At 41.0% G+C, this 144,179-nt stretch overlaps 1 protein-coding gene across 3 annotated transcripts; it reads left to right on the forward strand.

Annotated features, from left to right (window-relative positions):
• Nucleotides 1-52,199: 52,199 nt before the first annotated feature.
• On the forward strand, nt 52,200-100,502 carry LOC126282223 (muscle LIM protein Mlp84B-like). Of its 3 annotated transcripts, none has more exons than XM_049981783.1 (12): nt 52,200-52,534; nt 66,110-66,252; nt 68,902-69,070; nt 74,013-74,130; nt 79,206-79,302; nt 81,475-81,559; nt 83,037-83,160; nt 85,054-85,229; nt 88,287-88,419; nt 94,120-94,304; nt 96,326-96,431; nt 98,848-100,502. In XM_049981783.1, exons 2-12 carry the CDS (start codon nt 66,138-66,140, stop codon nt 99,016-99,018), a joined length of 1,479 nt encoding a protein of 492 aa, XP_049837740.1. In that variant the 5' UTR covers nt 52,200-52,534; nt 66,110-66,137; the 3' UTR covers nt 99,019-100,502. The 3 variants fall into 3 exon arrangements, with proteins under 3 accessions (XP_049837740.1, XP_049837741.1, XP_049837739.1); XM_049981784.1 differs by lacking the exon at nt 79,206-79,302 and adding an exon at nt 77,983-78,079 and having other exon boundaries at nt 52,266-52,534; XM_049981782.1 differs by lacking the exons at nt 79,206-79,302; nt 81,475-81,559 and adding exons at nt 77,983-78,079; nt 81,795-81,882 and having other exon boundaries at nt 52,419-52,534.
• Nucleotides 100,503-144,179: the final 43,677 nt, after the last annotated feature.

Genomic DNA, 144,179 nt, shown 5'->3' on the forward strand with positions numbered 1-144,179 from the left:
ACTCAGCGTTTCAGGAAAGTGATGAACACCACAGCAGCTGTCCGACTCAGAAAGTTTTCTCTCTCTGGCAGTGCCTTCAAAGGGCAAGCAGCTAAAACTCGAAAAGTGGTGAGCTTCCTATTTATAGTTACAGAGATATTTATTACGACTTCCAAATCTCTTCGTTTTGGCGTGTAAAATCGAATATTGCAGCTGATATCAGTTTCGAGTATAGTAAACTAATCCTCGATTGACGAATCTTTTCTCAATGACATAGTTTAAGTTTAGAAAGTAAATATTCATGAAATTTCAGAGTTTTTTGGAGATCGCAGCTCCAACTACGACTCTCACAGTGCTTTGTGTGCAAGTGTGTTTTGAGTAATAGTTTTGTGATATATTCAGTTTGTGAAGCGGATTGTTTAATTTATATTTCCTGCGGCACATCTTCTGAAACAGCAGCATCTGCAGGTTTTGTGACAATTTACTGCACATTGTTGAAACCCCAGATTTAGCAACTCCTGAAGCAGTTTGAGTTCAATGACAAGGGGTACCCATGTGCAATTGTTTAACATCGTCTAAATTGTCTAACCACCAGCGTCAATTTCGAGATGTATTGCGGTTTCAGAAACAAATAAACAACAGTCTTAAACAAATTGTTTGAACAATGCCTTATGCACGCTATATTAGCCTACCGTCATGAAGTCCTCCTAGTCCAGCTGCTCGACACAGACTGAACTAATTTCCCGCCATTTTTCCATGGGTCGCCATCTTGGATTACTTCACAGGAAGGGAGAGTTTGGGAGGATGGGAGGGGGGTGTGAGTTATCTCAGGGGGACCCACCTGCTGGCTGGGAAAAACTCATGATGTCATCATGGGGTTGGGGTAATTAATTGATCAATTAATTAATCTGCATAATTTATCTGATATCAACTTGACATCAAAAGTCTGAGCTTACATACAGTAGTTTCGTCACCTGGAGATAGTGAGTGGAGTTGTAGATGCTAGAAAATGGACTCCACGTGGAGAAATAAGAACATTTCCGACATATTTTTCTGTTTCTGTTTAATACTGGGGTGATAGCAATATAAGCAGCCAGAAACATGTGCCCTGTGTAAAGCAATAATGTCAATGGACAGAACGTGACAAGAAAATGGTTTCCTCTTTGTAAGGAGGATCATTTTAACATTCGTTACTCTCCGTGTTCAGAAAGACCTTCGAGGATTGGTGAAGATGTTTAAACACATTAATCCGCAGTAACTCAAAGTACTCGACAACTGATAAATGTGATGAACTGCGATCATTCCACCATCGTGTGACATTTTCATGCACTGGGGAAGGTTAAAAAATCGGGTGTGTGGGTACTCTGCTCTAAGCCAAAATTGCAAAAATCTGTGGGTGGCAGTGGGTGGCTATATGTACATCTCTGCTCGCTCGTCATCAATGGGCTCGTGAACAACACTTACCATTCCTATCCCGTATTGTTACTAAAGACGAAAAATGCTGTCTTTATGCTAATATAAGGTAAAGAAAGGCGTGGCTGAGCCTGAACCAACCAGCAACACCCCGTAAGAAGACGTGGGCGTATCCACAAAAGGTTGTGTTATGCATACGGTGGAAAGTGATGGTGTGGTGTACTACGAATTGCTTCTCCGGTATGTTACCATCACTGCTGACTTTTATCGTCAACAACTCCGACGTCATACAGACGCAATCCCAGAACAAAGACCAGCTCCACGTTAACGCCAAAACACTATACACGAGTTGGGTTGGGAAGTGATTCCGCACCCTTACTACATACCTCATCAAGCGGCCTCAGATTATCACCTTTCCCGCTTTTTATCGAACAACCTTCAAGGAAATTTCTTTCCAGATGAAAATGCGCTTCGAACACGGCTCAGAGTTGGCTCAAATGGCTCTGAGCACTATGGGACTTAACTGCTGAGGTCATCAGTCCCCTAGAACTTAGAACTACTTAAACCTAACCAACCTAAGGACATCACACACATCTATGCCCGAGGCAGGACTCGAACCTGCGACCGTAGCGCTCGCGCGGTTTCAGACTGTAGCGCCTAGAACCGCTCGGCCACTCCGGCCAGCTGGCTCGGAGTTTTTCGCTCAAAAACCATGTGTATTTCTACACTCACCAATTCCAAAAGATACCCCAGCGTTGGCAGACTGTTGTAAATAGTGAAGAAGACTATATTATTGGTGACTAAAGTCTTTGTTATGTGTATTTGGAAACATTTGGAAAAACGCTGCGAATTTATGCACCAACCTGACACATAATAATAATTTCGTGTGGCTCAATGGCCTGGTGCAAGTCTTTCTGCTGGACAACACTTCAGCGACTTACGTGTCCGCTAGACCACCGAACCCGCCTATTTATATATAGTTCATCTACCGGTTCTGATGAGTGAGTTTGTGAGTATCGAAATATCTTAAATATGTGGCCATATGCACTGACTGCATTGATTTACAAGCTTAAATCCTTTAAACTGCAAAGGGAGTTATACCTTAGCATTTGACATAACTTGATACCTCCACCCGTTCCTGGGAGAAAAGGATCTTAACAGACACAGACAAACGTGTATAAGTGCCAAAAAAAAGTACTACCTGAATACCCAGCGTAACCCTTGTATGTATTTATTTAGATTCTATTAGTCCACCTTCTCTACTCACCTCTCTCTGTCCATCTTCGTCTCTTTCCTTTCTACGTCCATCTGCTTTTATCCCCTCCCCGTCCATCTCCTCCTTCCCTTATATCTCCTTAAGTGTGTGTCGTACAATGATATAATTTTGTACAAACATCGAGCAGCATATGTGGATATCGTCTGCTAAATGTGCTACGAACAGAATTAATAGCAAAGAAGCAATAAATGTACAAGTCATGACGTCGTGCCTGATTCGACAGTATTACTGCATGAACAGCGAAAATCAAGCAATCTATAAACTTTTATCCTTCCATCATTTTGTGAAGATAGCCAGTGAGGTTTCGTAAAGGTTTGTTGCAAGTTACTAAGTTCTCTCGTTCTCAAATACAGGGTAGTGGACTCAGCAGCTATACATTACGCAACAAATAGTGTGGAAGTATCGAATAAACACAATGAAGACTGCGTAAGTATTGTATTCATTACTTTGAATCCTATCACGTAGCACCAATCAACCACGAAAAGCACTTTTACAAATATGATAAAGCTCAGAAGTCGAAGACAATAACCCTGGGAACGATGTGGGGTGGCGGTGGGGTGAGCGGACTGCTGTAGCCTGTTGTGGGGTTGTGAACCCCTGAGGGCTACGGCGTGGACGAAGCCTCTCAGTCGTTTCTAGTTCTCCAGTTCCATACAATACAATACAGTAACATATTCTTCAGATCACATACACTTTATAAAGTATCCTACGTTCTTCCCCTCCTTACCAAATTTCACAGAATCGGTTTAGTGTGTTAGTAACAACGAATTTAAAAGTCATGTTTGATGCGGCAGTTTTCACGCATCCCACTGTTTATGAATTCATATATCCTGAACTATGTGTCGTACACAGACATAATTTCACAGGTACATTCAGTGATGAACACTATCAGCACAATGTGACGCTCGTGATAAACGTGAAATCCGGTTTCGAGTCCCGGACGACAAACATTTTCGCTTGTCGTCATTGAAATTATTTCAACGCTTAACTGGAGCCGAGTCAGAAATGATTTTATTTCGTTCCACTTCATCATTTTTATAATATATATGAATATATTTTTACGTGATCCTATTTTGATGAAATGTAGCCTAGTTACTCTGCAGTTACCAGTTAAAAACCCATAAAAATCAGTCTAGTAGTTTTGGCGACGACGGTTTAACAGATACATTATTATTACAGGTTATGTTGTGAACAACATGGTAGTAGCTACTGCTTCAGAAAGAAATTACACAGATTCGTATTTGGTGGCTTCCCTTACGGACATCTTACTGAAGCTCGGAGCGCTGTTTAAGGATGCCAGTTTTTTGCAGGAATTGTGAGTGTAGGCTGCGATGAAAATTTCATTTAATCATACGATGCCTATGTAATACGTTTCTGATTATTCTCTTGTGCTGTTGAAATTGTTGCCTGTCAGTACATTCCTGTTAATGGGGCATCTGTAGGGAACGGATAAAAGAAGGGGGGATTGTAGACGGTGTCCGTTGGCTGGCTGCGCCCACAGTGGAGGTGAGTCAGCGGCGCGCCGCCCAAAGTAGCCGTGACGTCGGCGCGCGCAGCGTAAGCAGCCCTGTTGGTCAGGCATAGTAAACACCCTGGCAGCGGCGTGGCTAATGCAAAAGGCAAGTCGAGCAGCTGGTGCTCCCGTCAGGGCGGAACGCTGCCAATCTCCGACATCACGCAATGCACGGGCAGGCACGGCATCTCGAGCGCTCCCAACTGAAATGTCTTAGGTCAATTCTCCGCACAGACAGGAGTGACTTTTTGAAGAATTACTCTATATTAAAAAGGACAAGTATTCCAAATACTGCAATACTCCTGCCGATAAACCAGATGAGGATCGCGGCAATGGCAAACGAATACATCTACATGACTACTCTGCAATTCACATTTAAGTGCTTGGCAGAGGGTTCATAGAACCACAATCATACTATCTCTCTACTATTCCACTCCCGAACAGCGAGCGGGAAAAACGAACACCTAAACCTTTCTGTTCGAGCTCTGATTTCTCTTATTTTATTTTGATGATCATTCCTACCTATGTAGGTTGGGCTCAACAAAATATTTTCGCATTCGGAAGAGAAAGTTGGTGACTGAAATTTCGTAAAAAGGTCTCGCCGCGACGAAAAACGTCTATGCTGTAATGACTTCCATCCCAACTCGTGTATCATATCTGCCACTCTCTCTCCCCTATAACGCGATAATATAAAACGAGCTGCCCTTTTTTGCACCCTTTCGATGTCCTCCGTCAATCCCACCTGGTAAGGATCCCACACCGCGCAGCAATATTCTAACAGAGGACGAACGAGTGTAGTGTAAGCTGTCTCTTTAGTGGACTTGTTGCATCTTCTAAGTGTCCTGCCAATGAAACGCAACCTTTGGCTCGCCTTCCCGACAATATTATCTATGTGGTCCTTCCAACTGAAGTTGTTCGTAATCTTAACACCCAGGTACTTAGTTGAATTGACAGCCTTGAGAATTGTACTATTTATCGAGTAATCGAATTCCAACGGATTTCTTTTGGAACTCATGTGGATCATCTCACACTTTTCGTTATTTAGCGTCAACTGCCACCTGACACACCATACAGCAATCTTTTCTAAATCGCTTTGCAGCTGATACTGGTCTTCGGATGACCTTACTAGACGGTAAATTACAGCATCATCTGCGAACAGTCTAAGAGAACTGCTCAGATTGTCACCCAGGTCATTTATATAGATCAGGAACAGTAGAGGTCCCAGGACGCTTCCCTGGGGAACACCTGATATCACTTCAGTTTTACTCGATGATTTGCCGTCTATTGCTACGAACTGCGACCTTCCTGACAGGAAATTGTTGCTCAGTGTTCCGTAGACAAGATAATGAGTAATGATTAACAAGCTCTGATTGGACAAGATCGAAGAAGACAATCGGCAAGCCTGTTAAAAGGAATCGTTCGGTTAATTCCACCTCCATCTATTTACGGAATCCACAGGAAACCAAAATCTTCTTGGCTCAACGAGGGTTTGAATACCGCTACTACCGAGTACATGCTATTAGCTTGTACATGTAGACACTGGAAGCAAGACCGTGTAAACCTTTGAATAGCTCCCAATCGACACATCGAAATGATGCCAAAGATATGCAAACAAGTGGAATCATCTGAAATGGTACGACGGCAATAGCGTACAACAAACGGCTTGCGGTAAATATATGCCCCAACAATGAAACATTTACACGTGCAACTTGAATAACGTCCGCAAGTATACGATGGGCGGACGCCTCCAACTGGATTCACGAGCCACGCTTGAGGCCGTGACGGGAATATGGCAAATTATGTTACAGTAGTCGCTGAAGCGAGACACGTTCAGGAAATGGAACTATACGTTCGTTAACGTTAACGCAATAAGACCTACAACAAACTCACTGCAAAACCTAATAGAATCGCAAAACATAAATGTAATAGAAGTAGCAGAAAAGAAGACTTCCAACCTACCGACACTACTCAAACACTTTATAAGTGATAGACAACAATACCGCCGATACTGAAGGGAACAGAGGAGAAGGCGTGGCGGTATTCCATAGCAGAAACTTTCCTGCCGTTACAGCCGATATCCCTTGGGAATTCCAGCTACTGCAACTCTTACAATTAAAACATATAGCAACAACGAACAATCCACCCAATGCCTGAATCCCAACAGATTTTTTACAGTACCTTGACAAACTAGGTCCCTACATCATCATGAGTGACTTTCTCAAGCCCGGTCAACCGGTATTGGATGTACTACAACGAACACAAATGGAAATACATTAGAAAATTCTTACAGAAAATTAGATCCTAAGACTCGACATTACAGCTCCAACTTTCGTTAATCACGGAGGATCGTCAATACCTGATCTGCAACTGTCGAAAAATATATCAAGGGTCATTGCGTCGGAAACAGCATAACCAGCGACCATCTTCCAAAACACGTAACCTACACAGAACAACAAAATCCGTCTAAAATCTAAAAAAAAAAAACATCATGGATATCAAAAAATACCAGCAAACTATCATCACAACCTTCCAACACCAGAAAATATATAATCAGTCGAACGACCTAATCAATATAATGTATATATAGTAGCAGTAATAAAAAAACGCAGAATTAGAAAATGCTCCGAACGATGAACCAACCCGGGTTTAACACGAATTCCAACATAGTCGTATATAAAATCATCCGTTACACAAAAACGAAGAGCTTACCGCGTACTGAACTGAAAGGAACAGATTCGGTGCATTATTCAAAAGACAGGTAGCCGAATTTCGCTCACAGAGATGGTTACGAACATGTGAAACATTGCTCCACAGACAGTCAATCCGATCGTGAAACTCGTTCAATAAATAACCGGCTCTAATGTAAAATGGGAGAAATTGTCACAGACAGCCAAACTACAGCACATATTTTCCGAGAAGTTATAAAAGCGACACATCAAAATATCTTCGACAAGACACACAAAAACAAAATAGCAAGCAACATAAGCAAAATTCTGACAGTACCAGAAGTTTTCATTAACAACAAATTATCCTCCTGAACATAGCGATAGATGAACGGAAAAAAACTCCGCTCCTAATATTGACGGCATCTGCAGAAATCAACTACATGCAGCACCAAGAATAGAAACAACTATGCATTACAAACTTGGGAGTGGTTTCGGAAATGTTTACAAATACTAACGCAAATCACCGTCCATGTCCGAAGGAACATAGCATCGTAATTCGGAATTACACAGGCACAGCAATATCGCAATAGAGAATCTGCGGGATCATCTCAATTTGGCTGTTCGTGCCATGGAAACGTAGCGCACTGGGGTTGTCACGGCTCCACACCCTTGTCGTTGCCGTCCAGAACCCTCCTGCACATCTCGCAGTGGTAGGCGCTGCAAAAGGTGTTTGTCGGGTGGTCTCATTAACGTGGCTGGACAGTGTATTAGCGACATTCCCCATGTTCTCTCTGAAGTTCGCCAGCACTACAGCTCCCGACTCTTGCGGTTTATGAAAGCAGCAGACTACCAGTTTCGACCGACCTCGGATGCTTAATTTCACCCAGAATAGTTAACATTAAGAATCCGTAATTTCCCTGTTAAACACCCAATCCTTGCGATAAACATTCAAGCGTGAACTTAGGACTTCGTTGCTGTTCACTTCCGATTTCAACCTACTTTCTGTTTCATAATACTATCTGTGAATTACAACCCTTAATAAGCGACACTGATTCTGGAATCTTTCCTTGGATACTCCAGCAGTTTATTAATATACTATTAACCTTTTCTATATTCAGTCTGTGAGGACGATCAATCTCCGATAACTTTGTTTCTGATGTAAAATCGAATTCAGCAGGCATTTGATCCCAAGGTGGGGTTCCTCTAACCTAAAAAACAAAAGGCTCGTGCAGGCCACAACTACTCCTTTACCCTAGTAGCCTCTGGCTCCGTGTAGTGCACACCTGACCTATTAAAGGAAAACCTACGATTCTACCCCCTATAGAGGAGAGAGAGAAATTCGCATTCGATACCGTCGCAGAGTCGTCTGAGTCTGTGGTTTAGACCTTCGACTTCGCTGCGAACCAGACAACGATCGAACCTGGCTATGATGTTACAAATGGCCCGTATAGCCTGCACGCTCGTGCGATGCTAGTTGCCTTCACAAAATCAATCTGCCGAATGGAACCGTGGATGTTGTCAGAACCCATAAGAGCGCCGGTGCCGCTACAGTACATCCCAGAGCCCTTCTTTTAAATAGGATGTTTCTATTTAGAACAAAATTATTCCAGTGTAGCGCTCACGAGACCACCAATGGCCACAACTCGACGCGTATATCACGACATGCTGCAACGCCGCCCCTCAATGTGGTCGAACTAAAATATCCTGACGTACCGTGGCGTGTGGTGTGGTAGACTGTACACGATGCCATGCTTGATTCTGATGTTGTTTCCCAATGGTACGTAGTCGTTAATGGGAAGCTGGTGACGGAAAAACGTCTCTACAATATCCACATGGCAGAATCTCCCAATTGTGTAGGTTGTAATACAGTAGATTCTGACGAGCACCGCCTCAGCTGTGAAGAGGTGGAATCGATTTGGCACCTAGTGCGGCAGATGCTGCCTTACCTCTTGCGAGTTACGCCGGAGCATATATCTGCACGCACGTTACTGTTTCCGGATGAGACATTTTACCCCAAGACTCGGACCAACTCCGTCACCTAGATACGTGGACATGTGGTCCATTACCTCTATCCTGACGAACACAAGAATTTACTTGACTTTTGGTTCTATTTGCAAGAAAGACATCATACTACTTCCGGGCATACCAGATATCGACAATGCTTCGCAAAGTACCTATGGAGTGCCTTTCACAACCAGCGGTGTAGCTGGAATGTTCCAGGCGGTGCTAGATGAGATCAGAACGAACTAAAGACGATCATACATTGAACTATCTTATCAGAGGGCGCAGTCGCTGGGAAGCCTAACTACGAAGTGGTAGCTTTATTTTCATGTTATTTATGTTTGCTTCATTCTGTTTTAGTTTTCCAGGCTTAATTAACTATGAATGTTCGCACATTGATATTTATGTAAATACACTCCTGGAAATTGAAATAAGAACACCGTGAATTCATTGTCCCAGGAAGGGGAAACTTTATTGACACATTCCTGGGGTCAGATACATCACATGATCACACTGACAGAACCACAGGCACATAGACACAGGCAACAGAGCATGCACAATGTCGGCACTAGTACAGTGTATATCCACCTTTCGCAGCAATGCAGGCTGCTATTCTCCCATGGAGACGATCGTAGAGATGCTGGATGTAGTCCTGTGGAACGGCTTGCCATGCCATTTCCACCTGGCGCCTCAGTTGGACCAGCGTTCGTGCTGGACGTGCAGACCGCGTGAGACGACGCTTCATCCAGTCCCAAACATGCTCAATGGGGGACAGATCCGGAGATCTTGCTGGCCAGGGTAGTTGACTTACACCTTCTAGAGCCGTTGGGTGGCACGGGATACATGCGGACGTGCATTGTCCTGTTGGAACAGCAAGTTCCCTTGCCGGTCTACGAATGGTAGAACGATGGGTTCGATGACGGTTTGGATGTACCGTGCACTATTCAGTGTCCCCTCGACGATCACCAGAGGTGTACGGCCAGTGTAGGAGATCGCTCCCCACACCATGATGCCGGGTGATGGCCCTGTGTGCCTCGGTCGTATGCAGTCCTGATTGTGGCGCTCACCTGCACGGCGCCAAACACGCATACGACCATCATTGGCACCAAGGCAGAAGCGACTCTCATCGCTGAAGACGACACGTCTCCATTCGTCCCTCCATTCACGCCTGTCGCGACACCACTGGAGGTGGGCTGCACGATGTTGGGGCGTGAGCGGAAGACGGCCTAACGGTGTGCGGGACCGTAGCCCAGCTTCATGGAGACGGTTGCGAATGGTCCTCGCCGATACCCCAGGAACAACAGTCTCCTTAATTTGCTGGGAAGTGGCGGTGCGGTCCCCTACGGCACTGCGTAGGATCTTACGGTCTTGGCGTGCATCCGTGCGTCGCTGCGGTCCGGTCCCAGGTCGCCGGGCATGTGCACCTTCCGCCGACCACTGGCGACAACATCGATGTACTGTGGAGACCTCACGCCCCACGTGTTGAGCTATTCGGCGGTACGTCCACCCGGCCTCCAGCATGTCCACTATACGCCCTCGCTCAAAGTCCGTCAACTGCACATACGGTTCACGTCCACGCTGTCGCGGCATGCTACCAGTGTTAAAGACTGCGATGGAGCTCCGTATGCCACCGCAAACTGGCTGACACTGACTGCGGCGGTGCACAAATGCTGCGCAGCTAGCGCCATTCGACGGCCAACACCGCGGTTCCTGGTGTGTCCGCTGTGCTGTGCGTGTGATCATTGCTTGTACAGCCCTCTCGCAGTGCCCGGAACAAGTATGGTGGGTCTGACACACCGGTGTCAATGTGTTCTTTTTTCCATTTCCAGGAGTGTAAAAGCAATAAAAAAAGCAGCGGGCATCATTGGTGCCAACATTTGCCGCTATATGCAGCTGACTGTGTCCGCTGCGCTCGATAGCCGGTGGCACAGCCTGTTCCATATTACGGACGAGAGCTCCTGGGAAACATACCTAGCCCACATTGACTTCTTTCCCATCCAGCATGCTATTTCCTTGAAGAGTTCCATTACCTGCATAAAGTTTGAACTCCTAAAGACTAGCATACTGCCCTCTGGACTTGTCCGAACTGGGGCGGAAACTCGGGCACTGGCCAAACAGGAGAAGCATCTTGCGGTGATTCAGGTTTATTGCCAACACTGGGTAGCACATTGTAGCTGCTACTAAGCCATAAAGAACCAGCCATGTGGTCCATTCCTTCTTTCGCTTTCCACCCAGTGACACATGAACTGGTCATATCTTGCAGCAACAGCCAGAGGGTCCCAGTGGCACAAGGGTCTTGCAAGTCTGGTCACCAACGCCATGATGCCAACGCTGATTTGAGCCGTAGCCAGAAATCTGTTGACTTTAGTCAGCACAGCGTCAAGCTGTTTACGGATTGTAGCCAATTCTCCTTGGTCCGCTCACAACAAGCACAGTCCCAATCCATACTGTTCAGAGGATACTGACTGTTGCGACTGCGGGCTGAGGCAGCATCGGCATCGCTATCTGCTACTGCTTCAGACAACAATGGCAGTGGCTGTGAGCGGGGGAGCGCACAGGTACCAGATTAGTTCTGCTCTGAGTTCGCCCCTCCAGTAAAGTGCAGAGAGATTTTATATATTTTATATTTTTTTACTTCTTTCAATAACTGCTTCCGCGGACAACGAGGGCACGTTTCGGAGTCTCGTTGGTTCTCATCACACAACAAATGGGGGCCAGATATACACGGCCCAGTTCAGCCCCATGATGCGCTGTGTGTTTCCCTCGTTATCCAACCACATAAAGCAGAAAAATTTCACACTTCCTTCTGTAGTGACATATAAATATACATATACAATAATAGACGATGCATATGCAATTCAGTCAACAGAATCAACACAAATACACACAAATTCACCATACCTTCAGTAAGCTACAGCAGTAAGCTAGACCCTGTATAAATTTTGGCCCTCTGCAATGGTGACAGTCTGCTCTTAACCTCTGCCCGCATATCATTGTTTGTCATGCAGCTATTCGTCAAAGCCAGTCGACCAGTCCTACAATCTTCTCGAGGTGTCTTCTGCTGGAAGAACCTGTGCCCATTCTTCTTGCCATACTGTTGCCTTGAATCCATCTCGACGTCGCTCATTCTGCAGTCATTGAAGCACAGCAAAATGTTTGTACCATCGGTCTGTATAATGCAGACGGATCACTCTTTCCAATGATTTAACTTTTCTCAAAGTGCAAAACACGGCCACAAGCTATACGTGCAAGCCATTAGTGCATGCTTTGTTGCAATCTCGACCTGAGACGTTCCAGTACCGTTAGCCAACCCCAGGACCACAATGTACTCACTATTTTTTTCATATGTAGGACTGATTGTTCCTGTAATGAAAAAACTCGAAAGAACTTCGCGTAAGATGAAACTTTAATCAACATATGCTGTAGGCATAGAAATTCTGGAGCGTCTGTTTGGTAGCGTTTGACCAAGATGTTCATATAGCTCTTTCCATTCCCGTCTACATATGGACACACAATGCTGACTCACGCTTCCAAGGATTTCACATGACTAACTTTCAGAACCCACATTGCCGTGAAGCGAAACGACAGTACCCAAGAAAACACCAGCCGTACGGCGGCCCAAATACGGATACGGCACAGTGCTGGTGTCCGCGGTACACTTACAATATTTTGGCAAAAAGCGCCACATTTTATTATACAAGGCTGAACCACAATTCGGACATCACCGCGCGATTCCTTTGCACGCTGACAACAAAAGACTGTACCCACATTTCGTCCCGTACAGGTTCTCGGTAGAAAATGAACTTGAAACAAGGGCAATGTGGCGGCACTGTAATCACACCTGCGACAAGTATTTTCATTCAGTATTCATAAGCTGTGCTGTACAGTTAGTGCAGTAAGTAAATTTTTGCGTTAGTACACTCAAGTTCTAGTCTGTATCTAAATACAATTTTTTTCTATATTTCCTAATTTAGATTCCGTGATATGTTATCTGTCGAGTTAATCGTTATACAGCAATTACAGCAGGTCTTATACGAAATAGGTGCAATTATTTAATACTAACACGTATATTTTAAACGTTTACTCTGTTCTCTTCCACAGGCAGCACGAGTCAATGTTTCCCGGTGCACTGATATACTGTCACTGATAGTGTATTTAAAATATACAAAGGACGCCTCTTTCTGAATGTAGTGTCTATGTCTAACAGCTCTGTTTGCATAAACTTTGTAGTTATTTCTGCCCTGCGATCGGTAATTTATTTTTAACTAATCATCATTCTTAATGAATGTTGCTTATGTGTCTGATCAGTGACTGTAGTTGTAGGATAGGTATCGCTTAAGAAAAGTGTATTCTATAGTATTATTTGTCAGATAAAAATTCTTTTTCTTCGTCGTCACTTCGAGGAGTAGGCTTATGTCCTGTTCCGTCTTCACAAAAGTAACCCTTCCCTTGGTCTTTCTGTGTCTCTCTTTCCTTTAGATCTGACCATTCTTTCTGTCCCAAATATTTCAATATGCTTCTTCTATTTTGCTGTCCCGTACACCACTTTTTCATTCATGCAAAATATATTTAACTCTTTACTTATTTCAGAATTCTTTGCTTGATCTCTCAGAGTAAATCCTTTTACTTCTCTTAAGATTTTCATTTCAGCTGACGGTATCCTTCTTCGGTCTTACTTAACTACTACCGAAGCCTTACTTCTGTAGATGACCACAATGTTCCCATTACTTTGTAGAATTTTGTCTTTTTGTGTTTCCTGGTTTTCCTGTTAATGTTCTATATATCATTTGATACTTGTTTGACTTACTGGTAATTCATCATAATATTCATAACTTACATCGCATCCTGACAGCTAAAAGTGCAATAACTATTTACCCGATTTTCTATTTAGCATTACTTTAGATCGTACAGGTAATTTTCCTTTATAAGCCGTAACTTTGGATTTTTTCTGATATTTTCAAGACATAGAGATTACCTATCAAGTCCAAGCGATGTAAAGCAAATTATAAATCATCCTCAGTCTTTTGTAAAACTATATGGTCCACAGCAAGGAGGAATTAATTTTTCCTTTGTTAAATTCTTGTTTCGATTGTCTAACAATGTCGTCACAATACACATCAAATAAAGTGGGCTAGAGACTGCACCCTTTGCATACTCCTCTGTTAATTACTACTGGTCCTGTTCTCTCTTTGCCTGTATTAATTAATATTTCGTTATTTAAATACAATCGTTTTATCACTTGTATTAAATGTTCAGGATAACCTCGTCTTTCTATTATATCCTATAGCTCACACCTGTTCATCCTGTCTCTCTTCTTCATAATCTACAAATTCAATATGAGTTTCCAGATTATATTTTTGTCACTTTTCAATTATCTGTCGCACTATTGTAATACTGTCACTGCATGATCGTCGTTTTCTAAAACTATTTTGTTCCTCCAGTAAGAGGGCCTTAGCTATTTTTTTTCAGTCTATTATTAATTATTCGTGCTTATAATGAACAGCCAGTGTTCAACAGACTTAATGCTCTATAATTTCCACAATCATTTCTAGCTCCTTTTTCATAGACTAATTTTACTTCAGCCTCTCCAAGGGCTGGGTTTCGCCTCCCATTTCCAACATTTTCCTGAGTTCTAAGCTATCCTCCAAATTTGATAAGCTCTGAACTAATATTATTTCAGCCTACGGGTTTCTATTGTTCAACTGCTTTCATGCATCTTTCATATCCTCCAATATAATACAGTCTCCTTGGTACATTTCATCACCTAGTCCTTTATGCATTTCTATTTTAGCTTGTTCAATTTTATTATTGTTTTCCACCCATAATCTCTGACGAGGTTGTGTCCGAGTCTCTTTGTCTATTACGTGTAATCGTACAGAAAATTTTCCCTGTTTACCGTTTCAGGAGTTTACAGGGTGTTTCAAAAATGACCGGTATATTTGAAACGGCAATAAAAACTAAACGAGCAGCGATAGAAATACACCGTTTGTTGCAATATGCTTGGGACAACAGTACATTTTCAGGCGGACAAACTTTCGCAATTACAGTAGTTACAATTTTCAACAACAGATGGCGCTGCAAGTGATGTGAAAGATACAGAAGACAACGCAGTCTGTGGGTGCGCCATTCTGTACGTCGTCTTTCTGCTGTAAGCGTGTGCTGTTCACAACGTGCAAGTGTGCTGTGGACAACATGGTTTATTCCTTAGGACAGAGGATTTTTCTGGTGTTAGAATTCCACCGCCTAGAACACAGTGTTGTTGCAACAAGACGAAGTTTTCAACGGAGGTTTAATGTAACCAAAGGACCGAAAAGCGATACAATAAAGGATCTGTTTGAAAAATTTCAAAGGACTGGGAACGTGACGGATGAACGTGCTGGAAAGGTAGGGCGACCGCGTACAGCAACCACAGAGGGAAACGCGCAGCTAGTGCAGCAGCGGCCTCGGGTTTCCGTTCGCCATGTTGCAGCAGCGGTCCAAATGACGCCAACGTCCACGTATCGTCTCATGCGCCAGAGTTTACACCTCTATCCATACAAAATTCAAACGCGGCAACCGCTCAGCGCCGCTACCATTGCTGCACGAAAGACATTCGCTAACGATATAGTGCACAGGATTGATGACGGCGATACGCATGTGGGCAGCATTTGGTTTACTGACGAAGCTTATTTTTACCTGGACGCCTTCGTCAATAAACAGAACTGGCGCATATGGGGAACAGAAAAGCCCCATGTTGCAGACCCATCGTCCCTGCATCCTCAAAATGTACTGGTCTGGGCCGCCATTTCTTCCAAAGGAATCATTGGCCCATTTTTCAGATCCGAAACGATTACTGCATCACGCTATCTGGACATTCTTCGTGAATTTGTGGCGGTACAAACTGCCTTAGACGACACTGCGAACACCTCGTGGTTTATGCAAGATGGTGCACGGCCACATCGCACGGCCGACGTCTTTAATTTCCTGAATGAATATTTCGATGATCGTGTGATTGCTTTGGGCTATCCGAAACATACAGGGGGCGGCGTGGATTGGCCTCCCTATTCGCCAGACACGAACCCCTGTGACTTCTTTCTGTGGGGACACTTGAAAGACCAGGTGTACCGCCAGAATCCAGACACAATTGAACAGCTGAAACAGTACATCTCATCTGCATGTGAAGCCATTCCGCCAGACACGTTGTCAAAGGTTTCGGATAATTTCATTCAGAGACTACGCCATATTATTGCTACGCATGGTGGATATGTGGAAAATATCGTACTATAGAGTTTCCCAGACGGCAGCGCCATCTGTTGGTGACAATTGTAACTACTGTAATTTCGAAAGTTTGTCTGCCTGAAAATGTACTGTTGTCCCAAGCATATTGCAACAAACGGTGTATTTCTATCGCTGTTCGTTTAGTTTGTATTGCCGTTTCAAATATACCGGTCATTTTTGAAACACCCTGTATAAGCCACCTCTTGTCTACTACGTAGATCATTTTCAGTGTTTGGTATCATTCTATCACAGGATACTTGATGGGCTTCTCTCACTATTTTCTTTGCACAGTTGCCTTTTCTACCGCACTAACGGTTCTTCTGTACTGTGTAGAAAATTTATAGTGTATGCTTTTTGTTTTTCTCCAATTGCATTTGATATATATTCATCACATATTTTGACATCCTTCCACCACCTGAATTTCTTTTTCATCCCTATTGCCTCCGTCGTCCTTACGTCACACATGGCCTTATGTTTTCCCATTCTGTAGTTATATTCTTCTTGTAAATTTATTTCGTAAATAATCCTCGATTCGTTATTGAAACAGACTTCTTACACGAGCATGTTGCAAAAGGTAGACTTCTGAAATTTTATCTTCGAGTTTACTCCTCAGAATTGTTTGCTTCTTCCGTCCAGTAATCAGGTTTACCTTGGGAATCAGCAGGAAATTGTCTGGAACCATCTCGATACCTCAGTGTACTCTTACTTCTTGTAATAGTCCTCCGAGTTTTCTGTTCACTATCAAATGGTCAATAATCGATGTATAGCCCCATATATTCCATGTGAATTTATGAATATCCTTCTTTCTAAAGAAACTACTGGTGGTTTTCATTTCATTATACGTTAGAAAGTGACGTAAACGTGTTCATTGTTATTTATTACTTGCTCTCCAACTGTTCCTATTGGTCTAGATATCTGCAAATTCCATATGTGTACATTACAGTTTCCATTGATAGTCGGATTAAACTTTCATAGAAAATTTCAGTTTCTTCTCCCCTCTCTTCTTCAGTAACTTATTCACCTACTGTTGTGAGATAGTCTCTCCATTTTTAGACTAACTGACACTACTCATTCGTTTCTAAAGGTATAGCTGTGAACCTTTTTCCATTTATTGTCAATTAATATTGCTACTCCACATTTTATCTAGTTGTTGAGCTCACTCCGTTGTAAACCACTAAATAATCATCGAAATCCTTTGTCTCTCTTAGCTCCTTTTTCGTTTCAGATCAAAATTAGGAAAAAATTATCCTAGACTCGTAATTCAACGCTCGAACTTATGTATTATAATCCAAAAATTTATCCAGTGTACTACCTGCGCAACACTGTAACAGAGGACTGAGTGAAGATACTTGTTGTTGATGTCATTACTATGTCACCAAAACGTCTATTTTCTACCGAAAATATGAATGGGACGAAATTTTGGTACAGACAGTTTTGCACTGTCAGTATTTTCGGAATCACATTGTGGTGTCCGAGGTCAGGAATTCTATACAACATATATTTTTGTTGTATTGCGTGTTACATAATACGTAACTCCGCAATCGTAATTAAGAAGACAATAATTGTTACCTATAACGTTCTTGTGAGTGAGTAAGTTCCCTCTGTATTTCATAGCTTCCTAAAAAAATGATACAGTAAATCTAAAATTTCTCTTAGAATCAAACTTCCAGTGCTCTGGTCGAGAGCGGAAGCTCTAAAGCGTAAAATGTGAGAGCGGGATGAACTTTGGAGGCGTCACGTCCGGGGTGATGGACGAGATGATCAACCGGGGTTAATAACGTTTCCCTAAAAATATAACAGGGTACTAAGAGTTTCGTAGAAAATCTACAGCGTGCTTGAAATATGCTGCGTGTCCTGCGTACGGCATCTTTTGTGTGCCATCCAAGACCAGGTTGTATTAACGTCGCCCCGAAATAAGACTGCTGCCAAGAAGAAGGATAACTAGCCGTGCATTTTCACTCGCTCTAATTATACGCACACTCAGAGAAAAGGCATGGAAACCAGATTACTAAATCATTTGCGCCTAGATGGCTGAAGTGATGGCGTCGCTGAAAAAGAAAGTCAGTGTGGTGTTAAAACTCAGCTGCCAACAAACTACAGCTCACTGCCGATTAACAAAATGAGACTCCAGTAATTTTGATCTTCTCTGTCAGTGTGTGGCACGGTAAGGGCGTGATGTGGAAACAAGAGTCTAGTGGCAATCTGGGATTATATCGTCGGCTTTAATGTAACGTCATCTGAAATGATAATTTATTCTCATTTATCTCGCTGCAATTATGTTCACTAATGTTGATCTGAAAGTCATGACACATTGCCGGACAGAACCTCGAACTGAGATTTATACCATATAGTACCAATCCTGTACCAACTGAGCTCTCCGATCAAGTCTGTTGACGTGGCGCACTGATTTATTATGTCAACACTTTTCGCCTGTTTTATTGTTTGGATGGTTTGATTAACTTTTTGTCTCACAGTTACACAGTGACAGGATTCTCATGAACACGTTATAAAACACGAATATATAAAACACGAATATATAAAACATATATTCAAAAAAAAAGTGATATGCTCATCTCTCTTCAACAGATCTTAAGTGAATTGATCCTCATGGTTATGGACAAAATCAAAAAAACCTTTAACTTATTATCATTTACGAAGTAATAACAAATATGTCACAAAACAAGCAAATTTACAATACAATGAAGTGCGTATGACAGTCCTTAGGCAATATCAACCAAGCATCACCAAACAGAAAATCAGTTTGCAACACTTATTTACATTCATCACATCACTGCAGTGAAGATGAGAAGTAGTTAGATTTTACGTGGCGCTCATGTTATTTGATAATATTAATAATATATACATCAATCGGTTCTCCAAAGAAATTCTTCATTGGAATAAGAATTAGGCACCAGTAAATCCTTTGCCTCCTCTTAAACTGAATCTTATTAGAAGTTAAACATTTTGTAACTGCCGGCAAATTATTTAAAATGTTGTCCCTGAATAATGTACACTTTTGTGGTCAAACTAAGTGATGTTAAGGCTTTATTAAGGTTACTTTTCTTCCTAGTGTGAGTACTGATTCCATGAAACGAGCTGTTTGTTTGAAAAAGAGATATACACTCCTGGAAATGGAAAAAAGAACACATTGACACCGGTGTGTCAGACCCACCATACTTGCTCCGGACACTGCGAGAGGGCTGTACAAGCAATGATCACACGCACGGCACAGCGGACACACCAGGAACCGCGGTGTTGGCCGTCGAATGGCGCTAGCTGCGCAGCATTTGTGCACCGCCGCCGTCAGTGTCAGCCAGTTTGCCGTGGCATACGGAGCTCCATCTCAGTCTTTAACACTGGTAGCATGCCGCGACAGCGTGGACGTGAACCGTATGTGCAGTTGACGGACTTTGAGCGAGGGCGTATAGTGGGCATGCGGGAGGCCAGGTGGACGTACCGCCGAATTGCTCAACACGTGGGGCGTGAGGTCTCCACAGTACATCGATGTTGTCGCCAGTGGTCGGCGGAAGGTGTACGTGCCCGTCGACCTGGGACCGAACCGCAGCGACGCACGGATGCACGCCAAGACCGTAGGATCCTACGCAGTGCCGTAGGGGACCGCACCGCCACTTCCCAGCAAATTAGGGACACTGTTGCTCCTGGGGTATCGGCAAGGACCATTCGCAACCGTCTCCATGAATCTGGGCTACGGTCCCGCACACCGTTAGGCCGTCTTCCGCTCACGCCCCAACATCGTGCAGTCCGCCTCCAGTGGTGTCGCGACAGGCGTGAATGGAGGGACGAATGGAGACGTGTCGTCTTCAGCGATGAGAGTCGCTTCTGCCTTGGTGCCAATGATGGTCGTATGCGTGTTTGGCGCCGTACAGGTGAGCGCCACAATCAGGACTGCATACGACCGAGGCACACATTGCCAACACCCGGCATCATGGTGTGGGGAGCGATCTCCTACACTGGCCGTACACCTCTGGTGATCGTCAAGGGGACACTGAATAGTGCACGGTACACCCAAACCGTCATCGAACCCATCGTTCTACCATTCCTAGACCGGCAAGGGAACTTGCTGTTCCAACAGGACAATGCACGTCCGCATGTATCCCGTGCCACCCAACGTGCTCTAGAAGGTGTAAGTCAACTACCCTGGCCAGCAAGGTCTCCGGATCTGTCCCCCATTGAGCATGTTTGGGACTGGATGAAGCGTCGTCTCTCGCGGTCTGCACGTCCAGCACGAACGCTGGTCCAACTGAGGCGCCAGGTGGAAATGGCATGGCAAGCCGTTCCACAGGACTACATCCAGCATCTCTACGATCGTCTCCATGGGAGAATAGCAGCCTGCATTGCTGCGAAAGGTGGATATACACTGTACTAGTGCCGACATTGTGCATGCTCTGTTGCCTGTGTCTATGTGCCTGTGGTTCTGTCAGTGTGATCATGTGATGTATCTGACCCCAGGAATGTGTCAATAAAGTTTCCCCTTCCTGGGACAATGAATTCACGGTGTTCTTATTTCAATTTCCAGGACTGTATCATTTATGAGAAATTTCCCTGAGGAATAGATGTATTTGAAAGCAATATTTGCTATCCCTGGTTCCATGAAAAGGTCTCTGCAAGACGTTCTTGAGTTCATACGAAAAGTAACTCGTATTACGCGCCTTCGGACTAGGGAACCTTTAACTTAATTTGGTAAGTTACCTCAAAAGTTGATCCCGCATAACATTACGGAATGAAATTAACCGATATAAATTGGAAGATACGGTTAACAGCAGAATATGCATTATCATCGTGGTGCTGTGTGTTCCGCGGTAAAAAATTTTTTTTGCCAAAAACGATAAACTGTGATCAACATAGTTTCATCACAGCTACCTGAGTATTGGTTGGTTTAAACACTGGCAGCAAATTAAAAATGGTCCCTACTGAAGGTGCCTGCCACTGAAATATCCGAACACGGGTAACACTCTAGTCGTGCAGCACTAAAGCAGTGGGGTGGAGGTAACGGCAGCTACAACCATTGAACTGATCGAAGTGCAAGTCCTGGACTGGCGCACTATGTTAACGTGTACAATATGTAATTTTTTGAGTTTCACTGTTTTCATAGCCGCAACTTGAAAATCCAGTATTACTTGGCTGACATGCTCCAACATGATCGTCGTCTTTAGTACTGCTGGGCTCTTGTTCACACGAAGTTAAAGGTGAAGCTTTTTAAGTTACATAAGTCGCAGAAATGCGTGTTACTTATGTTACAAACGGGTTTGGTAATTTTTCCGTTATGCTCACAGTAAGGTCTGTATAACTTTTTTTTTTACATATTTTGTGATGAAATGTGTAGCACACGACTGAATTTCAAGTTATGTACTATACACTGCCTGACAAAATAAGCGAAGCTCCCAAAACATATGGTCGAATGACAATGTAACTTCAAAAAAGCACGCATTATCGGCGGGCGGGTAAAATGATTAGATGCGCAGTTCTCTGTGACAGGTAGAACAGTCGCCAGGATGCATTAGTGTTGTTACCAGATCTGGTAGGATACATAAGCTCAATGCTTTTCAGAGCTCGCCTCTTTCACAAAATATTACACAGAGTTACAATGTTTTACATTTTTAAGTGAATACGTAATCTTATGCACTAAGAAATATTTTGTTCAAAATTAAGAACATGTTAATAAATGCATACGAACACAACAGTGTAAATGAAAAATAATATCTCCATAGGTGGCAGTTACAGGATGTATCCGGAAAGCTATTTCAGTTCGCCTCATAGCGGCCTACGGATGAACTAATAAGGTATTTACACTGCCTTTTGCCGGCCGCGGTGGTCGTGCGGTTCTAGGCGCTCCAATTCGGAGCCGCGCTGCTGCTACGGTCGCAGGTTCGAATCCTGCCTCGGGCATGGATGTGTGTGGTGTCCTTAGGTTAGTTAGGTTTACTTAGTTCTAAGTTCTAGGGGACTGATGACCACAGAAGTTGAGTCCAATAGTGCTCAGAGCCATTTGAACACTGCCTTTTGCTGATGTTACAAAATTTAATCATTGAGGTTTTCAGAAAAGTTATAACACGTTACAGGAACAATTTGTTGCGATTTTTCCTGTTACATCAGCTATTGTTAATGCTGGACTGTGCTTGCCTTGTACGCAGGATTATCATGCTGATACCGAAAGCTTCGATTACTAACTGCTGCCACACTAAGGGAAGAAAGCTATTGCCTAAAGTTTCTTAATCAACGCTTACGTTGATTTTGCCGACGAGCGAAACTAATTTATTTATTTTGGAAGTTTCAGATTTATATGTGGAGTAACCCTGAATCTGCGTTATGGTATCACGTGGCTATAAAATGTTGCTGTTTATCACGTCTGAATACCGCAAAGTCGTTAGCCAAACATTCTTGAAACAACACACATCAAATTTATGATCCTTGGAGAAATGGATACAGCCCTCCCTAGTCATAAACAGACTTATAGTGAAGCAAGACGAGCGAGTGTAATGCTCATTACCTTCACTGAATAACGACAAAATGTCGCTATACTTGACCACTATGCACAGTGAGAACAACAAGCTTAGGTATGTAACATGTTATATTTTTTATTAATGGGTCGCTTAACCTCGGAAAAGTTTTAGGACAATTTAAAGGATCTTATAATTTAAATCAAGTCCAAGTATAACAGATTTACTTTTGCCTCAAGTATTGGACACAATACACAAGTACTAAAAAGGTAGCAAAGCTTTCTAAAAAACTGGATTAAATTCACACAAAGTGATGTTAGAACTGTGTGGAGGTACCAAATTATATGGAAGACTGCATGAAGCAAACACAGCAAGTGATCCTTGTCCGGGCAGCTGAAGAATTGAACATTAATAGTGCAGATTGCAAAACTCGCAGCACCAGACGGCGGCCGGGAGATAAACCGCACGGCATCTGGACCACCAACTTCACCAAACTTACTTCTCCCTCCTTAACTTTCTACTCTCAAAAAAAAAAAAAAAAAAAAAAAAACTCTACGTGGAGGGGACAACTCAATACAAATGCGGATGTGACGGATAAGAATATCGCTTATTTAATGAAAAAACACGGGAATACAGCAGAAACCTCCCACACTTCGCGTACAAACCGCACACTAACAAAGAGAATGTTGGTATTGGCCTATATCAGTGTCTCCTCCATTACTCGGACTCTTTGGTCTAAGTGCGGTGCTGGGGAGACTCAATTAGATTTGATGACCAAAATTTTGGATCGAAAGCAATCAGCTCTCTCAAGATGGCTGGACTGCTCCGCACCCCCTCGACTTCTGATGTTCGTGCATAAAAGCCAAAGAGTGTTACTCAATTATTCTCAGAGGACTACATCTGCGGCACAGTGTACCCTGCCCGCAGCTAGACCAGCTTCCGATTCTGCCCACAAAAGCAAGAAGCTGGCTGCAGCCTCACTTCCACAAAAATTGCACATATCCCTCGGGACGCTCACCTCTCCTAATGCATCTGCCGACAACATGATCCTGACACCACACCGGGGGTGCACGTTCTAAGTGTGAGAAACGCAAAGCCTTCCTCTCAAGACCAATAGCGGTGGAAAATGTAACAATATCGCTTACCGATATGTGATAGTAATGTCACAATTTATTTATTTGTGTCGGATATACACATTGTAGTTTACAGGATATAATAAACATTAACAAAAATACTCCTGACAAATTGGTAAAACAAGCGTTACCATTTCTACTAAAAGTCAGCGACTTTGGCTAACTATATGCTATACAAATACATATTAAATATTGTATGACTAGTATGCTGGTAATTTACATGCTTCCTCTGTGGCATTTACTGTCTCTTCTTAATCACCTTTACATAATACTTTCTCATGCTGATTATTTTTCCAACTCCAAAGCGGAGCCTGTTGAACGTCTTCCATACACACCAACTTTCCTCGAGGCCTGAATGGACGCTTTCAGACTGCATCACCCATCTTGCAAAGTGGTTAGATATGGAATGCCAGCGAAGCTTTCTATCATATGGAGGAAGCTATTTCTTCACTTGAACTTTGTGTTGCCGTTTGATACCTGTATAAAATATGGCCCCTCAAATTCAGTTTTCTCCACTCTGGATGTGCACTCATGGAGGCTGACTGGTGGAGAAATGTCTGCTAGGCAGTAAACGTTTTCAAGTGGTGCAGAAGTCAAACAACCTGAAATGAGTCTGCAAGTGTCATTTAAGGAGAAATCGACATGATCCGCGAAATTAGATTTGCTGCCGACTATTTAGGCATACTCTGCATCTCAATAACAGCGGGCTGTAGCTGAAGTTGTTAAGATGCGCAAGTGCGTCTCCCAACTTGTTCTAGATAATATTCAGAGAATATTGTTCCTTGCTGATATGTCTCCTTTTGATGTTCAAGCAGTGTGTTCCGTATGTGATTTCTCGGTCACGAGCTACTCCTAGATATTGGGGAGTGTAGCACTGTCAACATTGCTTTCCTTCCCAAATCACATGAAAATGTCTTGCTGCATGTCTGTTTTTGCTATGAAAGGCAGAGACTTGCGCTCTAGATTAACTCGGTTTCAGCGTGTTCTCCTGATAATAATAGCTTAGAATTTGTATAACACGTGAGACAATCTTCAAAAGTTGCCTCCTGAGTTGCGAGGACGACATCATTTGCGTAAATAAAGCTCTTTGTTCATTATACTTAGGGGTGATCATTAGTGTTCACATTAAAAAATGTAAGAGCTAGTACAATTCCTTGTAGAATGCCTTTTGTAGTTTCCTTCAAACAAAACTAATAGTTCGAGAACAAACAGGGAAAAACAATCGCACAGCAACACGCTACCTTTGTTAGATAACACGGTTGCAACAACTCACTGGAGTTATATCATTCATCAATAATCCGAAAGATCCACGCATGCTCAGCTTCTGGACAATAAAATATCTTTCGCCACTGCTCCACTGACGAACAATATGGTCTGCTCCATACTAAGCATCGTTGCGCATCCTTTCTTCAGTTATTGGCATGACTGCGAAATCACTGTTGTCGCTTCTCGAATGATCGTCGTGTTATAGAACTCTAAAGACAATACGCAGTTGTTTGAACGTGATCCTTCAACAAGCACACGCAGAATTTCTATACGTATCTGTGTTCCACGCTCAGGAATATGGGTGACATTACCTACGCACAGCCTCTATATTCACCATTTATAGTGGATTCAACACCTTCGAGAAGGCGATGTGGGCAGACGACTGGAATTCTGTCGTTGGCTATTTGCAAATTGCCGAGCAGTCCCATTAAAATTGTTTACGGATGAAGTCCCTTTGACTCGTGACGATGTCAATAACACGGTTGCAACAACTCACTGGAGTTACATCATTCACCAATAATCCGAAAGATCCACGCATGCTCAGCTTCTGGACAGTAAAATATCTTTCGCCACTGCTCCACTGACGAACAGTATGATCTGCACCATACTAAGCATCTTCGACGAAAACCCATATATCTTAGTGGAGACAAATTTTAAAGAATGTTTCTCGGCAAATAGACAATCAGTTGATTAGGGCTTCTGTGTTGCCGCATCGACTTACAGGTCCCGTTATCTAGACTTTCTTGGTGACGAGCTTTAAGCATTACTGGAAGAGTGTTCTTTGGCTACTAGCAAGGGTAAGTCCTTACCAACATCACGGAACCCATGCTCATTCTGTTGTATGACACATTATCTAAACTTAAGCTTCCTCGGAAGATGGACCGGCAAAAATGATCACTTTTCTTGGTCACCAACTCACCAAGGTTCCCAGACCTTAGGCTTACCTCTTTGTATTTTTGCCTGTGAGAATGCCTGTGTAGTGGAACGTTTTTGCTCAACAGCCAATAATGACATTGTAGGACGGCTGCTTGCGCCACTTGTGTACCGGTCTTGTTATTAACTGGTAACCAACATAAATTAGTGTCTTATGAGCCCCCAATGGACTAGCTAGAGTAAGGGCTCGATAAGGTTGCCCGCCATCCTCTTCGTACTGATCGATGAAATTTGGCATCGATACTAACAGTAAGTGTCTCGATCGTTGTCTGTTAAGATTGCTGCCATTCACAGCGACCCCAGAGTCGTGACACTGACTAATTTTGTGCTTTCTATGTGGTTAACAACAGTACCTGTACCACGTATATTTAAATGCCTTATGCAATATGAGACACGATCGCAAATGTTTACTAAATGTTTTGAATGTCATTTCTCTTGTTCGCATTGCACTGTATTGCAACAGCCTGCATTTAATTTGAAATTGCTTGCTACAAATATGAATCACATTTGAAGATTATAGTCTCAATAATGTGCAATCACGAATCCATGTCACTTACATGTCAAAATTTATACCATACCAGCTGCTTGATACGTTCGCACGTAATCAGTAGTAGAAGTGAAACAATAAAACACTCCTCTCACACTCTCCAACCCTACATCAGCTGTGTTACTTGTCCCCCTGCCATGAGGTAAGCGGCCCGTTTTAATCAGCCGTTTTAATCAGCCAAACGAACCAATGTCAATTAAAATTTAACGCGTCCTGAAATATTACTGTCCGCGTAGTTTTGTTTGTTACTAAGAATGAAAACTACATTCTTACGAAGTTCTTAACGTTAGTTGACGTTTTTGGGTTCGGCTGTTAGTTGAGGGAACCGGTTGAGAACGGCGGGCGGCACAAATACTTGATTTGGGCACTGCTCTTGAAAGAACGCCAAGACGACACAAGAGGAGCTACAAAAATGTGCATTTACGTTGGATGACGAATCTATGAAAATCTACATTGAACTTAATCATTTGCCATTGCTTAACACTTACTGTGAATACTTTTGAGTTACTTCTAACAGTTGTATCTCTGTAACGACACTGCTGGAAATTGAAATAACAACACCGTGAATTCATTGTCCCAGGAAGGGGAAAACTTATTGACACATTCCTGGGGTCAGATACATCACATGATCACACTGACAGAAAAACAGGCACATAGACACAGGCAACAGAGCATGCACAATGTCGGCACTAGTACAGTGTATATCCACCTTTCGCAGCAATGCAGGCTGCTATTCTCCCATGGAGACGATCGTAGAGATGCTGGATGTAGTCCTGTGGAACGGCTTGCCATGCCATTTCCACCTGGCGCCTCAGTTGGACCAGCGTTCGTGCTGGACGTGCAGACCGCGTGAGACGACGCTTCATCCAGTCCCAAACATGCTCAATGGGGGACAGATCCGGAGATCTTGCTGGCCAGGGTAGTTGACTTACACCTTCTAGAGCCGTTGGGTGGCACGGGATACATGCGGACGTGCATTGTCCTGTTGGAACAGCAAGTTCCCTTGCCGGTCTACGAATGGTAGAACGATGGGTTCGATAACGGTTTGGATGTACCGTGCACTATTCAGTGTCCCCTCGACGATCACCAGAGGTGTACGGCCAGTGTAGGAGATCGCTCCCCACACCATGATGCCGGGAGTTGGCCCTGTGTGCCTCGGTCGTATGCAGTCCTGATTGTGGCGCTCACCTGCACGGCGCCAAACACGCATACGACCATCATTGGCACCAAGGCAGAAGCGACTCTCATCGCTGAAGACGACACGTCTCCATTCGTCCCTCCATTCACGCCTGTCGCGACACCACTGGAGGCGGGCTGCACGATGTTGGGGCGTGAGCGGAAGACGGCCTAACGGTGTGCGGGACCGTAGCCCAGCTTCATGGAGACGGTTGCGAATGGTCCTCGCCGATACCCCAGGAGCAACAGTGTCCCTAATCTGCTGGGAAGTGGCGGTGCGGTCCCCTACGGCACTGCGTAGGATCCTACGGTCTTGGCGTGCATCCGTGCGTCGCTGCGGTCCGGTCCCAGGTCGAAGGGCACGTGCACCTTCCGCCGACCACTGGCGACAACATCGATGTACTGTGGAGACCTCACGCCCCACGTGTTGAGCAATTCGGCGGTACGTCCACCTGGCCTCCCGCATGCCCACTATACGCCCTCGCTCAAAGTCCGTCAACTGCACATACGGTTCACGTCCACGCTGTCGCGGCATGCTACCAGTGTTAAAGACTGCGATGGAGCTCCGTATGCCACGGCAAACTGGCTGACACTGACGGCGGCGGTGCACAAATGCTGCGCAGCTAGCGCCATTCGACGGCCAACACCGCGGTTCCTGGTGTGTCCGCTGTGCCGTGCGTGTGACCATTGCTTGTACAGCCCTCTCGCAGTGTCCGGAGCAAGTATGGTGGGTCTGACACACCGGTGTCAATGTGTTCTTTTTTCCATTTCCAGGAGTTCAATAAAAATTGGACATACGTCATACAGAATGTTTTATCCGAATGATACTGGCACTTCCGAACATAGCTAGCTGTCCTTCTGCAACATCCTTAATAATTTGGTTGCTGCTGTCATTTAACTTGAGTCAAAGCTCTCCTACAGAGCGTTTGGACATTCCCGGTACATTCGATCTCACTAACTTCTCTGTAAAGGTAGAAAACACGCATACGTTGTTAATGCACCACGTCAGACATCATACGCGGTCTTTCACTATTACATACTAGTCCACAGCCCGTGGGCTACCAGTTAGCCTCGCTGTCTCTAGATCGTGGGATCCCGGGTTCGATTCCCGGCAGTGTCAGAGATCTTCTTCGCTAGTTGACTGCGTGTTTATCCTGTCCTATTAATTTCATATCACGTTCACCACCACGCAATTAGCCGAACTGGCGTGAAGTAGAGAGATACGCGATAGGCAGATGAACAACCCGAGAAGGAATCTGCAGGACAATAATGCATTTCATTTCGTTATTACATGTTAAGCTTCTTGGGTCGAATAAATAGTGAAACGCATACACAGTGTACAGCACAACGTGGTTTTTGTGGAACCTAGGAATCCCGAAAGACGCTGGTTTGAAATATGTCTTTCAGCGACAAATTCGAAACCGCTCGCAATAAACCGAGCGTAGCGGTAAACAATCGCTCACACGACGCGTGACCACATAGCCTGCCGTCACGGAGGCTGTAGCCCCAACGCATGAGACAGTGCTTCGCACCCTGATACCGATTGGTGTTTTGTAACTCTGACCTGAAGGATCTTTTTGCACGGCATGTTGCAAAGCAGCATGCCGTGAGCAAGAAAAAGTACCGACAATATAGCTAAACGCAAAAAAAAACAAAAAAGGAAATTTTGGATGGAAACAGAACAGGTCGTTACCTTAAAATGCCCCGTGGAGATATCAAGCAATGGCTTGGAGCGAGATACAGGGTTAGCACTATAAACGAGAACACAACTTCAAAACACATTCGACGCGCCAGATGAATTTTGCTCAAGAAGCCTCGTGTCTCCCATGCACTCAAGTCCCACCTCACTGTAAGAGAAATAAGGAACGTAAACAGTACGCGGAGTCGCTGGACAGGAGCAGACAGCATTCCCGGAACGTCGGAAACGGTCGGCCTAGCAGCAGAGAGACGGCTTCCGGACAGTAGATGCTTGGCGTCGTTTATGTGAGTCCTAAAATAACCGCAAAGAGCAAAAACAAAATGTACAGAGAGACTCAGAAAGCTATGGCTATGGCCACAGCTTCAGACGGAAAATGTTATGACATTCTTATTACCCTTTCTACATCTCCCCTCCTCTCTCCCTCCCCCTCTCCTCCCTCTCTCCACGACAGTGTTTATGGTCTCGTTTTTTCATATTCTTGTGCGCCCACGCATACGAGTGTCATTTGAAAGAAACAGATACTCTAAATTAGACTTTACATCTGCTTCACCTACAAATTACTTGCTATTTGCGTGATTTTTCACGTCATTTTGATGAAACGGAGAATAATTTATTCGGTGCATTGGTAGAATTCATTTCATGACACTTCAAGAACGGGTCACTGCGCAGCTGACAGTCTTTCGTTTTGTGTTCGTGAACGACTGGGAACCACAGACTGCTAGACACGAGCCCGTGTAGTCAGAACAACAGAACTTTATTATGTCAATCAACAAACCTCACAATACTTTCTAAGTGCGTACCTTGGAGGAAGCTTAGTCAGTCACTGTGCAAGATACCTCGTGTGGGAGGGAGAAAGAGGTGTGAATTTTATTTATATTCTATAAATGAAATGCAAGGAGTGCTGTTCAACATATAAGTGGTTTATTCAGTAAAACTGCATTAAACTGTATATGCAATAATTATTGAAATGTTATCAAATTCATTAAACATTCACTCACAAATTATTCAAATAATGATAAACAAAACCAAAAAAAGATTGGGTCGTCCGATACTGTAAAAAGCATAAAAAAACAACAACAAATAGAACTGAATTGACAAGTGAATTACATAAGTTGCTGCCCTGGTATTTGCCTTGTAACATGAGCATTGTATGACTTTATTCTAATTTAACATATTAATAAATTACACGAGACGGGTTGACCTGGTGTAATAAATGACGGAGGAATTAAAAAAAACAGCTGAACATATGACTCTCTTAGCGGGCAAACGGTGGATACTGTCCCTTGCGTCTTTATGAGCATCTAACACATTGAAAGGAAATCGAAGAAAGCGAAAGAAGAATGCGCAGCTAGGAAAGTGGGCGGGCGTTCTCTGTATTATGATGTTCATAGCGTGGTCGGCGTGGCGGTGGAGTCGGCTGAATGCGTGCGGCTGCATCAAGACTCTGCCGGCGATGTAGTTGATAGTGTCTAACATGCCCTACGCTGAAAATAGTGACCGAAACCTGCTACTGGGAGTCATCATTACTGGATGACGGTATGCGTCCATCTGCAAGTGCAAACCTACGTGAAATTGCATTAAACAAAGCTCAAAACTGTTCTAACAGTACTACCGTCATCGGACATGTAGTAAATCAAAATGTGATCCTGAGTTAAGCTCTTGATAACGCGCACAGTGTGAGTGAAGGTCGCCTACTTGGATCTAACAAACTTTGCTCTCTATGCTCTTTGCGACGAATACAAAGTGCATTGTCTCATAACAAGCGATAAGAGAATCCTTGAGACTTATCGGAAGCAGTCAAGAGTGAACTCCTGCCTCCTCAGAAGCAATATTCGGAATGCCCAATACTAGTGAGCTCCTCGCACCTGGAGAGAGAAAGCCGCTCCCCTCTAGCGTCTTGTCTCCGCCCTTCCGCAAATTACGTAGCTCGTACTATTTTTCAAAACGAACATTAGATTCTTGCCAATGAGGAGGTTCCTTTCAAAATTTCCTCCCTCCTTGGCGTCGCATTCCGCGAGGAAAAGAGAGCGATAGACTGTGTGAGACAGAGTATACAAATAAACCAAGACTTCTCCCTTTGGGTATTGCCGTTACGTTCCCAGGTGTTCTGCTCGCGGAAAACGACCAAAATTCCCCGTGTCCTTTGAGATTCTTGGACACCAGAGTTGTACTGTTGCTATTCAACTCGCCGCTCTGTCCGTGTTATCTAGAATCGTGACAAAGCTGTTTTTCGTTCTAAGTTTGTAGTTTCCGCTGCCTCGGACACACGTGCGGATGTCCACGGCTTCCCTTGGCAGCGTGTTGATGTATGCAGCGTCTTCGCCTGTCGCTAATCCTCTGGGGGCCTGCCCTCTGTGTAGCGTGCCGCCATGGGCGTGCGACCGCCGCTCGCCCGTGGGCACGCTACCTGTGTCCACCTGGTCGCCGGGCTTCCCAGCTAGGAACGCATCAGAAGATTTCCTTTCATGCACAAAGTGTACAAGTTTGCAAAGAGAGGAATCATAGCCCTTTACCGATGCTTAATGACACAATAATTCACCTCCATCACACTTCATATATTGCCATAAACTAATGACTGACTTTAAAAGCAATTATTTCCTTTAATTATAAACAAGAAAAGCTTTGACGCTTTTCAGCTGTACATTGGAATGGTTGTAGATGGCTGCACTCACTGTAGGAATGTAGGTCCCGCAATGTACAGAGCTCGGAGACTATAACGGAGGCAATGTCCCACTGTGCGGAACACAGAGGGCACTTAGCGAGAGCCGGGTGGTTTGGCACGTGGCCTGCTATGTGCTCAGCGGCTGAGTCCGTACTAAGCGATGTCGCGCGAGGTGATAACTTGGCGACGATGACGGAGGTGACATTCCACGAAGTGGAGCGAAGGAGTCATTCGGCAAGTCCCGAAGGTCTGATACACGGCATGTGATATGCTCATCAGTCGCCGGCTATGGGTGGAGCCTGCAGTCGGTGGTGTACCGCAGCACTATAGCTTGAAGACGGAGATAATGTCCCACGAAGCAATGCAGTGTGAGGGCCCAGCAGTTCGATATGCGGGAGTCTCTAGCTGGAAGGGTCGCGAGGTGCGGCCGGCGTTGATCCAGAGACTGGTGTGCTCGGCCAAGGGAGCTCCGTATTGAGGGATCGCAGACGGTCGGCGCTTGGATACACGGCCCAGCACGGAGGCACAAGACTGGTGGCTGGTGGCAGCGATGCAGTGCCGGCGCCACCTGCAGCGAGGCTAGCGCACCCATGAGCCGCGGCGACTGCTGGAGACTTTCAAGAAAGCATTCTTTCAAGTTTCTGTTTACAACGGACTATTTTCCCGTACATTAAATGTATTAGCCATTGCGAATGTGGACAATCATCAGCTGTTAAATGGAATGACTACAATGAAAATTTGTGCCAGACCGGGACTCGAACCCGGATTCCCCGCTTTGGCTAAGCCATTTGACTAGCCGAGCACGACTCATGGCCAGCCTCAAACTTCCACATGTCGCCGACCATGTGTCTGTAAATTGTACGTATACATTCATTATGTATATTCCAATACAGGGGAGACATTTTACTTGACTGCCGCAATCCTGGTGCCGGCGGATAAATACGATGTTGCAGTGCCTGTGTTATTCCGAAGTACGATGTAATGTTCCCTTGGATACTCATGCATATCCGGAGCCCGTGCAGCGAGCGGGCGAGGGATACAGACGACTCGCGATACCTGGTAGTATGAGCGGTGGCCGAATCGTAAACGCTAGGCGTGTGATACAGTAAGATTAAACTACGGCGACAATTTCAGGGTAATTTAAATAGGAGCTCCGGTAGACACTTGCAGAAATAGTAACTCAGCTTCCAAAACAGTGGAAAACTTTGAAGTAATTTGGGAAACGTTTACAAAATACTAATGGAAATCACCAAGCCATACTCCTCGGGAAAACTATTTACCGGTTACGTTTCATCGACCGAATAGTTTCTTGTATTTCGCACACATTCTGTTTCTTTTTACGTTCAGGTAAAATGTGAGTGTTAGGCAGTGCACTACACTCACGCATTTTCAACGATGGACTTGAACAGGATGTCTTGTGACGTCCGCCCAGACCAAACACAACGAACAATATCGATCAAAAAAACTCCACTCAGGGACTGGGTGTTGTGTTGTCCTAATTATCATCATTTAGTTCGGTCAGAGGGTTAAGTACCCTCTGTAATAAAAAAAATTGAGTTAATCGATCATCAACGAACTTAATCGGATGTCTCACGACGTCCGCCACGAGCAAATACAACGAACAAAAGCGAACAAAATGGGATTAAAAAAAAAAAAAAAGACGGTCCTAGGCGCTTCAGTTCGGAACCGCGTGATTGCTACGGTCGCAGGTTCGAATCCTGCCTCGGACATGAATGTGTGTGTTGTCCTTACCTTCGTTAAGTTTACGTAGTTATAAGTCTAGAGGACTGACATAGTGCTCAGAGCCACTTTTTCTTTTTCTTTTTTTTCTTTTTTTTTTTACGCGACTAAACGCTCTTGATACTGTTATTTTGCTATTGCCAAATCGTCTACCCTGTTCTCGACTAGGAGAATTTTCCATTACAAAACACACACACAAATATCATATCAGCATAGACAGTAAATGTAAATAGAGACGTATGACACAGGTGACACCCAGTCACCTGACCACGTTCGAAATCCGTGAGTTCCGCGGAGCGCCCCATTCTACTCTCTCACTATGTCTAATGGCTACTGAGATCGCTGATATGGAGTACCTGGCAGTAGGTGGCAGCACAATGCACCTAATATGAAAAACGTATAGCTTGGGGGTGTCCGGATACTTTTGATCACATACTGTATGTGTCCCTTACCATACGAATAATCGTGTTGGCTCCAGAAAGTGCGAGGTCGAGAATCGTGTCAAAAACCTGCTGCCCACAAAAGGAAGGAACGGAAGGTTGAGGTCATCACTGCGAAACGTCACACCAGATGAGGAAGTTGCCCATAGGTACTTGTCTCAGTTGCATCCCCGTCGTTTGTTTCATAAGGAACTGAAGTCCTCGTCCGTTTCCTGTGTCGGGTCATCTGGGTTGGATATACTCTTGCAGAGAGCGCGTTGATTCTTGAGACGTAGTGGGCAACTACGTTATAAGCTCCCCGCCGGGAACAGCAATCGGTAGTGAAATGTACGATGAATTGTAGTTGACGAAACTGAGGAGGAGAGCAGAAATTGCGACGGTTGTTAAACGGCAAATAAAGGTTTATGGTCTGTTACGACAGTGAAATGGCGTGCCTCAACTTGTGGTCGGAAATGACTCATCGCTTGGTAGACTGCTAACAGTTCGTAGTCGTAGGCACTCCATTCAGTCCGCGCGCCAGACAACTTGCGAGAAAAAAGTCGAGGGGCTGTCATGACCCTTTTAGCTTCTGTTTCAGCACTGACACTAGCTGCCTGGCTAGCGTGTATGACCACAGCCAGAGGCGAAAGGAGGATTTGACTTTGTAGAAAGCACACAACATTTTATGTGTCCACACGATGAGGTGTTTACCTGGTGATGTGTTGCCGGAAAGCACTGCTGTAAGCGATGTGTGAACCATCGCTGCTCGTTAAAGGTGGCGCCTGTGAAAATTATCCAGGCTCAAGAAATGGTGTAATTGCCCATACGTTTCTGGTAGGGATTCTTAAGGCCGCGGTGGTCTAGCGGTTCAGGCGTTCAGTCCGGAACTGCGGGACTGCTACGGTCGCAGGTTCGAATCCTGCCTCGGGCATGGATATGTGTGATGTCCTTAGGTTAGTTAGGTTTAAGTAGTTCTAAGTTCTAGGGGACTGATGACCACAGATGTTAAGTCCCATAGTGCTCAGAGCCATTGAACCATCTTAAGGCCGAATGGCACCCGAATATATTCAGGAAGGCCATAAGGCATGACTACTGCTATCCTTCGTACGTCCTTTGATGCTACCGAAATATGGAAGTCAATACCACTAAATATCTGCGAACATGCCAGAGTCACCGTAAAATCATGTAAGTGGGGAATAGGATTGCACTCCAGCGTGGTGCGCGCGTTCAGGGCGCAGTACTCCTCACACGGACGCCATTAAACGTCTTTCTTTCGACCTAGATGTAGGGGCAACGTCCAACAGCTGTCAGAACGTCTGATAACCGCCTTACTCAGCAAATCTTGAAAGTCTTTCTTTGCAGCAACATATTTACCAGGAGCCAACCAATGTGTCTTGTAAGCAATTGGCGACTCAAGCGCAGTAGGAATATGGTGTATGGCGTTTTCTTCACTTGAAACTGTTGTATGGGATGGCATTTTGCTGAACATTCTGAAGTCCTCTCATGTGGCAGTGTGGTTGCTGCTGACCCGTAAACGTGGCATGGAATTATCGTACGTCCGTGTACAATTTCATTATTCAGGTGATGTACAGTCTCCTGTATCGACGCCATTATGTTGCAACAGTGGAGAAATTCCGACCGGGTATGGGCTACGAGACGTGGGAGATGGGAATGCCCACCGAAAAACTGCGAGAATCTCAAATTCACTGCTGCATCTCTGTGACCGAAAGTAGGAATTCTCCAATTGTTCACTACTCTGAACAATGAACTGACAGATCAACGTCTTCTTGGTGTTGGAGGTAGGACATTGATGTGTTCCGACCACCTCTCCTTGAGGTACAGTCGATGTGACGTCAGATCACTGTGAAGGACAGCTGTGAACAATGATCTGACAGACGAACATCTTCTTGGTGTTGCAGGTAGGACACTGATGTGTTCCGACCACCTCTCCTTGAGGTACAGTCGATGTGACGTCAGATCACTGTGAAAAACAGTTTGACACAGATACACTCCTGGAAATGGAAAAAAGAACACATTGACACCGGTGTGTCAGACCCACCATACTTGCTCCGGACACTGCGAGAGGGCTGTACAAGCAATGATCACACGCACGGCACAGCGGACACACCAGGAACCGCGGTGTTGGCCGTCGAATGGCGCTAGCTGCGCAGCATTTGTGCACCGCCGCCGTCAGTGTCAGCAAGTTTGCCGTGGCATACGGAGCTCCATCGCAGTCTTTAACACTGGTAGCATGCCGCGCCAGCGTGGACGTGAACCATATGTGCAGTTGACGGACTTTGAGCGAGGGCGTATAGTGGGCATGCGGGAGGCCAGGTGGACGTACCGCCGAATTGCTCAACACGTGGGGCGTGAGGTCTCCACAGTACATCGATGTTGTCGTCAGTGGTCGGCGGAAGGTGCACGTGCCCGTCGACCTGGGACCGGACCGCAGCGACGCACGGATGCACGCCAAGACCGTAAGATCCTACGCAGTGCCGTAGGGGACCGCACCGCCACTTCCCAGCAAATTAGGGACACTGTTGCTCCTGGGATATCGGCGAGGACCATTCGCAACCGTCTCCATGAAGCTGGGCTATGGTCCCGCACACCGTTAGGCCGTCTTCCGCTCACGCCTCAACATCGTGCAGCCCGCCTCCAGTGGTGTCGCGATAGGCGTGAATAGAGGGACGAATGGAGACGTGTCGTCTTCAGCGATGAGAGTAGCTTCTGCCTTGGTGCCAATGATGGTCGTATGCGTGTTTGGCGCCGTGCAGGTGAGCGCCACAATCAGGACTGCATACGACCGAGGCACACAGGGCCAACACCCGGCATCATGGTGTGGGGAACGATCTCCTACAATGGCCGTACACCTCTGGTGATCGTCGAGGGGACACTGAATAGTGCACGGTACATCCAAACCGTCATCGAACCCATCGTTCTACCATTCCTAGACCGGCAAGGGAACTTGCTGTTTCAACAGGACAATGCACGTCCGCATGTATCCCGTGCCACCCAACGTGCTCTAGAAGGTGTAAGTCAACTACCCTGGCCAGCAAGATCTCCGGATCTGTCCCCCATTGAGCATGTTTGGGACTGGATGAAGCGTCGTCTCACGTGGTCTGCACGTCCACCACGAACGCTGGTCCAACTGAGGCGCCAGGTGGAAATGGCATGGCAAGCCGTTCCACAGGACTACATCCAGCATCTCTACGATCGTCTCCATGGGAGAATAGCAGCCTGCATTGCTGCGAAAGGTGGATATACACTGCACTAGTGCCGACATTGTGCATGCTCTGTTGCCTGTGTCTATGTGCCTGTGGTTCTGTCAGTGTGATAATGTGATGTATCTGACCCCAGGAATGTGTCAATAAAGTTTCCCCTTCCTGGGACAATGAATTCACGGTGTTCTTATTTCAATTTCCAGGAGTGTACATTGCCAGCACAAGGGAGACCGCTGTTAACACGTAGCCGAGTATTGGCGGCACACTTTCTTCTAGTGGGGGGAGAATTGTTTGCAGTAGTGGGTAGGCACTGTAGAGTTGAGCAATCTGTCGGGTCTTATTCCGATTGCTGTCCCCATTTGGGAAAACTGGAAATTTGTGGTAAGGACTATGGGACGAAATGCTGAGGTCATCGGTCCCTAGGCTTACGCACTACTTAACGTAACTCAAACTAACGCAAAGGACAACACACACACACCCACGCCCGAGGGAAGACTCGAACCTCCGAGGGGGAGGGGGGCGGGGGGGGAGCCACGCGAACCGTGACAAGACGCCCTAGACCGCATGGCTACCCAGCGGGGCCTCCATTTGGGTAATCGCATGGCTGCATGCATTTTCGAGCCAAGTGTCCAAAGCGTGAAAGGTACCAACACAGTTTCGCTTGCTAGATGACGTAAGCCCGTGCGCTGCGCCGTCTGGTAGGTTTAGTGCTTTCTGGAGATGGCTGGAGTTCCTCGTAGTTGCCGCTGAAGAGCGTCGATGCTGCAACGTAGTGCACTCACTTGTTCTATAAGTGAGAGCTGCTGCCTGTTAGCGGTGGCGTCCGTAGCCACATCCACGACGCCGTGCTGTCCAGTTTTTGGGGACCCATTGCGTCACTGAATGATGTGCGGTCACTAATTGCGAGTCTAAATGTGAGGGGATAGTGAAAATCACTGCGGAACTTAACTGGCACATCCAAATCTGTTTGAGCAAGCCGTTAGAAACCGTGATCGTGGAAACCAGTGATCGCTGCTGACACCAAAAAGCAGAAGGTGCCTTGTCACCAACAGTTTCACCTTGCAACACTTACTGAATGCAGTTGCCCGTCTGCTTGCGCATTCGGTAAAGTACACTGTTCTGTTCCGATAGTAGCAGTAAAGTCTGTGAGTCCCATGTTATCATCTGGGACGCCTTACGCCTGGAAGCAAAGCTCAAAAAGCCGGAACGAAGATCAGGCTGTTGCGGTATGTACGACGGTACGGCGAATTTAGTACGCGGCGCGAAAGGCGTGATGCAGCTTGGCGGCGAACTGTCTGCGAACTGTATACGACTCGAAGTGCCCGACACATGCTCGAAAGTTGTGGAATAGTTTGAAGGTCTTTTGAAACAACCCAAAAGGGTCTTGGAGGTACAGTCTCCACGTTAGTAGGCGAAGCAGTCTCACTCTTGATTAGCTTATTGTCTGCCATTGTCGGAGTCCTCACTTGTGGATAACGTACGATTTTATTACTTTAGTCACACGCGAAAACCAAGGATTGAAATACTCTCCAGCGGAAACAGGGAGATTTAAAAAAAGGAGAACACGAAGATGCTGTTAGCCCGTCCATCACGCAGACATAAATATAGCTCACACTTTCAGTGACTAGTTGGACTGCTTGATTCGCCACAACGTATTTGTTGACTTTTTATAATTTGTTTATTCATAAAAGCAATGGTGAATTACAGTTGTTGCTACAGGTACAAAGAGAAATATACGAAAGAAGAAAGTTTGTTTTGTATGACTGGCGTCCTGTGCTGCATTGTTTGCATTTTGGCTAAATGTTATAAATTTGTAACTATATATGAAAAATTGAGCAAAGTCTTTGGTTATCTGGTGGAGTCATTTGCAATAGCGAATTCCTTCTTGGTATTGACACACACAAAAGTCAATTGAGGCCCTCATCTTCAAAAATATCCATTTCATATGATAGTGGCGAATATCAAAGGAGACTGTGTAGTTAGACTTTTTTCCTTATGATACATTTGTGATAGGTCACATCTACGTGATGTATGGGTTTGTTTATTTGAAATCGGAATATACATACCATATGGCACTCTGTAACATGAAGGAACAGTTTAATGTTTTACGCACAAGCAAAATGTTTGTGAAATTTTTCACTCTTGTCTGATAGGATGTCTTGCACGATATGGAAGAAAAACGGTATATCTGCTACGTGTGTGTGTGTGTGGGGGGGGGGGGGGGGGGGGGGAGGGGGGGTTCTCTCTACAGTACAAACATCCGAAAGTAAATAAAAAGTTAAATAGTACCACTTACAATGTGAAATGAAGACCTTTGAAATGAATGTAAGCTACAAAATATGACAGGCAGTATTGGGTGAAACTCCAGCACACATTTTAAATACGTTTTCTGCACCAACTTCATTTGTTTATTTTTGTTACAACTCTTCATTTCCACAAGCCTAGATTATAATTTTTTCCTTCAGACAAGTCATTAGGAGATCACCAAGCTGAATGTGTATCATAACAATGGGGAACAAAAGGAAGAGAAATAAAACTCAAACATCCACACAGTGTGTAATTATTTTCGTACAAATGCAGCTGCTTTGCATTCTGCTTACTGCGTTCACCATTTGGTTAACAAGTATAAAATATTAGTACGTAACATGACAGCTAGCTTTTTCATGTGTGTCATACTGTCCACTTACCATTATGCTGCTACATTTGTCTACTAAACAAATGACACTGAAAGGCTACAGTAAATGTCTCTCTCTTTCTCCCTATCTGTCTGTGCATCCTCCTTATATATATATATATATATATATATATATATATATATATATATATATGTGTGTGTGTGTGTGTGTGTGTGTGTGTGTGCCCTGGAGAGTGAAATATGACCTATACATTTTTATTATTTGTAGTATATTTTCCACTTACATATTCTGTTAAGTAGTAGGAGGGTATATCCATAGAACGCGCTAAATATATGTGTCAGAGTTAACAGGAGACAAAATAATGTGTAAGTCTCCAAAAAAGACGAAAATACATAAAAAAGTTATGAAGAAGCAAGTTGTACCATCGCCAATAAGCGGCAAATTCGGTGTTTTTCGAGACATTTTCATAGGTACTAGCTTGCCATCAAGTCATTTTGCAATGCCATTACAGAATAATATATTGGATCAGACTCGGCAATACGATAAAGTGTCATATAAAACCCAAAAACTTGTGGCTGTCAAAGCAAGCAAAAATTAGGGGCATCTGAGCTCTGACACTTGTCGAAAAAACAGAATGCCATTTGTTTTGTTCTTCAAAGCTAAGAGTCCCGCTTATTTTGTCTGTATGCAGTACAAACCTACGCCGTCCCGAAATCGGGTGACCACGATGGCATCTATTCTGCGCATCTCAATGCTCACTCCAGAGGTATTTCTACTCCACGGGCAACAACAGTGATGCAAGAAAACACCGATACTGCGAAACAAATTACAGCAAAACTATTGTTTATCACTCTTGTAGCGTTTGATAAGCCCCCAAGTACCCAGATATTAGGCTGATTGCATCACAGATACTACTTGTTACGATCATCAGGGTTTCGTTATGAGATGGGCCTTTGTCATTATTATTAGGAATAAAAGGGGTTGCTAATGTATGGTTTCGATCATACCTAGCAGATAGGTTACAAAGAGTAGAGATAACACATACTTCAGAAAGGTCTAAACATTTAGTAAAACACTTACAAGAACCAAAATACATTAATATAGGGGCTGCGCAAGGTAGCATATTAGGACCAATACTATTCCTGATACACATCAATGACTTCCCCAGTAGTGTTACTCATGGTGATAAAATTCTCTTCGTTGATGACAGCAGTATTATAGTCACTGAGAAAACAAGAGAACTCCTTGCAGAGAAACCAAATTAAGCTCTCAAGGAAGTTTATGATTGGCCAATAAGCAATAGTGTCATTGAACATAAAGAAAACTAATACCATGATTTTCAGTTTTAAGAGGGAAAATTACAATGTTAAATTAAATGTAGATGGCACATCTATAGACTGTGTAACAAATGCAAAATTTCTAGGAATGAATATTGATTCTCAGTTGAAGTGGTGTGAACACATCCTATCATCAGTATGTAACATGCAGTGTCATTTGTTACATACTATTCATATGTACAGTCAGTTCTTAGATATGGCTTTCCTTTTTAGGGGAGAAATGCACAAAATGTGAACACAATTTTCAAACTCCAGAAAAGAGCCATAAGAATCATAACCGAATATGGTATTCGAGTTCACTGTCGAGTTATGTTCAAAACACTTGGGATTTTAACTGTTCCATGTGAATACATTTACCAGTCAGTAGTACACATCAAAAATAACATTGGTAATTACTGCAAAAACAGTTCTTTCCTTGACCATGAAACAAGAGCTAGACTCAACTAACATTTGTTAAGAAAAAATAAGCATAAAACTCAAAACAGCATTTTCTACCAAGGAATAAAACTGTACAATAAATTACCGAGCACATAAAAGAAATTGCAAAAATACACTTATTTAAAAAGGCAGCTAAAAAGTATGCACTACATTTTATACATTGAAGGATTACTTAGGTAAAACAGCGTTGGGGTATGGTAAAAAAATGTTACACAAATAAATAATAATTATAAAACATCCAACATTCCACATGCCACCTTCACACTATGTTCGTTTTTCGTTTTCTATAAGTACTTACTCCCAAGCTATGCATTGCACAATACTAACACCCCTTCCGCTTTCTCAGCTCTACATCGCACTCATTACAGAGGGATGCTGAATCAGTTTTTCAGAATAGCAAATAGGAAGTTGTGGTACAGAAAATGACCCACGGACCACCAGTGTGTATGTTTGTGAGGGAAGTGTTATGAAACAATGTGTGTATAGTGTGTGCAGTGACTGATACTGAGATATGAGTGACCAGTGTGGCATTAAATTATTTAATAAGTGATTTGTAAAAAAAGGTATTGTATACCAGGAGCAAATCTAATGATTGTCTCTAACTAGAAGTCTGTAAATGTATGTGTATACGAACTATCTCATTTTAAATAGGGTCTAAACTTGTAAATACTTTGACATGTCCAATATCCTTGTAAAAAGATATCTACGGATGAATAAAGCTACTACTACTACTATTAGAGCAGTATAAAGTCTTGCGTGTAAACTGGTGTCGAGCATGGAGGGGTGTGGTTGTAGAAAATGGCAAAGCAATCAGCGGAAGCTCCCTAGTGCTATCAGCAGTCCAACCAATACAATGTCTGTATGTAGGCAGTTACAAAGAATGTGGTACAATGACCGCGCAGCTCCTCATAAGCCACACATTTCTTAACTGTCGCTCGAGCTGTTGTACAGAGCGCCCCCCTGGACAGCAGAAAGGAGGTCACTGGAAACGAGTGATTTGGACTGATGAATCACGCTGTATCCTGTACGACAATGCATCTTTTCATAAATTTGCATCAGAGAGGCAATGGTGATGAAGCAGAAGCGCCCGCAAAAAATAGGACGGCTAAATGAAATTCAGAAAATTAGCGGTTCCAGTTAACGTAGTTGTGCATTCAGACACTAAGAGGTTTACAGTTAGTGTTAAACCAGTAACCCCTTCACCCCAGTTTTTTAAGGAATTCAACCCCACGTATAAACAACTTCAAACGTCTGATTACACATAAGTTAATGTGTTAAATATTTCATGTTAAAGTTGTAGTATGTTTGTGACGGTTGCCTACACAACGGCTTTCAAGGGCTACAAAGAAATATGATTTTGAGTACTTCATATAATTATTGATGGAAATCGAAATTTTTAAATACCGTCATGATATACTCATTAAGACGTATAATCTTATGTATAAGGTTTAACATACTACGTTAAGTATCAACGTTACTAACGGTGTATACGTCTTAAAGCACCAAAATTCTCAGAGTGCATTTAGCACGACAATATTCATCCAGTAATTCAGGATGAAGGCACTTAGCAACTTCGAACGAACTTTTACAATTAATTTCAAGTCTTTTAGAAACTTTATCTAACAGAAACAATGAAAGGAAACAAGGTTATCGCTTGCTACATTTGCGCGGTACATGAAGTAAAACTTCAGTCATGATGTTTTAATCTATTACTTCTTCACTGCAAACTCTATTCGCAACAAATTTTGTAGAGAGTATCCACATATAACACTTAATGCACTTGCAAAATTGTATCATTTTATGACACAAAGTTCTCGAGATATGACGTAATAAACATTGAAGCGTATGAAAATTAGCTTTTCTTGAAACGGAACGCAAATTACTCTGGTCGCACTCATCCAGTGAACAATGTGAAACTAATTAAACCAACACAATTGTGCCTTCAGCATAAAAGTTTTCTATCGTTAACGTCAGATATTTAACACACTAACTCATCTGCAAAGTAATCAGACGTCTGAGACTGTTTTATGCATAGGAGATTGACTCTTTAATGAATTGGGGGTTGTGGGAGGTTACTGCTTGAGCATCTAATTGCGATTTTCTTGTTGCCCTGATAACTTCTCAGACCTGTGAAGTGTGGTGAACAGAGGTGCGAGCGTGGGGGTGCCTTTGATAACATATAACAGGGAGACCTTTTTCTAATAACTCCTTACAGCCCGCAAAAGTCAGTTTCTTTTGTTCATTTTCCGCACTATCGTACTATTTAAGCCTTAGGTCATTTAAAGTACGTTTGACGCTATAATTATACAACACTCTACTGATACATTGATTTTCTTGGCAGTTGAAGGCCGTATGGAATAATTCAAAAATTCTTAGCAACCATGTCCTGTTCAAGAGGAATTGAGAAGGTGGTTTTTCTCCACGGTGGATGCCGGCGGTGACACAGTTGTCTCTATGACGGTACTTACAGTATACCCTTGACATGGTACGTGAGGCGGAATGGGCTATGAGTGGAGCACCTACGATCTGGCCGCGACCCAAAGCATCGATACTGCGTATCTTGCCAACTGTGCGATCTGCTGTCATCAAGTCGACGGCAATCACAGTGTCCGAACCCACCCACATGACCAACCGAACTACTTCACTCGCCATGACAGGAAAAAAATGCCCCAACGTTTCCCTAAAACCTATTACTTCGAAACAGGGTAGTACGGACAAAAGCCCTGAAATGTCGTTATCGCGGCTACGCAGACACTTGCATGTCAAAAGGTACTTGCTGCACGCTCCGTCTCCCAAGAAACGCGTTTCACGGCCTGGATTAATTTTAAATCATTTCGACTTTTCCCATCGCAAATATTGTCGGCTTGGAAGGCATGTTTATTACACTGCAGAAGTGTGACACGGTGGCTCAGCAGCGAGCAAAACCAACAACATAAAAGTGGTTGAGAGAGAGACTACGTATCCAGAGGTCTGAGGTTTGATCCTCGGTTAGTCTGTCACTTATCACTTCTTTCAGCCCCTGAAAGTGTCTGTTGATGTGAAAAAGACAGTGATGCACTGTGTTTCGGAGTCCACGTTGAACTGTATAACCCCATAAGTGGCTGGATAAGTCAGGGGAAGGCAAGGGCACAGCACCACCAAGGGGGCCGTTACTAATAAAGCACCGTGTTGGTCAAAGCTGTCCCAGGGTCGATCGCAGCTTTCCTGTTTTTAAAATATTTTCGCTCATTATCACACAACGGTATTTTAATGCAGCACCAAGCCGCTCCCAAACACCTTCCGTGTAGTACATCAGATGTATAGGCACCAAAAGTTGGCTGAGAGGAACCGCGGCACACATCTGAAGGACACCCACCAGTGCCCAATCTTAAATCTACATCCTGGCAATCGGGAAAACTATTCACGTAAGAGCCCTACCTACCTAATCCTGACAATAACCTCACCAAGCTATCGCTTCACTTCAATGGTGATCTTTCTGAGGAAAGTTGTCTGTCGCATCTTACGGGTGCTTAACCAATTCCTTAAAGACTACACCACGAGCAGGACAGCCTATCAACACCTCCTGCTTCTAGTGGAGAAAATACATATATATGAAGGATAGAAAACGTAGAAAGAGAAAAACTTTTCTCGGCATCGGGGAAGCTCTTTATAAGGTCGACGTGGTAGTTCATTAACCAAGTGTGCCAGTTAAATATTCCAACACATGATATGCAAAAATAGCTCGATCTTGCTGGGAAGCCCAAACGTGCTAGTAACTTTCCATTTCGTACGTGCTCTTCGCCAACTAAGTTGGTTGGCACAGAGAGTTTGATGCCCGCTGACGGCACAGATGTGTTCAAAAATAGTTGTGACCTAAATTTTATTACTCGAAAGTTCCAGAAACATTTTGACGTTATCACAAATTGGTGATAAATTTGTAGGTTCAAAAGTGACCCCGACGAAAGCTTTGCTATCATATTCACTGTAAGTCTGAGACCCCTGATTCTAACATTCTGTTGGCATGCAAAAATTGGAATAGAGCGATTCCAGATTTATGAAGCTCCCTTCAGCTAGATAGGAAACTAACTTTTTCAAGCATATTAACAAAGCGTAATCAGTTTCGCATAGCATATTAGAATATCTACCAAGTTTCACTGCCATATTATAGTTATAGTCCACAATGGATTTCTGTGAGTAACTAAACTTTACTCATAACCAACTAGTACGTCAAAGGTTGTCCACTCGAGATTATGTACAAAGAGAAACCTTCAATCTAACCAAATATAACTGAGGTGCCATGGCTCTCTAAACGTTTAAAGACTGTACTCACATAATAAGCTACTAAATAATACCAAAATCTAATCATAATGCTCAAAATATTAAATGTAAAAACTCACAACATAACCAAAGACAAATGAACTGACCAAGTACCAATTTAGTTGGGAAGAAGGCACTCCGATAGGATCTTTATTTCATTGAAACACTTCGCTCACAGCCAGCCGGAGTGGCCAAGCGGTTCTAGGCGCTCTAGTCCGCAACCACGCGACCGCTACGGTCGCAGGTTCGAATCCTGCCTCGGGCATGGATGTGTGTCATGTCCTTAGGTTAGTTAGGTTTAAGTAGTTCTAAGTTCTAGTGATGACCTCGGCAGTTGAGATCCATAGTGCTCAGAGCCATTTGAACCACTTAGTTCACCTATTTTCATAACACAGTGTAATACGAATGTAAACAACGTCAAAGACAACGATGAAACGATGTTATACACACACACACACACACACACACACACACACACACACACACACACACACACACACACACTCGCGCGCACACACACACAGATGAAACACCGACATCTTCTTTCACCACAGATCGCTGATAGCGAAAGAACATTCAATCTTTGCATCAAAGTGCACTTATTTATCAAAATAATAGTAGGTTTTGTGTACAACAACACATACATCCCGTGAAATGAAAACCGCAGACAGCTGCATGTAAGGTCCTTTACCTGGAAACACAACCAGTTTCGTACGTTAAAGCCACATATTCAGGTGGGAATCTGAACAAAAAAGGGGAATATCTATTTTAAAATGTGCAATATTCGCTATGATTATGTTGTAGGTAGCAGTTCGATTTTCGAGGAACGCTGATGGCACCATCCAGCCTATTTACAATTTGACAGTAAACTGATATAGTGAAAGTTGGGTCTTCTATCCATCCCCCCATTTGGGTCCCATTTGACATAATACGCTTGAATACTAATGTGTCAGCATCGTCATTTGAGACTGGGGTACCACTGCAGTTTTCTAATAGATATTCTTTTTCATTCAGATTCCCATATATGATCCCTAAAACATGACTGTGGACTCTCAAACTAAATGCCCCAGCCCCAATGCTATTTCGATACCTAAATTGTCACAAAGAAAGATCTTAAGCAGATGAAATTTTGTGGGAGATCCAGGACCTTTGCCTTACCTGGGCAAGCGGTCTAACTATTGAGCTACCCAAGCACGACAAACGGCCCATCCTCACAGGTTAATTTCCACCAGTCTCTAATCTCGTACCTTACAAACTTCACAGAAGTTATCCTGCATAACTGGAGGGACAAGCGCTCGTGGAGGAAAGGACATTATGAAGACATGGCTTAGCCATAGCCTGGTTGGTTATTTCCAGAATAAAATTCTCACGCTGTAGTGGAATGCGTTGTGATATGAAACTTTCTGGGAGATTAAAACTGTGTGCCAGACCGGGAGTCTGACTCAGGACCATTACCTTTCGCAGGAAAGTGCTCCACCGACTGCGCTACCCTAGCGCGACACACGTTCTGTCCTCACAGTTTTATTTCGCCAGTACCAAATCTACTGCCTTCCAAACTATATACAAGTTCTGCTGCATAACTTGCGTACACCGATACTGTCAATATCTTTACATATGTTTGTAACATAATCGAATATTTTTGAAGATGCTTTCAATTTACGAAAAATTAGGGGAAGATTACGTTACTTTGACATGGAAATACTGCTGTAAATGTATTACGTATTGTGCATGTGTGCAGTAAGAGTAGCGTCTGTTTGTAGATGACTTGCTAGATTTATTTATTCAACTGAGGTATCCCAGTTGTTCAACGCTATCACAACAGGTTATCCCTAGCGTTCCAATTCGCGAGTTGCTTTTATGACATTCTTTTTGTGGCTCAAGTTTTTGAAAGATAAGGTGATTTAATCACTATCTGCAGTTTCCGACACCATGACTCCTCTTTCACCATTCATAGTATCCTATTCAATTAAGTACCTCACTATCTTGAACTACCCTTCCACTGTACGCCAACGTGGAAAATCGCACCTACTAACCAACCAACAAATAACCTACAATATGTAGACTTAAACTATTAACCGGCGAAACATGTAGAATGAATCCCTCCACCATACTCCACATCTACAAAGCCTGTATCCATCAGTCCACTTTTATGCCAACGTCGCCTAGACTTCCGCTTCACCAAAATTTTACCATCGCTTGCAAAGTCTCAAACACTATGTACCCTGCCTCATTGTCCATAACCTTCTACCCCTATCCACTAGCATTCCTCTCTTTTAACACACTCAACACCCGATTTCCCACATTTGCCGCAAACTTAACACCAACGGCCCTACTGTTTCAACCCTGATCATCAATCTTCATATTCTGCTGTGCTTGTACCAACACGTCTTCCCAACCTTACACTCAACCACTGTCCACATCCCATCCCAACAAAACAGTAACCTCCTTCCCCCTTATCCCTCCACCTAATCACAAGATTCACCCAGAGAGCCTTTCAGCTTTAATGGAGTATTCCTTTCCCCGGTATTTCAGGGATCTCTTCCCTTCCACATTCATCCCTCACTTTCCGAAAGCTTAGTTCGGTGCAAGCCTCCCCACCTTTTCCACCCAACACCCTCTTTAGAACACCCTGCCTCTAACAGTCCTCTTCACCTACTGATCAGTTCCTCTAAGACTCTCCATTAAAGGTAGAGTGCCCGTCTGTAAAAATGTCATCATCAAGTTTCTTTCATTTAAAACACGTATATTTTATATATTTCAGTTTTTTAGAAAATTGTATTTGAATATTTTACACACGCTCATAGTTGAAGAGGTGCAATGTATCACCGCCTGTCAACCCTCACGAATGGAGTAATTATAATGGGAAAAAAAACTGTGAAGGATGTAGTGCTCGCTCGCAATTTGTAAACATTCTACCAGTTCAGTTATGCAAGAATAACTGTTTGCAGTGTTTTCAAATTAATGTTTGTACTTAGGTTTTGCCTAGGTGTAGGAAACTTGATATTGACAATGGTGCAACTAAGATATGGCTACACGGAAAGCTGTTGAAGAGGATATTTTTTGTTGCTCCGCAAAAATTCCCATGCTCATTCTGCACAAGACACAGTCACACATGCTGCTCCTTTAGGCTATGAGCTTTTACCTCAAATTCCTGTAGTCTCCTGACATGGTACGCAGCGACATCTCCCTCTTTCCTCTGGTGAAGAGACTATAGCGTAGCAGACATTTACTGGATGATACCGAGATGATTTTCGAGGTAGAACTTTCCCCGAACAGGCAAAATGTAGACTTTTCAAGTCATCCATCGCTGGGAAAAATGTGTGGCATTAAAGGGTTTATATGTACCACGTTACACGGTCCCAGCTTGATTTTTTTCGAGGTGATAACTAATACTTTATGACTACCTCCTGTATATACATTATCTGATCAAAATCACCCAGACACCCACTAGCGGACATTAATATCGGCCGTGTCCATCCTTCACCTTTATGATCGATAGGACTCTATTGGGGGCATATTCAATGACGGGCAAATGCCAGGATGGTTCCTTTGAAAAGGCACGGCTGACTTCCATCTCCATCCTTCCAGAAAGAGATTTTCACTCTGCAGCGGAGTGTACGCTGATATGAAACTTCCTGGCAGATTAAAACTGTGTGCCGGACCGAGACTCGAACTCGGGACCTTTGCCTTTCGCGGGCAAGTGCTCTACCATCTGAGCTATGCAAGCACGACTCACGACCAGTCCTCACAGCTTCAATTCTGCCAGTACCTCGTCTCCTGCCTTCCAAACTTCACAGAAGCTTTTCTGCAAACCTTACAGAACTAGCACTCCTGGAAGAAAGGATATTGCGGAGACATGGCTTAGCCACAGCCTGGGGATGTATCAGGAATGAGATTTTCACTCTGCAGCGGAGTGTGCGCTGATATGAAACTTCAAATGGTTCAAATGGCTGTGAGCACTATGGGACTTAACATCTAAGGTTATCAGTCCCCTAGACTTAGAACTACTTAAATCTAACTATCCTAAGGACATCACATACATCCAGAATTTGAACCTGCGACCGTAGCAGCAGCACGGTTCTGGACTGAAGCGCCTAGAACCGCTCAGTCACAGCGGCCGTCTATGAAACTTAGATTAAAACTGTGTGCCAGACCGAGACTCGAACTCAGTTCCTTTGCCTTTCACGGGCAAGTGCTCTCAATCCTTGCCTATTCCGAGGGGACTGACGACATAGCTGTTTGGTTGTTTCCACCAAATCAACAAACCAATCAACCATTCAATGGGGTGCCTGAATGTCTGTGAAGAAATGGCAGCTCTTTCTTCCTCAAGAGCCAAAACCAGACACGGTAGTGACGTCGGACGCTAGGGACGGCGTTCTAACTCATCCCAAAGATATTCCATTGGGTTCAAGTTGGATCTCTGGACAGGACATTCCATTTCAGGAATGTTATTGTCCACAAACCAACGTCTTACAGATAATACTTTATGACAGAGTACAATGACATGTTGATACCAACCAACACCATCTCTGTACTGCTCCTGTATTATATGCAGCACATAATGCTGTGAAATCTGTTCGTGTCCATCCGAATTTAGCGTTTTCTTAAGCGGAATAAGGGGACAACATCATAACCACGAGAAAAAACCATTACACCGTAACACCACCGCCTCCAGACTTCACTACTGGTACTGCACATACTGACACATAGCGTTCTCCAGGCATTTGCCAAACTCCACTCCTTCCATTGGATTGTCACAAGGGTCACAAGGTGATTCATCAGTCAAAATCACATGTTTCCTGTCATCTGCCGTACAGTTGCGTCGCTCTTTACAACATCTCAAGCGTGCCTTCGTATTTTTTTATAGAAATTTGTATCTTATGAGGCTCTGCTTGACCATTGTACCCAATTCTTCTTAACTCCCTATGCTCATTCACTTAGGTGGACTGCTGTCAGCACTTTTGGAACCCACGTGTGATTCTTTGTACTAATTTCACGCGATTTTTATAGACATCGTCCGCAATTCTCGACGGTCACTGACCGTCAGAACATGGGATCTGTCTCGGTTTAGCTATGATTTTTGCTTAGCATTTCCACTTTACAGTCACATCACAGTCAACTTAGGCAGCTATAGAGGGATTGAATTGCCCCTTATGGATCTGTTATTCTTGTGACATCCAGTGACTAGTCCACGTTCGAAGTCACTGAGCTATCCTGACCGACTCATTTCGCCGTTACTGCTTCTGTACTGCCAACACAATACTGTCTGTTTAATTTTATACTGGCGGGTCAGTCTCTCGTGATATCTAATGGTTATAGAGCGTGCCGGAATACTTTAGGCCAGAGAGTGTAATAGCAAGACTATTTCAGAGCATCTTCATCGCAGCGAAACAGAAAGAGAGAGAGGGGGGCAGAGAGAAGGAGACGGGGGAAGAGAGGGATTTGTCACAAGACCATTGTACCCTATTCTTCTTAACTCCCTATGCACATTCACCTAGCTGGACTGCTGCCAGCACTTTGGAACTCACGAGTGATTCCTTGAACTAATTTCACGCGATTTTTATAGACATCGTCCGCAATTCTCGACGGCGAATGACCATCAGAACATGGGATCTGTCTCGGTTTAGCTGTGATTTTTGCTTTGCGTTTCCACTTCACAGTCACATCACAAACAGTCAACTTAGGTAGCTATAGAGGGATTGATTTGTCCCTTATGGATCTGTTACTCTTGTGACATCCAGTGACTAGTCCACGTTCGAAGTCACTGAGCTATCCTGACTGACTCATTTCGCTGTTACTGCTTCTGTACTGGCAACACAATACTGTCTGCTTAATTTTATACTGGCGGGTCAGTCTCTCGTGACATCTATTGGTTAATTCCTAGCATGTACAGAGTGCCGGAATATTTTAGGCCAGAGAGTGTAATAGCGTAAAAATCAGGTACAGTATGCTAGCAAGACTATTTCAGAGCATCTTCACCGCAGCGAAACAGAAAGAGGCAGAGAGAAGGAGACGCAGAAAGAGAGGGATTTGTCACAGGGCCATTCCGCTGCACGGTCGAAGTTCCTGAGTCACAAAGGCGGAGAGTGTCAGAGATGAGAATATGTTCTATAAGCGTGGCGGCCGACAAATGAGCTGCATTTGGGCGTGCCGGTGCAGCAGCCGCACCTGCACCGCCGTCGCTCTCGCCCTCCAAAATACCAGCGTCAGCGAAGGCGTCGGCGGCGGCGTCCCGGCGTGGTGCGCGCGGAGGCGGAGGCGGCGGCGGCGGCGGCCGAGTCGTCTATTCCTGGCGGCCGGGGGCGCGCCCCACCGCCACCGCCGCCGCCGTGGTGCCGTGTGCAACCGGGGAAAGACTAGGCCGGCCGCGCGCCCGCCGCCTCCATTCGAATACGCGCGGTAGTCCAGTGACTGGAAAGCAGCCCCCTCGCTAGTTTCCGGCCTCGCCTACCAACGAAAGCCGAACAGGTACGTGCGCTCCGGCGCCCTACTAACCAGCCACCAGCCGCGGCGCGCTAGACGTAGCCGACTGCAGACTCCGGCCGCCGCGACGCCGGCGCCCTTCGCAGGAGTTGCCGCTTTCTCGTGAATCCGACACCGACCGCGAGGACTGCCCTGGTGCTCCGACCGCCCTCGGCTACGCAGCGTCCGCGGCACACCAGTGTCTCGTCTGTTCCTTTTATTTTTTGGATGAGAATGGAAATCAGCACCTCTAATTCGACGAGCGGCAACAGTGGTGACGGCGAAATCATTTTTTAATATTGCCGGTTTTTTTTTAGACACTGCACTGTGGGGTGTGTGGAGGACATCGATGCTTTTTGTGTGTCTCGCTTGTGGGCAGCGAGGGAGGAGTAGCGGTGTGGGGAGACGAGTGACTCTATATACGCAGCAACGTCACAGCTGTTACCAGTCTGTGTTCCACGAATAGTATGCTCGTTTCGTCCGCTCCTCCCATTGGCCGCCTAGAACTGGATAGCGTTCGAACTTCCCCTCCCCCCCTCTCCCCTCTTTTCCCCTCTCCCTGACACTCTACCCAAATCTCGCAAAAAAAAGCACCACCAACTCTCTTTCTTGCCAAAAAGATTCTTAGATCTTCCTCTACCGTGGGGTTGGCCTAACTTCCGTAATCATTCCATGCACACAGCTCCTGCTTTTCAGATGTCGTCACCCTTGAATAACGTTCTTCATTTGCAGTCAGACTGATGTTAACAAAAACGGAATACTTAAATTTTCTCAGTGCATTTTCCAGAAGATGTACGGGGTAATTCTGTATAGTTCGATGAAATCTTGTCATTTTCAGAATAGCTGAATACGTAGTCCAGAATTACTGGTGCAGCGAACGTCACTTAAGTTATTTTTGAGTAAGAGGAAACGGTAGACACACACGCCGGTTGGGATGTGCTGCAAAGAGAGGGCCTTCTAGCTATTTTTAAGTGTTAGGTTCTCTACTTACTTGAGCCTTCGCGTAAGACAGCACAAATGCAAAATTGTTACAGAGCTGACTCTGGATGGAAGTCTGAAGTTATAAAGTGAAACAGAATAATACACCATTAGCAATCGCAACAAAAGAGCGAAAGGTAAAAATAAATTTTGTAAGGGAAATATTCAGAAGAGTTTCTAACATAGTGTTTACGCAGAGTGCAGCCTATGGTCTTTCCATAAACAGTTCTTCCTCTCGTTTTTGTTTCTCGATGCCAAATTTATCCGTAGAGAAGTCGTGAAGTCTCCTCTCCTTTCACAGCATCACAGAAAGAAATAGCCACCACATACAGTGATCTAGAGGGTTCTCCACGGTCGTTTCTTCGAGCACCTTGCGAACCGGGTCTGTTTGCAGGGTGGCAGTGTTGGGATTAAGTCCATCCGAACAATCACACATAAAAATTGCCTATTCCATATTCAACACTTTCTACTACGAATCTACAGGGCAAGATCGGTTCGATCTGGCATTTCGTGGTTGCAATATTTTTCGTCTATTACACTTCCTCTCCCTCTAAAATACCAGTTTCTCTCTCTCTCGCACTTCCATTTGTGCAACTTCCTTCCTTCCAAAATTTTATTCAGTATAGAGCAAATGTGCCGTCTGGGGAAACGTTCACCATGTCTCACCTGTTTCTTTGCTCTACTAGACTTCACGATGGCATACCCTAGCTATCTGAAGACATCGCTCTTATATTCGCAAAACACTGGACACTTCACGAAGGGAATAACATTAACCGATAAAGGTAGTGCAGTGTTTAGACAACACAAGCTTTCAGGGGAGCGGAGTCCAAATTCCCCTCTGACCACCATGATCCAGGCTTGCCATGGTTTCCTTATACCAGTTCACATGAATACCTATTCATCTCCTTCTCTAAGCCAGTGCAGATATCTTTACCCATCTCTACCCATTACCAACTAACATTCCATATCTACTGTCCTCAATTTTGACAGAAACTTAACACAGAATATTGCTTCTGAAACAACAGCCCCGCCAGAAGTATAACTAGAGCAGTTTATTTTCTGGAAACCGATTAGTAAAGCTCCGTAATAGTGAACAGCAATCTCAGCCTCGAAAATACTAACTTCGATTGCGACTAATTTGCGGCAGAGGTAGACCGCAGATTCAACATTATACTTCTTTTCGGTTAAAGTCTACCGATAACCTGTAATAACTTTCACATTTTATTTTAATAAAGATTTAGCAACACCTCAGCAAATGCAGGGTAGCCAATAATAGTAACTACTGGATTTGTTTCGATTTGTGAAGAATCTTGTGAACGCGTCCATCAGTAATTTGTTATTCAATGGGAACATAACTACGTGGAAGTGCATTATTAGTTAGTTCTAACACTGACGAGGTAGTGTCAATATTTATCTTTGAAGACTTGCTGCACTGCTACAGCAAAGCGGATTGTTATTACGAATGGAAATGGAAATTTCTTTTTACAACGTAGAATTTTCACGGAGAGGACCCCAGGACACGCTGCATCTGTAGCGCAGTGTTGCCTAACCTCGAGCACCCGTGTCACATAACCGAAACCCTTACACTGGGAGCATTGCTGAAACTCGGTAACAGCTAGCCAGCTGGTAGTACACGACGTACAGAATGCAGTGCACTTAGAGGACTGGGTAGGAGATGGTAATGTGTAATTTACTGAGCACGTTGCGGTAAAATGACAATGCCACGTCGAATATAACTACACACACTAAACACTTTCGTAAGCAACTTCTAAATGTAAAATATTTATGAGTCGGATGGAAATTCTGGGAACGAAATGTACGTTGCATCATAGGTGTAAAGTAAGAACACCTACGTGAGGAAGCAAGAGAAAGTACAGACACGTCGGGCAATAAGAAACAGTGTCCTATTTACGATTTCGGTTGCGGTTATCTACCAAGTCGTGGAAAAACAAAGACGTTACATCTCATTGTTTCTGCTGCCTGGCTATGTATTAAACTGAATATTTTTGCTCTTATTCCGCATAGTTAAAAGAGATCGCTGTGATCTGCTGATATTCGTACTCAAAAAGGTTATATTACTGTTCATTAATAATTAAAATATATTGCAATTAAAGATGATTCTGCCTGGTGCGAAATATTCATCGGCAACCGTGACTTGAGGAATAATTGAATGTCTCAGCTGCCTATTACTGCTAGTCCTCTTGCTCCTTGAATCCAAGATAAAACGACTTTCAAATTTGCATTTGAAGAGAGTATCACCCCTAAATCATCAGAGATGAATTTCGGTAAGTTTAAACAAGGGCGGAAATCTGTTATGGCGTGACATCGTTTCACGTAGTGGTAATCATGAGATGATGAAACTACTTTACCAGTAATGTTACGTCGTTTGTGACAAGAGCGCGGCAATTATCTCAAATAAAAAGTGAAGAAGTCCAGTACTTGGCAAGGGAAGAGTCGGTCGTGATTATCTAGTGGTGCAACTCGGGATAAATGTAGCTCGCAGAATTTATCACGTAAAAAAGATCGTGCCTAGTGAACAACAGCTGTAAGCGAATATGAGTCAAAGCCTTGACTACAGCACTCAGCGAGACTTGGCTCGCAAAGAAAAAACGTCACAATGTACACAATAATGATTGCAAAAATCAGGTCCTCGTGTAAGTTCTTACTAGCGTCTACAAGTATATCAACAACCGTCTATGTAATGAATAGCGGAAAGCACCCTGTATCTTTATTCGTTGCTTCCAGCCCCCTACGCATCGCTCGGTCCTCTTCAGCCCGAGTACGCAGCATCATCCGAAAATGACGATATGCCACCGTAAACCTCTTTTCTAAATTTACACAACTAGGCTTCGCGAAGTGAGCGTCGTTTTACTTCTAGATATTCCCATTGCGGGTCCCTGAGCACTTTTGCAATATATCCATCACGTTCCTCAGCTTATTCGATCAGATCATTAAATACTAAGAGAGTGAAACAGCGAAGAAGTTAAGATAACGAATTAAGAGCGTACCCAGGGTCTTAGCACTGGGGAGCGGGAGGCATAGTACACCTGGACCGGAAAATATTTTATATACCTTGAGTACATCCAGATTACATCATCCACCCTGGGAGCTGAAGAGGTAAGTTGTGTTGCCTACCGTAAAGTAAATAAAATATTTTCTGGGCCAGGTTTACTTTACCCACCATGTACCTACAACGTACTTAATGGGAGGTGGAGTTTGTATGATATTTGAATATATTATTTTGCCGTCAGGCACCGAACTATCACGTACACGTGAATACTTTCCATTTCCATCTTTTAGTAGGTTTTGTGCAATCGCTGGTAACACGAGGGAAAACATTGCGAATTGGAAGTATAATGTTACTGTAACCTTTTAGAACTCATTTTCAGTCAGAAGGATAATAGCTGCGAACGGCGAAATAATTTTGAAATTTCTTGACAAAAGTCGCCATGTCCACTTGCTGCTCATCGGAATCTATCACAAATTTGGCGTTCTTCAAACAGATACTGATTTCATATGTCTGTCCATGTGATGTAGCAGGACGAAGCTTTTTCTAGCGAATTTTTTTTTTTCCTTCGAGGGAAAGAGGGGGCAACTGCCCACCCCTCCTTGTCGTTGAGCACACACTGAACCCGTATGTGGGAGCAACTAGGTCCACAGCATGGTCCGGTCGGGGTAAACTTGTGTTTCCGTGCTTTCCTCGTCATTGCAGCCGGACGCTTTCTGCACCCGCACTTTCCACCCACATCCGCTCCTTCTTTTCTCCTGTCCCTACCATAATCGAGCTAGTGGCCCGTCTCTAATGACCTCACCGTCGACTGCACATCAAGCTGTAACCTCCCTTCCTCCTTCTAACAGATACCACGAGAATCTCTGTCGATGTGGTGTGTTTTCCAAAGTTTTCCTACAAAAGAAACTCCTCTTTTAGCTCTTGCTACAGCCAGTTTTAGTACCTGGTTGCACATCACATTCTTTCGTATCAAAACACCCAGGCGTATAATTCATGTGTCACAGTTCCTACTTGGAACTTTCATCCTCTAATTTATAGGGTGCCCAAAATAGACTGGTCCAGAAAATATTTCATGCACCTTAAGACAGGGTCCGCTTTCGTAACTGAGTAGGCAGCGTGGTTGACAGCCATGCAGGGGACTATGGTATGGTCAGAGATTTTTCCTTCGTGGGAGGACTGGTTCAGGATGCATTCAGCCTCATGAGGCCACCTGAGGAGCTGCTCGACCGATTAGCAGCGGTTACAGCGTCAAGAAACACGACAGCGACCGGGAGATCGATGTGGTGACGAGACGGGCCAGAATTTGGAACGTTGCCTTACCATACCTTAAGATAGGCAACCCAAGTTACTTCATCTGCACACGGGACGGATGACGTAAAATGGGTTGCCTATCGTACAGAGCACGAAATACGTTATGTGTCACGTTCACTTTTGCCCACCTTGTATTTGCAATATATTTCTATTTACCGAATGTAAGACATACCACCATTAACACATTATAAATGCGGCCAGGTGGAAATTTAGCGGGTTTTTGCAATCAATGTGAAAACCAACTTTTAATGTCAGAATGTTCTAGTGACTCGGTCCGTTAAATATACAGTATTCTGTACATGGTGCGAGAGACTGAAAAAGACGGGAGTGAAATGATTGAAAGTTGGACACCCTTAGCGCTTTGCTTAACAGATGATGTTGTTTGTGAATTTTCATCAATCGAATCAATTGAGGTGAAATCTAAGGGAAGAAGGTTATAAAAAAATCTGCATAAAACTAACGATACCCGAATAAGCCACACTTCTCTCACTCTTTTTCTTTTTTAACTTCATTTCATTACGTGCACATAACTGGACTTAATTAGTGCCCGGAAGTCAGATCCGAAGGTCGTCTCAATGGCTAGTGTCATAAAGAGTCTTAAAACACATAATATTTTGGCGATAAATTGCAGTCAAAACATGGGAAATTAATGTAAAAACATTTGCTGTGATCGTTAGTTTGGAAAGAAAAGATATCGATGTCTGAAAATTTAAGTTAATAACAGCATTCGCTTATTTCATGTTGAAATTCATTTTGTACCATCGTAGAACCTTAACTGTAAGATTGTCCTTCAGCGATCTAAAGTCAATAATTTACTAATTTCAGAGCCAGACAAGTTACAGAATTCCTGACGGCCTAAACAGATGGGTATCGTTTTATAAAGCAAAACTTTTTTAACAGATGATTCAGCCTTTAATTTTAACGGAGATGTAGTGTAACGTTTCATTTAGACGAGGAAAGCTGACAAGATGCAAATAAATAATTCAAAAGGCAGAGTCACGAACATGAAATAACTGCTTTCGAAGTTTACTCCGCGCCACCTCGCAAGGAACGTCATTAAAGCTTACAAATCAACGTCATGGCACTACGCATCGTCTGCCCTATTTGAAGTGTGGAAGCGTAAAAAGATCAGTATATTCTACAACACTCCATATTAAAAGGGTACAGTAACGTCTCTCTAACCTATAATGTATTATAACTTGAAAATTATGTCGAGATTTGTCGTAACGTGACAGAATACAGATGAGCTCATAGAATGACGGTTGTGATGGCTATAAAACGCCCTCTCGGAGGAATGGCCAAGGAGGAGGGTGGGCGGGGGGGGGGGGGGGGTTGACAGAAGGGGAGGTGGTCATATTTACTGCAACATGTCAAGAAAGCTTTTTAATGTTGTGCTGTATGTGTGAAACATTTCTGTCGCCATACACGGCAGTTGGTGTTTTGTAGCAATAAATGAAGAGTTTCCCATAAAATAAAGTGTTTACAATTGTGTTGTGGGCTTCGACAGGAACCTACGGAATGTTCTATATGAAATAGGTAATAAAAACAGAAACCTACGGAATTTTCTACATGAAATAGGTAATACTGAGATACTAGTACCGCCGCTGGGGAAAAAAGTACCAGTTGCCAAAATTTTTAAAAATGAAATATCTAGAGATGACGGTGCTCGGCGGAAAACTGCCTAGTGCTCTTTAGATTAACTTGTTTCAGCCTTTACACGAAATACCTCCACGGCCAATAGGAAACGTAAACGAAATGTTAAATAAATCTGCTTTTTAAATAATTAATGCACTACCGCAGTGCGACGCGATGACATGGTCTGGCGATTGTCTATGATCGAAAACGGGAAAGAAAATTAGGATTTAACGCCCGGTCACCTTAATCTATTATAGACAAATACGAAAAACCTAAATCATAAGTCGTCGGAAGCAGTTGTGGAGCCCACTGCTCATAAATGCAGATTTAGGGGGCCAACCACTACGGCCACCTCGCTGTTATTTGTGCAGTTTGCAGTTATAAAGGTGAGAGGGATCACGTTGCTAGACTGCGCTAGAATGCTAGGAATACTACATGTTAGTCTTGACGACTGAAGCATGCAGTATTTTATAACTGAGGTGCGTTGATTCGAAACAGTCGAGTAATCAATCACTGTGTGTTCCATGCTTCAACCCTACAAATGACAAAATACCGCCGTCGACTATCGCGTGAAGTTTGTCAACCCTGAATTATTCTTCGGGTTTTACGTGAAGTGTGCATACTTCCCTCTCAGCGAGAAGAATTTCCTTTTGCTCGTCTTTATGGTTGTTAGATAAAAACATGAGGTTCTCCGATAAATACAGATTCCCTTACCTCGTAAAGATTTACGCTACCTGTACGTGTTCATAGGAGACAGCGTCAACAAAACTAAATCACCCGTCAAATCGAAGTCAGAGCTTCACTAACACATCTCCTATAGAAGAGAGCCTTCTTCCGATCTGAGAAGCACAGTTATGAAGAATTTACTTCGCCCTAAAATCCCAAAAGACAACAAAACATTTCTAGAGCCACAAAAATTTTAGCACTAACCGGGCATCCAAACCGGACACTGTCCCAACACAACCGTGGACGACACGCGGTGTCGTATACTTTAAAAATAAATGCATCACGCCATTTAATAACGCACATGTGCTGCTGCAACTTAATGAATTTGAGAGAGTTGTTAATACTTGCGACCGTCCTCCAGCTGGTTCCAGTTGCGTAATCTGCGGTTAGTAACTTAAATTTAATGGAACCTTCAGCCTCAATTTTTGTTCTGAAACCGTGATTTATTGTGTGTTGGAGGTACATTCTCTGAACTTACGACCATGCAGTTGGAAACGCTGTCCAAGCCACAGCGTGTCTTGAAATTTTCACATGTTATTTAATCATCAAAGAAATGTAGCTATCCACTTGAAGCATTTCAGCACTTGTTAAAGGTAAATTTACCACACTGTTACTGAGCGATGAAAGAACAATAGGATACCTGCTGATGTCGAATACCTTCGACAATAGCGCTCTTAGTCAAGACGTTTCTTAAACATTTATGACGGTAACCAAGTTGACAATGCCTTGTGAGTTTTATACCACAATTTCTTACGACAACGCAGTTTCTACCCATTTGTCTCAAACGAAAATAGGAAAATGAGGTTCGCCATGAATGGAACATTACACGAAGTTTTATACAGTGTTCAATACAAATTGTATTACGAGTAATTAAAAATTAGCTCTAACTACAGGCTAAATGACTTCTCTGCGAGATTTAGAAATTATGGCTGGAATTCCTCTCAGCTTCTCGGAGAAAATCTTACACCAGGAATTAATAGTGTATTATGCTAATATTCTAGTTATGGAAACGAGAAGTGATCGAAACAATTGTAAACTCAATACGATTTAGAAAAAACAAGCGTAGATCAATAAACCCAAGAGCAGATACGGGATGTCGACATACGGCAACATAAAAAAGAGATGGCGAAAAAATTTGCCTTTGATTGCTGAGCTGGTATTAATGATGAATGATTTTGGATCTTTTCTAGACATGCAAAATAAAAAAAGTCGTCACCGCAACTAACAGTTCTTAACAGTTCTACAAAAATAAACTAGCGCAATCTGTTTGGAAAAATGTGCTTGCGTGAACGTCTCAATGAAGGACCACGCCCACTTGGTCGGCCTATTTATATGGGTCGCTTGGCCGTCTCGCACAATATCGTGGAAAGCGTTGTAACCTTACCTGCGGCGCGCCAAATTTGGACCGCGCCGATGGGTGGGGAACAGCCTGAGAACAGTGGTGGGGGGAGGGCCAGCCTGGCCCGTGGCCATCGCTTGCGTAACTCTGAAGCTCAGTTTCAAGTTTCCAGCTGGCCATCTCGCGTTCCAACGTGTCCTTGCGACCAAATGGTTTCTCAGCGTCCGAAGAATCGTGCTGTAATGGTACACTGTAACAAAGCTTTACAAGAAGAAGAAAAAATTCCCTCCATCCACTGATCGAGCTGTCATGACACTGTAATATCGCATGGAAAAGGGAAAAAAAGAATAATGTTCACTGCACATATTATGTAATGTACTTAACAAAAAAAATTCTAAATTTCATTGTTTTCACCTTCGCAGTCTTTACGTAGCATCTATGTTATAAATAAACTTAACCCGCTATACCCCATTCTAGCATACACTTCACACCCTGTGCTTACTACGCAACACTTGTTTACGTTTCTGCGTGTTCTCAGTGGGTGGCAGCATCGACTTGAATAAAGTAAAAAAGAAAGATAATTTATCGATAAATCGCCAAACTGAGTATGATACAACCGGCCTTTGGCTGAAATCAGTTGATTTGGTTGCGATAAGAAACACATCCAGTGCAGCCCGAGGCCTGGATTAAGTTGAAAGGTGGTAATTTGCTTGAGAGTTGGCAAAACAAACGAAGGTTGTGTCGGCAGCTGTGCTTGTGCCATTACCTTTGTTTACTTTCTATATTTAATAAGACAATTTCTGCAAAACACACTTGTACCGTACTCATTTTAGTTGCTCATGTTTATCGCAGTACTAGCATTTCTTCGAGAAGAAAAAATTAATTTTTGTTTTTTAGTAATTTAGTACTAGACTGTGTTTAGAATATGCTAATATATCAAATACCACTCTCTAATGAATATGTAATTGTTTATTTCAACACAACAATACGATGTATTTTTTCGATTTCGCACTGGCTCTGATCAGCCATGACCTACATTTTTACACTCCAGTGGCATTGTTTTCAAAATTTTGCAATGAAAGAAAGGTTCTTCCACTTATTTACTGCTGTCTTGTCATATGCAATATGCTACTTCCACGATGTTGACAAATCTCTGTTCGTGTGTTAAATACACGTAAGCTCGAGGCTGTACAGGAAACCTATTCCAATCTCCTTGGAGTTCACTCCCACCACATTGATGGAGTCAGGAATACGTTTTATTATTTAAACAATTATTTCAGTAATACTTATGTGAGTAGCAATGCCATTAATCAGGATATAATAGAAACCTATATCCTCAGCGTAAGCAAGGGCAAGCACAAACAGTGTAACGCGTACACTAGTATCTATTTACTTGGCTATTTATGGACGAACAACGTTTGGCTCGGCAACTATTAAGTGCATGTTTTGTTGGGTACACGCTTACCTTATTCTGCTGCAATAAAAACCATAAAAGCTTCTAGCAACAAAACCAAAGCACCTAATAACACTAAGGCCACCTTTTATTATAAACATTCGTTTATTTTGTGACGTCAACGCCAACGGGATATTTGAAAGATAGCCCAAGAGGGTGTAATTATGGCATTGTTGTTTCGGTGGCTGGTAGGTGAATCAGATTTTCAGAAAATTATTATTATTTGTGTTACCAGAGATAGTACAGAGAATGTTCTTTTTGCCACAAGTTAAATCTGCCGTCCGGTACGGTACTTACAGTATCTGTACTTCTCAAATAGAAATGTCGAAGGCTAGGCTGTTTGACGTTCCTCCCAGAGCAGCAGCGACAATTCAGTACTTCGAGGTTATATAATGCGCTTTTCTTCCTTATACTTCAAGAAAAATTTTTACCAGAGATAGTACAGAGAATGTTCTTTTTGCCACAAGTTAAATCTGCCGTCCGGTACGGTACTTACAGTATATGTACTTCTCAAATAGAAATGTCGAAGGATAGGCTGTTTGACGCTCCTCCCAGAGCAGCAGCGACAATTCAGTACTTCGAGGTTATGCAATGCGCTTTTCTTCCTTATACTTCAAGAAGAATTTTTAAATGTTTAATAGTGCTAACAGAGCACAGCAGTTTAATATTATCTTACCGATACTTGTTTGTTGATACTGGCTACAGAGGTGGTTCCAAAAATATACTTTTCTTCTCTTTTAAATGTTCACAAGGTATCCAAAAAATTCGTCTCACGTGAGATTTGCTGCAAAAAGCTATATAATGAACTTGATACTTGTATTAGAAAGTCACTTGCATTCACTGTAGAAATTCAAATAAAAAAGCAAAAATATAAAATGCCCTCTAACAAAATTAGGTAACACCCTCTTTGCGAGGTCTTAAACAGAGTGTGATGATAAACATGATTAAATGTACAGCGAAAGAAATCTTATTTCAAACAGTACGAACCAAAATACAACTATGTTTCCCGCTATTTAGTCCCGTAAGTTTTCTTACCTTTTTTCTTTAAATAGCTTATTTAAATAACATCTTTTCGAAAATAAAACAATGCGAAGCAGATTTATATGCATGTACATAATAGCACTCCCAGAAATCAAGCTTATGTGCTGCATATCACGAGGGGATGGAAATTTTGTGATTCCCAAGGATAAATGTGAATTAGAAGGCTGTTATGTAGAGAGTTGTATCATTTCATTAACTCTGTGTAGGAAGCACAAGTGGCATGTCATTTTGTGTCCGCCTCCCCCTCCTTGTTTTCAGAAATTAGTTGCCTCTCATTGGTTACACGATTAAAAATAAATCTAAATCCATTGATTGTGGAAACGATTTCCCTTTCCTTTTTAAATAAGTACTAAATAGGCATTCCTCTGTAACAGAAATAAATTTCTGTTTCTTATTCCAGTGCTGAATATTAAAAGAAGAAAATTCATTTATATTTAAGATGTTTCCTGAGGTCTTTAAAATCTTTTAGTGAAAACTGAAAGAACTAGACCTATTGTATTATCCGAGTTTCAGTACAATGTTATGTCGATTAAACTGAGTGAAAAGGATGAAAGAACAAAATTTCTTTGTTTTACTCTAATAACAAAAAAATTTAATTTTATGATTTGAAAATTATTTCACTTTCCATCAGTAAAAGTGGGACATAAGTACAAAAATATCACCTAAATTTATATTGAGGTATTAAAGAGAAAACACTGTTTAACTGTGTAAGTTTTGTGTGTAGAAAACTCATCAGTAAGTAGTAAAATATGAGAAAATTTATCATGGAAGTAATTAAAAATTGATAAGCAGGGTCAAAAACTATATGAATACTATTGAAAAGGAAAACAAAAGTTTTTGTTTGATATGAAAGGGGAAAGTTGTGTTAATGAAGTCCAGTATGAATCCAAATTTCCCCTTGCTTAAAGACACCATATAGACATTTTTATAACCTTTAACACAGTAAAATTTCTCATAATAGGATCTGAACCTACTGACATGAAGGCATCACTTTCAGCAGCTAAAGTTGTCAGTCCACACAACTGTTCTATAAAAAAGTATTAACTTAATGTATACATTGAGTTTTGAAAAATTCCTCTCACTATCATTTACAGATGTAGGTAAAGCCAATAGAATTCAGAACCTTACAAAAATATTAGGAAATTTGTCAGTTAAAATTGCTTTTTGTAATATAAGATAATAAGCTATGTGAAGAACTTCTAGGAAAAAGCCTAGATCCAAACTTCTTCTTTTAGTGAAATTTGAAATCCATTAAATGGGACCTTAATCAAAAAAAGTTACTTTTCAAATACATTTTTACTAACTAGTAAAATATTTGCTATCGAAATTAGTGATGGCTCATAACCACACATCCACAGTTATCTCACAAATGACTTATTTGCAGATTGATGCATACTGGAAAAATTTTGCTTATATGACTGTATGCTTTAACCCCAATCAGTTTTCACTGTTAATTATTTATGACCCTGTTTACAAATTTTGCCCCAAGCAGTTGTTTATGTCACTTGGACCTTACATTGGCCTGGGGCACTGTAGCACAAACCAGTGCCCAGTACTAGTCACAGAACAGTGCATTTGAACTGTAATTTTCACAAAGAAAATTCCACACTTGTAGCCTATACAAGCAATTTTTTGGAAATTATTTATAGGTAAATTTAAGGAAATTAGGTATCACTAAACTAATATGAATGGTACAGCAATATAATAATATATTAGTTGTGAGATCTTCTTGGGACAAGCATAAAAATTCAGTTCATAAAATTTACTGTTTATGACAGTTGTTTTCGATTTTAGTTTTTTCACTGTATAGTGTTAATAGGCAGCTCCTACTGGACAACTCAAATTCACTTGCCACATCAGCAGAAGTATATGCAGCTAATGCTCATGTAATAATATTGGACTAGGCTGATAAACCATTCACCCAATGGTATATTTTACTTCTGAACTGATAACTGATGACTGCTCATAGATTTCCAACTACATTGCAGAGAACATGTGAATTAGAAAAACATTAAACTTATTTGACTTTATTTGTAGCAAATATCTTTCAATTAAAATGTTTTTTTTTTTTTTTTTTAATTGTTGCAGGTTACGTGAGTGATACCCGGCCAGCAAAATGCCTTTCAAGCCTATTGAGAACCCAAAGTGCCCTAAATGTGGCAAATCTGTGTATGCTGCTGAAGAGAGAGTAGCTGGTGGGCTGAAATGGCACAAAATGTGCTTCAAGTGTGGTGAGTATTGTGAAATGGCCTCAGCTAGTCACTCGCCATTGTTTCCTGTTCAAGGGCTCCCACTTCCATCTCTCAGCTTTATTGGCCCAAAGTTTTCATTGTCATCTTTTATAAACATTCTAAGAAATACAAAATTATTGGGGCTTTTATGGCCTCTTGTTGCCATGTTGGTTGTTGGTTTATGACTTGGATTCTTAAGCCAATGTTTCGCAGTTTTTCTGGCATTTTGTCAGCACAAGTGCCTGACAGTGGCAAAGCTTCAGTCTCCTTTGTAAAAAAAAATCTAAAAATATTTTTGTCACTGTGAGAAAGAATGACCTGTAAAAAGGGAATTGCAAACATTGCAGGAGTTAAATGTCAAAGCAAACATTTCTCAATCCTTTAGGCTGTGATGGATGTCATAATAAGCCATTTCTTAAGAATGAAGACATTTACTGTGATTGGATCAAAATTTGAAGATTACTATATTCACCCGATTGGAAGTGTGAAATGAACATGGGTCTGTAGGTATGAAAACAGAAACTTTTATGGGTAAAAATAGATGTTAAGTTCTTTCTTTGAGTAACACTGGTGAGGCTGTGTGTATTATATCTGTTGCTGATAGTGGGCACTATTCAAAAATTCTGTAAGCAGAAGACAAACAGTTGTTGTCATATTAACAACACAGGAGATTAACCTTGTACAGTCAAAAGTGTTGTGCTTTTTATAGCTGACAATTAAGTCAGAAAGTTATCAGGCATATTTGAGGACATAACATTTGCTATCCAACTGTCGATCTGGACCATATGATGATAATAAATATGTTACTGTCATGCTTTCTATCTGGCTTACAATTTTTTGTGTACTGTATGACTTGGACACTGTTCATGCTCACTTGATGCTGGGATTAGTGACTATATTGATGCCTGTGTGGAAACTTACATTTGAGACTTACGCCTGAAGCTGAGTCGTATTACTCACATCTGCAATTTCAAACAATAAGAAATAAATTATTTGATAGCTGTTAGCAGAAACAAACATATTTAAGAATATAATAGTTGTCACAAAGCAGTCTTGAGCAAAGGCATACAGAACATCACAATTTTTCCCTATAGGGTAGTACATAGGTGTAACAATTCTTGTAAACTTATTTTTATTTGGTAAAATATCAGAACAACAATCTAGTTGTGACATACGTAGTACACGAGCCAGACATAGATAAAACCTGACAAATATTACCTCAAAGTGTGTACCAATCACTCTTCCACAAAAAATGCATTCAGAGTGTCAGACTGAACGTGTTTGGGGTTCAGTAATACATACAGTTTATCATAAAATTTGTTGCAATATCTTTAACTGCCTGAAAAAAGTGCTGTTGATAGAACTTGTAGAAATATCTATAGTGTGCACTTTCTACTCTGAAAAGGTGTGCTCCATACTTCCATTTCCCACACCAGTAATTACATTTTTGTGGTGAACGAATGAGATACACTCTTCTCAAATGATACACACCACATAATTTTCACTTTACACCAGTGCACATAATCCACTGAATTAGCAGTACTAACAGCTGCATGGTAAATGATCTCAACGAGCAGGCTGCACAAACAGCGATGTGCCTGTGTGAGCAGCAATATGCTAACAGTGAGACTACAGTGTGAATTTACCTTTACGATTTATAGTTGTGAGCTATTTGATTGTTAGTATCTTAAATACTACTACTGACTTCAAATGAATCCTAAATATGGGCATATGTGTCATGTGTTGTTGAATGAGTTCCCTTTCTTCTAACATTATGCTAATTTTCCATACTTCCAGTACCACTCCAAAACAGTCTTGCATTGCACAAAGAAAAAGAAATTTGTTTCAACCACTCTTACTGCACTAATTCTGGCCACATAAAACACATATGGTAACCACATTAAACACATATGGTAATTAATTTGATCTTCACTATTAGTTAAGAACTTGCCCTGCTGCACAGCAGTGATAACTACATTTCATTTTGCTTCATAAAATTGGCTGTCAAATATTGAGAAGATTCCTCTCCTTCCCTCCACCTGTATTGTCTTCTTTTTAATATAAGATTTCACAATAATGTTAATAATACAGAGAATAGTCTCATATCAGATGTCATAAACACACTCTTTCAAATAGTTATTGGTTCAGTCTAGGTAACACATAGTAAATTTAATATCAAAATGAGTGAAAACTCAAGGAAAACAGATCATAAGACAATGTGAGCACCATGTTTGAAAATAATTATTTAGGTAATTGCCATACAAGTGACCAAAAATATTGAAATCAGATAATCTTTTCTACTTGATTTTTTACTTCTTGAATATTGTTTCTCACACCTGATAAAAAACTGTTTATTTTGGACATGGAAGTCACGGAAATTTACACACACCACCAATAGTAGAAAAAGTATTTTGTAACAGATTAATGTTATCCCTATCACTTGTACATAATCTAGATATATTAGGCTGTTATCAAGGTGCTAAAACAGAAATATTTATGTGATAAGAAGAAGAAAGCAAGGAAACCAAAAAGTTTGGGAAAGTCTGTAAGACAAATAAATACTGTTGTGACTCATGTGAAGTTAATTAGTAATTGTATTAGTTTTGTTCAAGGGTGCAGTGTTCTAACATCTTACTTGATGCATGACAGGAATGTGTAACAAGCTGCTCGACTCCACCAACTGCTCCGAGCACGAGGGGGAGCTTTACTGCAAGGTGTGCCATGCCCGCAAGTTTGGCCCCAAAGGCTATGGATTTGGTGGTGGTGCTGGCTGCCTTAGCATGGACACCGGAGACCACCTGCAGAAAGACGCTGAACAGTAAGTTTCTCGTTTACTCTGCATGTGCATGTAGCAATAAATACCACACATATTTAATTGTGAGGCTGTCTTTCCAATTCATTATAACAGTGCTGGTACTTTTGAGAATAAGCAGTTTTTTCCTTCTTATTCAGATATCTGTTGAATAGCTCTGTGAGACATCACAAGGCTACATAGTTCTTGATTGTCTAAATGTAATGCTTCTTATTCTATATACAAAAAATTGATTACGTTCAGCTATTGAAACATTGTAGACCAGCAAAATATACATGCCTCTGTCATAAGTTTCAAGTACTCATCTACACACACACACACACACACACACACACACACACACACACACATGCGAGTGCGCGCGCTCACACACACACACACACACACACACACACACACAGAATATTCCTAGCAATTTGCCATTTTTAGTTCCTACTCCCAGATTATCTTGTGACTGAAACACATCAGATTTAATTGCAAGTGAAGCACTATATAAATCACCCCATTAAGTAAGGTGTGTCATCTACATATGTTTTTCTATGCAGCTATTTCAATATTCCCATGAAGCCAAATGTATTGTGAGAGATTTGTGTCCATTAACATGATATTGTAAACAATGCCAGGTGAATTGAGACCACATTTTGTGCAATCAAATAAGCAAACACAGCCAATTTTTGACACAGGAAAAATAACTCAAATATATGATGAACATAAGAAGTATTACATTTAATTTATGTCACTGAGCTCTTTGTTCTTCAAAAAAATATATAAAGTGTAAGTACAATGGTCAGTGACCTAAAAAGTGCTGTATTTAAGTTATGATATTAAGATGTTTACTGTTACAAGATATTTATTATGTACAGTTGACCGACACATGTATATATGTTTCTAAAGTGGAAGAGTAACAAAACTAACAAATTTACTTTGTAGGCCATTAATGAACTCATTTTTTTAAAAAAAATGCTATATGCACTATGATTTATGCCGTGTTGTACATTTAGAAGATTTATGTCATCAATTTGCACTGAGATATTCAAAATGCATGTTGTATAACAAATCAAAGTTTGCAGATCACAGATATTAAACAATATAAGAATAAAACCATGGGCAGTCATAAAATAGATATAGATTGCAGGGATTCAAATATTCCAGAAATAATTAAACAAATGGAGCATCCTAACACCTAAACTTCACACCAGAAATGAAGTTTTCTTGCAGTTCTCTTATGACTTCCTATGAATATACTGTATTACAAAGCAAAGGGATAAGATTTGAGTTTGTATGACTTTTTCAGTTTGAGGCAAAAATAGAGGGTTCTGGGATTGTATGTGTTTTAGAATGGAGTAATTTGAGGGCGCTTCCTTATCATTAACTTACTCATTTTTTCTAATTGTCATTTTATATGGTTTATGAATTATTACTTGTTTTCATTATGTGTATGAAAAGAGGACACTGGTTGCCACATAACTGCATCAACTTGAAAAAAAAAATGTACCCTGGCATCAATATCAATTGTTATAGGCTTTGAACATCAACACTAGTTGGCTAAATTTTTCATGTGGCTACCTATGATCTCTTTATAATTTTTACTTCTTAAGTATCTGTAATAACCAACTTAGAACAAACAAAATTAACTAGTCAATGGCGGTACAAAATTTTATCTTTCTCTTTTATGAGAAACTTTTTTCCTTTGTTCCTTTTAAGTGTATATTTTGGGGAGAGTCATGCAAAAATTACAGCTGCTGTGGTATTGTTAGTAATTTATACAAAAAGTGGACCTTAAGAGTAACTTTAAACCACTTATGTGAATTTGTACTGCTGTTGTGCTTAAAGAGAGGAGTCCTTTCTACATCATGCCTCATTTTAAGGTTGTGATTGGAAAATATGCAGTTAGATTCTCCAGTTTTGCCAATTTTTGTAAATAATGTATTTATTCATCTACTCTTTGTGAGAGAATTAACTTTCCTTAAACTGATTTGCAACTCTTATGGGCAGAATGTAAGTAGCACTAGTTTTTGCATGGCCCTCCATCATGTAAGAGACCCTCCCATTACTGTATCCTCCAGTTTTCACTTGCAGAGTTGACCAAACACCCTCCACTGTCTTTTTTTTTCTCATGAACAGAAACTAAGTGCCCAAGTGCACTGTGGCAAGCAAGTGCCCACATCATGGAGGTCGGACCGTTCCTGTGAGCCGTGGGTCACCACAGTTGAAACTACACAAAAGAATGAACACAGACCCCTAGAACCAGTAGCCTACAATCAGATCAAATGTTCCTTCATTATCAATTTTGTGACAACATTCCTAAATAATACTGCAGTCTATGTCGTTGTACCTGTAGGTATACTGTACCTCCTGGTTTGGGATGAGACTGTGGAATATAATGAAATGTTCCTTTCTTGTGAACTTCAGGAACCATCTACAAGTCACTACAAATTAAGATGGATTCATATTTTAATATGTTCAGTTGGCCACATCTGTTGGCTTCCCTTAGTTTGTAATGTCTCTGGAACATTTGATCTAGTACAAATATGCCAGAACCTATTTCCTCTCTCATCAGTGGCAGAATCATTCTTAGATAGGAATAATAATGTAAGGAAAAAATATTTTAAAATCATTGACTGAATGTGTAATTTTCATATTTTTGGCATTTACACTGTCATAAGCAGTGCTGTACAAAGTCATGTGGAAACTTCTTAAGTTTTTGTGTCACATTCTGAAAGTAGTCTCTGCTTGTAGGCTAATTTCCACCAAACGAATTAACTTCATTTATTCCTAAATTTTAGTACAGTCGTCTGAGTTTTAACAAATTAAATATGAATTCATCACTAATTCCATAAATTTATATTTATAGATGAATATAATAATTTGTATTATTCTGTATAAAATGATGAAATTAATAAAATTAAGAAAAGAAACTGAAACTGAGTTAAATTTGATCAAGCTATTCATAAGTCCACTCCATCCTTACATTTATAAAAAGAAATAAATGTATACTGACCAAATAAAGCAAGGTGCATTTGGCAGCTTGTTATTTCATTGTGCTGGCAAAAAGCCCTGTGCTGAAGCACCAGTGTCCCATATTAGCTTACCTCTATACAGATAATAGCCAAAACTGCTAAATCATGCTTATCTGTTGAGAAGTACAGTACAAGACTAACATTAAATTTTATTTGTGTATATTTCTTTGGGCAGGAATGGAAATTTGGAATCAGTATGATTGAATCTGAATGAAGATTGCAACCATGAACTGATGACTTTTCCTTGTTTTCATTGCTCTGTGTCCATTGCATAATTCTCATTCTAATATTTCACTTCTTTGACATTCACAGGAAACTGACACAGAGCAAAATATGAGACAATATGCCAGAATATTCATACATAATCATACCTGAAAAATAACTGCTTATTAGTAATGTTTCAGTGTCATTATTTCATTTCATTAGTAATCATATAAGCTGAAGAACTGTCTGTTAACATCATACTGTCCCTTAGTGTTCACAAATGGCTAAGCATGGTTTAGCTTCCTTGTCTGCAAATTCCTACACACACATATCCCATGTTACACATAGATAGGGACGGTGCTTTACCATCATAGCAGTTTCTGCAGTCAAAAGCCGGCCTTCGAGAATCGGTGAGGACACTATGGCATTGTTTGGTTGGTGCATGGACCAGAGCAATTGTTTTATCTCTACTTCTGTCAAACTTTATAACATCACTTTTCCATTTTTTCTCTAATTTAGCAAAGCATCGAACAACTTAGATCGTGCAACACTTATTCATCACTTTATCTTGCTTTTTTGTCTTATTTTTAAAATACTAAATTGCTTTTCCCTCCAAAGATTTGTTTCAGCAACATACTAATTCAGGCCAGCGAATGATTTTTGTTTTTTGCAGTATAATGATTTTTGTTGAGTAGCATTAGCAGTCATTTCCATAGATGATTTAGCTGTCATATGTTATTAACTTTTTGATTTTTGAAACCATTTTAATAAATGTGGTTTTTCCATTGACAGCATACATCTTTTGCTCTGTCTATTGTTTAAGTTTCTATATTTCAAAAATTAATGGCACTTCCAGGTTATGACCAATGGGTCATACTTTTGCAGCTGAGTTAAGTGTTGCACATTATGAGTTACTGATGTGGGAGATATAAAGGCTTGCTTGTATTAACATACTGTTATCTACACCTTCACCCATGCTGAAAAGTAATGGGATAAGGAAAGTGCCCTCAAAAGATGTAGTCATTTTGTTGACTTTTAAGTGGGGTATTCTTTGATAGCTGTCCAGTTGGCAGAACCAAAACTGTGAGATAATACGTGCGCTGTCCTAGTCCAAATAGCTATGCCTAGCAAAGCTGTACAGGCTCAAACCTTCTCCCATTGCTTTCACTACAGAGCTAATTTTCTTTCAGGTTGCATCCAGATGTGGTGGACAGCCAGTCCTATTCTAATGCATTTCTCCAGATACAGCACTACTAATGTCATTAACAGCAGACGCAGAGTTCAGACAAGTGCTTAAACTAATACTGCTTTGTGTATTTGCAGGAGATGTGACAAAACTCACCTTAACTTTTGTATTCTAGCAGTTATTAACAAAAGTGCTATATAGTTATACTAAAGTCTGCTTGACTAAATAAGTATTCCAATAAGAAAATCTGGCTGAAGTGCTGTTGTTGGATATTTCTATTTACTGCATGCCTAGTTCATGTTTACTTACTTTCAAAGTAGGATAAATCCATAAATAAATAAGCAAATAAAATGAAAAATCTAAATTTATAATTTTCATAAAACTGTTTCTGAAGATTTTTAGTTAAATTTTGATCACTTATATACATTCAGAAATTTTGCTGTTCCTTTTTTGTTTGTAATTCAAGAATTATGATGCAGTATAGTAGGACTCATTATTATAATTACAGTTGTGACATGTCAGTTTAATTGTTTCTCAGGGCTGTGAGTAATGCAGTGTATGCATTGAAAAACATAGCTAAGGCTCCAGAAGGGGAAGGCTGTCCAAGATGTGGTGGCTATGTATATGCTGCAGAACAAATGCTGGCCAGGGGAAGGGTGAGTTACACACTGTGTGATGCTGTTATGCAGTTCTCTTACATAAAATTGAGTTGCTTGTGTAATTATATAGACGAGAGAGCAACAAAAAAATAAAACTGAGGTGCAAAATCCTGTACAACTCTTGCTGATAGATAACAAATCTAGTATTGTCAGCACAATTTAGACTGACTTAGTATGAATGAGTACCCGTATGTCATTATAAGAACAACAACGCTTCACTTTCCAATAGATCTGTGCATGGGACACTACTTTCTAACTAAAGAAAATTACTTTAGATTTACAACCTGTCTGTCAAACAACATGTCTTATGATACATGAGGTATGTGTGCTATAAAATCCTTATGAACTCAGTGGCAAGAGTTTGCAGATTTTTTCAGGCTTCTAACCAAAGCCTTTTGAAATAGAAGCTTGCATTTTTAGGTCATATAGCTAGAGTAATAATTCCATTTGTATGCGTAATAGTTATGTTAGTTGTTTAAATACTGCACATAAAAATTGACTTACGAGTGAAGCTTTATACCTAAATATGTATTTGCTGTAGAGAAATATTCAGAGGTCTGTTGAGTTTTTCTTGCTGAATTGTACTTTGATGAGTTTGCTACCACAGTGTTGCTCATACTCTATTTATAGAGCAGACTATTCACAATCATACACATTTCAAATTAGCAGGCTATAGTCACTGCATTTACTTTTTCTGATAATTGTCCAAAATATAGATTTGACCTAAAGTAAAAATATTTCTTGAAACTTTCAATTTCATCTTTTGCTCTATGTGCCCTTTATTAGAGGCAAGAATGAATAATGCAGTAAAATTTTCTCCTCCATTTTGCATATTTGTGTCAAGTGAAGGGCAACATTTGCATGGTACTTGCAAATTTGACAGCACATTATGTAAATAGGAAAGATTAGTCTAGGAGAGAAAAGACTAATCTAGAAAATGACACTGTAGGCTTACTGTTTACATTATGTAGCCCCTGATCAAACCAGAGTGTACTAATTCATAGCTCAAAGTAAGTGTGCTGATTTTGAAGTATTAAATATTTGCATACAATGCTGTGCAAAAATTCATGTCTGAAAACTTTTAGACGTGGTGTAACTGGAGTGACATCACACTCACAAAAAGATTGTAAAACTATGAATCTGTATAAATGTAAATTCAGTAGGTGTATATGTAAGTCAGAAAATTAATTATATGTGGGACAAAAGAATACTTATACAGAGGAAAATGAGAATATTTATTTACAAACTGTTAGAATCAGATCAAGACTAGCAGACATCAGACTGAAAACAGTGTTAATTCTTGAACTTTGGAAACTGGCAGTTCCTTCATCAGAAAAAAAAGAAGATGTGGAAAGAGAAAAAGTTGGTGGAAGTCACAAGTTACACACAGAGCAAAATGTCACAAATAAGCTGATACAAGTATGCAAAAGTAATGATTAATGACATTGTGATTAGTTCCGTTTCATTACATGCAACTTACATCTCTTGAGCATAACATTCTGGGCAACTTCCATTGATACATTAAGTGATCTTTTTTTTTATAAATCTCACTCTTCCCTCTCTTGTTCTGCTCTCTCATCACAGGAGGTCCCAGTTTCAAAAGCTCGGTATCTGATAGCTTCCCCTATTTATCTTTCTTACAACCTCATTCTAGTTATTGCACTTTCAGCAAATGGAAACCATGCACTCTTATTGTGTACAATGCAGTGTTCCTTATTTTACACTGTATATTTATGTTATTTAATCACTTCTGTGTGAAGTGTTATTAAGAGAAAAGAAAACTCTGGAAACATTTGCTCTGTTAACAGGAAAACCATACATAACAAAGGCAACATGAACTTCATTTATGTGTAAATCACATAAGATGTAAAGTGGAAATTTGGTACCTAAAAGAATATATATCACAAATTTTGATAAGTCTTATGTCTTATATGCACTATGGTTTTGTGGGAGCAGTCCTCTGACACAGATATATACATACCACTAGCCAGTTTATTGTAGATCAAACACAAATGTTGGTAATGGATGAATGTCAACAGAATATTACTTCTTGCACTGCCTAATAAATCAGATACAACAGTTCATAGGTAGTAGTAATATGGTTTTTCTGATAATGTCGTAAATAGAAGAAGGAAAGTACGAACAGTTTTAACTGAATAGCACAACATCTTACCTGCAAATACCCATAATGAGTACATCACATCTCTAACTTATACACATACTGTATTTCAGTTACTAGCTGTTGATCAGTCTTTAATCTTAATTAATTGTCAGCTTACTCATGTATGGATTCAGATAACACTCAAGCAAATAATTAAGATGGTGTCAAGTGTTAGAAAATGTAAAGGCCATTACTTTATAGTTCACATTATTTGTAGGCCTATTATCATAATGTACCAGTAATTCACAAAAAGAAGAAAGCATTAAGTAGGAATATTCATACATAATAATGACACTCCAAGCATTATGTTTGTGCAATTCACACTTGATGTGATGTGAAATTTGCCCCCTATATATATATATATATATATATATATATATATATATATATATATATATATATATATATATATATATATATATATAAGTTCTCCAACCTACAGCTATTCCCCACTAGGGAGCCCAATGCTTAACAAAAGATTTTAAAGAACCTGCTAGGTAGCAGCCAAGGTTGAGGCACAGAGAGTACTGAGTGTTACACTAGCCTAAGATGTCCTTATCAAAAATGAACATGGAAGGAAGGCCGATTTCTGAATGGATTGACATTACTTTAGTTGATCCATTGAGGAAGGTACAGTTATCACCTAAGTGGAGATTGAACAGTTGAGTAAAGCATATGAGATTCAAAATTTCTGATGTCTTAATATTTATGTAGTTTCCAGTCTTGCCCAGCTTGTATATCCTGTACTTGGAAAATTTCTTATCTTCAGGTGACAATTTCAAGAGCCTGATCTTGAGAGCTATAGCTCTCTTTAGAAATAGAGTGTCCTAATGTGACTCATATTTGCAATTCTGAACAAAGAGCTTTTTCTATTGTGAAGTTCAACTTCAGTACTTTCTAGCAGCTTGAATAGTATTTTCCTCTGTTTAATCTATACTGTTTCGTGTAATTCTTGGCAAGATGTTGCTGCAAGCATTTTCGTCTTCATACTATATTTTATTGCTTTCTGCTCCTGTCACATTCTGCCTTTTCCAATCCAACTCTGTGATAACAAAATACTGATTTTGGAGAGTGGAAAATGTTCAGCCATTTTTCTTAGGTAACTGCCTATACCATAGTGGTAAGAATATTTACATTCCTTTCAGTTGCATAGAGTCAGTATTCATACTTAAGTACTTTTTCCTATTTCATGCTATCCTATTTTATACTATGCTTCCTACATTTACGGCTCCTTTCATGTTCAATTCATTCTTGAATGCTTCTGTGTTAAGGAAAATATTTACAGCTAATCATAAATTTCGTACATTTGGTCTTTTAGTAAAGTAAACATTTTTGTCTTAAAACTAAGAAAGAAACATGATTCTTTATCTTCCCTAAAGGAATATATTTTTACTACTTATGCTTGTATCTTGTAATTGTGTGCTATTATGTAATTGTCATTCAATGAATTTTAGGATTACTCACATATGTTCCAATTTTTTACTGCCATCAGTAATATCAGGTGAAGAGTAGAATAACAAAATATCCAAAAATGTCTCTTCAACTTTAAGAACTGTTTTTTTCTGTAATTTTAAATACAGAGCAGAGGAAGGCTGTAATCACATAATTTGAGAATTTCCAGTGTGTGAAGTGCTGCAAGTGTTGTTCATTATGTGCAATATAGATGTGAATGTCCCCCCACACAACAGGGCTGGCATAAGACCTGCTTCAAGTGCATTCAATGCAGCCGTGCCTTGGACTCCACCACGCACAATGATGGCCCAGACAAAGAGATTTACTGTAAAGGTAGGCTGCAGTCTGTGGCCTGTAATGAGCTGACTCAGGATACAGGTTGCTGTAGAAAACACTTTGCATGTTGCACATCATCAATGCTCTCATCAAACAGGTAAAAAGTTGTTGATTCAGGTTCACGGCAAACATTCAACCATGTCATATTTATGATGCATTTAATATTTCATGCCACTCAGACACATAATTTTTACTGATGTCAATTCCTTCCCTGGAAGAGTTTCTATATTACCTTACAAAAAAATTGTTGCCTCAATAGCAACTCTTCATTTTTATGTTTCTACTTTTCATGTGTGAAAGTGGTGTTAGTATTTGTTTCCCAGTGTTTCACTTTACAGTTCTGAGACTGATACCATTATACCATTCTAAATAAATATTGCAATCACATTTCAAGACTTCATATGCTGAACTTTTTATGTCTCTTGGAATACCCTCTATATAAAAGAATGGCTTGCTTTTCTCATCTGAAATTATGAGAGCAGGATATGTTTGCAAATACATTCTCTTTTTCTGGATTCACAAAAACTGAAGATACAATTTATTTGTGCTAAAATATTACTGAAGAGAGAAGCCATCTGTATCCTGACCAGCAATGAACTGAAATTTTGGCTTGACACTGCATTCTTTATGCTTTGTGGTTTTTTTAATTGAATGTTTTCTACTGAGGATTTAGCTGTATACCATTAAACTGTATCACAGCTTAGCTACAGTTTTTACACATGAATGTTGTTTTTGTGTGTGCCACATAACTTTTTCCTTAAATTTTCTGCACATATTTCAGATTACAAATAAGCTGGAGTATTCACATGAACCAGCCATAGATTTTATAACAGGGTGCTGATGCTTTTCTAATGAGTTCTTCTTCTTCTTCTTTTCACTGTATTTTGACCAGTGTTCTAGGAGACAGGAACATCAAGAAAGGAGATGACATACATGAAGGACTCATCTTACATCATAACTTTCTATTCATTTAGAAAAAATTCAACAGGACAGTATTGCCTTTCCATTACACCTTTCCATTTGAATTTATTGCATTACAGTGTGATTACAAGAAAAGTAATCAAACTGACTATATCTTGGCCACAACATAACAATTATCATTCCTGAATTCATTATTTTCAAGGGTTGGCACAGGGAATGCTTCAAATGTGCAGAATGTTCGAAACGACTGGACTCTGTCAATTGTTGTGAAGGACCTGATAAGGACATTTACTGCAAAGGTGTGTAAGGAGTAGGAGCTGTGATTCCCACAATCAATGTATACTCTTTGTTCAGTGCTGAACTGACCTAATATTTTCATCTAGTGAAGAGTGTTGCTGTGCATTGTAACTGCTAGGACCTAGAACTGTACATAGTTAGATTACTTGTGGATGTTGTAGCTAATATTATTTACTTAGTTGTGTAACATAGTTCTGCAACTATCACACATCACTTTAATGAATGTAAAAGATGTGTTCACAAAAAGAACATTGCTTCATATTTTTGACTAAATTAACAGAAATGTGTGATTTAATGTAGTAAGGCTACAATTGAGAACACAGCAGAGTGTAAAATCATTGTTGGTGTGCTGTTTGTATGATGTGCTTTCGTTGTTCTGTTTACAGTTTCATAACACTGGTTTCTGTGAAACTAACAGTTTGATATACACATTCTTTTACATGGGTAGTCTATTGTTGCCTGCATTTAATTTGTTTCTGTAACAACAATATTTAAAGATATTATAAGAAGGAAAGTTGCTACTCATCATATAGCGGAGATGCTTAGTCGCAGATAGGCCGACAAAAAGACTCTCACAATTAAAGCTTTGGGCATTAAGGACTTCATCAACAATACAAACACACACACACACACACACACACACACACACACACACACACACACACACACACATATGCAACTCACACACACGACTGCAGTCTCAGGCATCTGAGGGTGGTTTCAGTTGCTGAGACTGTAGTAGTGTGTGAGGTGCATTTGTGTGTGTGTGTGTGTGTGTGTGTGTGTGTGTGTGTGTGTGTGTGTGTGTGTGTGTGTGCAGCGGGTGGGGGCATGCTTATGTACAGGGTGATCAAAAAGTCAGTATAAATTTGAAAACTGAATAAATCACAAAATAATGTAGATAGAGAGGTGCAAATTGACACACATCCTTGGAGCGACATGGGGTTTTATTAGAACCAAAAAAATACAAAAGTTCAGAAACTGTCCGACAGATGGTGCTTCATCTGATCAGAATAGCAATAATTAGCATAACAAAGTAAGACAAAGCAAAGATGATGTTCTTTACAGGAAATGCTCAATATGTCCACCGTCATTCCTTAACAATAGCTGTAGTCAAAGAATAATGTTGTGAACAGCACTGTAAAGCATGTCCAGAGTTATGGTGAGGCATTGGCATCAGATGTTGTCTTTCAGCATCCCTAGAGATGTCAGTCGATCACAATACACTTGTGACTTCAGGTAACCCCAAAGCCAATAATCGCACGGACTGAGGTCTGGGGGCCAACCAAACAGTAGTGTATGGAATGCCAGTGCGACATGTGACTGCACAAGCGCTGACTTCCCCATGCATAGACGAACCCGCTACAGTCTCCATTTCTTCCTGAACTGTCTCAGCAGCATTACGCCTTGTGCTCGGTCGGCCACTATGGGGTCTATCGTCTAAATGACCCATGGCTTTGAACTTCGAAATCATTCTCGCCACAGCTGCATTTGTCAACGGACCTTTACCCATTTGAATCCCCTTTTTATGGCGATAGGATTGTAATGCTGAACTAGCACATTCCCCATTCTGATAATACAGCTTCACTAAAAGCGCCTTTTCAGGTAACGTCAACATCTCTCATTACAGCTCCTTTTATACACGATTGTCAAGCACTGTCACTGATGTTTTGCTGTCCAGCGCCATCTGTCGGACATTCTGTGAACTTTGTTTTTTTCTGTTCTAATAAAACCCCATGTCATTCCAAGCATGTGCGTCAATTTTTATCTCTCTATCTACATTATTCTGAGGTTTATTAAGTTTTCAAATTTATACTGACTTTTTGATCATCCGGTATGTCTAATGTTGAAAAAGTCCTTAATGGCCAAAAGCTTTAATTGTGAGACTCATCATCTCGACTATATAGTGAGTAGCAACTGTTACATTTGATGCTGGATATTCCATTGTTCAGTATTTAAAGATTAGTGATATGTACAAAAATGTTACATTTTAGTGGCCAGAAGAACTTATTAATAATGTTAAAATCTAAAGCATAAATGCAAATTTATGAAAGGCCTGCTTTCATGTTTTAAGTAAGTGCTTACAAATCTGTTCATAATTCTGCATGAAGTTTACTGTATGAAGGAACATCAGTGTATTAATTGGTTCTAATGTACATCATGTTGTCCTGCAGTCTGCTATGGTAAGAGATTCGGCCCCAAGGGTTATGGATATGGCCAAGGAGGTGGTGCTCTACAGAGCGATGCTGTAGCTAATGGGTATGTAGCAAGTAAGAGTGAAAAGTCCTTCAGGGCTCAGAAGAAGATGACTCCAGCTGAGTAGCTCATACTTTTAATATTCAAACTTTCAGTTTCTGGAAACACATATTTGCAATAATGTCATCATTAATCATATACAACACTGAAGTTATGGCTGGAATGATCTAATCTGAACCTGAAGGCAGCTTTTTGTCAGTTATATTACAGTGCAGTTTTTCTCTTTTTTGTCACACAGTTTGCTATGGGAAACGCTTTGGTCCACGAGGGGTCGGGCATGGAGGAGGGTTTACAATTGGTCTTACATCAGACATAACAGATGAGAGGTAGCTCATGTGATAAAATCCCCTAAAGGAACTTGTAGAAGCTGCATGGATGCAACATCATGATCTTTTCTGTAGATACAGCATTACTGAGACCCTGTGGTGTGTGCTATCAGAAGCACAGGATCATAGAAAATTTTGCTGTCAATACCTCTGATTGATTTTCAGTTTTGTTTTTGTGTATCATAGACCTCATGTTTTTATGAAGTTGGGCATTTTGTATGGTGCACAATTTTTCTTAGCATGCAGCCATTCCTTTTGCATTTTGCACCTCTCTTGTTAGTTCCTCCCCTTTCAGTGTGTGGTAGTTTTTTGTATATATGGTGTACATTCATGTTTTCCCTATGGTAGCCATAAATTTTAATGATTTTTAGGACTTTTGCCCTAAAATATATAATTTTTCAAATTTTGCAACATACATCAATTTTCTTTGTGATATAGTCATTATGAAATGTTTACTTATGTTTATAAATCATATTCTGTAATCTTAAAACTAACATTTTGTAAATATATGTACATAAGAAACATTGTCCTCTAAAACTATTTTTTGCAGTGTTAATCTCAGCTATTTCCAATTTATTATATTATATTTGCAAAAAATATATAAATCAATGTTGAAATTTCATTAGAAATAGATAACATTATTTGCTTATTAAAATATTATGTGGCAAATGGAACTCTGGCAGTGCAGAAATTTTGAAATGTTACACTACTACTAGAATCATATGTTCTAGTTGTAAAGATTAAGACTGAAATACCAACAATTTCTTTGTGCCACACATTATTTCACAGATTAGAAAGCAGTCTGTCACTTTTGATCACAGTTTCCAAGTTAGATTATCAATGAATGTATTAGTGTAATTCGTACATGAGTTTCCTCAAGTGCCTTTCTGACATGAAGTTCTTCATATATAATACCCCAAAACTGCATCCAATGCCATCCAACATATAGGCACATACTCAGAAAATTCAAACATATATGATTAGTCAGATTGATACTTTTTATACATTTTATATTTTGATACTTTATACATTTCATATTATGCGTGACTATGATGCAGCAGAATAGAGTCTGTACCACCCAGTATAAGTATTATGTTTGTTGAACATTATTCAGTGAATATGCTAATTAATAACTTGTTTGCTTACATTTCCAGTGAAATATCTGCACCTAAGACCACTGTGATTGATACTGCTGTAATCAAGGCACCTCCAGGAAAAGGTTGCCCTCGTTGTGGTGGTGTTGTTTACGCAGCTGAACAAGTGCTTGCCAAGGGCCGTGTAAGTATTGTACCATGGCATTATTATTATACTCACCTTAGAAAAAGCAGTTCAAATTGGAAGGAAAGAATGGGTGTAAGAGTCAGAGGGAAAAGAGTAGGAAACACACTATAATTTGTACTGAGACTGTATGTTTGCACAATAGATTTATTTAAACCATTATAGGCAAAATGTGGCTGTATAGCCATTTTCAGGTGGATACATCCATCAATATATGTCATGTTGCACTCAAACAACAACTAGGGCATTTACTTGTGCAATAAATCTCTATTTAAGCACACGACTTAATCAGTAGCAGTGAAAGAACAATATGAAGTGCAAGTCAAATAATAAAATAATGATTATCATACAAAATTTTGTGCATGTCAAGTCATAAAATAAAATAATGACTGGTCAGCATCACACAGTCCTCTGGGCCTAATTGGGACGTTATGCACACATACAATATCAGTGGAAACATTGTTGTCTTTCAAAGAAATTTCAACTCACTATGGAAGCAAATCTGAAAAGAACTCATAGTATAGTCACACAGTGCAGTTACAATACAATAAAAAGCTGAGGGTCACTTTCAAAAATTAGAGAATAACTGCTATATCGTATATCATCCATTTCCAAAGACATGAGTCCATAGTTCACTTTTTTCGAATAATTCATCTGATTTGTTTCTTTCTTAAAATATCAGGCAGGCTACAATGGCTTTGTGACAATCAAGTTCCAGATATTCAAACATGACCATTTTTTCACAGTATCTTTGATAGTTGTGTTTGAGCATAAAAGTTTTCTAACTTTTTGCTGATAGCATTAGGCAGATCTTAGCTCTTTTCTTTTTTTTTTGGGGGGGGGGGGGGGGGGGGAGGAATCAGTTACTTGACAGAGTATACCGGAGATATTTCCTGATAATGATTATTGTCCACTAGTTGTGTAATGACTGCTACTCATAAAAGTACACTTTTAGACTGAATAAGACTAATTTTCACAGTATGTACAGCAAATCCAGTTCCTTCTTGAGCCTGATTAATAGCATTTTGTGAGATTATACACCATCTAACCACAGAACAAATATGGAATTCTGGTATCAAATGTAAGAAAAGCTTGATTCTAGGTAGACAAAATGCATATTTAATTTCATAGCATGGAAAGCAATCATTTGATTGGAGCTTCCTCATCAAGATTACTTTAACAAAAACTCATTGTTCAAGGATTCCCACAATTTTTTCAAGGATAGTATTGCAACTGCTGTGTATCAATATAAATCATAACTAATATGATGTGTAAATAAAATAGAAAGAAACTTCCACATGGGAAAAATATATTAAAAACAAAGATTCCAAGACTTACCAAGCGGGAAAGCGCCGGCAGACAGGCACATGAACAAAACACACAAACACACACACAGAATTGCTAGCTTTCGCAACCGATGGTTGCTTCTTCAGGAAGGAGAGGGAAAGACGAAAGGATGTAGGTTTTAAGGGAGAGTGTAAGGAGTCATTCCAATCCCGGGAGCGGAAAGACTTCCCTTTGGGGAAAAAAAGGACAGATGTACACTCGCGCACACACACACACACACATATCCATCCGCACATACACAGACACAAACAGACTTATGATGTGTTGTGGACTGCTTGGGAGAAGTCATATTCAAATCCCTGTACAGCTGTTCTCATTTAGATCTTTTCAGGTTTTATTAAATAACTTCAGGAAAGTGCTGGAATGGTTCATTCATTAGAACACAAGTGTAACTGAGATAATGCTTGAGCTTGAACTGTCTTGATTATAAAAAAATTAAACACTAAAAATGAAAGATTATATGAAATGATTGCTAATTATTCATTGCTAAATGTCAGTTATATTGTCTTGTAACTAATAAACTAATGTTTTTTTTTCTTTATTCAGGAATGGCACCGGAAGTGTTTTAAATGTCGTGACTGCACTAAAACCTTGGACTCCATCCTGGCCTGTGATGGGCCAGACCGTGATGTCTACTGTAAGACATGTTATGGAAAAAAGTTTGGTCCCCATGGTTATGGATTTGCTTGTGGCTCTGGATTTTTGCAGACTGATGGTTTAACGTAAGCATTAATGATTTATTATATGAGGCACATTGAGAAAGTAAGTTTCCTGATGTTGTTCCCTTTAAAGTAGACATATTTAGCCAGGAAAATTGGGCGTGTGCAACAGATCTATGACGTGACAATCAGATGCCCGGCGGGCACGTCCCACCTGGTGCCAGCAGCAGTGCCCCGAAATGGTGTCTGTTATTCCTTCTCTCACTGCCTTTGAGATTCGGTCAGTGATAAGGTTCCTTAATGCATAAAACATAGTGCCTATTGAAATTCATCATCAGATCTATGGGTAGAACATCATGAGCAAACAGATGGTGTGTCTCTGTTGTAGGCTTTTTTCTGAGGGTCATCAAATTGTTCATAGTGAAAAGTGAAGTAAACAACATTCCTTCATCAATGATCACATGGTTGAGCTAGTGTGGCAGTGCAACCTGGAGCTCACTTCATGATAACAGAGCTCAGCAGCCATTTTCCACATATATCATGATCCTTGTTGCTTGAAATTGTCATTCAGCACCTGCTGTCCAAGAAATTGTGTGCCAGAAGGGTGCCAAAAACCCTGACACCTGAGCACAAAATGAAACACTTTGGAGTAGCACTGACATTTCTGCAGCAGTATCACGATGATATGATGAGTTCCTCAACAGGACAGTTATACTGTCTTGTAACTAATAAACTCACTTGATCCCAGAAATTGAGCAGCAGTCAATGTACTGGCATCACAGTGGATCTCTGGTCAAAATTAAATTCAAACAGACTGTTTTAGTGCAGGAAATGATGTGCACAGGGTTCTGGGACAGGAAGGTCATTCTGCGCTCATAGACTTCCTACCCAGAGGTGAAACAGTGAATGCTGACTATTACTGTAGAAAAACTGTGAAAACTGTGAAGTGCCATTCAGAACAAGAGGCATGGAATGCTTACTGCAGGTGCTGTGTTGCTACATGACAATGCTCATCCCCACACAGATCAGTGTACAGCAGCTGTTCTCCAGTAGTTCAACTGGGAGCTGTTTGATCATCCAGTGTACAGTCCTGATCCTGCTCGCAGTTATTTCCATCTTGTCTTATACCTCAATAAATTTCTGTCCTCTGGCCAGCATTTTGACAATTATAAAGAGCTGAAGATGAATGTCGCATGCTGGTTCCATTTACAGGTGGTAGACTTCTATGAAACAGGAATAAAAAATTGGAAATTTGTGGTAAGGTCATTTGAGACCAAACTGCTGAGGTCATCGGTCCCTAAGCCTACACACTACTTAATCGAACTTAAACTAACTTACACCATGGACAACTCACATGCAAACTCATGCCCAGTGGAGGACTCAAACCTCTGATGGGGGGAGAGCCGCACGGGCTGTGACAAGGCACTTCAGACCTCGCGGCTACCCTGCGCAGCTATGACACAGGAATACAAAAGTTGATCCCACACTGTGACAAGTGTCTCAATTCTTTTGGTGACTATGTCAAAAAATAGCACAAACATTGCCATACCTGTTTCCAATAAATTGTTTCATGTAACTATGTTGTCTTTGTTTTAAAAAAATATGGAAACTTACTTTCTGGACATGCATTGCACTTTATGGTGTAATATATCTGTGCAGGGGATATAACGCAATAAACAAAACTGCTATTTGTAAGGTAACAGCAAGCTTAGGCGTGTACATGCGTGCATGCACACATGCGTGCGTGGTTGCACCCACACACACACATGTGCACGCGCACTCCACCCCCCCACACACACAAAAGAAAGTGACAGAAATGATAATTTTTCAAACTAGGGGTTCCTGCTTCAGCATGTTGTTGTTCTTTTATAGCCTGTCTACTTTGGCCATTGTCAATTATTTTGCTGTCCACATAGGAAAAGTCATAAACTACTTTTAGTGTCTCATTTTGTAACCTGATTCCCACAGCATTGTCAGATTTAATTTGGCTGTATTCCATTACCTTTGTTTTAATTTTGTTGATGTTGACCTAATTACATCTTTTCAAGACAGTATCTACTATGTTCAATTTTTTTTACAAGTCATTTGCCATCTGAACGGAAGTACAATCTCATCGGTAAACATCAAAGTTTTCATTTCTTCTTCACGAACTTTAATTCTCTTTCCAGTTATCTGCTTGGTTTCCTTTACTATTTTCTCAGTGTACAGACAGAATAATGCTGGGGATAAAGTACAATCCTTTCTGACTCCCTTTCATGTACTTCAACTCCTATAACTACCATCTGGTTTTTGTATAAGCTATGGATGATCTTTCACTTCTTGTATTTTATCCCTGCTGCATTCAGAATTTTGAATAGAACATTCTAGTCAAGACTGTCAAAATCTTTCTCTAGATTTACACATGCTTTAAATATTGCTTTGCCTTTCTTCAACATATCTTCTAAGGTAAGTCACAGAAACAATACTGCCTTTGTGTTCCTATAGTTCTCTTGCACTAAGATTGGCTTCTACTAGTTATTTCATTCTTCTGTAAATAATTCATGTCAGTATTTTGCAACCATGACTTATTAAACTGATCATTTGTTAGTATTCACACCTGTCAGCACTTCCTTCTTTGGGATTGGTATTATTACTTCTTGAAGTCTGAGGGTATTTTGCCTATGTCATATATCTTCAGGCCAGGTGGAATAGTTTTTTTGTGGCTGGCTCTCCTAAGGATCGCAATAATTCTAAAGGAATGTCATCTACTACAGAAGCTTACTTCCACTTAGGTCTTTAAGTGCTCTGTTAAGTTCTTCTTGCAGCATCTTATCCCCCCGTCTAATCCCCATTTACTTTTCCAGCATTCAAGAAGGGAAAATTGGATGAATGAGACTATAAATGGATTAAAATGAAAGTTAAGGAAATTGTAATAGGATAGGACAAGTTAGAAACCAACAATGAAATCATGTTTCTCAGTTTTATTTGTGAACAGTTAGTGTCTTACAGCCAGCTTATCATAGGAATAAAATACTAATTTGATGGATTTGTTGCAGGATATTACTGTTATACTTGTTTTTCACACTGTTGTCTGTGGGTCATGTTTTATTTTTGTCAACTACAAGTATTTTTCCACAACAGGGAAGAGGAGATTTCTGCATCAAGGCCATTCTACAACCCAGACACAACTTCAATAAAGGCTCCAGCTGGCCAAGGCTGTCCAAGGTGTGGAGGTGCAGTATTCGCTGCTGAACAACAACTGGCAAAGGGAACGGTATGCAACATGTTTTGAATTGAGATGTTTGTTGTCACTCAGTAACCATGATACAAATTTTAATCTGATGCTCAGATCCAGTGATATAACACCATAGTGGTTTCAGAAATTCCTGAACCCAACATTTCCTGGAAAATATGTCAGATAAATTTTCATGAAAAATATTTTATTTCTATTTGATGTACACATGTCAAAACACATTTCAAATGAAAACATTTTGTCAGAAAATATTAATTATATACATATAATTGAAAGAGTAAAGGCAACTACTTGAGTTATTGTGTGTTTATTGTTGTTCTTGTTGTTGCGGTCTTCAGTCCAAAGACTAGTTTGATGCAGTTCTCCATACTACTCTATCCTGTGCGAGGCTCTTCATCTCCAAATAGCTATTGCAACCTACATCCTTTTGAATCTGCTTACTGCAACAGTTAGCGACCCTTTGATGTCTCAGAATGTGTCCTATCAACTGACCCCTTCTTTTGGTCAAGTCGTGCCACAAACTTCTTGTCTCCTCAATTAGTTATGTGATCTACCCATCTAACCTTTGGCATTCTTCTGTAGCCTTAGCAAATTTCTCTTCTTCAGAAATGCTTTTCATGCTATTTCCAGCCTACGTTTCATATCCTCCCTACTTCAACTATCATCTGTTATTTTGCTGCCCAAATAGCAAAATTCATCTACTACTTTAAGTGCCTCATTTCCTAGTCTAATTCCCTTAGCATCGCCTGATTTAATTTGACTATGTTCTATTATCCATGTTTTGCTTTTGTTGATGTTCATCCTATATCCTCCTTCCAAGACAGTGTCTATTCTGTTCAACTGCTCTTCCAAGTCCTTTGCTATGTCTGACAGCATTACAATGTCCTCAGCAAACCTCAGAGTTTTTATTTCTTTTCCCTGAACTTTAATTCGTACTCCAAGCTTTTCTTTGGTTTCCTTTGCCTCTTCTTCAATGTACAGATTGAACAGCATCAAGGATAGGCTACAACCCTGTCTCACTCCCTTCTCAACCACTGCTCCCCTTTTGTGCCCCCTGACTCTTATTACTGCTGTCTGTTTTCTGTACATGTCATAAATAGCCCTTCACTATGTATTTTAACCCTACTACCTTCAGAATATCAAAGAAATTATTCCAATATACATTGTCAAAAGCTTTCCCTAAGTCTATAAATGCTGTAAATGTAGGTTTGCCTTTCCTTAACCTATCTTCTAAGATATGTCGTAGGAACAGTGTTGCCCTGCATGTTTTTACATTTCTCCAGAATCCAAACTGGTCTTCTGCAAGGCTTGTACCAGTTTTTCCATTCTTCTGTAAAGAAATTGTGTTAGTATTTTGCCACAATGACTTATTAAACTGATAGTTTGTTATTTTTCATGCCTGACAGTAATTGTTTTCTTTGAAATTGGAATTATGCATTCTTCTTGAAGTTGGAGGGTATTTTGCCTACCTCATACATCTTGTACACTAGATGTAATAGTTTTGTCATGGCTGGCTCTCCCAAGGCTGCCAGTAGCTCAGACAGAATGTCGTCTACTCCTAGGGCCTTGTTTCAACTTAGATCTTTCAGAGCTATGTGAAATTCTTCTTGCAGTATCATATCTCCCATCTCATTTTTCATCTATGTCCACTTCCCTTCAAGTTTGTTTCAACCTCTGTATACTCCTTCCACCTTCCAGCTTTCCCTTCCTTGCTCAGGACTGGTTTCCTATCTGAGCTCTTGAAATTCATACAGCTATTCTCTTTTCCCCAAAGGCCACCTTAGTTTTCCTATTGTGATATCTATCTTTCACCTAATGAAACATGTTTTTAAATCCTTACATTTGTCCTCTAACCATCCCTCCTGAGCCATTTTACACTTCCTGTCAATCTGATATTTTAAATGTTTGTATTCTGTTTTGCCTGCTTCATTTGCTGCATTTTTATATTTTCTCCTTTAATCAGTTAAATTTAATATCTATTGTGTTACCCAAGGATTTCTACTAGACCTTGTATTTTTACCTATTTGATCCTCCACTGCTTTCACTATTTCATCTCTTACAGCTACCCATGTGACTTTTACTGTATTCCTTTCCCATGTTCTAGTCAACCATTGTCTAATGCTCTCTCTGAAACTCTCAGCAACATCTGGTTCTTTCTACATATATACTCCGCAAGCCACCTAACGGTGAGTGGTGGAGGGTACCTCGAGTACCTCTATCTTTCAGCATATCCAGGCCCCATCTTATTAATTTCCGACCTTTTTCCAATTTCTTCAGTTTTAATCTACAGTTAATAAGCAATAAATTGTGGTCAGTTACACAACCTTCTTTTGTAAATCTTAAATCAAGTGTTAGCAATAACAACAATATGCAAATTGTGGGTCCACCTTGATGCAAAACAATTTTGTTATTTATTTAGACCCCAAACTAGTTTCAGCAACAAATATCACCATCATCAGTGTGTTCTTTAATGCAGAAATAACATAGTTATACAACATTGTAAAACATTATTACATGTGTAGTGTCTGTTTTTTTCTGCAAATATCTTCATAATACATTATTTACTATACATCACAGCATGGTTTTAAAATTGTTGTCACTGTCCGAGATATATTTTCTGTAATTATCTGATGCCCCTTTTCTCGGCATACATCATGTCATCTGCAACTTTGAGAGTGGCTTTTAGTAAACAAATACAAGAAGGTGAACTTATGTATGACAGTGTTATACACTTTGGATTGCAGTAGTGTTGCGGATACAGTTTTGTTGTGTACTAGGTTGTTACACAGTTTTTATATGCTCACGTTCATTGGACAGTTTGCCACTACTTTTATACACAAAAAAAAACATAACTTTTGCACTTCGTTCATAATCCAAAACATTACAAGACCTTGCTGTTCACATGTGTCACAAGAAATGTATCGCATGTTGTAAGAAGGCTATGGAAATTGTAACGAGAGTTCTAATGACTTCTGCCCTTTATATGCCTCTCTGTGTGATGGAGGAGTTTTCTGTTCTGTTTCGTGTCAGTTCTCTCAGAATAGTAAATAGTATGTTATTGTAAAGTGTTGTGTTTGTGATTATTACATTTTCCCTCCCGCTATAGCCTTTTTTATGTAATAATTTTCTTCTATTGTTAGGTGTTGGTATAAACTGTTATTGCATTTCAGAATGTGTAGGTCCTTTCTATATTAGTGGGGCTATTGTTTTTGTTCATTAGGAGTACTGTGGAACTGGAATGTGTGCTGTCACTCTTTAGAGCTCTCTTGTACTCTGTGCACCTCTTTCAGGAATTTCTGCTTCTATGTCCTATGTATTTGGCTTGACAGGAGATACATGTAAGTTGGTATATTCCAGCATTGCTGAATTTGTCTTAGGTTCTTTTGTCTGGTCTTAGCCTTTTTTTAACTGTGTTGTTTGTTCTGAATGTTACTGGGATCCCTTGCTTCTTCAAGATGTTTTGAATTTCTAATTCTATGAGATGTTTTATTATTGTATATCCGTGTGTTCTTGTTCAGAGTTACCAAACAGAGACACGAACATATCTACACTTCCATTTTCGGTGTCATTGTGCTGAAATCTAACTACAGTGAGGGGTGGTATCAGAGAGAATGAATAAGAGCAACAAGGTAGTGGGGATGGGAAGGAAGCAGAGTGGAGGGCAGGGGTCAAGGAAGGGTGGCAGAGAGCTAGGAGAGGGACAGAAATTTTGGAAACTGGGCAGGAGTGTGGTGCTAATGATCTATTGAAGAAGTATCTCCTTCAGAGTTCCAAGAAACAAGGATTCATTTGTGGAGTGTCAATTCTGTTCCCATTGTCAGGTTCAACAACAGGAAGGAGGATACTAACAAATTGTGTGAATTTTGCAATATTTACCCCTATCAGTTATTCAAAGAGTATTAGACAACATGCTAGTAAAATTGCTTAAAAGCAAATAATCTCTATTGTCAGATGTAAAATAGTACTGTCATTAGTATTAAAATTAAACGCTGATGAAAGCACTTAATTGAAAAATGGAAACTGATAGTTATGGATAAGGAGTAAATTAACAAGTCTGAGTAAATATATGAGAGAAAAAATAAATAAAGTAACAACAAAGAAGAGGTTAAGCTATCATCAAACTGGAGGTTGATTTGAACATCAAAGTGTGTATTAAGGGCAGATGGAAGTGATGAGCAAAATTGGTACTTGCAGTCTCAACCATGTTGCCATTTTTTAGACACACACAAGATTCTGAATCAATGAAACTCATATTAAGTGCTAGAAAAATCTCAGGATAAACTGCAGTTTGAACCCAGATCCTAAGATTTCCTTCACTGGCATGCCACGTCAATCACCTCAGTTTTACTGTGTCCAACCAGGAAGACTTATTAATGTTCTTATGAAAAGAACATTGCTAATTTAGTTAGAATGTTATTTCCTTAATTGAGTACCAAGAGACATACAGTCATTATTTGCTGAAGAACTCTAGCACTTTCAAAAGTGGCAACTCAACCACTTTCTCATGACCAAGGCAACAGGAAATAACTACTTCTTGAATGCTGCTAGAAGTAGTTTCTTTTTTGGGAGCTCAGTTGTGGGTAGCTGTTGTTAACAATTTCTGAGAGAAAAAGTCTTATTACAATATTATTTAGAAATATATAAAGAGAAGAGTGAAGACAAAAGTCATGTTCCGGCTTCTTGTCTGGCACCTTTTTATCTTTGGAGACTTCTGTTTGTGAAAAAGCTAATTTTGAACAATCTGTATGATACATTAAGTTGGTTTAAAGGCCAGAAATTTATTTTCCAATTTCATAATCTATCTGTATAACTTACAGTAAAATTTGTAATTTTATTTGTCTGGGTCCTGGTGTTTTACAGAGATTTTGTTTTTTAATTGCCAGTGAAGGGTAAACCATTGAAGAATTTATTAATTTAAGATTTGATAGAAAATGGTAGTCTGCCTATAGCATCTTCTAAAATTACTGCAGAATCAATCTCTCTGCCACTCAAATTGCTCAGATTTTGGCAGCAGTACATAAATGATCTCTCCCTCTTTTCACTTCAATGACATGAATGCCTGGACAGGAACAATAAATTAAAATCAGGAAAAGCAACCAGATGTTGATGCCTAGAAGCTTTTAAGCTACCACTCTTCAAATTCATATTTTCTTATGAACAGCCACAGCGATACCCAAAGAACTGACCTGTAGGTGTTTGAGTGACTGTGTGGTCATTTTCGTAAAGTGTGTGCATAAAGAGTAATAGCTCAAAGCTAATTAAGTCTTTGTACTGCTATGCTTTTCCTCATTTTTATCATTCTTACGCTTCATAAAAACATTACTTTGTGCAGGAAGAGCATAATTACAATGAAACGATTCATCTCTAAAAGGTTACACACCACAAATATCCTTATGCATGCACCTTGGAAGTGACTGATCACGGATGGAACATATCCTCCAACTAGTGTATTCTGTTCAGTTAGCATGCATTCTCTTCTTTGAGTTACACAGTTATCTAATTTTCTAAAACTATGCTAATTTCATAATATACACCAATGAATTAAATGATATTCATTTTTTGTACACAACAGAAAGAATGGCATATTCTTTCCTTTAGAAACATGTGGAGGCTGGAGAAATGCTAAAATTCTATCAATAACAGATGTACAGACTTGAGGAGATGATTTTATTTTCGGTTGTTTAAATAGTCCTATAGAGATAAATTTATTTCTCCTAACAGATGTGGCACAAGAAATGTTTCAACTGTAATGCTTGCCATCGACCTCTGGACTCTGTACTGGCATGTGACGGACCAGATCGAGAAATCTATTGCAGAGCTTGTTATGGAAAGAAATTTGGTCCTAAGGGCTTTGGCTATGGTCACGCACCAACACTGGTGTCCGATGGAGAAATTACAACACCATAGTAAGTCAATGCTCATGTCACGCATCATCTAATCTATGTTTGTAGAATTTTAGAACTGTGCAGATGAATGAGATGTTGGAACTTACACTTCAAAAGAGAATCATAAGAATGTGTTTAGTCCAAAAAAGAACATCATGTTGTCCATTGTTTAAAAAATTAAATCCTCTGTCTTAACCATTGTGTCACCTCATTTAATACTCATATACGAGACACAAAAGGAAGATAAAAATATGTTGTCTTGGACCCATCAGTGTTCATTGTGTATATTATTGCCTCATTATCTCAGATGTAACAATTGCAGGAATAAAATTGCCTCAGTAAACACTGTCTAAAGTAGTAACTATAAAGTAATCACAAATTTGTATCAACAGCACAGTGATATGAAAAAACTTGAGCTAGTGAATGATATTTAAAGTCTTCTCTAACATTTTCTCTGTTGAAAATATGAATAATAAATGCATTCAATATCATTTTCAACAATGAAGCTTGTATCAGACCTATAGTAACAAAGATAGGGCACAATTGCAACAGGTTAAGTGTCATTGATCCCTAATTTAGTTGACAGATTGCAAAATAAGTATCTTGACAGAGTCCTACAGTGTAAAGAAGTAGAAGAAACAATGATTCTAAGTCATGAAAGACAATGTGTTTGCGATAGAAGTGCTTTATATATTTTTTCAGACTCAGGTACACTTGTCTAGATGATGCTCTTGTGGCAAAAAATAGAACACTTTAGAGTTCTCTCTTTTCTTCTTTTTTAGATAATGATTTGTTGTTTTACTTATGAGAATGGTGGCCCGCCCGGTTGGCCGTGTGGTCCAACACACAGCTTTCCAGGCGGGAAGGAGCACCGATCCCCGGCACGAATCCGTCCAGCGGATTTGTGGCGAGGTCCAGTGAGCCGGCCAGGCTGCGGATGGTTTTTAGGTGGTTTTCCATCTGCCTCAGTGAATGTGGGCTGGTTTCCCTTATTCCGCCTCAGCTACACCATGTCGGCAATTGGCACGCATACACCACCGTTACTCTACCATGCAAACGTATGGGCTACACTCGTCTGGTGTGAGACATTCCCTGGTGGTGGTGGTGGGGGGGGGGGGGGGGGGGTGAGGGGAGGGGGGTGTCCACTGGGGGCCAAACCACACAATAACCCTGTAACCCTGGGTTCGGTGTGGGGTGGTGGAAGGGTGAAGTGGATTGCGATAGTTATCGTGGGGTTGCAGACCACTGTGGCTGTGGGGGGGACGGAGCCTCTGCGTCATTTCGTGATCCCCGGTAAATATAACATAACATAGCATGAAAATGGTGTATATTTCTTTCAAAATTGTTTGCTTTTAAAGTTGTTCTTTTCTTGGGTTCACATTAAAAAGTATCTCCATTCCAAAATGAAATAATTTTGGCTATGTTCAGCCATTTGACAATTGGTGTTTACAGGTAATAAATGGCAAATATAATTTCAAACAGTAGCAGTGTTATTGTTCTACAGGGAAAACATATCTGTACACAACAAGCTGATTAATAATACTGACATCTTTAGGTTTTATCTGCATTTATAATCTCAGAAAAGAAATTTGGGTAGCTAACTGAATGCAAGGCAACAACCAAATATTTATACCTAACTTCCATTTTTCCAAACCACAAAACACCTTCATTCCCAACATTTATAGCCAAATAAAAATAAAAGACATAGGCTGTTTAAAAGGCAACAAATTTACAATACTAACAAAAAAAACTGACAGTTTCATTAACTCTGGGAAACATGAAATTCTTGAAAGAAGGATAATGGAACATTGCCAGGATTAAGAGGGAAATATTTTCAAGGCATCTTCTCAAATGCCACAGACAACAGAAGATTGACAATGACATCCCAGCTGTTGCTCATTTCATCTCAATGGTAATTTTCTTGTTATTCTCTCTTTTTGCATCTTTCTTGACCTTTGGTTCTGGGAAACTTTTCTACCTTACAGTCTATTTTTGTAAAATAATGTTTTGCTATGAATTTCATTATGTGTAATTATTTTTAGCTTTGATGCCAAACCAACATCTGGACCTAAAGCAGCTGAAGGGAAAGGCTGTCCGAGATGTGGCTATGCTGTGTTTGCTGCTGAACAGATGATTAGTAAAAACAGAGTAAGTATAATATCAAATATTCTATTCACTTTGACCGAAATTTCATAGCATATGATATACACTGCCTGACGAAAAAAGTGAATCACGAAGAAGGGGAGGAGGAAATGACTTCATGGGTGTAGAGGATATAAGATGTTACTTCAGTGATTACAAAATCAAGTCAAATTTACAAGGAACTTGTCAGTATGAGCTCACTTATCTGTATCACAGTGCAGTTCCTCCAGCCTGCATGCATGGCACCAAACTGATTTGAGTGGATGTCATAAAAACTTTGTATCTTCACCTCAGGCAAGCTGGTACACAACTGCTCTAAGTGGTCCACAATGTCCTGTACACTGGCACTGAAACTGAGTCGACAACCGATGGGAACAGAACTGGAGTACCTGAACATCTTGCAAACAGTTCATGGAGACATGCCATGTGTGGACACTCATTGACCTGTTAAAAAATTGCACCACAATATTGTGGGGTAGCACAGGAGGACACAGCACGACGATAATGTACCATTGTACTATCATAGTTCCCTCAATCCTTACTAGCTATGGCCTTAATTCATACCCAGTGGCTACCATGATGCCAAGAGTAAGACTGCTGTGCCTCTCCAAAACATTAGAAAAATTGGACTTTCTCCCCAGGTCACTGCATGCTTACTAACGTGGCCATCTGAGGTAATATTGAACCACTATTCTTAGCTGAACCATTCACCAGCAGTCCGTGCTTCCTGGTATGGCATCACTCCAAATGCAGCCATTTGTGCTGTGTTGTTAATAGCAGGCTGCACATGGGGCAGTAAGTCCGTAGCCCGACTGCTGCTGGTCTCTGACAAATGGTGTGGGATCACACAGAATGTTACAGGGAGTCCATTACTTGTTCTCAAACTGCAGGCACATATATGAAGAATATCCTCCCTTGTGATGATTACATGTCGTCGACCAGAACCTTGATGATGAGTATGTCAGCCCTCAAGTTCCCATGCAGTTCCAACATTCAGTGACAGTCACATCCAAATCCTCTACATATCTGGATATTGCATAATTTGGCCAGCCACCTAAATGGAGACCTACAGTGACACCACTTTTAAACTCTCTCAAGTAGTATTAATACTGTCTCACACAAGTACACAGTATGCTCAGGTCCTCCACAATTGGCATTCGACATCTGAAGCTGTTCGCGCCCCTTATATACCCTATCAGGCCTGCTAAGAACAGTAAACATGAACAACATTAATGCACTCTGGTGACCATTCTACCTGTCGGAGGAAATTGCAACTCTAATCATTTACATACCTGCAGATGACGCATACATGTACAAACTTACATCATCTCTTCTGACTGCTTCATTTCTTTTGTCAGGCAACGTAAATGATTACTTCGCCTCAGAAATGCAACATGGGCACTGACACAAGTGAGTCTGTGCAGCACACAATGATGATAACATTGGGAGGGCATAACAGAAGAGAGGAAGGAGAGGGTACAGAAGGAAAGAAGTTAGGAACTTTGGGGAGGGGAGGGGGGGGGATCAGGGGCCAGCAGAGACAGATGGGAAGGACTGCAATAAAGAAGGGTGTGTCACAAGGATAACTCCTATCTACATAATAAAGAAGGGGGTGAGTCTTTGGGGGGGGGGGGGGGGGGATCAGGTGGATCAGATGGAATGGGTTGTGAAGCAGCCATTTAAATTGCACCTGGTGCACTCAGTAGTGTTTTCTGCCCCTGGGTTGTGAACTTCACTCTTGGCCACAATTTAAGCCATTCACTTGGTGGCTAGCCAGCCGATTGGTGGTCACACTCACGTAAAATGCTGTGCTGAAATTGGAGCAGAGCTAGTATATGACATGGCTGCTATCACAGGTGGCCCACATTTGATGGAATAGTAGAACCCTTTAGAGGAACTTGAGTAAGGTGTGACGGGTAGGTGTACTGGACAGGCCACGCACCTGCATCTTCCACAGGGTTGAGACCCATGTACAAGGGGTTGGAAGCAAGGGTGGCATGAGGACGTACCGAGATATCCCATAGACTGGACACATGGTAGAGGGGTGGGACAGATTGTGGGTACCTGTTCCTCACTTTTGTGCATGATGATAAATACTCAAAACACTGGCAAGGATATGGTTTAGCTGTTTGAGTCCTGGATGATTTTGGGTGTTGAACAGCATGCTTCTTTGTAGTTGGTTCTTAGGGCTGGAGGAAGGTTTAGGGGTCTGTGAGGGTGTGGTGTGAGGTTTGTCCAAAAGCTAGCAAATTTTCAATCTCATTTAAGTGCCTGTCAGTGATTTCACACTTCTACTATGCTGTGAGTTGTTACCTATGCTCCTAAATTATTTACACTCTACAATTACTTTCCATTACTGAAAAATTGTGATTATTACTGTTAATGTTTACTGGTAAAGCTTAATAAGGAATATTTTTTACAGATTTGGCATCGGCGTTGCTTCAGCTGCGGCGAGTGTCGTCGTTCTCTTGATTCAACCAACCTCAATGATGGCCCTGATGGAGATATCTATTGCCGTGGGTGCTATGGAAGGAAGTTTGGACCTAAAGGGGTGGGATTTGGAATGGGTGCTGGTACTCTGACCATGGCTTGAGGCTTCCAGAGTTCCTATGTATGCACCAGTATACCATCCCGGCGTAATATTTCATACTCTATCATTTGAAGACTACAGGGAATAACAGGGAACTGTTTGTGCAGTTACTACGCTTGTGATTTACTGTTCCAGTTTTATTATACACACTGAATTTGAAAGTGTGATTGCTTAATTTTCATTTTGATAAACATTACAGTCTTCCTTTGTATTAAATACCTAATGGAATACTGACATGTTTCCCACACTTTCAGTTACTTAAACAGAACCTACTCTGCTTTACCACGGTGGTCAGAAGACTTGAATCTGTACGAAAAATGCCGGGATGTTGCTGTTTCTTTTTTTCCTTTTTTGTGTTTGTGAATGATTTCTAGGTGAAAGTTAAAAACTGTGGATGAATGTGAAAGCTTAATTGACTGTTTTTGTAAACTGGTGACTGTATGCTTAAAGTATTCCAGGATTTTTGAATAGAAGTTTTTGTATATTTTTCTTATTTTTACAGTAGTTTTGGGGCAGGTTGTATTGTATGATGGTTCGTGCATTCCGAAAATTCAGTTTCCCTGACCACCATGTTCTAAGCGCTAAAACTCTATCTCTCTCTCTCTCTCTCTCTCTCTCTCTCTCTCTCTCTCTCTCTCTCACTCACACACACACACACACGCACACACACACACACACACACACACACACACACACACACACACACACACACACAGATATACTGGGTATAATTATGCACTTATGCATCTACGCATACATAATCACATTGCAATTCATATTCAATAGGATTAGAATGTGAGTCCTAGTTCTTAACAACAGATTCCAGATAGACATCAAATGAAAAAATATGCAGAACAATTCCAAACAGTCAGTTTTATATGAATTCCTGCCACTAAAGCTGTTCATGCAGTACTGTGTTATTGCATCAGCCAATCAGGAAATTATATGGACTGGGGTACTTAACTTTTACAGCCATAATGTGTAACTTAAATACATCATGACAGAATTAGAGCACATACTATAAGCCAATAATAATTTACAAATCCAGACTTCATCAGTGACACTTTTCACCATAAGCACATGCACTGTAACTTAGCATAAATATATTAATGCATTGTTGTGGATTTTTTAAGAATACTAACAAAAATATACTTTTCATTTAAGAATAGGAGCCATATCTAATATTGTTGAAATATATGCACATTTTCTGTCTGTTAACTGACTATCAAAGAATTTTGCAGCTGTTAGGTACACTTTTACAGATCATTGTAGTAGTGGCAAATTTTGCAGAACAAAATGACTGAAACTGCCCCAACTCAACACAATTGTGATTGCTACCCAGTCCAAGCCAGGAGCTCAAAAATCAGTTTTTTTTTTGTTTTTACTCAAGGTAAGCAAAATAGTGGGGTACCTATAGCTACAGCTGTATCTGCAGAAAGCCTGAATGACCCTTACCAAAAAAAAAAAAAAAAAAAAAAAAAAGAGAATATCAATCCAGCCCAACTTTCACCTACAAATGTACTTGCATCCAACACATTGTCAAGACCATAGACATTTTACAAGCACTTTATGATGGAAGCCAGAGGTCTGAGGATTATGTGTATGGCATATACAACAGCAGCCACACTTGTCAAGAAATGTCACTGCCATTGAGAGTGCAAATTTATGCTTTAAAAAATATAACTGAAAATAATGTTTTGGGCATATAGTTATATATAGAAACTGTGGAAGCTGTTATGGGAACAAACTATTTTATAAACATACTTTCTATTTTTCTACTTCCATGAGTCCTCGAGATATTAAAAATGTGTACAACGAACGACCAAACTCTATCAAAGAGTTTGAGGATGATGTATGTTGTTTCACAGACCGGTGGTTCTACAAACAACATTTTGATAAAATTCTTCCCACAGTATTTTTAATCATCTTTTCACTGATGCTTTTTGCTTCACACACTCAACAAATATTGGAGATTTGCTACATTGCTTCTTGCATTTGTTATTGTACTGTTTATTGTAAGCCTTGTTATTTAGACTGTAAATAATTGTAAAGTGACATGTATATGTATATATATTTACACAAGTGAATAAAACAGATTTTCTGGAGTATGAAAAATTCTACATATTGTTCAACAGAGATCATACTAACATTGGAAGAACGTATGTGCAGTCTGATGAAGCATAAAAAGTATTGCCACACAGCTTTGTCTGTTTTATAGCCACTAAATGTAATCTAAAATTGTGCTTAGACAGGGCCGTCATTCACATAAAAGGGATTTATTAAGACAAAGGCAAGAGAGGAAAGCTTTTAACTCATTTATACCATCACTTCAGACAAACTGTGAAACCAGTGGGTAGTTTCCTTGGAGAATAGTGTGCTGTATTCCTACACCAATGCAGAAATGACCAATAGATGTCCTGAGAGGTAGACCCACCAGTATAAAAGCAGCTGGGGGGTATTTTGTTGCCAATAGAGAAGCAGTAACAGCAAAATGGGTCAGTCAAGAGATCTCAGTGCCATCGAATTGGACTAATAATTGGATGTCATCTGACTAATAAATCCATCAAGAATATTTTAACTTCTCTAAAACTGCCCAGGTTGACTGATGGTGGTGTGATTGTGAAGTGGTGACATGAAGGAACAACTATAGTTAAACCAAGACCAGACAGTCCTCATGTAGTGAGGACTAAAGACGACAATTGTAAAAAAATCACATGAAATCAATGAGTTGTATAGGGCGAATAGCTGTCCAGCTAGTATGATAACTGTGTGCAGGGAATTAAAAAGAATGGGATGCAGTGGTTGAGCAGCTCCTCATAAGTCATACATTTTTATCATTGGTACTAAGTGATGCTTGAGGTGGTGTTAAGAACGATGCCTCTGGACAGTGGATGGCTGGAAATGTGAGATCTGGAGTGATGATCACACTATACCCCAGGGCAATCCAATCAAAGTGTAGTGCCAAAAGTGAGTACGGAGGAGGTAGTGTTACAGTTGTTGTTGTTGTTGTTGCTGTTGTTGTGGTCTTCAGTCCTGAGACCGGTTCGATGCAGTGCTCCATGCTACTCTATCCTTTGCAAGCTTCTTCATCTCCCAGTACCTACTGCAACCTACATCCTTCTGAATCTGCTTAGTGTATTCATCTCTTGGTCTCCCTCTACGACTTTTACCCTCCATGCTGCCCGCCAATGCTAAATTTGTGATCCCTTGATGCCTCAGAACATGTCCTACCACCTGGTCCCTTCTTCTAGTCAAGTTGTGCCACAAACTTCTCTTTTCCCCAATCCTATTTAATACCTCCTCATTAGTTGTATGCTCTACCCATCTAATCTTCAGCATTCTTCTGTAGCACCACATTTCGAAAGCTTCTATTCTCTTCTTCTCTAAACTATTTATTGTCCATGTTTCACTTCCATACATGGCTACACTCCATACAAATACTTTCAGAAACGACTTCCTGACACTTAAATCTATACTCGATGTTAACAAGTTTCTCTTCTTCAGAAATACTTTCCTTCCCATTGCCAGTCTACATTTTATATCCTCTCTACTTCGATCATCATCAGTTATTTTGCTCCCCAAATAGCAAAACTCCTTTGCTATTTTAAGTGTCTCATTTCCTAATCTAATACCCTCAGCACCAACCAACTTAATTCGACTACATTCCATTATTCTCATTTTGCTTTTGTTGTTGTTCATCTTATATCCTCTTTTCAAGACACTGTCCATTCCATTCAACTGCTCTTACAAGTCCTTTGCTTTCTCTGACAGGATTACAATGTCATCGGTGAACCTCTAAGTTTTTATTTCTTCTCCCTGGATTTTAATACCTACTCTGAATTTTTCTTTTGTTTCCTTCACTGCTTGCCCAATATACAGATTGAATAACATCAGGGAGAGGCTACAACCCTGTCTCACTCCCTTCCCAACCACTGCTTCCCTTTCATGCCCCTCAACTCTTATAACTGCCATTTGGTTTCTATACAAATTGTAAATAGCCTTTCGCTCCCTATATTTTACCCCTGCCACCTTCAGAATTTGAAAGAGAGTATTCCAGTCAATATTGTCAAAAGCTTTCTTTAAGTCTACAAATGCTAGAAACGTAGGTTTGCCTTTCCTTAATCTTTCTTCTAAGATAAGTCGTAAGGTCAGTATTGCCTCACGTGTTCCAGTATTTCTACGGAATCCAAACAGATGTTCCCCGAGGTCGGCTTCTACCAGTTTTTCCATTCGTCTATAAAGAATTACTGTTAGTATTTTGCAGCTATGGCTTATTAAACTGATTGTTTGGTAATTTTCACATCTGTCAACACCTGCTTTCTTTGGGATTGGAATTATTAAATTCTTCTTGAAGTCTGAGGGTATTTCGCCTGTTTCATACATCTTGCTCACCAGATGGTAGAGTTTTGTCAGGACTGGCTCTCCCAAGGCCATCAGTAGTTGTAATGGGATGTTGTCTACTCCCGAGGCCTTGTTTCGACTCCGGTCTTTCAGTGCTCTGTCAAACTCTTCACGCAATATCATATCTCCCATTTCACATTCATCTACATCCTCTTCCATTTCCATAATATTGTCCTCAAGTACACCGCCCTTGTATAGACCCTCTATATACTCCCTCCACCTTTCTGCTTTCCCTTCTTTGCTTGGAACTGAGTTTCCATCTGAGCTCTTAATATTCATACAAGTGGTTCTCTTTTCTCCAAAAGTCTCTTTAATTATCCTGTAGGCAGTATCTACCTTACCCCTAGTGAGATAAGCCTCTACATACTTACATTTATCCTATAGCCATCCCTGCTTAGCCATTTTGCACTTCCTGTTGATCTCATTTTTGAGACATTTGTATTCCTTTTTGGCTGCTTCATTTGCTGCATTTTTTTTTTATTTTCTCCTTTCATCAATTAAATTCAATATTTCTTCTGTTACCCAAAGATTTCTATTAGCCCTCGTCTTTTTACCTACGTGATCATCTGTTGCCTTCACTACTTCATCCCTCAAAGCTACCCATTCCTCTTCTACTGTATTTCTTTCCCCCACTCCTGCCAATTGTTCCCTTACGCTCTTCCTGAAACTCTTTACAACCTCTGGTTTAGTCAGTTTATCCAGATCCCATCTCCTTAAATTCCCACCTTTTTGCAGTTTCTTCAGTTTTAATCTACAGTTCATAACCAATAGATTGTGGTCAGAGTCCACATATGCCCCTGGAAATGTATTACAATTTAAAACCTGGTTCCTAAATCTCTGTCTTACCATTATATAATCTATCTGAAATCTGTCAGTATCTCTAGGCTTCTTCCATGTATACAACCTTCTTTTATGATTCTTGAGCCAAGTGTTAGCTATGATTAAGTTGTGCCCAGTGCAAAATTCTACCAGGTGGCTTCCTCTTTCATTTCTTACCCCCAATCCATATTCACCTACTATATGTCCTTCTCTCCCTTTTCCTACTACCGAATTCCAGTCACCCATGACTATTAAATTTTCGTCTCCCTTCACTATCTGAATAATTTCTTTTATTTCGTCATACATTTCTTCAATTTCTTCGTCATTGCAGAGCTAGTTGGCATATAAACATGTACTACTGTAGTAGTTGTGGTCTTCGTGTCTATCTTGGCAATAATAATGCGTTCACTATGCTGTTTGTAGTAGCTTACCCGCATTCCTATTTTTTTTATTCATTATTAAACCTACTCCTGCATTACCCCTATTTGACTTTGTATTTGTAACACTGTATTCGCCTGACCAAAAGTCTTGTTCCTCCTGCCACCGAACTTCACTAATTCCCACTACATCTAACTTTAACGTATCCATTTCTCATTTTAAATTTTCTAACCTACCTGCCCGATCAAGGGATCTGACATTCCACGCTCCGATCCGTAGAACGCCAGTGTTACAGTATGGGGGTGTTATTCGTGGTTGGGCCATGGTTCCCTTATTACGGTTAAGAAAATGCTGCCAGAGGTGATTGTATCAGCATGACAATACACCCTGTCGTAAAGCTGAATATGTGAAGTAAATATTTGTGGATAATAAATCCAGTGGAATAATGTTCTTATAGGAGCACAGAAAAGGGGAATATGCTCCTGTTTAAAAGACTCTGACTGAAAAGTTGGTTACCAGTTGCCTCCTTCTATCTGCCTGCACACCTTTAAAAGTTTTCCCGCCAATTTTGGCATTTGAACATACCTGAACCTTTTTAACATGCAACACAATCCTCAGTCCCAGAAGCTCCCCTAATTTTAATTCGCTCACACCCACTAGTCTGTCATTGAAAGTTGCTCCATTCAGTCCAATTCACTGGCATTATCTTCTTATGTCTCTAACTGTCACTGTCTCCCATCTCTTAATTACAGTCTCCTTCACTCTGTACTACTACTTCCATCTCCTCTCACTGTCGCTGTCTCCCTCTTGCTCTTCCTTATTGCTACTGTTTCTTTCTTTCCTTCCCACTGCTGCTGTCTCTGCCTCATTATCATTATCATAGACTCTGTCTCTCATTATCACTGGCTCTCACCCACTTCCACTCCTTCTCTTTATTCCTCTCCCACTGGCATTGTCCCCGTTTCCTAGCACTGTTTTGTCACTGTCAACTATATTCCACTGCTACTGTGTCCCTCTGTTTCTCTCTGCCATACTCTGCTTCACGATTTCTATACCCAACCACTGTTTACTATCTTCCAGTATCTTTCCCACTGCTGCTGTCTCTCTCTCTCTCTCTCTCTCATAAAAAGTGTGAATACGTTCGCATGCCAAAATTTTGGGAAAATTTTTAAAATTACTGAGGAAGGTAGAATGACGCAACTGGCACCCCATTTTTCAGTCAGTCCTTTAAACAGGAAAATATTCACCTTTTTGTACTCTTGATGATAACTGAGACACTGTGCAGCATATTTGTCCATGCTATGTTACTTTATGAACTATGCTTTTGCCTCTCCCTGGATTTCATCTGCATATTTTACATGTAAAAGTAACAGTAATTTTGACCCTCTATATCTCGGAAATGGATAAAGATATCAAGAAAATTTTCAATGTTGTATGGGATTGGGATCTTAGGAATATATCATAAAAGTTTAAGCCATTTGCTGTGCATAGCCACATTGGAATCTGCAGCTTGGTTTTGGTATCCAAACATCATATTTTTGGATTGACTCTTGATAACAGTTTTTTTTTTAAAAAAAATGGGAGATGGTACTTGCACATAAATGCCTAGAGAATATACTGTTAAAATCTGATCAGTTTTCTGGGGTAAGTTATTTAGATTTCCACTTATGACACACACAAAAAGACGAAAAATGCTTTTATCTGTTCTTTGCAGGAACTGCCCATGAACTAAATGTTGCCTCCATAGGACCCCTAAAGCACACCACAGACCACATCTAATTCAAAAGGTACCAAATGATTTGCGTAATGGAGAAAATGTGTAATTCAAACTTTGGCCCTGTAGTGTAGGATAACTACAGAAGATTATGCTCCTGTTAGGTATATCAGTAGCCCCTTCCCCAAAGGCCATTCAAAACACTTGACCTTATCATTCTACCACCAGTAGAATCCGAGGTATGAGCTCCGTAAAAATCCCATTTTTACACACAGCTTTCTGGATCATATTGGTAGCGGGTACTGTCATATGCATACTGGTTCCTGAAATGGACTGACCTGGTAAGAAACAGTACCTGAAACCAATGGAAGGCCTTTGGAATGCATCAGAACATCGATTTCAGGCCTGACTCTAGCATTCAACATCTCTACCTCCTCTGGTTTTAGCTCTTGATGAAGAATGGGTTACCATTCCTCTACAAATATTCAGAAATCTCATCGAAAGTGTCCCCCACAGTGTTCAAGTGCTCATAAAGGCAAAGGATGGACACATATTAATGTCCACTAATAGGTGTCCTAATACTTTGGATCATATAGTGCACTTTATTGGATAACGACAATGAATGGAGTGATGTACATATATCTGCAAGTGCACTATTTGTTCTATGTCGGTATATGATTCACAGCACAAACCTTTCCTTATGTTCAACCACAATATTCATCAATAGGTTACTCATGATCCTCTGATAATTTACATTCTCGGTGTCCTCACAACCTCTTACGCTCCAGAATATTATTGGTTAACAGATAAGTAATGTCTTTAGCTCCTTCAATAAGGATTTAACTAACAAGTATTATTCAGGATTTGTGAACTAATATTGTAAATACAGTAAACACATTTGCTGCAGGGAGTGTGTCTTGTAGACTGTTGTCTTGGATCTAAGTTTACATGCTTTCTAGCAATACTGAGTGATACTGCTTTTGTCAATGTGACTGACATGTCTCCCTGAGAATCCTAATTTATCCTTGGTGCTTAACAGTTCAGAATGAACACTTTTAACACATCCACACACTAATGATAACACACTGTTCAGATCACCCTCAAAGACAAGGTCATTTTATTGACAAGCAATGTGACAAGTATTTCATCATTGTAGGAGTATATGATAACAAATTCACACAAAATGAAACACACATCACAGTAAAGGATGCCCAAACAGTCACATCAATACACAGTGTACCATCCATTGGTGGCAAAACAAACATGTATTCTCACATGCAAATCACTATAAAGATGCCAACTGAGATCCTGCACTAGTTTGTCCCAAGCATCTTGTGCCTTTTGTTGCAGTTTGGCAATGGTTCTTACAGGCCCTGGAAAACAATTTAGTTGCTGCTTCATCATGTCCCATATGTGTTCAATTGGTGAGAGATCTGATGACTTTGCTGGCCAGGGCAGTTGTTATAGACTTTGAAGTGCATGCATCATTGCATCACCTGTATGCAGATGTGAACTGTCCTACTGAAAAAGCTCTTCACCTTCCTGTCAAAGATGTGATAGTAGCACGAGAATAACAGCCTGTACAACATAGCGGGCACTGGTTAATTTCCCTGGAGAAACACCAAATGGGAACATGAGTTTAATTGATGGCTCATACGCCATGTAGCATGTGATGGGACCTTTATGTTGTGGCTTAATGAATTCTGGAATAGGTAGCTCACCAGGTCTGTATGTCTATCATTCACATACAGATAGTATCTACTCTAATCATTGAAGACAACAGAGTGCCAGTCCTCTCTCCAGTTGACTCTTCCGCAACATCAGAGTAGCCTTCCTTGGCAGTGTCATAGAGTCAGTGGTAGTCTGGCCAGAGGTACACATGATCTTAATCCTGCTACAAGCATGCAGTTCCCAATGGTCCCTGATGACAAAGCAGGTGCATGTACCCAGATTTTGTCCATGAGTGATGTTCGGTTGTCCACAACTGCTTGCACAATGTGTTGATCTCGACGTCCAGAACCTGATATACAGGCGTAGGAATGTTCCACAAACTACTATTGAAAGCAGTGACACACTAATTACACAATGTACCAAAAATGTGCAGCAGTCCATCGGTACATCCATCTAGCCTCCAGCAGGTTCACAATGTGCCCATATTTCAATGACTGAAGCTGTTTAACAGGACTATGTACTCATTGGGGCTGCACAATTATATGTTAAAAATGAATGTTGCAGACACTGTTCACCTCTAAGCTCAGCACAGTTACTGCCTGCAGAGTCAAAACACAGGGCACATAGACAGATCTCCTGAGCACCATTTGGTCACTGGAGACTGTGAGAAATGAATCACTAACACTAAAACCCCTCAGTATGCACTGGTGCTGCTGATAACAGCCCTTAAGGATGTTGCATTTATTTCCTGGCAGTGTATTTTGAATAATAATCATAATAGTAGCTGTCCAGTCACATTAATGTGAACACCTGTTGAAAGCCTGAATAATCACCTTTTGGAGACCACTGTGAAACATGCAGGAAAAGAGTCAATGAAGTTTTCAAAGATACTGACAGGGATGTGGTGCCATGCTGAATCCAGTGCTGTGGATAGCTGTGCTAGCTTTTTCAGTAGAGAATCTGCGACATGAACAGCCCAATTGAAGTGGTCCCACAGATTCTCAATTGGATTTAAATATGGAGAGTTTGGTGCCCATAGGAATACACTTAACTCATCCTGGTTCTCCTCAAAACACATGTGTACACTGTCAGCTGTGTGAGATAGTCCATTGCCCTGCTGGTAGATACCATCATGCAAGGAAAAACAAACTGTACATAGAGGTGGAAATGGTCTCCAAGGATAGATGCATGCTTGTGTTAATCCATTGTGCCTTCCAGAATGATATCACACAGGGACTGCCACAAAAACATTCCCCAACGTATAACACGTGCAGGGAGCTTGCTTTCTGACATTTCATGTTGCACATGCCAATGACCATATGTCTGAATGGAGCATAAAACATGATTCATCTGAAAAGGCCACCTGTCATTACTCAGTGGACTTCCAGTAGCAACACTGGCATGCAAATTTCAGCCTGTGTTGTCAATGAGTGGCAGTCAGTAAGGGCACATGAAATCAGGCACCTGCTGTGGAGAACCATCCACAGCAATGTTCACTGACCAGTCATTGAGGAGACTTTGTTGGTAGCCTCTTGATTCATTGGGGAGGTCAGTTGCTCAACAGTTGCACACCTATTCACCCGTATCATCTCCACAGCTGTCTTTCATCCCTGTCATCTACAGCCTATGGTGCACCACAGTTGGCTTGGCACTGATTTTAGTCAGTATCATTTTGCCATTGCAGCATGCGAACAATTTGCCAATTTAGCCTTTTCAGAAACACTTCCACGCTTGGCCCAAAAGCCAGTCATCATGCCCTTTTAGATGTCAGATAAATCACTCCGTTTCCACATTACAATGAGAATTTTACTGTTTTCCTTGCCGCCCCTCCCCCCTCCTCTCCTAAGCTGCCACCAGCCATCTGAGTGGTTACAGCACATTGACAATGAACATAGGAAGTGGTCACATTAATGTGACTGGACCATGTAAAATCCTATGCAACAGTGATGTTTAAGAGCAAAACATTAACTAAATTTATATGTAGAAGTGGAAGATAAGTTGCACCCAAGAAAATCTTAAAAGAGCTAAGCAACACTTATGCAAAAATCTTTATCATATCAAAAAGAAATACAAGCCAACCCAACTGCATGCCAAAAACATCTGTATGCTACTGTCACTTCTAAACATCTCTTTTAGTCGGTGAAACACCATGTGTTTGGCTACACTGCAAGGGTCTAGAATTTTTTCAAGAGTGACAATGAACAGATGAATATGGAAGGGCACAATGCTGAGCAAAATGGCCATAAGAAATACAATTTTTATGCCACCATTACATTGTGCATAAAGGGTATATGTGTTTTTCTTCCACCAAAACTGTAGTCTGGCCCATAGTGCCTTTAGATGTTCTCATCTACAATTATGAATTAACGCTAACTAACAGTCCCTTACATATAATTTAGAATTCTTTTTCCAATGTTTCATCACACAGTATCAACAGTATTAAGACCCTTCACTTATCTATGTTAATTTCTGTCTCACTGTATAGGATGAGATTTCAGAGAAACTGTAATTTAAATACTTCTGGATTAAACGAGACTGCTCACCAAAAAGCAGGAGCATTGAGTCATTGATAGGCACACACAAAAAAAAAAGAAAACTTGCTAGTTTTTGGAGTGATCCTTGTTCGAGCTGGAATTAAATACTCACACATACACATGCTCGCATATACATGCCTAAGCCTGTACATGGTGCTAGCTCAACAAACAGTGCCAGTTATTTCACCTTGGCAGCTGAACTACACTACTGGCCATTAAAATTGCTACACATGAAGATGACGTGCTACAGACGCAAAATTTAACTGACAGGAAGAAGATGCTGTGATATGCAAATTATTAGCTTTTCAGAGCATTCACACAAGTTTGGCACCGGTGGCAACACCTACAACGTGCTGACATGAGGAAAGTTTCCAACCAATTTCTCATACACAAACAGCAGTTGACCAGCGTTGCCTGGTGAAATTTAAGTGATGCCTCGTGTAAGGAGGAGAAATGCGTTACCGTTACGTTTCCGACTTTGATAAAGGTCGGAATGTAGCCTATCGTGATTGTGGTTTCTCGTATCGCGACATTGCTGCTCGCATTGTTCGAGATCCAATGACTGTTAGCAAAATATGAAATCGGTGGGTTCAGGAGGGTAATATGGAACGCCGTGCTGGATCCCAATGGCCTTGTATCACCAGCAGTCAAGATGACAGACATCTTATCTCCATGGCTGTAACGGATCGTGCAGCCAGGTCTTGATCCCTAAGTCAACTGATTGGGACATTTGCAAGACAACAAACATCTGCACGAACAGTTTGATGACGTTTGCAGCAGCATGGACTATCAACTCGGAGACCATGGCTGCGGTTACCCTTGACGCTGCATCACAAACAGGAGTGCCTGCGATGGTGTACTCAACAACGAACCTGGGTGCACAAATGGCAAAACGTCATTTTCTCGGATGAATCCAGGTTCTGCTTACAGCACCATGATGGTCATACCCGTGTTTGGCGACGTCGCGGTGAACGCACATTGGAAGCGTGTATTCGTAATCGCCATACTGGCATATCACCCGGTGTGATGGTATTGGGTGCCATTGGTTACACATCTCGTTCACCTCTTGTTCGCATTGACGGCACTTTGAACAGTGGCCGTTACATTTCAGATGTGTTATGACCCGTGGCTCTACCCTTCATTTGATCCCTGCGAAACCCTACATTTCAGCAGGATAATGCACGACTGCATGTTGCAGGTCCTGTACGGGCCTTTCTGGATACAGAAAATGTTTGACTGCTGCCCTGGGCAGCACATTCTCCAGATCTCTCACCAATTGAAAACGTCTGGTCAGTGGTGGCCGAGCAACTGGCTCATCACAATACGTGAGTCACTACTCTTAATGAACTGTGGTATCATGTTGAAGTTGCATGTGCAGCTGTACATGTACATGCCATCAAAGCTCTGTTTCACTCAATTCCCAGGAGTATCAAGGCCATTGTTACGGCCAGAGGTGGTTGTTCTGGGTACTGATTTCTCAGGATCTATGCACCCAAATTGCATTAAAATGTAATCACATGTCAGTTCTAGTATAATATATTTGTCCAATGAATACCCATTTATCCTCTGTGTTTCTTCCTGGTGTTGCAATTTTAATGGTCAGTAGTGTAGATTGTTTTGGGTGGGGTGGGTAGGAAGAGAGGCAGGAGGCAGGAAGAGGGCCTCAGGGTAGTGGCTAGCAGCTCAGAGAGAGACAGCCAATTTGCTGGCTAGGATTGGGGGAGAGTGGGGTGCCAGGTGCATAGGCTACACATGTGATGCACAGCTGTCAGAGATGATGGGGAGCATTGTGCACTGAACATTATGTGAGGACATGAATTGTGATGGGGTGACAAACTTAAGGAGGGGGAAACTATTGGGTGGAGGGAGTGGGGACAGTGAGTTACTGGAGATTGAAGCCTGGATAGTTACAGGAAAGGAGGATGTGTGTCAAAGATAACTCTCATCTGCTTAGTTTAGAGAATCTGGTAGTGGAAGGAAGGGCCCAGTTGGCCCAGGGTTGTGAAGCAGCCATTGAAATTGAGCCTGTTTTTCTCAGCTGTACATTGTGTCACTGCGTGGTCAACTCTGTTCTTGATAGCAGTGTGTGGTGGCCATTCATCCTGGTGGACAGCTGGTTGGTATTTATATCAACATAAAAAGTTGTACAGTGTTTGCAGCAGAATTGATGTCTGACACAGTTGCTTTGACAGCTAAATCTAGGCATGTCGGAGACTTATCCTACCCAATCAGCGGCCAGGCCATTGATGAAAGCAGGCATGTCAGATACCAGCTCTGCTGCAAACTCTGCACAGCTTTTTGTGTCAGTATGACCACTGACAAACTGTCCACCAGAATCAGTGCCCACCACCAAACTGTTGCTAAGAACAGAGTTGACCACACAGTGGCACAACATGCTCCAATTTCAATGACTGTTTCACAATCTGGGCCATGTGGATCCTTCCATCCACTACCAGCTTCTCTAAACTATGCAGATGGGAAGTATCCTTGCAACACATCCTCCAATACAATAATCATCCTGGACTCTATCTCCAGAAACCCAATGCCCCCACACCCTCCACCCAACAGTTTCCCCTGTCTACCATCCTGTCAACTCTTCCCCCCATCTTACCTTCAGTGTGTGCTGCTCCCCACCAGTTGTGACAACTGTGCACCACATGCTTACCCCATGTACTTGCAACCCCCTCCCTCCCACATTCCTGGCCAGCACACTGGCTGCCTCCCTCCGAGTCTCAAGCCATGCATCTGCATCCCTCTCCCTGTCTCCTGCCTCTTTCTCCCTATCCTCCCCACAACCTAGTTCACCTATTAAAATGCAACACTGGCACTGTTTGTCCGGCAGGTACCATGTGGGGAATTAGGCTTTTGTATGTGTATTTAACTCTAGCTCAAAAAGGATCACTCCATAAGCTAGAAAGTTTTATTTGTTTTTGTGTGTGCCTATCGATGACTCAACACTTCTACTTTTTGGTGAGTGGTCTCCTTTAATCTAAAAGTATTTACATTTTGCCAGAACTTACCTACAACATAAGAGTACTTAAAATTGCTTAATTAACTGGTTCACAAGATCATTTTGAGTGAACTTACCATACTTACGGAATAGCGTATCTTCTCCCATTGAGAAGCCTGCTGTGATTGTGTCAAGAGGTGGGAAACACAAAAGTGTAAGGACCTATTAATCACAAACAGTTCAGCCTTCACAAGGAAATGGTAGCAAGTGTTGGGAAGGATCATACAACACACTCCGTATGTCTGCAGGCACCATTTAAGATGAAGAGTCTGCACTAGCAGCCATCGAGGGAACATGGTGCAAACAAATGCAGATTGTGGCATGCATTGGAAGAAACTATGCCTGTCATCTAGGCTCCAAGGTCATACTTGGATAATTTCAGCAACTGGCAGTGATGATTGAGAAGACTAACCTCACTCACAAAATTTCAACAAAGCTCACAATATACAGCATTGCCCACAGAGCCCATTTTTCTGAGTCAGCTGGAAAGCTTGAACCAGAGACTCCGAAGATTATGTGGTAAGCTAAGCTGTGACTTTTCTGAGTCAGCTGGAAAGCTTGAACGAGAGACTATATATTATGTGATAAGCTAAGCTGTGACTTTCTCGGCAGGTGACAGAGGGTTTAGAACTGCAGGGTCCCCTTAAATGTGTCAGGGGTGTGCTAGCACAAGAGGCTACTATCAAGTTGGGTCACAAATGAGGCTTTCTCTGCTTATGCAGCTGTATACAGCAAATATAATGATAATTTAAAGGGAACCAAAGTACTAGTGTAAGATCTGAAGAAATCCCTCACCTCTCCGCCTCCCACAGATGAGACTATCGAAATCCCAGTGATTAAATGCTAAAGTATTCACAACAAAGTGCCAGAATTTGAGTTTGAAACAATCCTAAAAAGTGGTGGAGCTCATATAACACTATGTACACAAAGCTGGTTAAAACTCAAAACTAACAGCAGTGAAATTGTTGGAGTAAATTTAAGTATATATAGAAATAATTTTATAAGGGGGCTATGCTCCAGACTGAATGCTGAAAGGCATAATCAGTCTTAAATGATGATGATGATGATGATAGAAATAACAGCTAATGAGTAATGGAGGTGATGTTTTGCAACAGTAGACAAGAAACTCAAATCCACGTAGGTAGAAACAGAAGCTGAGTAAGAGACAGATTGGGCAAGCATCAAGGATGGGCATAAACTTATAACTGGTTCCATCTATCAACATCCACACTCACCCCCAGATGAACTGAACACTTCAGAGAAAAACTTAGTTAATTAGTATGAATGTCCCTCAGTCATAATGTCTTAATCATCAAATATTTGAATGTGAAAGTTTCAGTCTTATAACTGATGGGAATGACAAGACATCCTATAAAACAATACTAAATACTTTTTCCTGAAAACTACCTTAACTAATAGTACAGAAGCCTACTCATGATGGAAACACAAAGGTGACCTGAAAAGTCCTCGGCATGATAGTGAAACCAGTTTACACTTTCAAAGAAGTTTTATTTTTCTTCCTCTGGAAGTACTGCAAAACACTCATATACAGCCACAATGGATTCTTGAGTTGATGGAAAATGCTGATCAGCGAAAAATGTTTTCAGTTTTGAGAACAGATGGACGTCTGAGGGGACCAAATCTGGGGAGTAGGGTTGTTTGAGAACTTCATAAGGCAAATCCCTCAATTTTCCCATTGCCAAGACACTTTTGTGGGCAGGTACAGTGTCCTGATGGTTGATGATTTTATTCTTCTATAAACTGGGTCTGTTCTTGTGAATGCTTGCACTCAGTTTTGTTAGAATTTTACAGTAGTATTCCTAGTTATGGTCTTACCTTTTTCAAGATAGTCAATCAACAAAATTGCTTTTGTATTCCACAACACTGACGCCATGATTTTTCCCACCTATGGCACCATCCTTGCTTCCTTTGGAGCTCAAGAACTGGCTTTTATTCACGGCATAGATTACTGTTTTGATTCAGGTGTGTAGTGACGAATCCATGTTTCATCCATTGTCACATTATCATCTTGGACAGTTTCCAGCCTCTGGCCAGGTCTGTATGGAACATAGGCCTCTCCATCGTCTTCTGTCTTGCCACCATCTCTCCGTCTTCACCTTCATCCAGTCTTTTCCTTTCTTCTGGACTCATTCCTCTACTCCTTTCAGCCAGCTGTCTCTCGGTCTTCCTCTTGGTTTGTTTCCTTTCAGTTTCATCTCGTGTATTCTCTTGGGTATCCTCTTCTCCCCCATTCTCGTAATGTGTCCATACCATCTCAGCTTTGATTTCTCTATCTCCTCCTGTAATGGTTCCACCTTAATTTAATTCTCTGATCTTCTCATTTCTTAACCTGTCTATCTTTGTCACTCCAATACTGTTTCTCAAGAATTTCATCTCACTAGCTTGTACTTTGCTTTTCTCCCTTCCTTTCATAACCCAGGTTTCTGATGCATATGTCAGGATCAGGACATAGTATGATTGGTATTGTGATTTGGGGTACATCCTTGCTCCATATCAGGCTTCTGACACTCATCCAAAATGCTTCTGCTTTTCTTCCCCACTCGTTTATTTCTCAGTTGTTTTTGCCATCTACTTGTATCAGGCTTCCTAAGTACTTGAAACTCTCCACTCTCCTCAATTTTTCCCCACAAATTGTTATTCCAAATGTTCCTCTCTCCTTTTTTCTTGTTGTGATAATCATCTCACTCTTACTTATACTAAATTTTATCCCCTACTCTTGTACTGTTCATTCCCACACATCCAACTGCTCTTGTACTTCCTCCTCCTTATTTCCCCAAATATCAGATCATCTGCAAACACCATATCTTTCATCTTCCTTTCACCAATTACTTGTGCTACAGTACTCATTATATCATCCATCACTACAATGAATAGTAATGGCGAAAGTGCACTTCCTTGACTCAAGCCATTCTTCTGTTCAATCCAAGCTGATCTCTCTCCTCCCACTTTCACACAGCTCACACTTCCATGGTACATTTCCTTTATTCTCCAAATAATCTGTTTTGCTGCTCCTCTGTTCTCTAGGGCTTTCCACACTTTGCTTCTATGTACACTAACATGTGCTTTTTCAATATCCAAGAAGGTAATTAGTAGATCTATTCCATATTCATAGTGCTGTTCCTGCAGTTGTCTTACAGCAAAAATTAGACCCACTGTGGACCTTCCTGTTCTGAAGCCACGTTGCTCTTCCCTCATGTTTCCAAAATTTTCTCAAAAATCTTCGGACAATGACTCATCAATGTTATCCCCCAATAGTTCTTGCACTCTTTTCCATTTTCCTTCTTAAAGATCAGGACAATTATTCCCTTTTCCAATCTTCTGGGATCATCTTTTGTCTCCACACCATTTTCATTACTCAATATAGCCATTGTATCCCCACCTCTCCTGCTGCTCTCACCATCTTTACACTTAGCTCATCTAGACCTGGTGACTTCCCTCCCTCCATCTTGCTCAATGCCTCTTCCACTTCTCCCCATGTAAGGTCTTTTTCTATTTTCTGTTCCTCCTCTTTTTTTCTCCTCACCTTGTTCCTCCTCATCCAGGTCCCCATTCGGGTTCGGGAGTTATTCAAAATACCCCTTCCACATATTCTTGAGTTCCTTCTTATTCTCTAAATCTTGTTCACTTTTGTTCACCATTCAAGTATAATCTATCACACTGTTCTTCCTCTAACTTTTAATCATCCCATATAAGACCTTTTTTGAACCTTCACTATACTTCTCCATCATTCTGGTCCACTGTTCTGTCCACTTTCTTCTTTCCTGCACCACCATTCTTTTTGCTTCTTTCTTTCTTGCCTGATATTCTTCTCTTGTCTCTACTGTTCGCTTCTGGAACCATACCCATACTGATGCAGAAAGTCACTTTTTCTTAAAAAGTGTCGCAAGCACATTTTGGAAAGTGTCATGCACATCTCTTTCTGATTCACGGCTAGCACATAGGGTATGCATCTTGCATGAAGATTTCTCATTTTCAGTTCCTGGTGCAACATTTAATCAACACATTCCTTTCATGTCTGAAGAGAATTAGCAATTTCATCCACATTTATACGCTGATCATCCAAAACCATATCATGCACATTGTTGATGATTTCCATTGTGCTTGCACTTTTTGGACATTCTTCATGTGGATCACCTTGCATTCTTTTGTAGCCTTGTATAAACTTTACCACCCATTTCTTTATGCTGGACACTTGAGGTGGAGAGCTGCCATAAATAGTTGCAAGCTGCAAATGAATTTTGGTTAGTGTTAAACTTTCTTTTATGATGAATTTAATCACTGATACTCAATTTTTCATTTTCAACACCACCCACACCACAACTGCTTCAGACAAATGCATACAGTCAGCTGCTGCCTGGAATGACTTGAAATTTATATGGCATCTGCTAACACGTGCACCAACATAAGGGGGAAAAAATCATATAAGTTTTGCTGCAGACAGTCCTAATACATTGGATGTTATGGCAAAGAATAGATCTGATATCTTCAAGGAAACTGGTATCAATCACTATGAGGTAGTTGTTGTTGTTGTGGTCTTCAGTCCTGAGACTGGTTTGATGCAGCTCTCCATGCTACTCTATCCTGTGCAAGCTTCTTCATCTCCCAGTACCTACTGCAACCTACATCCTTCTGAATCTGCTTAGTGTATTCATCTCTTGGTCTCCCTCTACGATTTTTACCATCCACGATGCCCTCCAATACTAAATTGGTGATCCCTTGATGCCTCAGAACAGGTCCTACCAACCGATCCCTTCTTCTGGTCAAGTTGTGCCACAAACTTCTCTTCTCCACAATCCTATTCAATACCTCCTCGTTAGTTATGTGATCTACCCACCTAATCTTCAGCATTCTTCTGTAGCACCACATTTCGAAAGCTTCTATTCTCTTCTTGTCCAAACTATTTATCGTCCATGTTTCACTTCCATACATTGCTACACTCCATACAAATACTTTCAGAAACGACTTCCTGACACTTAAATCTATTCTCGATGTTAACAAATTTCCCTTCTTCAGAAATGCTTTCCTTGCCATTGCCAGTCTACATTTTATATCCTCTCTACTTCGACCATCATCAGTTATTTTGCTCCCCAAATAGCAAAACTCCTTTACTACTTTAAGTGTGTCATTTCCTAATCTAATTCTCTCATCATCACCTGACTTAATTCGACTACATTCCATTATCCTCGTTTTGCTTTTGTTGATGTTCATCTTATATACTCCTCTCAAGACACTGTCCATTCCATTCAACTGCTCTTCCAAGCCCTTTGATGTCTCTGACAGAATTACAATGTCATCGGCGAACCTCAAAGTTTTTATTTCTTCTCTGTGGATTTTAATACCTACTCCAAATTTTTCTTTTGTTTCCTTTACTGCTTGCTCAATATACAGATTGAATAACATCGGGGAGAGGCTACAAGCCTGTCTTACTCCCTTCCCAACCACTGCTTCCCTTTCATGTCACTCGACTCTTATAAGTGCCATCTGATTTCTGCACAAATTGTAAATAGTCTTTCGCTCCCTGTATTTTACCTCTGCCACCTTTAGAATTTGAAAGAGAGTATTCCAGTCAACATTGTCAAAAGCTTTCTCTAAGTCTACAAATGCTAGAAACGTAGGTTTGCCTTTCCTTAATCTTTCTTCAAATATAAGTCGCAAGGTCAGTATTGCCTCACGTGTTCCAGTATTTCTACGGAATCCAAATTGATCATCCCCGAGGTCAGATTCTACCAGTTTTTCCATTCGTCTGTAAAGAATTCGTGTTATTATTTGGCAGCTATGGCTTATTAAACTGATTGTTCGGTAATTTTCACATCTGTCAACACCTGCTTTCCTTGGGATTGGAATTATTATATTCTTCTTGAAGTCTGAGGGTATTTCGCCTGTTTCATACATCTTGCTCACCAGATGGTAGAGTTTTGTCAGGACTGGCTCTCCCAAGGCCGTCAGTAGTTCTAATGGAATGTTGTTTACTCCGGGGGCCTTGTTTCGACTCAGGTCTTTCAATGCTCTGTCAAACTCTTCACGCAGTATCGTATCTCCCATTTCATCTTCATCTACATCCTCTTCTATTTCCATAACATTGTCCTCAAGTACATCGCCCTTGTATAGACCCTCTATATACTCCTTCCACCTTTCTGCTTTCCGTTCTTTGCTTAGAGCTGGGTTTCCATCTGAGCTCTTGATATTCATACAAGTAGTTCTCTTATCTCCAAAGGTCTCTTTAATTTTCCTGTAGGCAGTATCGATCTTACCCCTAGTGAGATAAGCCTCTACAACCTTACATTTGTTCTCTAGCCATCCCTGCTTAGCCATTTTGCAATTCCTGTCTATCTCATTTTTGAGACGTTTGTATTCCTTTTTGCCTGCTTCATTTACTGCATTTTTTATATTTTCTCCTTTCATCAATTAAATTCAATATTTCTTCTGTTACCCAAGGATTTCTACTAGCTCTCGTCTTTTTACCTACTTGATCCTCTGCTGCCTTCAGTACTTCATCCCTCAAAGCTACCCATTCTTCTTCTACTGTATTTCTTTCCCCCAATCCTCTCAAATGTTCCCTTATGCTCTCCCTGAAACTCTGTACAACCTCTGGTTTAGTCAGTTTATCCAGGTCTCATCTCCTTAAATTCCCACCTTTTTGCAGTTTCTTCAGTTTTAATCTACAGGTTATAACCAATAGATTGTGGTCAGAGTCCACGTATGCCTCTGGAAATGTCTTACAATTTAAAACCTGGTTCCTAAATCTCTGTCTTACCATTATATAATCTATCTGATACCTTTTAGTATCTCCAGGGTTCTTCCATGTATACAACCTTCTTTCATGGTTCTTAAACCAAGTGTTAGCTATGATTAAGTTGTGCTCTGTGCAAAATTCTACCAGGCGGCTTCCTCTTTCATTTCTTATCCCCAATCCATATCCACCTATTACGTTTCCTTCTCTCCCTTTTCCTACACTCGAATTCCAGTCACCCATGACTATTAAACTTTCACCTCCCTTCGTCATCTGCAGAGCTAGTTGGCATATAAACTTGTACTACTGTAGTAGGTGTGGGCTTTGTATCTATCTTGGCCATAATAATACATTCACTATGCTGTTTGTAGCAGCTTATCCGCATTCCTATTTTCAAATTTATTATTAAACCTACTCCTGCATTACCCCTATTTGATTTTGTGTTTATAACCCTGTAGTCACCTGACCAGAAGTCTTGTTCCTCCTGCCACCGAACTTCACTAATTCCCACTATATCTAACTTTAACCTATCCATTTCCCTTTTTAAATTTTCTAACCTACCTGCCCGATTAAGGGATCTGACATTCCACGCTCCGATCCGTAGAACGCCAGATTGCTTTCTCCTCTTAACAACATCCTCTTGAGTAGTCCCCGCCCGGAGAGCCAAATGGGGGACTATTTTACCTCCGGAATATTTTACCCAAGAGGACACCATCATCATTTAATCATACAGTAAAGCTGTATGCCGTCGGGAAAAATTACGTCCGTAGTTTCCCCTTGCTTTCAGCCATTCGCAGTACCAGCACAGCAAGGCCGATTTGGTTATTGTTACAAGGCCAGATCAGTCAATCATCTAGACTGTTGCCCTTGCAACTACTGAAAAGGCTGCTGCCCCTCTTCAGTAACCATACGTTTGTCTGGCCTCTCAACAGATACCCCTCCGTTGTGGTTGTACCTACGGTACGGCTATCTGTATTGCTGAGGCACGCAAGCCTCCCCACCAACGGCAAGGTCCATGGTTCATGGGGAGGATCTTTTACATACCACACTACAAATTTGTAGTGTGTATCTTTTACATACCACACTACAAATGTTACACGTCAACTTGTCACAAAGGGGAGTATCTTCATTCTGTTCCATTTAGTTCAGTAATCCTGCAGTCCATTGAAGTGCTGATGCATGGCTGACTACTGTCTCTGGAATTAGAGTAATGTTGTCATCTTTGTTACTCTCATTCAGTTACTCAGATTTTCCTTCCACTTGCTGAACAATAGCACTGTAACTCAACATCTCGTTACCTAACTCTGTGAAGTCCATTCAAGCCATTCAGAAATATTTTCTTTGTCAACAGATTCACACCCTGGAGTACTTTTCAAAACAGCAGCTAATGTTGCTAATGAGCAATCTTCTTCATTGCCAGAATCACTTATTTTGTTAATATTAAGATAAATGTTCTTTTTATATTGTTGATTATTTTACCTTATGACATGCCATGTCTTTAATACTTCATAAATTGTGTCTCACATAGTCAATTGTTTCCAAAATGTTTAAAGATTTCTGACCTTACCAATAAGGTTTTGTAGCAGATTTCCTCTATAACTTTTTTTCGTGCCACCAATGACACCCTGTTCCATTGGCTGAATAAAGAAAATGGCTCTGAGCACTTTGGGACTTAACAGCTATGGTCATCAGTCCCCTAGAACTTAGAACTACTTAAACCTAACTAACCTAAGGACATCACACAACACCCAGTCATCACGAGGCAGAGAAAATCCCTGACCCCGTCGGAAATCGAACCCAGGATCTCGGGCGCAGGAAGCGAGAACGCTACCACACGACCACGAGCTGCAGACCTGAATTAAGAATGCCACATTCAGGGGTAAATATTTTACAAATATCATTTCACCATCCAATTTCAGAACAAGTTCATTCTAAATGATGATGCATTTTCCAATTACAATGGAGCCCTTACAGGTAGACTCTCCAGTATTAAATGTTCCTGCACATGTGGTATAAAGCAATTATGAAAGCATATTTGAAGTATTGTGCAGTCCATCCATGGCCCTTTGTGACAAAAATAATGGACAGGTAAATTGTGCATTTCTTTCACTTTGAAACAGTGTGGTTTTTTAGCTTTACCTATTGTACCAAGCTTATCTTTATGTGATCACGTACCATTAGCACAACACAACGGAGTTACCCTTTCCTTACTTGATTTACAACCAGGCACACTAAGCTCTGTATCAAATACAAAAGTCATTGGTGATAGACACTTCCAAAACAGACCAATTTCATCCATGTTGTGTATTTGTTCCAGCTCTAAATTTGCTCAGCCAATAAACTCTTCAGAATCAATTTTCCAGATACCAGGATGCTGTTTAAATCTTGATAGTCAGCCAGAAGATACATTAAAATCTCCTTCAATCCCAAAGGGTTTGAAGAAAAACATGGCCTGTTTGGCACATACTGAGCCAGGGCCCTGTGTGCCTTCTGTTGTTTTCTGCTGAAACCATTCCAACATGTCTTTATCCAGTTTGCATATGTAGACATTTTCATAGCTTTTGCTTTGGCAGACTTTTAGAAGAATAAGAACTGCTAGAAAATTGAATTATTTTGTCTTTATTTTTCCAAATATCACAGATTGTAGTTTCACCCACACTGTAAATCAGTGGGACATTCCATATATGAACATTGCCTTCTTCAAGTTTGTGTGTTAATTGGATTTTCTGCTGTATTGTCAGCACAACACATTTTCACTTTTCAGGCATTGTTCAGCACAAACAGAAACCAAATGACTATTGTGTTCACCACAGTAATAAAGTCCAGCGAGCAGTATGTTGTTACATGTTTTAACATGACATCATTCACTGGTGACCACTACCAGGTAAAAGAAAAATTTTCAGCAGCTGAAAAAAGGGAGAAATAGGCTGGATTGGGACAAATAGTCTGCAGATAATCTAAAAAGCAGATAATTTGCTCACAGACAACTGAGAGTTTACTGTAGAAAGATTTCCATGCTTAGTAAACTAGATAATGAGGTAGTTGTGTCAGATCTGAATGAAGATATAGGTGGAGACTTGAATCTGGCATCCATTGACTGGGAAAATTACATGTTTATCACAGTGGGCAGAAGCAAAGATTCATGTGAAATTATTCTAGGAGAACTCTCAACATACAACCTTGAGCAATTGGTTAGAAAACCAACTCAAGATGTGAACATATTAGATATCTTGGCGACAAACAGACCTGATCTTTTTGAGGAAGCTAATCTAGAAGAAGGTATTAGTGACCATAATGTTGTTGTGGCTTCTATGTCAGTGGAAGCTGCAAAAAAACCAAAGAAACAGCGTAGATTTCTTGTTTGGGAATGCAAATAAAAGGGTCATTAGTGAATAGTCAGCTCCAAGTATTCACCGCTGGACACAAAGGTATTGAGCATCTTTGATCGGAATTTAAAAGTATTGTTCACCACATGCTAGAGAAGTAAGTGCCTAGCAAAAATATAGGGGATGGAAAGGATCCACCTTGCTTCAACAAACATCTTAGAAAATTACTGAGAAAGCAGAGAATTTTGAACAGTCGTTTTAAGCGCAGCTATCAAAAGCAATATTTGAAAGCAATATTTTATCTGCAGATTCTAAAAATAACCCCCAAAAATTTTAGTTGTATGTAAAATGTATGAACGTTGCAAATAATTCAGTACCTTCTCTTGCTGGCAATACGGGCCGTAATTCTAAACCTAGCTCTCAAAAACTTGTTTGCGGTAGAGGACTGCAGCACCATTCCCCCTTTCAACTATTGAACAAATGCAAGGATGGCTGACATAGTGTTTAGTGCATTTGGGATTGTAAAACAATTAAGATCCTTAGACGCAAGGAAGGCATCTAGCCCAGATGGTATCCCCGTAAGATTATATGTTGACTATGCTACAAATATAGCACCATTCTTATCCATCATCTATCAGAGATCATTGTAACAGTGGAAAGTTCCATGGGACTGGAAGAAGGCCCAGATCATAGCAATCTATAAAAATGGTGGAAAATTGGATACGCAAAATTACCAGCCAATTTCATTGACATCAATTTGTTGTAGAATCATGGAACATATTTTGTGTTCAGACATAATGACCTTTCTAGACACTGAGAAGCTCATCTGTAGAAACCAGCACAGTTTTAGGAAACAGCAGTCATGTGAGACACAGCTGGCCATCTTTGTGCATGATATACAACAGGCTCTAGTTACTGGCTCCCAGGTTGATGCCATATTTCTCAACTTTTGAAAGGCATTCAATTCAGTTCTGCACTGTCGCTTGCTCCAAAAAGTGCATGCTTATGGTCTACCTGATAACGTATGCAGTCGGATAGAAAGTTTTCTAACAGACAGGGAGCAGTATGTCGTCCTGAACGGGGTGAGTTCAACAAAAACAAGCATAACTTCAGGTGTGCCTCAGGGCAGCATAATAGGTCTGCTGCTTTTTATGATTTACATAAATGATCTGGTTGATGGTATTGACAGTGGCATTAGACAGTTTACCGATGATGCTGTAGTCTACAGGAAAGTAGTATCACACGAAAGTTGTGAACAAATCAATGAGGATTTGCAGAAAATTAATGCGTGGTGTAATGACTGGCTGTTATCTCTCAATATTAGTAAGTGTAACCTACTGTATATAACAAGGTGAAAATCCCCATTAATGTATGAGTACAAAACAAATGCCCAGACTTTGGAAGCAGATCATCCGTCAAGTATCTGGGTGTGACTATTCGAAATGATATCAAATGGAATGATCAGATTACACAGGTAATGGGTAAGGCAAACTCTAGACTGCAGTTTATTGGTAGAATCCTGAAGTGATGCAGTCCTTCAACAAAGGAAATAGCTTACAATACGTTAGTTCGTCCAGTCTTAGAGTATTGTTCATCTGTACGGGACTCTTACCAGTTGGGGTCTGATTCAAGAGATTGAGAATGTCCAAAGAGGAGTGGCAAGATTTGTGATGTACATTTAGCCATCACAAGAGCTTTACAAATCTCATGGAAAGTTTGAAGTGGGACACACTTGCAGATAGACGGCGCGCTAAACGGAAAGGGCTGCTCACTAAATTCTGAAATCCGATCTTCACTAAGGATGTAGAGCATGTATTATTACCACCAACTTTCAAATCACAAAACGATCACCATTCAAAGATATGGGAAATTAGAGCTCATACTGAGGCATTCAGGCAGTCGTTTTTCCCTCGCGCGATTCCCGAGTGGAACAGAGGGGGCGGGGGAGGAAATATGACTTTGACGTGAATTGTGCCCTCCGCCATACACCACTTGGTGGCTAGTGGAGTGTATATGTAGATGTAGACATGTAAATGCAGAAACATTCATCTCTGGAAAGGAACATGTAGAGGAACAATGGTCTAAGTGTAGAAGAGTAGACGATTATGCACTAGACAAAAATGTACCTAGGAACACAGTTCAAGATGAGAGAACCTCTCCATACCACACAGTCCATGCAATGAATCTTACAAAGATACAATAACAGTTGCACAACAGGCATAAAATAAGCACAGGATTACAGACAGAGAAATGCTAAATGAAATGTGTTTGGATGTCAAAAAGGCAAAACATCTAACCTCAACAACTTCTGTAGCTGAATGTTATCAAAAGGTCTTCTACAAAATCCAAATAAATTGTGGTCATGTGTAAAAGCTATCAGTGACACCAAAGTTAGTGTCCAGACACTCATGGATGATACAGGAACTGAAATCAAGAGAAGTAAAGCAAAATGAGAAATGCTAAACCTGATTTTCAAATGTTTCTTTACAAAGGATGCTACAGGAATGATGAACCAGTTTAATTCTCGCACCCCAGACATGCAAAATGAGTGATATACACATTAGTATCAGTGCCACTTGGAAACACATGAAATCATTAAAACTGAATGAAGATCAAGGACCAAGAGGAACCCCTTCCAGATTCTACACAGAATTTGCAGCTGAATCAACCCATCATTGAACGATAATTTACTGTAGCTCTCAAACAAAAAACAGTGACTAATAGTTGACAAAAGCATGGGTCACATGTCTATAAGAAGAGTAAAATAAATGATCCATAAAGCTATCTGCCAAGATCTTTAACGTGTATCTGTTATTGTATCTTAGAACATATTCTAATTTCAAATGTAATTGTGCATATTGAACTGAATGATCTCAATGCCAGACAGTATAGATTGTAAAAAAAACTGATCATATGAAACCCAATGTCTGCTTTTCTTACATGACAGCCTGAAAGCATGGATCAAAGCAGTCACACACAGGCAGTGTTACTCGACTTCTGGAAAGCATTTGATTCAGTACCACACCAACACTTGGTAATGAAAGCGCACTCATACTGGATATCAAATTAAATTTCTAACTGGACTGATAACCTCTTGGAAGGGAAGGCGCATCATGTAATCTTGGATGGAGAGTCATTGACAGACATAGAAGTAACTTCAGACATGCCCTAGGGAAATGCGTTAGGACCCTTGCTCTTCATGTTGCATACTAAGTTGCAGACAATGTTAGTAATATACTTATATGGATATGGTGTCTGTTATTTTGGACAAATCCGAAAGAACCGACACCATTGATAACCTGCAGCCACCTAGAATGAAATTAGAGATATGCATTAGTACCTTCAGCTACTGACAGGCATTGATATATATCAACGGAGACAGGTGAAAATGTGTGAACTGACTGGGACTCGAACCCAGGATCTCCTACTCTCATGGCAAATGCTCTATCCATCTGAGCCACCGAGGGCACAGAGGATAGTGTGACTGCAGGGACTATCTAGTACATGCCTCCCGTGAGACCCACATTGTCACACATATTACCCAAACTCTTACGGGCCTTGGTAAGAATGTCTTCCACGAGTAATGAGTGTGTTGGATAGGGACACTACAAATGTAGTGTGTGGATATATAAGGTGAAAATGTGGGTCTCGTGGCAGGTATGCACAAGATAGTCCCTGCAGTCACACTATCCTCTGTACCCACAGTGGCTCAGATGGGTAGAGCATCTGCCATGTAAGCAGGAGATCCAAGGTACAAGTCCCGGGTGGGGCACTCATTTTCACCTGTCCCCATTGATATACAGGGTGTCTCAGCTATCTTGTCCACCCAAAATATCTCTGGAACAATAACAGCTATTGGAAAACAACTTTCACTGATATCAATGTAGGGCTGGGGCCCATGAATGTACATATTTGGAAACATTCTAAAATGAAAGAATACGTGTTTTTTAACACAAACTTATATTTTTAAATGGACCTCCTATATTTTTTCTTTAGCAATCCATAGCATGACAAAGCACATACACAATGGCATTGATTGCATTGCAATATTCCCATTACATCCCGAGATATTGAGACGCAAAGTTGACGCTTGAAACACCCGACATGCGCTGCTAGCACACGTCCTGAGGCTCAGGCGTGAACCCCATGCTGCCCGTAATCGCGATGTGATTGACATGCGTAATCACACTTCCATACTTATCAAGAGGTCTGAAATGAATAATATGGTCTGCTGCCATCCTGAATTAACGTTGTACATTCCAGCAGGTATTTATCCCATAGGCTAGGGGTGATGCGGTTCTGTAACATATCTGTGTACCGCAACGTTAGTCACAAAGTTAACTTCGCTTATCGTTAAACCATTACTAAAAAGGTAATGCCGTTCAATGTTACAACTTTACTTTACTGTAGATCTAGCTCAAGTGACAGTTAATCATTCACTCGTAATAGTAAAATTCATGTTGATGGTTTTAGTGAAACGAGCAAGTGGACTAAAAGTTTTACTTATTAGGTAAAAATGTTTTGATTTGGGAAGTTCAGGTAGGACATAGAAGATGAATGTAAACATGTTTAACCAATTAGTTTTATTATCACATAATTATCAATGTTATGTTTATCTAATGCATTAAATGACAAATTGTTGCAAACAAATGTTTCTTAACATCACGGGGTAAAATGGCCCTTTGTAGAAACTTCCACTGTGATACCAGCACTACATACTAAACATAGCTTTCACATCTCACGCTCAAAGTGATGCCCATTGGCTTGCATACATAGGGTCACTCTGCGGATGAAGGATGCCCTACTTCGTGCTACTGTTTCCTCTTTGATGGCTGTCATGTCCTCTGGTGTTGTTGGTTCATGTTGGTAAACAGCATCCTTCACTGCTCCCCAAAGAAAATAATCCAGCAGTGTAAGGTCCGGAGATCGGGCAGGCCACCTAACTGGGCCACCTCGTCCAATCCACCTACCAGGGAATTTACGGTTCAGAAGTCGTCGTGCTCGTAAGGCGTTATGTGCAGGGCATCCGTCATGCTGATACCACATGACCATTCTCCAGTTCAGAGGTACGGTGTCCAAGAGAACAGAAAGATTGTGTCGTATAAATCTGGAGTATTGTCTGCCATTTATAAAGAAAGGTCCGATAGTGGTATCTCCAATAATCCCACACCAAACATTAACTTTCCACGGACGTTGATGCTCTAACTGACTGAGCCATTTTGGATTGTCTGCGGACCAATAATGCATATTCCTCATATTGACAATTCCTTTGTTGGAGAATGATGCCACGTCGGTGAAGAGAACATCTGCAAAAAAAATTGGATTAGTCATAAATTTTTTGCTGAGCCCACCGACAAAATGTTACCCTATTGCGGAAGTCATTTACATGAAGATCCTGGTGTAAATGAACACAGAAAGGATGAAATTTATGACGTTTAAGAATATGCTGCGCACTTGATTTTGATACACCAACTTCATGTTCAATTTGATATGAGCTGATTTGAGGATTCACAGCTATGGTAGTGAGCACAGTAACTTCAGCACGTTCATCTGTGTGTGTTCTAGGACAATGTCGAGGTCTTGGATTTAAGCTTCCCGTTTCACATAGACGAGATGTGAGATGACCAAATATCCAGTGTGAAGGTGATGCCTTGTCAGGGAATTGTCTTCTGTACAGTTGTTCTGCCTGAACAGCATTTCATCCACCTACAACAGGGTACAGTACAGGTATGTAGAGTAGGGTAGAAAACACACATATTAACTTAACAATCATAATGTTCGGTAACAGTACTATCAACAAACAAGCAATCTCATAATGTATTTCCCGTCAACATACATTCTCCATAGGTCAGTAGCATTTCTACCATATCTTCATGTGTGTACATTATACTGTACAGTATAAGTTCCACAACACAACGTGTACTACCTCCGTGCCGTCACTAGATTACTCTGATGCACGACTACACTGGCAAGTGGTGTACTGCACACCAAAGCAACAAAGAATGGGATGCTCGGAGGGTGGTGGAGTACAGGAGTTTGCATGGGTCGCAAATCATAAAAAAGGCGAAGTGGTAACTGTGGCAGTAGTGGGAACTACATTGGACACTTGATTAGGTAGAGCCACACCCTGCGCGACAGGCACAATAGGCCATATGACACATTAGATAAACCTTATTTTGGGTGTGCAGGATAAATAAGACAGCCTGACGGGTGTACACCGATCGGTACTGGTTCATGTTGTGTACGTAGATAAATAAAACGTGCACGAGGGAAACCATTATGTGCTTATGAGAGGTGATGACAGCAGACCTTATTATTCGTTTCGGACCTCTTGATAAGTATGGAGGTGTCATTACACATGTCAATCACATCTCAATTATGGGCAACATGGGGTTCACGCCTGAGCCTCAGGATGTGCGCTAGCAGCGCATGTCGGGTGTTTCAAGCATCAACTTCATGTCTCAATATCTCGGGGTGTAATGGGAATATTGCAATGCAATCAACACCATTGTGTATGTGCTTTATCATGTTATGGATTGCTGAATAAAAAATATAGGAGGTCCAGTTAAAAAACATAAGTTTGTGTTAAAAAACACATATGCTTTCGTTTTAGAATGTTTCCAAATATGTACATTCATGGGCCCCAGCCCTACGTTGATACCGGTGAAAGTCATTTTCCAATAGGTGTTATTGTTCCAGAGATATTTTGGGTGGACGAGATAGCTGGGACACCCTGTAAAACAAAGCCCGTCAGCAGCTGAAGATATTAATATATAATTATAATGTTAGTAATAATCCCAGACTTCTCACAGCAAGGTATTTCAAATGACAGGCCAGTATCTTGACACAAATGGCAAGTTCCTGTGACAACATAGTTAAGGAGTACGTCTAAATGAATATGTCATAATGCCTAACAAACTGTGGCAGAGGTTTCAGTTTACACAAGGCTTGTCCTCCAACACACAGTTTATTAAGATCTTGTCAAAAATCTCATCTACAAGAGCTGTAATATGTTGAGTAAATGTAAGCTTTATAAAATGAAACTATGAGCTCTGAAAAACTACTGAATATGAAAGGACCTACTGGAGCAAGGAGTTGATCTCGGCTATGAATATCGGCATGACACCAACAATATTTCACATTCTGGTTGGAGCCCATGCAGCAAGTGTGCAAAACAACACAGCTCGCAAGACCTGAAGAAGACAGCATCACTTGGTGAAATATTGTGCATAACATGGAATCAACAACGCACCTGTACACATGAAACCACAACATTAATTAAAGGTAAAGCTCAAGTCTATATTGGACAAACATGGTAAATAAATTGTCATTTACAAGAACCATCATGGCATTTGCCTTATATGATCTAGGGCAACCACAGAAAACATAAACCAGGTTAATCAGATCATATTTGAATCTTGCCACTCAAGAATGTCTTAAGAGCTGCTCCATCTCACTTAGTAAAAGTCAGGTGAAAGAAAGGGGTAGGTCTAGGGGAATATGTAAAATGGTAAGAGGAAAACCAGCACACAAATCTGATCCAGTAGTGAGTTACAGTCTGAAATTCCATCACTACTGTTCTGTATAAGAAGACCTAGTAAAATAAATGTTTAGGTCCTCCAGTCTTTCCTTCTTACCCAGTCCAGTAAATTTCCCATGACATGAGGTTCTTGATGACTTACTGAACTGTACCCCATTCCCTAAACCTCTCCAATCCTTTCCCTTCGCCCCTCTTCCTTCCCCTTCAACTCTTCTGCCAGAAGAAGGAGCCACTGGCTCGAAAAACTTGCAGAAGTTAAGCCCTTTTGTGTGTGTTCCCCTGCTGACGCTTGGTGAGTAGATTTTTTTTCTATCCATTTACATTACACTGTCAATAACTGATTATTTTCATTGTTATATTAAACCTGATAAAGAGCCACACAACAATTTCCCTTCCCATCAATTAGAACAGATGGCTTCTTGTTACATACTTTCAACTCTTTCTCCCCATCATAACAGAAAATAACCTTACGTCAGAAAATAGAATACTGAACATAATATGAACAAGCACTGCTCACTAGTGATTTGTCTTGCAGAAATGGAATGCAACATGTAATAGCATAATATTTTGATGGTAGTTAGGAATGATGGTAGTGGGTTGAGAGGTGTGCAATAACATTTAATCAACGTCTTTATTATAAAGATGAAAACTGACAATTCAGAATCAACAGGTGGACCGCCAGTAAACATTTACAATACAATACAAAAATTACAGTGATTTAGAAAACCACAGGAAAGCACGGTAAATTACCAGAGTTTTTTTTATAAAAAGTACTATAGTCTAAATAGGGACACCCTAAACCAAGCAGTCTGCAGAACAAGAGCAATAATGAATGCTACAAATTATCACAAATGCCCTTGGTGAAAATAACAAGCACTGGCATTCAATCAATAACATTAATGTGGAGCATATGACTGCTCACCAATAATGAATAGAAAATGTGTATAGATTAAGAAAAACACAATTACACCCAACCCAGTAAAAAGCACCTGTGCGGGAAAGCATCAGTGTCCAGATGATGATACAACTCACTTCAGTTACTTTTTCACACAGTTTGCAAAATGTCTGTAACCATGTTCCACTAACACACAACAGATTAGTTTCCTAGGGCCCTGGAGTGTGTGTATTCATTTTATATAAAGAGTCTCCCCTTCAGTCAAGTCAAGCAGTGCCGATATTGGGCCAAGATAATGTGCTGGGAGCAAATCCAATTGACAAATACAATTCCTTGCCATATCAAGGCACATGGCCCATTAAACCTGTGCACCACTGATGCGATAACAGATCATGTTTCCTCATCGATGGCTCAATAGGAAACACCACTGAAGCCAGATACACAGCAACCCCAGCAGTTGTGTCAACGACATATATTTTCCCAGTGGCACGCACACAACATACCAGAGCCATTCAGTGGGTGTTCTAAACAGTGTTGTCACATAACAGAATTGAGCTGTCACTAATCTGTTAGATAACTGCACGTTAAAATCACAATTTTCTGCTGGAGTAACTGACAGGTATATGATAGCACTATATGCTGCCTACTGTTTCCATCAGTCTTTGAATCATATAATAAAATATTTGTCTGTTCTACAGCTGCTCTGTATGCTGAGTATCCTCCCCTGCTGAATACTTGGTAAAGAACAGGTGTTCAGAAGACAGATAGGTAGGAGTAATCAGTAAAGTCCAGCTAAGTACTAAAAGCAGGGTTAAGCTAACCTGACAAATAATGTATTACTATATGAGACAAGAAACTTTCTCTTCTACATGTATTGACTTAAATAGGCAATTTAATGAACAAACATCATCAACTAGGGTAATAATAGCATCTAATGCCCAACAGCCAAAACAGGTAGGAAGCAGAACGGAACTTATTGCCAAAAGAAATGTCTAAGTACACAGTTTCTACTTTGAATGTCGGTGTATGTGTGTACAAGAGAGAGTGGGAGATACAGAGAGAGAGAGAGAGAGAGAGAGAGAGAGAGAGAGAGAGAGAGAGAATTCAGCAAAATATTGTTTACAGTCTGCCTTTTATAACACAACATAACATTTTTATTAAAACAAGATTTGAGGGTAATTTAAGAATGGCCAGATTTTAAACAGGATGAAACTGGAGGTCTTGCTGCACCATCCAGAATGTTTGAAGATAAGCTGGAATGTGTTTCTCCAGGTGATGGGTGTTGTGGTGTGTGTACAAGTCATGTGGCCCATTACAGAAATCCTCTGGTGGCCATCCTTCACAGATGCCATTATGCCATTGGCAGAATGTTAAAAATGTATAGCATCCTAGTGGCCTAATGCTGTGACATGTATCCAAGTATTATGTACAAGGTTACATCACCTATCCTCCCTCAAGGTAAGGGCACTCCACTGATGTAGGAATCAGGGTGACTGTTGAAATGTCCATGGTCTCTGTGGTGAATGCCACAGGCAATGACGGTGGTGGCTGGAGGAGATTCTGGGCTGAAGCCAGTGAGTAGCAATGGAAGGGGCGTGACTGTGGTCACACTTGGTGGATGCTACCATGTGAAGTGTCATAAGAGAGGACCAGTGGCAAGGGCACTGGTAGCATCTCAATGTCCAGTTCCTCAACCTGGTGGAACTGTGCTGGCAGTGAAGACACTGGCCGCTCAGTCAGTGATGCTGGGGAAGACCTGAAAGTGTCATCTCACCCATTGGTGGAATCACTGGTAGCAGCGAAGAACTGCAGTAAGACTTGGCAACAGGCACCAGGGAGAGTGTTGGTATGCTGATAGACACACAAACAAACACAAACACACACACAAAATTCAAGCTTTCGCAACCAACGGTTGCTTCATCAGGAAAGAGGGAAGGAGAGGGAAAGATGAAAGGATGTGGGTTTTAAGGGAGAGGGTAAGGAGTCATTACAATCCCAGGAGCAGAAAGACTTGCCTTAGGGGGAAAAAGGGACAGGTATACACTCGCACACACACATATCCATCCGCACATATGCAGACACAAGCAGACATATCCAGTCTCCTTATGCTCTCCCTAAACTCTGTACAACCTCAGGTACTGTCAGTTTATCCATGTCCTATCTCCTTAAATTACCATATTTTTGCAGTTTCTTCAGTTTTAAGCTACAGTTCATAACCAATAGACTTTGGTCAGAGTCCACATATGCCCCTGGAAATGTCTTACTGTTTGAAACCTGGTTCCTAAATCTCTGTCTTATCATTATATAATCTATCTGATACCTTCTAGTATCTCCAGGGTTCTTCCATGTATACAACCTTCTTTTATGATTCTTAAACCAAGTGTTAGCTATGATTAAGTTATGCTCTGTGCAGAATTCTATCAGGCAGCTTCCTCTTTCATTTCTTACACCCAATCCATGTTCACCAAATACGTTTCTTTCTCTTCCCTTTTCCTACTATCGAAATCCAATCTCCCTTCACTATCTGAATAATTTCTTTTATGTCATCATACATTTCATCAATTTCTTCATCATCTGCTGAGCTAGTTGGCATATAAACTTGTACTGCTGTAGTAGACGTGGGCTTCGTGTCTATCTTGGCCACAATAATGCGTTCACTATGCTGTTTGTAGTAGCTTACCCACACTCCTACTTTTTTATTCATTATTAAACCTACTCCTGCATTACCCCTATTTCATTTTGTATTTATAACACTGTATTCACCTGACCAGAAGTCTTGTTCCTCCTGCCACTGAACCTCACTAATTCCCACTATATCTAACTTTAACCTATCCATTTCCCTTTTTAAATTTTCTAACCTACCTGCATGATTAAGGAATTTGACATTCCACGCTCCGATCCGTAGAATGCCAGTTTTCTTTCTCCTGGTAACAACGTCCTCTTGAGTAGTCCCCACCCAGAAATCCAAATGGGGGACTATTTTACCTCCAGAATATTTTACCCAAGAGGACACCATCATCATTTAACCATAAAATAAAGCTGCATGCTCTCGGGAAAAATTATGGCTGTAGTATCCCCTCACTTTCAGCCGTTCACATTACCAGCACAGCAAGGCCATTTTGGTTAGTGTTACAAGGCCAGATCAGACAATCATCCAGACTGTTGCCCCTGCAACTACTGAAAAGGCTGCTGCCCCTCTTCAGGAACCACATGTTTGCCTGGCCTCTCAACAGATACTCCTCCATTGTGGTTGCACCTACAGTATGGGGCCATCTGTATCACTGAGGCACGCAAGTCTCCCCACCAACGGCAAGGTCCATGGTTCATGGGGGAGGAATGGCAGCATAGCAATATAGTATAAATAATCTTAGAGATGAGTTTTGATTGTTCACAGCAATTGGCATCTTGGAGTTCTTCCTGTGGTAATTATGATGACAGTCATACAAATGTCTTTTGTGAGGGTGAGGACATTACTTAATTCAAATAGAGCTTCAGAGTTTAACTGGGCATACAGACTGTTGATTAGAACTTGATGATAATTGTGATTAATTCAATAGCAGACAATCTCCCACAGCAATTGCTGCTGCTTGATCTTGTCACAGCAGCTTCATCAATGTGGAGCACCAGTCATCCACCGTCTGTGACTCCTTGTGTTGCCAGAAAAAGCCCCCTTCCAAGAACAATGTTATGACTGCATTTTGGGTGAGTGATAAATTCAAAGACCAGTGATATGTCACTGATAGATGTTCTCATGAGATAAGTCATGTCGGTTAGACATATTTTCCATTCATGAGTACAACACTGTCTGAATCTTGAAACATGGTACTATTGAGTTGGTGATGACAAGCATCCATTATCACAGAAAATGATGACAAAGAATCAACTATTGCGGTGCACAGCAGTAGTGTCAGAGGGTGCCGTGTAACAGGCAGTCTCAATGTGGCAACACAAATAATATGGTCAGCCACCTCCTAGATGACACACACACCAGGAACTACTTTGTGTTCCTGCACAACACATTCAAATAGGCAGATAGGTGATTCAGGTGCCAGTAGTTAGATTTGTCACCACAGAGAGTGCTGAAATCTGGAACAATTTGATGCATCTGGCAAAAAGTTCAGACGACAAGGTCCATATGCCAAGTACATGATTTAAGTGATGGCATGCTGACACTCAACCAGTTACAGTTGTTATCACCCAGTTCCATTTCTCCAGTTCTACAATTGCCTACAAATTATCTACAGTGCCAACCAGTTTACTTGTTAAGCCCTTTATGCACAGTATCTGACATTGTTCAAAGTTATGGTAAAAATGTTTACTGTTGAAAGACTGAACCTTAAAGGGACCACACCGTGGTTCAGGTCGAAAAAAAAAACAATTTTTGGTTTTCGTCATATTTCAATAGAACAAGGTTTTATTTAAGTATTCTGAAAAGGATTTTGCTGAAAAAAATGTTTTTGAGCATTTAAAGAGCATTTTCTATCACATGTGTTTATGTGCCATGCCCACTTTTCTGTCACCCACTTTTCTGCATATATTTTAGATCTTTATATCCCCTACATTGCACATTAGGTTCCCCCTCCCCCCCCTCCCCCTGAGTGTGTTAGGTATCCTTGGAATGCAACAGTCAGTATTCTTTTGTTTCTGCTCTTTGTAAACTACATGCTTTCAAACAAGTGGTTAGTTTTGTTCAAGTGTGATTGTGAGTAGTTGTTATACTTATATTTGCAGTGCTTGTTTACATGTGTTTTGTTGTGTTTATTGAAGATGATGAAATGTAAAGGCATTTTCAAGAAATGACAATTTAGAGGAAACAAGTTTATAAAGCTTTCTGTACAATAGGTTATGTCACATGGCAACAGTGTTTCTAATTGTAATTCTTCAGCAAGTGCATCATCAAAGGAGCCCTCACCATTTCAAGAGAGTTACAATGTATTTACTGTAAGTTACAAGGGGTGCAGTAACATTATTATAAATTTGAGAATACTATCAGATGTAATTTCTAAATTTGTACATTGTAGACAGTGTGGTGAGCCACAGAGAGTGAAAATTTATGAGAGTGCCAGTGGGAGAAAAGGCCTAGTAATTACTTTGTATTTAATTTGCACTAAATGCTCAGTTGTGATTTCATTTATGAGTTCTTCAAAACCAGATGCAAGTGGCCCTTACGAAATCAATACTAGATTAGATTATGCCTTATGATCCATCAGCAAGGGTATGGCTGCAGAGAGAACATTTTGTTCAGTAATGAACTTACCATAGATCAACCACCAAATAAATTTGAAAAACTGGCTGCAATATTAGAGAAAGCTGTATGTGAGGTCAGTGAGAAAAGCATGAAACTGGCTGCTATGGAAGCAGTGGAAGAAAATAATGGATGTTTGGATATTGCAGTTGCACTTGATGGAAGTTGGCAGAAAAGAGGACATACTTCTCTGAATGGAGTAGTGACTGCCACGAGTGTAGACACTGGTAAAGTGTTAGATGTGGACATAATACCTAAATATTGCAAATGGTGTAAAGTCAATGAACATAAAGAACACAACTGTGTGGCTAATTTTAGAGGAACAAGTGGTGGTATGGATGTTCATGGAGTACAACAAATATTTCATCGCTCAGTAGAAACAAGAGGCGTATGGTACACCAAATATTTGGGCGATGGTGACATACAACAATGGGGTCAACTCTAAGCCATATGGAGATGCCATTATTAGCAAAATAGAATATGTAGACCATGTTCAAAAGCGTTTGGGAACACGGCTGAGAAAACTAACTGTTGATATGAGAGGAAAAAATTACAAGATGGAAAATTGTTGACTGGACAGGGTCAGTTAACTAAAACTGAAATAGAAAACTTGCAGGTATACTATGGGCAAGCAATTAGGAGAATAAAGAAAATCTGGAGGCAATGAAGAGAGACATTTGGGCCATATTCTTCCATAAGTCCTCTACTGATGATAAGCCATGTCATGGATTGTGTCCATTGGGAGAAAATCTGTGGTGCAAATACAATAGGGCTCAGGCAACTGGAGAATCTTATTCTCACCAGCATTCTCTTCCTGCTGCTGTTATTTAAACCTATTTTCAGAGACTTGGCTCATTCTGACCTTCTAACCAAATGTCTGCATGAGCAGACACAGAACCCAAATGAATGTTTCAACAGCATAATTTGGAACTGCCTTCCTAGAACTGTATTTGTAGACATGCATACAATGAAACTAGGAGTTCATGATGCTGTTATTACATTCAATTGTGGTAATATTGGAAAGTGTTGGGTACTGAAAAAGCTGGGAATTAATCCTGGTGAAAATATGATCACTGGGCTGCAACATTGCGATAAAACAAGGATAGCTGATGCAGACAGGTCTGCATGTAATATGGCCAAGAAAGCAAGACAAACATCCAGGAAGGTGAAAAGAAGCTGGAAGACCTGCTAGAGGCTAAAGAAGGACCATCATATGCAACAGGACAGTTTTAATTAACTGTAAGTAACAAATTTCAAAAGTTTTTTCTTTGAAGTCAATTACCAGCAAACTAAAATTTTCAGTAAATATGCCCCATTATATCAGAAACTATCATAGATAAATGAATGAAATTTTCAGAGACTCTGTATAACATAAAACATGACACTGCCTCTATGACATATGTCATAGAGGCAGTGGAGGTCTCGAACCAAAGATTAATTGTCCTGCACCATATTGCTACAATGGATAAAAAGTGAAATGCATTTAACAGTCCATATGTTGTTCATTAAAATGTCCAATAACTCACATGGTGAACATACAAGGACTATTCAAAAAACTCCGGATCATTCGTAATTTCACTCCAACGGTGTGTTGGAGCAAAACTCATTTGGCATTCCTGCACATCCCCGTGTTTAATGTGTAACTAACAGAAGTTTTGTTGTTGTATGTTTGTTAGTTATTGCTCAATACTGTACTGAGTTGAGCATTGTGTAGCACAGTTTACGAATTTCATGATGGCAGAGTTAGAGGAGCAATGCGTCTGCATTAAGTTTTGCTTGAAACTCAAGAAAACGTTTACAGAGACACACCAAATGATGCAGGAAGCCTACAGTGATGAGTGGTTAAGCCATAATCAGTGTTAAAAATGGTTCACATGGTTTAAAAATGGCTGGACAGAGGTTAAAGATGACCCCCTTCATTGTCTACGGATGATGCTCATGTCAGGAATGTCACTGAAAATGTGCATGCCAAATGAAGACTGGCTGTCCAAGCGACTGCAGAAGAATCTAACATTTCAGTTGGATCATGCCATGAAATATTGACACAGCATCTTTGAATGCATCATGTTGCCACCAAGTTCGTTCCACAGCTCATGAGTCAAGACCAGAAAGACAATCTTCTCAAAATCCATGAAGAGCTTTTGGATCTCACAAATGAGAATATGATGTTCCTTAAGAAGATCATAACTGGTGAGGAGATGTGGGTCTATAGTCATGATATTGAGAGCAAGATTCAATCTTCACAAGGATAGAGAAGGGTTCTCCAAGACCAAAGACAGCTCATCAGAACAGGTCAAATTTCAAAGCCATGCTGATAGTTTTCTTTGACTTTGAATGATTAGTTCATCATGAATTTGTACCTCAAATAGAAATTATCAATTGAAAGTACTACTGGGGCATGCTGCAATGCCTGCAAGAAAGTATGAAAAGGAAACAGCCTGAAATGTGGTGAGACAATTCATGGCTTTTGCATTACCATAATGCACCTGCCATATTCATCCCTGTTGGTGTATGACTGTTGCACAGAAAATGAATTCACTGTGCTGTGTCACCTGCCATATCTCCAGACTTGGCTCCTGTGGGCTTTTTTTTTCAAATTTGAAAACCCCATAGAAAGGCTGAAGATTTGCAATGAAAGATGAGATAAAAGAAAATTCGCAGATGGTGCTTTGTCTGATCCAGCAAGAGGCATACCAAGACTGCTTTCAGATGTGGAAATGGTGTTGGGAGAGGTGTGTCAGTTGTGGAGCAGAGTATTTTGAAGGAGACTATAAGTAAAAGGTAAGCATAGAAAAATTTTGTGGACAAAGTTCTGGAATTTTTTGGACACACCCTGTACACTGGAATGTAAGCACTTAAAAAAGGGTATTCAGTCAGGAAATGACAAACTATCAAAGGTATGACAATAAGCACAAATAGTGGGGGATCCCCACTTAACAAATGGTGATGGCTGAAAAATCAGTGCCCAATATGCAGCTTTGTTAAAATGATTTCCTGGCAATGGGAGGTCTGAGAGGGGGTCAGCCATGCTGCTGGTAAAGGTTTAATTCCCCTGAGCTTTTTCCTGTGAAGAGAAGATCAGTTATGATGCAAAAGTGTCACCATCTGCTGACAGACAGTAAAACGGAGATCAACTGAAAGAATGAAAGAGCTAGCCGGCCAAGGTACGAGGACAGCAGTCAATGGTACAATCATCAGCAGCTCCATTTCCCATCTACATCTACATCTACATCTACATCCATACTCCGCAAGCCACCTGACGGTGTGTGGCGGAGGGTACCCTGAGTACCTCTATCGGTTCTCCCTTCTATTCCAGTCTCGTATTGTACGTGGAAAGAAGGATTGTCGGTATGTTTCTGTGTGGGCTCTAATCTCTCTGATTTTATCCTCATGGTCTCTTCGCGAGATATACGTAGGAGGGAGCAATATACTGCTTGACTCTTCGGTGAAGGTATGTTCTCGAAACTTTAACAAAAGCCCGTACCGAGCTACTGAGCGTCTCTCCTGCAGAGTCTTCCACTGGAGTTTATCTATCATCTGCGTAACGCTTTCGCAATTACTAAATGATCCTGTAACGAAGCGCGCTGCTCTCCGTTGGATCTTCTCTATCTCTTCTATCAACCCTACCTGGTGCGGATCCCACACTGCTGAGCAGTATTCAAGCATTGGGCGAACAAGCGTACTGTAACCTACTTCCTTTGTTGTCGGATTGCATTTCCTTAAGATTCTTCCAATGAATCTCAGTCTGGCATCTGCTTTACCGACGATCAACTTTAGATGATCATTCCATTTTAAATCACTCCTAATGAGTACTCCCAGATAATTTATGGAATTAACTACTTCCAGTTGCTGACCTGCTATTTTGTAGCTAAATGATAAGGGACCTATCTTTCTATGTATTCGCATCACATTACACTTCGCTACATTGAGATTCAATTGCCATTCCGTGCACCATGCGTCAATTCGCTGCAGATCCTCCTGCATTTCAGTACAATTTTCCATTGTTGCAACCTCTCGATACACCACAGCATCATCTGCAAAAAGCCTCAGTGAACTTCCGATGTCATCCACCAGGTCATTTATGTATATTGTGAATAGCAACGGTCCTATGACACTCCCCTGCGGCACACCTGAAATCACTCTTACTTCGGAAGACTTCTCTCCATTGAGAATGACATGCTGCATTCTGTTATCTAGGAACTCCTCAATCCAATCACACAATTGATCTGATAGTCCGTATGCTCTTACTTTGTTCATTAAACGACTGTGGGGAACTGTGTCAAACGCCTTGCGGAAGTCAAGAAACACGGCATCTACCTGTGAACCCGTGTCTAAGGCCCTCTGAGTCTCGTGGACGAATAGCGAGAGCTGGGTTTCACACGACCGTCTTTTTCGAAACCCATGCTGATTCCTACAGAGTAGATTTCTAGTCTCCAGAAAAGACATTATACTCTAACATAATACGTGTTCCAAAATTCTACAACTGATCGACGTTAGAGATATAGGTCTATAGTTCTGCACATCTGTTTGACATCCCTTCTTGAAAATGGGGATGACCTGTGCCCTTTTCCAATCCTTTGGAATGCTTCGCTCTTCTAGAGACCTACGATACACCGCTGCAAGAAGGGGGGCAAGTTCCTTCGCGTACTCTGTGTAAAATCGAACTGGTATTCCATCAGGCCCAGCGGCCTTTCCTCTTTTGAGCGATTTTAATTGTTTCTCTATCCCTCTGTCGTCTGTTTCGATATCTACCATTTTGTCAACTGTGCGACAATCTAGAGAAGGAACTACGGTGCAGTCTTCCTCTGTGAAACAGCTTTGGAAGAAGGCATTTAGTAATTCGGCCTTTAGTCTGTCATCCTCTGTTTCAGTACCATTTTGGTCACAGAGTGTCTGGACATTTTGTTTTGATCCACCTACCGCTTTGACATAGGACCAAAATTTCTTAGGATTTTCTGCCAAGTCAGTACATAGAACTTTACTTTCGAATTCATTGAAAGCCTCTCGCATAGCCCTCCTCACACTGCATTTCGCTTCGCGTAATTTTTCTTTGTCTGCAAGGCTTTGGCTATGTTTATGTTTGCTGTGAAGTTCCCTTTGCTTCCGCAGCAGTTTTCTAACTCGGTTGTTGTACCACGGTGGCTCTTTCCCATCTCTTACGATCCTGCTTGGCACATACGCATCTAACGCATATTGTACCATGGTTTTGAACTTTGTCCACTGATCCTCAACACTGTCTGTACTTGAGACAAAACTTTTGTGTTGAGCCACCAAGTACTCTGAAATCTGCTTTTTGTCACTTTTGCTAAACAGAAAAATCTTCCTACCTTTTTTAATATTTCTATTTACGGCTGAAATCATCGATGCAGTAACCGCTTTATGATCGCTAATTCCCTGTTCTGCATTAACTGATTCAAATAGTTCGGGTCTGTTTGTCACCAGAAGGTCTAATATGTTATCGCCACGAGTCGGTTTTCTGTTTAACTGCTCAAGGTAGTTTTCAGATAAAGCACTTAAAAATATTTCACTAGATTCTTTGTCCCTGCCACCCGTTATGAACGTCTGAGTCTCCCAGTCTATATCCGGCAAATTAAAATCTCCACCCAGAACTATAACATGGTGGGGAAATCTACTCGAAATATTTTCAAAATTATTCTTCAGGTGCTGAGCCACAACAGCTGCTGAGCCCGGGGGCCTATAGAGACATCCAATTACCATGTCTGAGCCTGCTTTAACCGTGACCTTCACCCAAATCATTTCACAATTCGAATCTCCGTCAATTTCCTTCGATACTATTGCACTTCTTATCGCTATAAACACGCCTCCCCCTTCACTGTCCAGCCTATCTCTGCGGTATACATTCCAATCCGAGTTTAGCATTTCATTACTGTTTACGTCTGGTTTCAGCCAACTTTCTGTTCCTAGTACTATATGGGCGTTGTGACCGTTTATTAATGAGAGCAGTTCTGGGTACTTTCTATAGACGCTCCTTCAGTTTACTATAAGCACATTAATATTGTTATTCCTTGTTGCATTTTGCCTACTGCCTTGCCGCGTCTCAGGAGGCGTCTTGTCGGGCCTAGGGAGGGAATTCTCTAACCTAAAAAAACCCCATGTGCACTCCACACGTACTCCGCTACCCTCGTAGCTGCTTCCGGCGTGTAGTGCACGCCTGACCTATTCAGGGGGACCCTACATTTCTCCACCCGATAGCGGAGGTCAAGAAATTTGCACCCCAGCTCTCTGCAGAATCGTCTGAGCCTCTGGTTTAAGCCTTCCACTCGGCTCCAAACCAGAGGACCGCGATCGGTTCTGGGAATGATACTACAAATAGTTAGCTCTGATTCCACCCCGTGAGCGAGGCTTTCCGCCTTCACCAACTCCGGCAGCCGCCAGTACGAACTGAGGATGACCTCTGAACCCAGACGACAGGAGTCATTGGTGCCGACATGAGCATTAATTTGCAGTCGGGTGCACCCAGTGCTCTCTATCGCCGCTGGTAGGGCCTCCTCCACATCTCGGATGAGACCCCCCGGCAAGCAGACAGAGTGAACACTGGCCTTCTTCCCCGACCTTTCCGCTATTTCCCTAAGGGGATCCATCACCCGCCTAACGTTGGAGCTCCCAATAACTAATAAACCCCTCCCCCCATGTGCCTGCTCGGACCTTGCTGAAGGAGCAGCCACATGTCCACTCACAGGTAGAGTGGGCGATGCCACACGGCCAGCCTCCACATTGACCCTCCGCCTCGTGCGCCGCGAACGCCGCTGAACCCGCCACTCCCCTTGGGGAGAGGGTGGCCCAACCGCGCCCGGTACCCGCGAAGATGTCTCGACAGAAGGGACAGTGGGTGAAGCATGTAACACCTGGGGTGTACCTT

This window comes from Schistocerca gregaria, chromosome 7 (genome assembly GCF_023897955.1).
Source record: "Schistocerca gregaria isolate iqSchGreg1 chromosome 7, iqSchGreg1.2, whole genome shotgun sequence".
Classification (NCBI taxonomy): Eukaryota; Metazoa; Arthropoda; class Insecta; order Orthoptera; family Acrididae; genus Schistocerca; species Schistocerca gregaria.

Bases quoted from the DNA above. Each gene is read 5' to 3' on its own strand.
- LOC126282223 (XM_049981782.1), top strand. From the start codon at position 66,138: ATGCCTTTCAAGCCTATTGAGAACCCAAAGTGCCCTAAATGTGGCAAA. The intron at 78,080-81,794 runs GTAGGCTGCAGT...TTTGTCACACAG, and splicing joins CAAAGAGATTTACTGTAAAG to TTTGCTATGGGAAACGCTTT. The intron at 83,161-85,053 runs GTAAGTATTGTA...TTCTTTATTCAG, and splicing joins AAGTGCTTGCCAAGGGCCGT to GAATGGCACCGGAAGTGTTT.